Here is a 144,179-nt window from a genome sequence, read left to right as displayed (position 1 = left end):
CATAATCGTTCCAGCCTCGGTAGAAATCCACCGAGCCGTCCTTCCTCCTCTGGAACACCTGCATGTAAGACACAAAGGTAAGAAACTCAACAGAGAATGAGTCAAAAAGCTTGAGAAGGATTTCTAATTAAAAATTTAAAAGGACTAAAATGGACTTTAAACTGAAACCTATCTTAAATATTATGATTACATATAAAATATTACTCAGAGATGTAACCGTACCGTCCAACCGCCACCATCCGTCTCCATGTCACAGTACACCATCACTGATTTTCCAGATCTCCCCTGAGGAAAGATCTCCACCACATCTGAAGTGAGGATGCCATTCAGCAGCTCCTGGGAGCAGTCGGTGGGGAAGGGGAACCTTAGTGCTCCTGAGGAGGAGTTTAAGGAGGGAGGATGATGGGACAAACTCTTTATCTGTTAATATCTGTGACGGTAATGTCAAACAAAAGAAGTACCTGTGGTGAATTTGGCAAACGTGTTGGCTATCAGTCGGTTTTCTCTTACTGTCCGTAGGTCCACACTGTACAAGGAGCCAGGATGAAGTCGGCTCAGCTTATACTGAGTTATGCTGGGTCCAACGATGATTTCCTGTCAGTGATCATAAAAATTTCAACAAAAGGAGAAAATTAGTGATGCACAAAGTCACAAAAGAAAATAAACAAATTTAAAAGCCATTACAAGTTTTAGCAATGCCACTTCAGATGGTGTTTTTCTTTTTGGGACTCTGGAAGTTTGTCCTAAAGTTGAAGTCTGAACAGCCAGCTGTTTGTCCTTCGGTGATATTATTAAGCTGCAAAGCTCTCACACCAGTGGTGTTCTGTTAAGTTCTAAATACACAAGTGTGTAATGAATGGCGGACCCAGGGAAGTACAGCAGTTCGGCCAGACTGACAACCGGATGGTCCAAAAGTTGCTTTTGGTCCAAAACGTGTTACTGGTGAACGTTTTTAGACGAATGCAAGAGAACAACGGACAGTTTTCGTCTTCCGTCCATCAGATGGGTCTGATGTAGGGTTGTCACGATACTAAAATTTCAAACTCGATTCGATCCTGGAGAAAAAACTCGATACTTGATTTCGATACTATTTAAAAACAACAATTTATTGAACACGTTTATTCAAAAAATAACATTCCTCAATTTATATTGCAAAAATTAAATGTTAAGAATTAAGTGTGTAAAGTGCTTAAACCTTTCAAGTATCAGCATTTTTTAAAACGTGCATACAAAAACTGGCGAAAGTTAACACTTTAAATCATGAATTGTCTCACTATATATACACTATCTGCAGAGTGATGTTTTGCTGCTTAAACTCTGTTTAAGGTGCATTTTTGTCATAAGATGTAATGCCATATGTTTTGTTCTGTACTTTTGAACAACTCTGTTGGTCAATAAAGGGAGAAAACGAATTTCTCCACAGTAGGACAAAGGTACATCTACCGGTAATCTTAATAAAAACAGACTGGCGCACGGCAGTGACGTCATTAAAAGCGCCGGTTAGATTAGCCGCGGCTAGTCTGTTCACGCCTAGAAATCCCAGACCAGACCCGCTCCAAACGAACAGGGGAATCACGTTAATGATTCCTAACAAAACCTTTCGACATGAAGATGTTTTGGTGCAGATAATGTCTGATTTCGAGGCTGCACCATGGGTGCCCGTCTGCACCCGTTATATGGATATACGCTGACGGCGATTCGCCGATGGATCTAAATACCCCGGGGAATCCAAATAGCACCAAAGTTGTCAGCGTGAGTAAACAAACGTACTGCATGCTAGAAATGAAGTCCGGGTTGCAATAAACGGGAGTTTTCCTTTAAGCACATAAGCGTGAATATACAACCACGTGTCGGACTTGGTATGCTAATTAAGTTGGGCTGTGAAGCGCCTCCCAAATTCGCTGTTTATGTTTTTGTTTATTTATTTGGCAGACAAAACTTGGATCGGAGACAACTCGCGTGGGAAATTGCAATGTAGCCATGCGGCGTCTTCTTCTTCTGTTTGTCTGGGAGGCGGAGGCTGCTTTACGGCATCTGGCTGTCGTGCGTGTCGGTGTACTTGAAGAAGGCTGTGTATAATAGTCCATAATATCGATACCACAGGGATGGAATATCTAATTTAGATACCACTTTTAGCATTGATTTATATCTAGGTATCGATTTTTTTGACAACACTAGTCAGATGCATGTGTCTCACATTTAATGTGTCAGAGTTGGCAGTCCTGATTTAGGTTCCCAGTCCATCACAGGTACACACAACTAGTCACACAGTCTCTCACTCTAGTTAACCTTTTGAACTGTGGGAGGAAGCCGACGCTCCTAGAGAAAACTCACGCTTGTAAGGGGAGAACATGCTAAGTTAGTGCAGAAAGACTGCAGCTGGGATTTGAGCCTGTGACATTCTTCCTGCAAGGCAAAGGCTTTCCTTCAAATAAAGCTAAGTTTTTATCACCTTTGGCTCTTCTCCTTCAGCTTTGTAGACCAGTATGTATCTATCTACTGGCTTCAATGATGGTGTCCAAGATATCAGAGCCGTGCGAGGGGTGACGTTCTTGGCCTGAAGGTCTTGTGCTCCATCTGTATCCTGCATGGAGCCTGTGGAGAAAGAAAGTTTCATTTTTATGATTTAGACTTCTGTTGTCCTCATTATTTTGTTTCTTTAGAGGCATTCTTCAGATGACTGTTGTTTTGTTAGTGTGTGTATGCAGTGTGTGCTGACCACTGGTGGTGGTGAAGCTGGTTCTGGTGGGTGAACTCTCTAAGCTGCCCAGCTGACTGGTGATGGTGACGGTGTAAGTGGTGGACCCTTGCAGACCACTCAGCTGCTGCTCAGCTGCATTTCCAGAAACGGTAACCCTGATCTCTGAACCTGCAGAGAAAAGGAACGCAAACATCTCAAAACTGGCTTTTTGTGATGGAACGCCATGTTTTGGTAGGCTGTTTTACTAGCTGGAAGAGGAAGTCACCTCCATCAGTGCTTACCTGTACCTGCACCATAGACAATGGTGTACTTATCAACAGCAACCAGAGCTGGACGCCACAGTAACAAAGCTTTGGTGTCAGTGACATTCACTGCTTTCAGGTCTGTGGGAGGGTCAGGGACTAAGAAGGATAGAAAAGGTAAATTAACAATAGAAAACAGCAATATAACAGCTTTTGAATGTGCAATGCCCCTAAAAAAAATGAAAGAAAAGCTTTCAAACAAAGACACACATTGTCACAATAATGGCTGTACTACTTTAAATGGTACAAAAAATCCCCCAAAAGTGATGAGTTTATCTAAATTAAGATTCTCCAGATTTACTTGGTGGATACAGAAACAGATGGGGCTAATTGTTGATGCCCCCTACAGATTAGGTCTGCTAACAGCCTTTCTGCCTATAAGTCTCTTTTAAAAACCTACCTTTTTACCCGTGCTTTTAACTGATTTCATCGTTAATTTATTTTACCTTGGGTCTACTGGATGTTTCTCAGTGTTTTATCATTTTATTTTTGCTGCTTGTCTGTGTACAGCACTTTGTGCAATCTCTGACCGTTGGAAATGTGCTATATAAATAAACTTGACATTGACATTGAAAAACATATCAGACTATATTCTAATATTTTTGGTCATTTTGTCACTTTTGTATATTTTTATTGTAGTTCTTTTGTGTTTAAAACATGTTAGTTTCAAAGAAAAGCCTTCAAACTCACGAGTCACGACAAAGTCTTTGATAGGATCGCTCTCATCCAATCCGAGGGTGGAGATAACGCTGACCTCATATGAGGATCCAGGAGAAAGCTGAGACAAGTCGAGGGTGGAGTCCTCAGAGTCCACTGACACTGAAACTGGTTCACCTGCATGAAGGTTAAAGGAAATCAGTCCCTTTTGGATTGTGTAAACTCTAAAAACCCAAAGTGTTGTGGTCAAGCTGCTTTTAGGCTGGAGTGAAAATACAGTGATCCCTCGCTACTTCGCGGTTCGTTTATCGCGGATTCACGACTTCGCGGATTTTTTCTTTGGAGCCTTATTCAAGGGAAATTTGCCGAATCGCTGTATTTTTCACCGATTCGCTGCATTTTGTTACGCAAAATATCAAGAAATTCCTGTTTTTTTCATCAATTTCATCATAAAATGCACTTTTTGTAATAAAACTATAAAAAAACCAAGTAAAAATTTTTTTTCTTGAGTTTTACCCACAAAAAGAGAATGTGATCATACGATAATTCAATATAGTACTGTACTGTAAATATGGTGTCCCTACTTCGCGGATTTTCACCTATCGCTGCCAGGTCTGGAATGCATCTACCGCGATAAACGAGGGATCACTGTAGATATGATTACAATTTGAGTTATAAACCTAACAATGATCTTTTTTTTGCATATTTATATCATCTAATAAAAAAGGACAATAAAAGATTGACGTATTTTTCTTTCTTACCTTCATCTGCATGGATGTATGTGACTTTGAAACCGCTAACAGGACTTTTTGGTTTGGTCCAAGACACTGTCAGAGAATTTTCTGTCACCTTACTGAATACGATGTTAGATGGGGGCTCTGGGCCTAAAAGGTTCAACAAAGGCAATCAAAGAAGTAAAACTCGAAGCAAGCTGAACAATGAGACGAAAGTATGTTTAAAAAAGAAATCTCAACAAAAGACACAAAACACCACAAACAGAACAAGTATTCTATACGGAAAAGACAAACAGACAGATTTTATACAAGGGAACATAACGGTGACTCAAAAAGTGAAAATGATGTTTTCATTATTATTTGTTCATTCAGATGTTTATTTTAGTGTGCAATGAGTTTATGTATATATGCATGGTGCAAACATATATACAGTATACAAATAATATACTCAAACATTAACGATTATGCAGGTGATGGATCCTGGGCAGCAGCAGCAAAGGAGAAAACAAAACAATTAGCAGCTCAAGTCAAACCTGCAATTAAAGAAAGAAGAAATGAATGATGATGATGCAAAGAAAAAGATCACTTTGAGAGATTTTTAAAATCAACACAAATAATCAGACATTAGATGACAGAATGAAAAATCTGGAAAGTAAAGCTGTAAGTGAAAAATAGTGTTTATATTTGGGGTATCAGTCATTTAGAGAGTAACTTAAACTCTAGAAACTAGACTAGAGTAAGATTGTTGTAACTTGATATAGTAGAGTCTTTTGTTGTCCAAGATATGCAGAATTTTTTATGTTTAAGAATAATTTTATTGTCAAATAATACCCATGCCATAGTTTCATCCTGGAGAGTGCTGGTGCATTCTAATATTTGAGTCCAATAGTCCACCCATAGATTGCTTTCCTACAAGTCCACCTGAAAAGGTCATTTGAGCACATTTTACGTAAACTTCCAAACTGTATTTTGACTGGATTAACTAATGAAACATTTGCAACACTTAAAAAAAAAATCTGCTTTTGCAAATGAAATCTTCAGTTGAAAAATCAGAGTGACCAAATTTGGTCTTACCCTGGTTTAAGTGAAAGATGAAGGGGTGTCAGTGAAGCTGACTGTTAGCCTGAATGAAAGAAAGCAGCAGTGAATGTGTGATATTATGTTGTTACTGTTGTTTCTTTTATGTCAACTCAGTACACTGTATGATTAGACCAGAAACATAGATTAGAGCAATTAAAATAAGGACTGTTTATGGTGATTCAGGCATTATACTAGTATGACCCAATATGAGGAGTTCTTCAAGGCTGAGTGCTCAGTCTGCTGTTGTTTATAAAAGCTTATGTTAGGACAAATTAAATGAAACAAAAATAAATAAATAAACGAATGACATGAAAACTATGAACTCACTTAGGGGTATTAAAGAAATATTTCTAATGTGTAAGTTGTTTTTTAAAGTCATGCTGATGCTAACCAGGAGTCATGGTTTAAAAAGCATTACTTCAGTCCTCAAAGGTTCAGACTTTTCCCCCCAGTCAGGTTTAGGGTCAGGGTTAATTGACTAATAAACTAATTTGTTCAAATATAGTTACTTTTGAGTCCTACACATTCTGTTCTACCAATCAGTCATTTTCAAACCAGTTAAACCTAACAGTGCCCATGCAAATCTGAGATTTAACATCAAATATGTGGCTTTAAAGTAAAGAGAAATGTGGTTATTATGACATAATTCATGAATACGTGTACTCCACATATTCATGGAAACATCAAAGAAATAGTACACACACACAATGACACAAAACAAGTCTCTCAAAGGAAGTGTTTGACATCAGTGGGTTCAAAACGAACAATAAAAACATGTAAAAATGACAGTGAATTTATGTTCAGGTGAGAAAAACATAAGATGACAAATCTGAAACGGCCCATCTCAAAGCTTACAGCTTTCAAGAGTGCAACACTTGAGCGTGAAGCATTTCATGGAAAAGTGAGGAAGTATATGCCCAGTCATACTCAAGACAAGTGATGATTAGTTCACTGTTTTAACTCATTGTGAAGTATAGACGAAGACGGCGATTGACTTTTTCACACTGAACAGACTGAAACTTGGGTGCGGTACACAAAAGTGAGAAAAGAAATGAGTCAGTGAAACAAGACTTGACAACGTTGACAGGGAGGTTTCACGGTAGAGCAAAAATGTATGTTGTTTTAGTGCCACCATGGCTTGTACCTGTACTGATGACAAGCTTCTGCAGTCTGGACAGAAGGCCAGGACCTTTTCCAAGCAAGGTCAAGGTGTAATCCGTCTGCGGAGGCAGATGCTCAGAGTGGGAAGAGCCGGCACTGCTTGTTGATTGGGACACTGTGCTACCTTGGGTTTTTGGGGCTTGAGTAACAAACTCGTCAGGCACCCAGGTTTCATGGTCTCTGTTATTTGATGCTAACACTTTGATTTGTTGATCTTTATCTTGTTTTTGTGTATTTATGATCTTTTGTAACTCTTCACGTTTCACAGATTCAGTTCCACTACGAACTAACTTTTTGTTCTTTCCTTGCGGTGAGTCCCATACCAGTGTCAATCCAGCCGATGTGCGGTTTGTGACTCCGACAAAGTCCAGAGATTCTCTTGTGACTTCAGGAGGAGAAACTTTTGGCACCGTTCCTTTTGACAATTCAGTGTCAGTTGCAAATGAACTTTGCACTGGAAGATTTTTTTCTGAAAGCCCACCATTTGTTTGGGTGTCATGAAGTTTTTCTGTAACGGTTATTGATGAAGGTTTTCTCTTGGGTGCTATGACTGGCCTACCTTGATTTGCAGCTGCATTCCTGCTGGGCTGGTATTTGTCCATGTGGCTGTCAGGATCGGTGCCTGTTTCTGCTTCAGTCAGAGGTCTGCCTCCTTTATCCAACTCTTTTCTCTGTGTGTTGATGGCAGTTCTTTGGCCATTTGTGATGGTTCTTTGGGTTAAGAGGTAATTTCCCTGTTCTCCAGACTGAATAGATGGGAAACCTTGAAAAGACCTGTGGACATTCTGGTTTTCAGATTGTATATGAGGGTTTTGAAAGCGACTGTCTTTATCCATTTCATTTGTTTGACTTCTGGGATTTAAGTTGCCCAGATTTTGCTTTCTAGTTTGGAAGAACTTGCGTGTAGGAGCTCCATGTGGATACTGACGTCTCAAGATTGTAAGAGTTTTGTTTTGAAAAGACTGACCATGTAGACGTGGTTGACGGAAGGTCGGGCGACGAGAAAAAGCCACGTCCCTCCCCCCAGTGGTCTGATGGAAATGATTGGACAGCTTTGTCCCTACCCTGTCTTCGTTTCCTTCATCTACTGGACCAGTGTCAGATGAATGGGTATATTTAGAAAAAGAAGAAGACAAGGTTGGCATTTGAGTGGGAAATGATTTTGGTTTATGTGCATCTATTTTAGGACTAATTGATTGGGATGGCTGAGTCAAGTGCCGTATATTAGGATGGGTTTTATTCTGGGAAGTTGAATAACGCTGACGTTGGTGACTACCCCTTAGAGGATGTCGGATAGGGAAATTTGCTCTTCCCCTCTGTAAAGTTTTGGGGCGTTGTTCAATCAAAGAGGGTACAGGTGATGTTTTTGCATCTTTGTTGCTGATTGCATCTTTTACAGGTAAAGTTACATCTGCCTCTTTCTTTGAGGTGTGATTCAAATAATTGGGGGATTTGTGAGAAATTCTCAGAGTTTGACGAGTTTTATTTTCAAAGTTTGAGGATGGACGACGTATGAAACCCAGTTTTTCAGTGATAGGGTCAAGTTCGTTGCTCCCAAGTAAATCCAATTCCTCTGAAATGGATGATGATGATGATGACGATGATGATGATGATGATGATGATGATGATGATGGCGATAAAGAGGAGACTGATGAAGGTGGTGCTGAAGTAGTTGATTTTAAATCTGAGAGAGGTGATGAGGATGAAATCAAATACGTTAGTAAGGATGGTGGTTTAACTGCAACAGATGAGCGAGATGATAATTGTGAGGTTGATCGGAAGGTTGACGAGGATGAGATTGAGGCCAGTGGCTTTAGTCCTCTTAAAATCTGAGTGCTCACCTTTTCTGCATCAACTGAAAGGTTTAAAGGTCTGGACAGGTGAACTGAGATCGTGGTGATATTCATGTTTTCAAAAGTATCGGTTATGAGTTTGTGTAAGGGATCTGGTGCATTGTTGAGAGCTGTCTCTCCACTAGAGGGTGCCTCACTTGGATTGGAGTTTAATGTGTTTACTTGCAACCCCGTTTCCTCTTCCTTGCACTCGTGCACACATTTTACATCTTGGCTTTGCATATTCCCAGTTGTCATCAGAGACACTGAATCCATGTCACTTTCTTTCTTTGCAAAGCCAACATCTGGTTGACTCTTTGAGCCGATAGTTGGTTCCTCTGAGCCACTTTGTCGGTATGTTTCAGTGTTACTGCCCGTCATTACAGCTGGGTTTTTGTCATCTCTTCTCTCAAAGCGTGAGATCTCCTCATTGGGGTCTGTCATAGACTCCCTGCTGGTATGGACATCTGGAGTAGATTTTTCAATTTGAATCTCCTCTCTCTTGTTTGGCATCATTGGGATTCTTTGTCTAAGACCAGGCACATGAATTCGTTCTCCAGGCATAACCTTAGTCGCATTGAAACGAAAAGAGCCTGTGAATTTTGTAGGCCTTCCCACATATCTGGGTCTTGTACCATTTTGTGTCACCATTTTGCTAACCAGTGGTTTAGTTCTGGCTACTATAGTTGCTGAAGACTTCCCGACTTTTACAGAGTCAGCATTGCTCCCACCCTGCTGGTCAAATGCTCCAACCTTGGGCGCTGGATCCAATTCTTGGTCCATACCGCCAACATCTTGTTTTGGGGCTTGCATGACCTTGATGGTCAGCTCCTCTGCAGTAACCCTTGAGAAAGTGTAACCTAAAGATGTGAGAGGAGTGAGCATTTGGGTTAAATGTTAGGTATTCTCTCTCTGTAGTAATTAATCCTGATCTCTAACAAAGGAAGAAAAGCAAGTTTAATAAGTATCAATATTTGTTCAAATAGAAAGATTAAGATTTTATATTTAGGGTATTTTTCAGTAACAAGAAGAAACAACAAATAATGATGATGGTGACTGTGTGGAACCTGCAAGAGAAAACTGATGGAGGATTAATGTTTCGCTTGTTCAAACTTGGCATCTGTGTTTCTTGTGGGGGGAGAGAATATGGCTCAGCTCCGCAGCAGATGTAGAAGTTAGGGCATTACTTCATTAACTTTTACACACTTTACTGTAATGTGTTTTATACGATGTGGTGCTGAGTATATGAGGTGTGTGGACACGTATAGGTTCACTTAGCAGCAGCACAGCTGCCCTCTTTTGGCCTAATATACAAACTTTTGATTCTAGGAGTTAATCTGACAATGTTGCCATGGATTTAAACCAAATGTCCCTCTGTTGAGATTGTTCAATGAATAACTAGAAATGGTGTGACCACATGACTCTCTGGGTCTCTGATTGATACATTTCCTATACTTACCAGGTACTACCTGGGTGGTAGCTGGCTGGCTATGGACCAGGCCCTTCTCCGCCACCAGCAAGACGTCGTACAAACGTCCCGCTTCCAGCTGCTGAATATGAGTTGAGGTTTGGCCAGGTGGTATGATCATTCCTTGACTCTGCCCTGCTCCATCATTGGGTGTGACGGTCAAATGGTACCTGTCAACCTGCCCCTGTGACGGTTCCCATTGAACAACTGCTGATGTGGAAGTTGTCTTGACAACTTGGAGGTTGGTTGGACCAGAGATTACTGAAGTTTAGAAAGATGAAAATAAAATTTTAGGGAAATGTGGAAAGACTCCTCCACACATTTTAACTTCACTCAGCCCCCTTGGCATTACTTCCCCCAAATTCATGGTCTCACTCAGTCTTCCTCATCTCCTTTGGACCACGTCCCCGGAGTTATTAGATTACATCTTTCATAGTGAGGCAGTAGGAAATCTTTAATCAAATTTTGCAACATGAGCTGATCTCATGTGCCAACAGGTTAGTCAGAAGTCCCTTTTCCAGCCAATACAATGTAAACTCCAGTTCTATACATGGGAACATTTTAGATTTGTTATTATTACTGCCAACTTTAATTTATGTCTGATTTCATCTTCAGCTACACTCAATCGTGCTTCTTCAAAGCATCAATACAAATCAAGATTAATGTTGGGTATTTTGTATTATTTAATATTTAAAGATACATTGTGTAGTTTTTACCAATAATTTCTGGAAATATCCATCAAAATGTTGAAAATGAATGAAATTATGCCCAGTTGTTGAAAAATATTGGCGGCTTCATGACATATAACCATAAAAATTAGGTCTAAAATACATGGGAGCGGGTCTAAGTCTCTAGGCGACGCCCTATTAGATGCCATGTTTCCTTCTACGGGAGCCCATGAGGACAAAATGCATGTACTGATTTGTAACAAACGGTTACAAAACTTTCGTCATCCTTAGATGTTGTTGTTTTACACATTTACCTCTTCACTTGTTGCCAGTGATGAAAGGGAGTCTGATGTGCTTGTTATTTTGCTGATGTTTGGACTCCCCAGGGCTTTTTGTCCCTAATGGGCATCCCTTGGTAAGGTCTTACTCCAACACAAAAATACTGCTTGCTTGCAATGATTAAGGTAGCTACTGCCCCCTATTGCCAGAATAAATACACACTGTCACTGTAAAACAAAGCCTTCAATTAAACTAAGACCATGTTTGGTATTAAACTTCTTCTAATAGTTAAGATTTTTGCTTAAACTGGACTAAAATATGACAGCAAAGTTACAAGTAAGTGTTATCTTCAATAAAATGAAAAAAATTCAAGAATCTCACAGGTCATGAATTCAGTCGTGCTCTCAGCGCCCCTCCTGCCACTGATCTCTCCCACAATTGTGGCGCTGTACTCCTGACCAGCTGCCAGGCCCGTCTGGGTGAATGTGGTCAGGCTTCCTTCTACCTGTGAGGTTATCTGCTGGTCATTCTCTTTCTGTGGAGTTCAAACCAAAAAGAAAATAACAGTTGTTAAAGTCTACAGGGATTTATGCCCAGATGTCAGTGGGGAAGCTCAAATCAATCCCTTGCATAAAACCAGTTATGCACTATTACAACACCCTTTTAGCTTTCAGTTCTGGTAAATAATGAATTTAGTTGCAGTAGCTTTCCAGCAACATATATATATATATATATATATATATATATATATATATATATATATATATATGTGTATGTGTGTGTGTGTGTGTGTGTGTGTGTGTGTGTGTGTGTGTGTGTGTGTGTGTGTGTATTGTTTTTAAATTTCCTTTTGAAAACCTGTAGTAACTGAATTTCTTCTGATAAGAAAGGGTGAGATTTCCTGATGGAGATGATAATAATGGTGATGTCCATTTCCTTTAGTTAAATGAGAGTCTTCAAATGCTGCTCATTAAATTGATGCTTTCACACACACACACACACGTAGCCCTGAATTCTGATTATTCTAATCATGAGTACAATATGTGTAAAATCAAAAGCTGCATCTTATTAAATGCTCTGCTGACAGCATGTGAATGGTTACCATGCTGTGCCTCAAATGGACAACAGCTGGTTGTTATGGTGGTCACTATTTTGGTTGCCTGGATCAGTGTACGTGTGCCAGAACACTTTCATTAATTTCCATCTGAATGAGGGTGACATCATTTTAGTTGAATCTTTGGATTATACAGACCCCGACCTTATGGTGTGCTGACGATATGGGGGTTGAGCGTTGACCGGGTCTTGGAGCTACACTGGAAAATAAATCTTTAAAGCTACACTGTCTCTATGATTAATTCTAATAATATGGAACGTTAACACACTTCAACTTTAAGTGAATGTGTATCAATAATTTCAGTGAACTTGACAGAAAACCCTTTTTTCATACAAAATCATATAACAATCCTCATGTAATAATTAGCAAATATTTTAATTGTTCCTAATTTATTGTTCCTATGCATCAACTAAAAAGAGATGACCTCAAACTAATATTTCTACCCCATATGAATAGTACTGCTCAAAAAAAGACATTACACTTTAGTGGTATTAGCCAAGGTAGTCTAGGATGCTTGTGAAGGCTTAATGTCTGTTTTGCTGCTACAGAAGAAATGACTGAAAGGCAAATGATAACAGGCAACAATAAACGGAACAATATAAAATATGGCATAAAATAAAATGTGGTGAAAACAGAGCAGAGAAACTTTCAGAATTTATAGCTGCCAGAGCCAGCGTACTCAGACGAACAAATATAAAATGCTTTCAGAGAAAATTACTGAGTGGAGATGATGGTTACGCCCACAGAGAAGATGAAGTACATACAGATGTACAAGCAAGCGGATATTTATGCAGCGAAATAGCATTGCACTGTTGAATGATAAATAAGCAGGGAGGAGAAATTCTAAAGTTCCAGCATGACATCAGCACCATTTTAGAAAATTGTTTTACGCCTGTACATTTTCTGTATTTTAGGGTAATGACAAAAGAAATAAAACACCATTACATTCTAACTACACAAACATTTTGATTACACTCTACTAACAAAGCATTTGTTAGTAAACTGACCAACCAATCAACCGACATACCGACTGACTGACCAACTGACATATCAACTGACTGACCAACCGACCAACCAACCAACCAAATGACAGAAAGACAGACGGACCAACCAACCAACCAACCAACCAACCAACCAACTAACCGACATATCGACTGACTGACCAATCAACCAACCAACCAACATAAAAACTGACTGACCAACCAACCGACCAACTGACATATCGACTGATTGACCGACCAACCAATCAACTGACAGAAAGACAGAAGGACTGACCAACCAACCAACCAACCAACCAACTAATCAACCAACCAACCAACCAACATATCGACTGACTGACTGACCAACCAACCGACCAACTGACATATCGACTGATTGACTGGCCACACAACCAACCAACATATTAATTGATCGACCGACCGACCAACCGACATATCGACTGATTGACCGGCTAAACAACCAACCAACATATTAATTGACCGACCGACCAACCGACATATCGACTGATTGACCGGCCACACAACCAACCAACATATTAATTGATCGACCGACCGACCAACCGACATATCGACTGATTGACCGGCTAAACAACCAACCAACTTATTAATTGACCGACCGACCAACCGACATACCGACTGACTGACCAACCAACTGACATATCAACTGACTGACCAACCGACCAACCAACCAACCAAATGACAGAAAGACAGACGGACCGACCAACCAACCAACCAACCAACTAACCGACATATCGACTGACTGACCAATCAACCAACCAACCAACATAAAAACTGACTGACCAACCAACCGACCAACTGACATATTGACTGATTGACCGACCAACCAACCAACTGACAGAAAGACAGACGGACTGACCAACCAACCAACCAATCAGCCAACCAACCAACATATCGACTGACTGACTGACCAACCAACCGACCAACTGACATATCGACTGATTGACCGGCCACACAACCAACCAACATATTAACTGACCGACCGACCGACCGACCAACCGACATATCGACTGATTGACCGGCTAAACAACCAACCAACTTATTAAATGACCAACCGACCAACCGACATATTGACTGACCGACCAAGCATTCAAACGACATATCGACTGACTGACCGACCAACCAGCCAACCAACTGACCGATCGACCAACCAATCAACATATTACCTGACCAACCAATCGACCGACCAACCAACCAACCAATGACAGCCATTCAAACTAACCAGTCTTTTGAATGGCTCAGAGGTGAACAGTACCCAAATGAATGGCTCCCTTTAAAGAGGTATAAGTCCCATCACTACAAAAGGCTAAAACCAGTAACTTGCTTTCTAAATATTTTAGAAAGTCCATGAGTGGATTTTAAAAATAAGTTTCTTGAAGCATAAATGCAAGTTGTTTACTGCTCCTCTAACCAATCTGATGAATTTGATGACGTAAGAAATGAATTTGTTTTTTAAAATAAAGCTTGATGGAGGCTACTTTTGCAAATACATCATTAACTATTTTTTTAATTATACCGTCATGTCTCTTTTTAGAAAAATTCCCCAACCATCTTTTCAGAAAACTGTATTTTGAGTGTGTTAATCTCCTCCAAGGAAATACTCTGAATAACAAACCGGTGAGACATCTTCCTGTTGCTGTTTGCACACTCCTCTGTTTAAAAACCCAGACTGATGCTGTAACCTGGAGACATTAAGCAGTAAACAAGGTCCATTGTGTTCACGTAGATAATCTAAATGAGGCAGTGCAGCATTTGAATGCTCCTGATGATCGGCTGCTGACATCACATTGTTTACCAATAAACAATGCATAGAGATTATTTTCTTTCTCTCTTTCAATCTGTCTGTCCGTTTGTTTTATTGTGACACAGCTGTGCCTCCATGGTGATGTCATCCTTTTGGCAGCAGCCATGTTTTTGACCGTGTTTACACATCTCCATGACAGCAAGCATCGCACATCTGCATCCTTTTTCTCTGAACAAGTTCACTTCACTCAATGCTCTTGTGTTTGACCACACTCGGGTTAAATCTCTGAAGTCTGCACTGCTTGTTTGTCCTTTTGCCTCACATCTTAATTATTTTGTAAAAGTAGAAATTGTAAAGAAAAAACATGGAGTTCTGTCATTTATTTAAAAACATTACTAAGCAATGCATTTGCTGGGGATTAGTTAAAATCATTCAAAAGCAATGACTGCAGAATTTTGAAGATGAAGCCATGGGAATAAACTTTGATTTCCAAAATTGCACATTTAAGTTTTTTCAGAGTGTCGTGGGATCATTTGAGTAGCATAAAATTTTTTTTTGCTCTTTTATGAATTTCTCTATTGTCTTAATTTACCTTCACTTGATGGCAGAAAAAGTGTATTAATCCCAAATCTATTACAAAATGCCAAAGATCAACATTAAGAGCAAAGTGTGTACACAAGTGTAAACTGTAGGCAAAAGTTAGATTCAGAATGACTAGATCATTACATAGAGCTTAAAGTTTAATACGGGTCTTTCTTATGCAAAGATGCTGATTTTAATTTTTTTTTTGCCAAAATACCAAATGTTTCAGATTTTTCTACTATACTTCTAGTCACATCCATCCATCCTTCCATTGGAATAGCAGTAGCTGGTAGAGCGAGTTGTCCAGTGATCAGATGGTTGCAGGTTCGATCCTGCCTCTGACCAGAGAATGCTGCTGTTGTGTCCTTGGGCAAGACAAATAACCCACATTACCAGCTGATGGTGGTCAGAAGGACAGGTGGCGCCAGTGTTCGGCAGGCCTCGCTTCTGTCAGTGCACCCCAGGGCAGCTGTGGCTACATTGTATCTCATCCCTACCAGTGTGTGAATGAGTGAATGGCTTATTGTGTTGTGAAGTGCCTTGGGGGGTTGTAGAACCCTAAGAATGCGCTATACAAATACAGGCCATTTAACATTTACCATCCATCCATCCATCCACCCACCTATCTATCTATCTATCTATCTATCTATCTATCTATCTATCTATCTATCTATCTATCTATCTATCTATCTATCTATCTATCTATCTATCTATCTATCTATCTATCTATCTATCTATCTATCTATCCATCCATCCATCCATCCATCCATCCATCCATCCATCCATCCATCCATCCATCCATCCATCCATCCATCCATCCATCCATCCATCCATCCTTCCTTCTATCCATCTATACATTTACCCATCATCCATCCACCCATCTATACATTTACCCATCCATCCATCCATGCAACCATCCATCCATCCATGCAACCATCCATCCATCCATCTATCTATCCATCCATCTATACATTTACCCATCCATCTATGCATTTACCCATCCATCCATCCATGCAACCATCCATCCATCCATCCATCCACCCACCCACACATCCAACCATCCATCCATCCATCCATCCATCCATCCAACCATCCATCCACCCACCCACCCATCCATCCATCCATCCATCCATCCATCCATCCTTTTTATGTTCTTTCTGTGTTTCTTTTCAATCTCCATTAGTTTGGTTGGATAAACAGTGGAAGTGATGTCGTCAACACAGGTGAGGCTCTGAAGATGGCCACTGTGTGATGCAGAAACTGTCAGCAATACAATATGAACACTGCTAAGCTGTGTACTAGGCAAGGAAAATACCAATGAAAATCTATCCACCCATCACTGTATTTCTAGGTATTTTCTCATGTTCATCTCTTCCAAGCCACTATTACAGCCATTACAGTCTTAACTCCACAGTGATGTCATAATTGGGGCGATCAATGTTCTCTTAAAAACAATTACAGTACTGTTGTGTATGTTGGGAAAACATGTAAAGGAAAAACTCCGAACATGTGCAGTGAGGCGGTAAACTGTCCAGAGTGTGAGCCGTGATCTAAAGCAGTGAGCTCTCTTTTCATCTCACTGACAGATTTGAATCTGAATGATTTAGAAAGTGAGGCTATGCAGCATTTCCTTTGTTCCGCTGCCCTCTCTGTCCAAGTCTCCCTCCTAAACACGACTCATAAATACCTACGCAATTAGTAACTTTCCAGTTGTTTAGTGTCCTCTGCTGCAAATTGATCACATATGTGGGTGAACAGATGGTCCTCCTGATGAACATCTGAATCGCAACGGTTGTGATGGTGAAACTTGTGATAAAAGCTCAATGATTAATCTGAGCTTGAAAAAGACGTCAAAGTGGACTTTTGTATTTACATAAAACAATTCAGACCACTGTGATGTTTGTGTTGTTGGTGTCCAGTGAGATTCTACCAACAAAACCATAGCTGTTTCATTTTGAGTTTGGAACCGCAAGTGTGTCATTTTAGAATGAACTTTATAATTGACTTTATAGATCCCACAGTGGGGAAATTCACTTGTTACAGCAGCACCAACATTTCAAATAAATAACAAAGATACAAATAATAACAAAGGTACATGTATATACACATAGGCACTAAGCTATTGTTGTAAACTTCAACCAGTATAAACCACGAATAAAAAAATCCAACACTGCAGCATACTTAATAGGGATGGGTACCGAATTCGGTACTTTTTAAGGTACCGACCGAATTCCATAGTACCGACCGAGCACCGATTCACGTCATTTCAAATGGTGCCTCGTTTCGGTACCCGTCATTCACAACGAGAACTTGCCTAGACAGCTGCGCATGCGCAAGACCGTTATGTCATCACTCGCTGTGAGCCAGTTGTAAACAGAGCAGCATGGTAGAAAGAACGCACGCTAAAGCTTGGGTCCACTTCACTAAATGTGATGGGTAACTGGGTGATGATGAAACCAGCGACAACGATCTAAGTGAGACATCCTCATCTTAATCTGCTCCGGTAGGTAAATAAAATGTTTAAGATAACGATGTGTTAGCTTCCTTTTCGCAAATGGTGCGTTCGCTTTCTCCTCGGAACTCCGAATTTCAGACTAGAAGAACACGAACGCGCACTAAAGTTTGGCTTCACTTTACTAAATACGACGGGTGATTGGGTGAAGATGAAACCAGCGACAACAATTAAAGTGTGAGGCATCATCGTTTTAATCTGCTCCAGCAGCTAAATAAACTGTTTAAGATAACGTTAGCTTGATATGTTAGCTTCCATTGCCACCGTTATCAGCTAATGGTGCATTCGCTTTCTCCTCGGAAATTCTAACTTCCCAGTAGGAAATATCAAATGAAAAAAGACGGCAAAAGGAATGAAGATACACAGTAAATTTAGTTCACAGTAAAGATGTTTGCTTCAGTTTAATTATCAGCTTATAAAACTACAAGGACGATGTTAAAATACAAACAGTTGAATGTTATTTATCATGATATTTATCAAATATTGTTATATATTGAGAAAAATATACATTTAATTATAAAAGAGAATTAAAATAATAAACACTCAATAGTATCAAAAATTGGTACCATTAAGTACCGGTGTCGATTCCAAGGTACCGGGAATTAGTACCGGATCGATTCAAATGTCAAAGGTACCCATCCCTAAAGGGACACAAACATACTATGTAAATTCAGTATTGCACAAGTATTGAACACATTGAGTATTGCATTGTTGTTTTTGTGTTCTAGGATAATGCCAGTACAACTTAAACCAAGGAGTTATACACTCAAACTAGAGGGGACCTGTCCTTTCAAGCTGTATCTCCCAGACTTTGGAACGCCCTGCCCCTGTTTCTTCGTGTGGCCGACTCTGTTGATTCTTTTAAAAAGCAGCTGAAGACACTTTTATTTAGACAAGCTTTTATGTAAGTTGACCTTGTGCTCCTGTCCTGTTTTGCCTTTTTATGTATACTGTGAAGCACTTTGTGATTTTATCTGTGAAAAGTGCTATATAAATAAAGTTTTACTTACTTACTTACTTATTATTGCAGAGGGGGTGAATGGCCTACGGAAGCATTCTGTTTTACATCTGGGATGTCTCAATCTGTGTCTGAAGGAGCTGTCCATGGTCTCCACAGTGGAATGCAGTGGTTTGGAGGTTTGTTTGTTTTTAAGATGGAGGTCATGTTCTTCAGCATCCCTCTTTCACACATCTCCTCAACTGTATCCAGTGGGCAACCCAGAACCGAGCTAGCTTTGTGAACTGGCTTGTTCAGTCTCTTTCTGTCTCGGTCAGAGCTGCCTGCACCCCAACAGATCACACCAGAGTGAATAACAGAGCCAACAACAGCGTGATAAAAGGATTTTAGCAGAGGGCAATTAAGTCTGAAGGACCTCACCCTCCTCAGGAGGTGGAGGCAGCTTTGGCCCTACTTATTCAAAGCATCTGTGTTGTTAGACCAGTTCAGTTTACGGTTGAGGTAAACACCCATGTACTGTAAGGGATCTACCACCTCAATGTCTGCACCCTGGATGTTTACTGGTGAGTGAGGAGTGCTTCTCGGGGCATCAATCACCAATTCCTTCGTCTTACTGGTGTTCAACCAAAGGTGGTTACACTCACACCAGTCAACAATGTTCATGATGACTGACCTGTACTCCAGGTCATTTCCCTCAGACACACAGCCAACAACGGCTGAGTCATCAGAGGACTTCTGGAGGTTACAGCTGCTGGTGTTGTAGGAGAAGTCAGAGGTATAGAAAATGAATAGAAGAGGTGAGAGCACTGTACCCTGTGGAGCTCCAGTACTGCACATAACCACCTCAGATGTACAGTTGTACAGCCTCATGTACTGTGGCCTGTTGGTGAGGTAGTTGGTGGTCCATGCAGTCAGATGTTTGTCCACTCCTGCACCCCTCATCTTTTGCTACAGTAGACCGGGCTGGATGATGTTGAAGGCACTTGAGAAGTCGAAGAACATGATTCTCACAGTGCTTTTTTGCATCTCAAGGTGATTCAGAGCCCAGTGCTGCAGGAAGATTAGCTCGTCCTCCAGGGGCGCAGATAGGATTTTCAAACTGGGGGGGAAAAGTTCAAATGTACCCTCCCCCAAGCACAAACACACACACACAAGCATGCACATACACATGCACAAACGACTGCAAGAGCCTTAAATAGAGCTCAGTCAATTTGTGTAATTTCATCCAATGGTTTATGAAAAAACTAACAATTTTATATACGTGTTTGAAGCCATTATGCAATGGAACGCTGGCAACAAAGCTCTGCCTGATCAACAATATCCAAATCAGTCATTTGTTGTTCTCTCAATCGATTACTAACCAAAACCTCATGCTTTATGCAAAACATTAAATCATTTTCAGCATACCAATCTTTACAGAAAACATAAAAACCCCTTAAAAACTGCATATAAAATATATATTTAATAAACAATATTCACTTGTCACTTAGAGCAGTGGTTCCCAAACTTTTCAGCCTGACCAACAGAAGTTCCTTCTTATTGTTACGTTATTTATAGATTTTCATTACATTTGGAAAGTTTTAAGTTATATATACATAAATAAAACTCTTTTAAAATTTTATATTTAACTTATTTTTTATGATCATGTGGCACACTTTGATTTCCACATGTAACGCATCGGCATCTGCCTCTTTTTTATGGCTTTTTTTTTACATTGTTGCTACGTCTGTCACGTTAGCGGTGTTTTACCATCATTTCTACATCCATCTCGTCCCAAAGAAGGGTAAACCAACATCAAACCCAACGTTTGGAGCTTAGAGTCAGTCATTACCAGACAAAGCGATCAGTCAACAAAGACCAGACCTGCTGGCAATTATACGTTTTATCTAATATTTGCGCTCTTCATGCTGCGCCCATCTCCTCCTCTCCCCGACTGGGAGCCTCTCGGCGGGAGGCGGTTTTCAAACTCTAAAAACTCCCAAACTTTGCTCAGCCTGAAGGTTCCACATCTCCACTATCTTCTGGTGTAAAGTAGTAACTTCATGAGGGATCGTATTTGTAGATGAGACTTGTTAAAGTCAGCAATGAGGCTTTGGCGCTTATAACGAGTAAGTCCCAACACTGACAACAACGTACTGAATCTAGAACCAACATGCATAAACAGACAGATAGGTCCCACCTACTTACACTGTTGGTCTTTTTTAAAAATTCAGTAATTGTTGCTTGCCCTTTTTGCTTTATCCTGCATCCTAGCAGCAACCACTTTGGCGCCTCTGGAGTCGGTGTTTGTTTACGTCATGCTGCATTCAATGTAATTGGAAAAAGGAGCTTCAAGCGCTTAACCTCCGATTTTGTTTTCTTTCTGGCCTTAGTTGGGGGGACGGATCGGGGTCGATCTGAATCTGGGGGAGACAGATCCCCCCTGTCTGCCACCCTAATTGCGCGCCTGTCGTCCTCCACCCCATGTTTGTTTTTCATTCAAATTGGAGTGGGTCTATTTCCGGGCTCACCACTGAATGTAGATGAGTGAGGATGAGTCTCTCCACAGTCTTCATCAGATGGGAGGTCAAGGCGACTGGTCTGTAGTGGCCTGGATCCCAGGGATGTGATGTTTTGGGAACTGAAACCACACAGGAGGTCTTCAACAGAATGGAGACCTGCTCCAACCGAAGGCTCAGGTTGAACATGTGCGTGACCACTTCATAAAGTTGGTCAGCACAGTCTTTGAGCAGTCTGGGGCTGATCCCCTTAGAATCTGCAGCTTTCCTTCTTTTAAGCCACCTCAGTTCTCTCCCCACTTGGTCAAATGTAAGTGAGTAATACATTATATTGTGATCATTCTTCATTTCCAGCAGTCTTTTTTCATATTGGCAACCAAGCGGTGTTACATGATTTCAAAGTATTTTGGAAGTAGCAAGATTAGTGACACCGATCAAGACATTTTTCTATAGATTGGAATCAGAATGATATGACGACATTCAGCTGATCGCCTGTTTAAGGTGATAGAAGTTAGTTTGAGGAGTAGCTCAGAGGGAAATGAAGGATAATACGAGTCTTACTCTTTGTCAAAATATGCAAATGTATCTCTTCTGATTGGCTGACAGAGATTGATTTTGAGACAACACAGATGAAGACATTCCCAATTTTGTCCCTACCCATGATTGTTTTTGATCAAAAGTCCAATTTGTAGCGCTTCAGTCTTTAATGTGAAACATTGGCATTTTGTGCTAATAATCAGTCTAAGATGATTAACTGGGTAAAGGCTGCATGTTCAACTTTAAGATGGAACAGAATGAAAAGCCATCTGATTCATGTGAACTACTCAAGAGGCATACACCTGTGCTACTGCCCCATCTACAGGTGACAATACCTCATAACAACAAAAAGTTGTGAAAAAAGGAGAAAACTTAGACTCAGCTGGATCTTTAGACAAGGTTGCATTCAAGTTCTCACAAAGCAGCTGCAGCAGTGGATGATTCAGTGATGTTTGTGTTGCCAACACTATCACCAACAGCACGCCTGCTCTCTGATTCCTGAGAGGGACTGAAAGTACCTTGAAATCCGGTTTTAAGTGGAATCACTAAGGAAATGCATCACGTCTTTTATGAAAGAAAAATGAGGTGCTAGTGTCTGTTACAGATAATCTGACCGCAGAGCTTTTCCTGCAGGGATGAATCTAGTTATTTTACTGGCTTGAAGAAGGAGCCCCAAAAAAAAGTGTGATGGGGTGACAATGGACAAAAACAAGAACAGGGTCGTGTCTTGCTGTAGTAGCTTGGCTCATTGAAAATGCCTGTTATCAATGATTAATAGTAATAATAATGATAATGATGATTGTCAATATTTTTACAACGTAATACCACGTTCATTTAATTCCTTTTGACATTTTATTCTTAGACAGAATTACAGAAGCAGGGGCGTGTCCAGGGAGTGGCCTGGGGTAGCACATGCCACCCTTGGAATCTAATTGGCCACCCCAGGTGCAACCACACTAATTTACCTTTAAATAGGCTTTTCATTGTCCACAAAAGGCTTGGGGGTAAAACAAAAAAAGCATAACCATTGGTGCCACCCATGCACAAAGTTGTGCCTCACCTGGGCCACCCCATTTTAAAAGATCTGGACACGCCACTGTACAGAAGCTCAACATGATCGTCAGAAAAATTTGAGTTTTTGCAAAAATGTGCAAATATCGTTTTAGAGATTCTTTTCCCAGCCCCCGGATTGTGTGAGCAGAGTGGAGGATTCACTAAAGACAGAGTTCACAACCAAGACACGACTGAAAAAAAGATTTCAAGGATAATGGCTGGGAATTCAAACGTTGGATGAACATACCTGGCTGGAGAAGGTGATGTAGTAGGTCTCATACTGAACAGGAGGTGGAGTCCAAACCAAAGTGACAGATGACTCTGTGATGTCTCGAGTACTCAGCTGGGAAACACCTGTCATTGCTAAAAAAAAAAAAGAAATAAATAATCATGTGCATTTTTGTTTTCAGCAGTTCTGTTTGGTTAGTGGCTGAATTATATGTAAAACTTTATTTCTAACAAAAAACATAAATAACCCAAAAGAAACAAAAAAGGAAAAGAAGAGAGAAAAAAGTCTATTATTAAAACAACTGAAATGACCACAGAAGGATTAACCACGGCACGGCAGCGAAATGGGCCGTTCCGACCCCCGCAGACAACAAACGGCAGCGAAATGCTCCGCGCGCAATTACAACCCCCCCCCCCCTCCCACTCTAAAGCCTGAGTCATGCTTCTGCGTCAGCTCCATGAGGGACAGACACGCACGGATTGACGGAAGCGTTTCGCTCTCATACTTCCCCGTTTGCTGAAGGGGTGTTACAAAGCAATTCTCCACCAGGACAACAGAGGGCGTAGCATAGGTAGCAGTACAGTGACGTCTTACTATTTCCTTGGAAATCACTTCCACAGTCTGAAAAATGGCAAGCAGCTCGACAAAGAGAAGTTTGATCGAGTTGGGACTGTGTGATCTAGACGAAGAAATGCTTATCTTGCTGAAATACCAGCGAAAGCATTAAAGGAGACAGCGGCATCGGTGGGATGTCCGTCCGCTAAACAGGTCTAGGCAGACAACAAGCGAATGGCGTCATGATGGAAGAGATCTCAGGATTCTGGACCGACCAATCACAAGCATGCATTCTCCGTCTCGTTCGACAGTTGTTAAGAAAAGTGGGCTCGACTCCATACGTACTTGCATGCATGCCAGGGAGCCTACACAAGGACGGATAATGGCGTTGCGTGTCTCCGCATTGACGCAGAAGCTTGACTCAGGCTTAGAGGTCCGCTCTGCGCCCCCCGTTCCCCTGCTCACCCCTGCTGTAAATATTTCTAGGTAAAACACTGGAAGCTAACATAAATGCTAGCAGTTAGCTTTTTCGGTTCACCAACAGTCGATAAATAGCACACGATGAAGGCGACAAGGAACAGGAAGTTTTACATCATGGTGGAGGCTGGAAGTAAAAGTCAGAGAGTCTTTGAAGGTGAAGCAAAGAGCTGAAATCAGAGTGAAATCTAAACTAGTTTGAGGGAGCTAGAATAGGCTATGAAATCATGGACTGATGGTGACCTGGCTTTGTTGCTACTGGACTTGAAAATAATAAAAATGTTTGTCCAACAGAGTAGATCTTTTTTTACCTTGTGGCATTTCATTTGGCTCGTGTTTGCATTAGCTCATTGCTACCACTAGCTACAGCAGGCTGTGGCAGGGTTGTTTATGACAGTTGTAAGTCCGTATGAGGGAGATGCAGTAAACTTATTGAGCATTACTTTAATGTTTTACAAGGCAAAACTGAATAAAAGCACCAACAGAAAAGAAAATAGAACCCCTTCTCTTATGTAACAAAGTAGAACACACAGACCCGCATTCATCAATTTGTCCTTTTCTCCGTTTCTTTCCTCTTTGAGATACAGATCTAAAGCTGAGTGATGTATGTATCATAATTTGTTCCTAATCCCAGCCAGAAGTGAAATCATCTGTTTCCTGGCACAGAGGATTTAATCTGATCTGCTGGTTGAAAAACAATACAGCACAGATATCAGGGGTGGTTTTGTCATTAAGAATTGTGTCCAGCTTTTATGATTTGCAAGTCACAAGGGTCTGGTTTCAGATTATGGAGCTGACATTCAGAATTTGTGATGGATCAACCTGAAACAGATATAATTTTTTTACTGGGAACTGTCTGGAATTGAACCAGAGCTAAGAGGGGATACCATGAGAGGGATTGCATATGGCCTTTTTACCAACTGTTATTTTGTCTAAAGTGAACATGTGTACATTTCTGTTTTACTTTCTTACTTTGATTATGGATTTATGATCTAGTTTTATTTATTTTTTCATTATAGTACAGATATTGACCGTCAGTAATATTTTGACAGGATCACATACAGTAGTGGAGGTTGAAGCTAAACAAACTCCCTCTAGTGGCTGGATGTGATAAAGGTTTATAGTCCCGCCCCATTAGTGTAAACAATAGGACGTGTCCCTGATTAAAATATAGAATAAAGACATAAAAGCTAATTTTTCCTCCGGGTGTTAACTCTTGTTGATTCATGAAGTTCAAACCTCGTTGTTGAGGTTTCAAATTAGATTTTTTTAATAGTTTAGCCTGAATAAGATGCACAAATAAGCCTCTAACATTGCAATTTCTGGACAAAGAAATATTTATTGGGGAAAAAATAAATAAATAAGATGTTGCTGCAGGATAAGGAAGGAATTCTGTGTTTTGTCTGTGAATAGGATGTGTTCTTGTTCAATAAAGGGAATGAATGAGCAATAAGATCTTAAGGGGTGTTAGAAAAGTTGCATAATAAATAATTTAGCTCATGAAGGTATCAGTCTCTGCTATAAATTAAACATCTGGGGTCTTGTTTGGTGATGATAGTAGATATAATGAGATGATGAGGTGGTGTTCTGGTCTGTGATTGTGAAGAAGCTCTTCATTTAAATTTCCCTCCATGTTGCAGTTGTGAGATTTGGATTGTGACTTATAAAATGATCCTGAACTAAAGTGGGTGAAATCTGCTTCCTCCATAGTGTGGCTGGACTCAGCCTCAGAGATAAAAATAAAAAGAGCTTGATCACCTTTGGAGCGCTGCTGCTCCTCCTCATTGAAAAGATTCAACCAAAGTGGTTTTGTTTTCCCAACACGTCTTACTGGGAGAAGGTTTGTAGCAGAACATGTTAACATGAATCTCTACAAAACTGAATTATTCCACTTTATACTGTAAATTATTTAGGGTTCTTCCAAAATCTGCTTTTATTTTATGCTTTAAGGATGTTTGTGTGCAAGTGTCAACACCCTTAATTTCCTCATGTTCCTTTGTTAGGAAAAAAGTTAGCACACCTCTGTTGTCGCTTGGCTTCCTGGGGCTGGAGGCTAGGAGGGGGATCTGGCCGTCTGGTTGGGGTCTGGGGTGGTGGGTTGCTGGGCTCAGCGTTGGGCGGGGGTGCCTGCTCATCAGCACCCCCAGCAGAAAGGGTCAAGCTCTGGTAACCGGTGATGGTTGTACCCAATGTGCAGCAGTACCGGGACCAGAGTGAATAGGGTGTGTATGGGGAGCATGAGTGGGTGTCCGGCGTGTATTTTTGTAAGTCTTGGGTTGTATGTGTATGTCTGAGCATGAGGGAGTGAGTGTGTGACTGTGTTTGTGTATGACTGTATATGTCAGGTGGGGCCTTTGACTCCTCCCCTCTCCTGGGACTTCTTTTGGTGATAAAGATCATTGTCTCCCCTCCCCCTGCCACACCTGGTGTGGGGGCTTGTGCCTTGGTCTGCCTGAGTGTTCGTGGCTCCCGGGTCAGCGGGTTTAAGCGGGTTTTTGGCGTCTGCCTGATCAATCCAGGTGGCGGCCTGGTGGGGTCTGGGTCCCTGGGCTGTGCTGGGTCCCCGGCAGGAGTGGTCGCCCCTGGGTCCCGGACTCGGCCGGCTTGGGGTGGGAGGCTGCGGGTGGGCCTGTGGACTTCCCGCTGATATCTTCCGGGACTCTGCCGGCTGCTGGTTCTGGCCCCCCGGGGCGATCCTCTGTGCCTCTCGAGGGGGGCGGGGGGCTTTTCTGGTTGCAGTCTCCTTGGGGTTCCTGTGTTCTGCGGCAGCGCCTGGATCTCTGGCACTTGGAGCTCCCCCCGTCTCCTACGCATCTTTGGGGGGCGGATCTGTGGCCCCTCACACTCTCTATTGGACGCTCCTATAGAGAAACCTTACATAAACAAGCGCGTGTACACACACAGGTGCTCACGTAAAGTATGGGCTTGGGCACGTTCAACACATGTCTTAAGGCTGCCGTTGCCACTAAATGCACTGTGATTTATTATCGTGTGATTGTTCAGTTTAACAATGTTGATTTTATATTTCATCATCAGGTTGACGCAGTGATAGCTTGCTCCTGATGTATTGTTGTGTGTCCCATTTTCTCTATTCTTTCTCTTTCTGCAGGTCTAGAAGCAGACTCTTGTTCATTATTGTTTATTTTTGTGGACCTCCCCCTTCCCCCCTGTCTCCCCTCCTTTTGTCTTTTCCTTTCTCTTTCACCTCTGTCTCCGTGTCTGGTCGGAATTACAAAGCATTCAAAAACAATAACAATAAAGTTTTAAGTATCAGGCGTGGCGTTAAAAGCAGAAGCTTTGATGCTCCACCTGAGAGTAAATCTGTAAGGCTTGTCACCAGCATTCAGACATCAATTCTGTTTGCTTCACAGCCAGACAGGACACAGAAAAAAAAGGGACCAAATTTGATCAACGCCCACCTTCAAACCTGCGTTCTGCTCTCCATCTTGCATCGTCAACATTCCCACACCTCAGCAGAAAACATGCTTGGTGAATAAAATAACAGTTTAGGGCTGCTTTATTATTATTTTTTGCTCCACCTAAATCCTCACCAGCTGGTCCAGACCGTTGTTTAGTCATATTTACAACATTCACACATTATCAAAGTTTAAGATCTGAACCTGGTGGAGCCGGTGGTTGAACAGCGTAATGATGGCGAACTGTGATAACAATTCACAGACTTGTTTCACTGAAACTGGTCCCTCATAAAATTAAAGCTGAAAAAATCACCACTCACTGGGAGCATGATGTCATGTTCCCTTATGTAATTAACGAAAAGTCACACAAGTGCTACAAGGAACTCTGCTGTGGCCAGAACGCTGATCCTGTGAGGGATTTTTAAGTCAAGCCTCGGTGTAATCGTTCTTTAAGATTTACAGCCTCAAAACGAAACCAGACATGCAATTAGTCACAGAGTAAGGCTCTACACCCATTCAGATTTTTTTCTTTGCACCAAATGCAAATCTTAATCTGGTGGTTTTCTAACCAGCAAACATTTCTTAACTTCTTGAACTTTTGCTGATGAACCTTTGAGCAAACACCAACTGTATAAAAGCAGGTGCATGGATATGATCCCCGTTTTCCACGATAGGACTCCAGATTGTGGGACATCCCTCCATCAGGTCCAGTAAGTGGTTGGCCACATGTGGGGGAACACTTAACCACCTGAAACACGAGCTGTGTCTTGAGTCAGCTTCAGGCAGCGCAGAACGCCATTACGCAGGAGGGGTTTTATGGGCAGTGGGTCTTGGTTCTGCTCCACTGTTAATGAAACAGTTCCGTCACCAAGATGACTGCAGATTGAACCGACTCCAAACAGACGATCTAATGCGCCTACACACCCAACAACTCTGACAACAACAGCCAAGAAAACACAACAAAATAAGAAGCTTGGTTGCTTCATTTGGCAAATGATGATGTAGTAAATGTGATTTTCTAGGATTTATTCCGATAGGATTTAAGCAGCTTAAAACAACTGTCGATGAGAACGTGCTCACATGCTCGTTTCAATAAATAAATGTGCTAAAATATAGCATGCCCACAATCTTAAGACTTGTCACCAACGGGAGAATATTCCACAGGATTTTGGGGCATTTTGAAGGGCACTGTACACATTTGGATGCGCAGTGGGCCTCATTAATACGCCTGTGCCTTCCCTGTTCTATCAGGTAAAAATGTCAGTCCTGAAAAAGTTCTTAAAGTTGCAATCTGGAGTTTTCTTCTTTTAAAGTGACGGTGTGTAATTTTCCTGGCAATAGGGGCAGTAGTAGAGCTGTAATGAAGCGTCGATGATGTTGATGGCTCGTTCTAAAAATTCGTCGACGTCAGATCCGGAAGTCGACGCACCACGCCCACTTGTTGCATCCCCAAGAGTTTGTAAATAGAGGAGGAATCAGCCTGTTTTTCTTCTAGTTCGCCCTCTTCTCCGTCTTCACTAACATCTCCACCAAATACCGAAGACCCGGAACAATTTCCTTCCGCCACTACATTCCTTTCCTGTTTTGCCCGCCTTTGTCTCCCGGCAACGGACAACAACTTCTTGTCACGGTCTGCGTCTGCGTCTCCCCTCATGTATCTCCTTGTGTTCTCCATCCCTCTCTAGGTTCTCCTTTTGTGTCTCCTAGCGCCCTCATGTGTCCTTTGTCTGCGTCTCATTCATGTGTCTCTTTGTGTTCTTCATGTAGCTCCAGCCCTTTTTGTCCCCGGCTCCCTCCTGGTTTTCTTCATGTCTCTTAGTCTCCCCACCTTAGTTTCTATAGGTCTTTTATTTCAGTTGTGTGTGTGTGTGTGTGTGTGTGTGTGTGTGTGTGTGTGTGTGTGTGTGTGTGTGTGTGTGTGTGTGTGTCCTTCCCCAGTCAGGTCTGGTGTCCTCCCCTGCTCCTTTTTGCTCCTCCTCTCAGTTATTGTTTTCACCTGTGCCAGTTATCCTCACACCGGCTCCTCGTCTCCATTCACTCCAGCCCCAGTGTATAAAACCCTGTCCTTGTCTCAATGTTGTTGTCGGTCCATTGTGGTATTTTGTCAGTCTTCTCGTTTTTTATCTCTAGTGTTATTTGGTGCTTCTCGTGTCTCTAGTGTTTTGGATCTCTAGTTCAGTATTTGGACATTTTTGGATTTTTGGCTCCCAGCCTTTTGGATTTATTTAATTTTTTTGTTCATCCTAAATAAAGGATTTTTCTTAATCTTCACTCCTGCCTCATGTCATCCTGGGTATCTGCATTTTGGGTCCTAACCATCTCCTTGCTCGCATTGTGACACTTCTGGGGTCAAATGCGCTGCTTTGTCTCTACCGCAGATGTAGAAAATCACTGGGAGAGTTTCTCCCTTCATAAAGGAGCTTCTTTCAGACATTAGAAGAGTTGTTTTTGTGGTAGCAATCTCTCCTCCATACTGGTCTGTTTTCTGGGTGTTTTTGCTTTATTTAAACTTGGTAACTTGAACTTAACGTTGGTAAAGCTACTGTTAGCATTTTCGTTAACAGCTCCGGGTCGGGGGAGAGGTCCTACCTCAAGTGGAGGAGTTTAAGTATCTCAGGGTCTTGTGAGGGTAGGAGGGATCGGGAGATCGACAGGCGGATTGGTTCGGCGTCTGCAGTGATGCGGACGCTGAGCCGATCTGTCGTGGGGAAGAGGGAGCTGAGCCAGAAAGCCAGGCTCTCGATTTACCGGTCGATCTACGTCCCAATCCTCACCTATGGTCATGAGCTTTGGGTAATGACCGAAAGAACGAGATCACGGATACAAGCGGCCAAAATGAGTTTCCTCCGTAGGGTGGCCGGGATCAGTCTTAGAGATAGGGTGAGGAGCTCAGACATTCGGGAGGGGCTCGGAGTAGAACCGCTGCTCCTCCGGATCAAAAGGAGTCAGTTGAGGTGGTTTGGGCATCTGGTCAGGATGCCTCCTGAACACCTCCCTGGAGAGGTGTTTCGGGCATGTCCTGCCGGCAGGAGGCCCTCGGGTCAACCCAGGACACGTTGGAGAGGTTACATCTCCAATCTGGTCAAGGAACGCCTTTGGATCCTGTCGGAGGAGCTGGTCGAGGTGGCCGGGGAGAGGACGGTCTGGAGCTCCCTAGTTGGGATGCTGCCCCTGCGACCCGGACCCGGATAAGTGGAGGAAGACGAAGACGAAGGCTAACAGCTTCTTGCGTTTGGATAAGCTGTTACGTTTTGGTTTTGAGTTCATCTTTTTGTGGTCTATATCTCCCTTTTATTACATTTAGAGTGTTGTGGGTTTTCGGTTTAGTTTAAAATATCACCTTGAGTTTGGTTTAACCACCCAGTTTAGAGTCTGGACCTTTGGAGATCCTTATTTTGGTCTAGAACCCATCTTTGTCCAATGGGACATCCCTACTTATTTGTACTTTTGTTTTAATTCCCCACAGGCAGAATTAGTTTTGTTATTCCCAACCTGTGGATGGAAAGATTTATGTTTTTTTGTTGTTGTAAATAAACCTGATCATCATTTTAACTTTTAAATCCCGTTATTGTCCCTTCCATTTTGCACACGAGCCAAACTCCCAGAAAGGGCCGTAACACCACTCGCCTCACGAACATAAGTGACCAAATCAAAGCAGCATGGAGACACTCCGTCTCCAACCACCTCTCAGGCAGCAGCCTGCTTTCCCAAGTTCTACACGTCACCAGAACATAACCAACAATAAAACACACACAATAAAAGCAGTGTTACACAAAATGGAAGGCCTGTAGTGTTTATTCTTTTGCAGTACCAATTTATCAATTTTTTGAGGAATTTATTAGAGATTTTCTCGTTTTAATTAATTGTGCAATAGAAAAATAATCACTAGATCAATCGTCTAAACAGTCATTAGAATAGTCATCTATTCAATAAAATAATCGTCAGAATAATCGTTTTAAAAATAATCGTTTACCCCCAGCCCTAGGCAGTAGATATATAAAGCATTGTAATCACGCTGTATTTTTGTGTTGGAGTAAGACCTTACCAAAGGGTGCCCATTAGGGTCAAAAAGCCCTGGGGAGTGCAAACTTTAGCAAAATAACGAGCACATCAGACTCCCTTTCATCCCTGGCAACAAGTGAAGAGGTAAATGTGTAAAACAACAACATTTAAGAATGACGAAAGTTTTCGAACTGTTTGTTACAAATCAGTAAATGCAATTTGTCCTCATGGGCTCCCGTAGAAAGAAACATGAAATCTAATATGGCGTCGCCCAGAGACTTAGACCCGCTCCCATGTATTTTAGATCAGATTTTTATGGTTATATGTTACGAAGCTGCCAACATTTTTCAACAACTGGGTGTTATTTAATTTATTTTGAACAACATTTTGATGGATATTTTCAGAAATTAATGGTAAAAACTACCCATTGTCTCTTTAAGGATATATGTTAACCTACCAAACATGCTATATGAAAACATGTAGTCTGGCCACGCCCCATAGACAGAACTTAGTCATAAGGCAGAATGTACGATTGTCTTCAAACAGCGCTAGGACCAATCAGAGCAATGAACAATGTGTTCATCTCTACGGAAATCTGTCAACAGGGCAGTCTACCATACGCCATCAAAAAAGAAGAGGCAAAAACATCCTTTTACAAAAAAAAAGGACATAAGTACGTCTAACTGCTCTTGTCTCAAAGAACTGTAAATCATCCAAAAATGATGCCAAAGCCATTTCAAACCAGTGCTGTTCCAAGGCCAGTGCCATCTTTGTAGTTTTTACCTGCCGCAGCTCTGGTTCTAAGTCCACCTTACGTCTCTCATAGAGCACTGGGATTGGACAGACCAAAAATAGTTTGAGCCAATGGTAGGCCCGATTAGGCTAATGGGGCATGGCTAGACCAACCTGCAGAGCAAAGTATTTTGCTACTCAAATGGTTTGTCTAGATTTGTAAGCTAAAATTGTGTAGGATTTGCTTTAGAACTGTATGTAACAGTGACGGTCTTACCCTGTTCTCTAATACGATGTAAGCAATGCATCAGGTTTTTTTTTTTTTTGCTAAACCTGTAAATCCCCATGAAACTTTATTAGCGTTCAACATTCGCTTATGGACAGAGGTCAATCACAGAGTGTGCACTTGCGTGTTTGTGGAGATCTTAGACATATCGGCATTTTCAAATTGTTTTTAAAACACAGTGAATCATCGAGCAGCTACTATTGCAATCACAGCCAAAAATAATACTTTTCTACAACTGTCTGCTTCTACTCACAGACAGACAAGAGTAAAGAAGATCCCAAAGACGGAACTTGCCAAAAAGCACCTCAAAGACCGATAAGGAATTAACCTTGGACCTGCTTTTCAATGGTGAAAATATTATTTTAAAATTAAGATGAAAATGAAGTTTGGCTGTGTTAAGAAAATAAAACAATTAGGTGTGGATTTAAACATTAAGCACTAAATCCACTAGATAAAGCTTTGTATCTGTAAACCCCCTTTTGACACATGTCCACTACATTATGGTGCATTTGACTCACCGATGTTACAGTCGGTTCCAGTCATGCCATCTTGACACTGGCCGCAGTCCGGTCCACTGAACCCACGTCGGCATATACACTTCCCTCTGATGCAACGTCCTTTGTTGTTGCAGTTGTTGGGACAGCCTTTGAAAGCACAGTCCGGCCCTGCAAAGCCCACATCGCAAATGCACTTCCCATTCACGCACCTCCCCCTGCTGTTGCAATTGTTAAGACAAGCCTTTTCCGCACAGTCTGCCCCAGTAAATCCATCATCACAAACACACTGTCCGTTGATACAGCGCCCCCTGTTGTTGCAATTTCCAGGACAGTTGATTTCAGAGCAGTCTGGACCACTGAAGCCATCATTGCAAGCACATTCCCCATTGATGCAGCGCCCCTTGTTGTTGCAGTTGCCAGGACAAGTAATCTCAGAGCAGTCAGCTCCAGTAAAACCACTGTCACACACACATTTACCATTCACACACCTCCCATGGTTTCTGCAGTTGTTGGGACAAGTCTTTTCTGAGCAGTCTGCACCTGTGAAACCATCATTGCAAGCGCATTGTCCATTGATGCAGCGCCCCTTGTTGTTGCAGTTTCCAGGACAGGCAATCTGGGAGCAATCAGCACCAGCAAAACCACTGTCACACACACATTTGCCGTTCACACAGCTCCCATGGTTTCTGCAGTTGTTGGGACAAGTTTTCATGGAGCAGTCAGCACCAGTGAACCCATCATTGCAAATGCATTGTCCATTTACACAACGTCCCTTTTTGTTGCAGTTCCCAGGACAGTCTACTTCAGAGCAGTCAACACCAATAAAGCCACTGTTGCAGACACATTTGCCTTCATTGCATCGGCCCCTGTTGTTGCAGTCGTTAGGACACACTTTTCCGGAGCAGTCTGCACCGGTGAAACCATCATTACAAACACACTGTCCATCAACACAATGGCCCTTGTTGTTACAGTTTCCAGGACAGCTGATCTCAGAGCAGTTCGGACCCTTGAAGCCACTGTAGCAAACACATTTACCATCAACGCACCTGCCATTGGTGTTGCAGTTATCAGGACAGGCCTGTTTAGTGCAGTCTGGACCTGTGAATCCAGAATTACACACACACCGTCCATTAAGGCAGCGCCCTTTGCTATTGCAGTTTCCAGGACAGGACTCTTCTGAGCAGCTTGGACCAGCAAAACCACTGTTGCACACACATCTGCCATTCACACATTTACCCTGGTTGCTACAGTTGTCTGAACAGGTTGTCCTAGAGCAGTCAGGCCCAGAAAAACCGGGACCACACACACACTCTCCATTCACACATCTCCCGTTGTCATTGCAGTTCCCAGGACAACTGGACAGGCTACAGTCAGGCCCACCGTAACCAGGGAAGCAAACACACTTGCCGTCCACACAGCGACCTTGATCATTGCACTCATTGGGACATTCCTCTGTCTCTGGTTTTATTGTGCAACCTGCACCTGAAAGAGAGGGTGACATTTAGAGAAAGGTTTCTGTTAGTTTAGTTAAATCCAGAGGAAAACTCAACAAAAATCCCAAACCTTTCAAAATAAAAGCCTATTGTCCATTTGTAATTTTATTCCAATAAGAAGGAAATGGTGAAGTTTTACCCATTCATTAGCATATCAGCTATTTCGACTGCTAATTAGCTCTAGCAACATGTTTAATTGTTTGGATTTCAGAAATCAACCAGTTGCATTTGTACATCCAATAAAGACTTTCTGTAAGTTTTATTAGAATCAATGCATTAAGTGGTGACATATGGTAAATGGCCTCTAGTTAATATTGCACCTTCTAGAGTCCTGGAACCCCCCAAGATGCTTTACAACACAATCAGTCATTCACCCGTTCACACACACATTCACACCCTGGTGGGGATGAGCTACGATGTAGCCACAGTTGCCCAGGCAGTTGACAAAGGCGAGGCTGCCGAGCACTGGCGCCACCGGTCCCTCCGACCACCACCAGCAGGCAAGGGGGGGTTTATGAGTCTTGCCCAACAACACAATAAAAGTGGCGAACTGAGCGGGGCTTGAACCTGCAACCGTCCGATTACGGGGAGAGCACTTTACCCCTGTGGCACCGTCACCACATATCAACTACTTAATGCCAGAGTTGTAAGCTAGGATGCAGGTCAATAATAATGTTGATCAATAATTATAAAAAAAAAGTCTGAGATATCTTTATTTTTGTGTTTTGTAAGGTCAGCTGGCTCTGGTTGTCATTTTGGGTTGGGTTGACTCCAAAAGGTAATCCATTGTAGGCAAAGATGTGATGGCTATTTTGTTGGAATCTAAAGTATCTACAGACAAACACAGAAACAAGGGGTTCGAACGAGGGCAACTGGACTTATTTGGTTTCTTGAAGATGTTACGCTTCTCATCTAAGGAGCGTTGTCGATTCTGACTGGAATATGGGAGAGTCAAGCGTATAAACTGTAGCTGTCTACCTATGAATGCTACCCATGAATACCCCTCCTCCCTACCCCACGGAGAGTCGTCGACGTCGTTAGGGCAAATTGTGTGGGAATGGTCGTTTTGATAAGATGCAGGAAGATGTGACCTGGACTGAAATGCTTTGGAATTCTGTTTACAGTAGATCTGCATTATAAGTGCTGGAAAGGTGAAACCTGAGGCCCCCTCATGAGGGGGGTCTTTACAGTAAGTGTACAAAAATAATGTATAAAACTACAGCCTAGAGGCTCTTTTGTGCAATGTTAAGAATGCAGAACTGTCAAGTACACAGGTGGCAGGAACGGCCAATCCCACATTAGTAAGTATCAGAAGAGCCAATAGATGAGCTTGTAGACGGGTCTGATGGAAAACAGCGGTTGTTTTCCACTTTGTTTTAGTGCTCAACCTGTGTCTATTTAATATAGCTTATTATTGTTTTTGGACGGTAAAAAATGCAGGTGACAAAAATTGACTTTGGTAAAAATGGTGGGACATGTCCCCCCGGTCCCGCCACAAAACTACGTCCATGTTCAGAACACATTTCTTTATATCTGTTTCCTATTCTAACTATTTTAACAGGGTCCATGAAAGTGAGTAATGCAGCGTGTGGGTTTGGGTTTGAAATATATGAAATAAATAAACTTACTCTAACATAAGTATCTGCTACAAAAGGACATTATCAAGAAAATCAAAGTTCTTTCTGTTGTGTGTGTGTGTGCGCGTGCACGCGTGTGTGTGTGTGTGTGTGTGTTTCACACAGCTGTGTGCTGTTTTAAATGTGAGGTAATTTGTTAATAAGCTGATTTGTATCAGCACGATGAGTGATGCTGCTTTTGAAGTTTTCTTTGTCATGCAGGCTCAAGAAACACAAACTCGATACCAACAAAAAATCAGAAAAGGGGATTATTTTAATGCTAATAATGAAATGAAATCTTAAAGCATGAACACATATGCATTCTTGGGTTAGGGTTACTCAAGTGTCAGAATGATTTTTAATCAACTTGTCCTGTTTCTTTCTCTTTTCTTGTTGTTAGGTTACCAATGTTTTTTTCTGTGTAAGCATTTCTTTGATCAATATCCACGGATCTCTGAAGTTTATTTTTACGATTACGTTATTTCCTCAGACAAACGACTTAGCCTTTGCATGACCCGATTACTTAATTTTGTTCCGATATGTTTTTTTTCACCATATGGATGTGTTGAGATGTTGAGATGGAAAAGCTTTGGTTTCTTTTACAGTTGAACTTTTGGTTGCCATTAGTACTGGGCTGAAATCATGTCTGCAGGACATCATCAGGATGGTAAAGGTGAAATTAAGTCATAACTCAGCATTAAAACATGGCAGCCTTAAAGTTTGACTGATTTTCTCAAACTTACCATCAAAGTTTTTGCACATTTAAGTTTTTATACATCTTTATATCGTGGAAAAATGTGACATCACCAATGTGCATGAGTTTAGAAGTTCTAGTTGGAGGTGCATTGCTCTTCTTGAGTTTCCATTCGAGTTTAAATGCATGATTTCATTTTTTTATTCATTTTGCTTCACCTTTGCTTTCCGAAGTGCAGCAGCCTCTCTCCACTCCTCCACACTTTGCCCGTAGGTTAGACACCTCCCCCTCCAGCCTCTCCAGTCGTTCTCTCAGGGCAGCAAAGTCCTCCTCGCAGCTGCACGACCCAGACCCGGATCCTGATGGAACCAATTTGATCTTATGGGTCAGGACCAGAGGAGAACCTGGAGTCAGGTCGATTGCTTTGCCTAGAAAAAAAAAAAAGGAAGCAACTCAAACCCAACTGTTACGTTTATTTCCTGTAAAATTCGGACTTTATATTGTTACATACCTCCTTGGTCCACATCAGAAGACTCTCCCTGGGAGTTGCATCCCTCTGAGATCAAAACCTGCATCAATAACAGACTAGATTTACTTCAAACCCCAATAACAACAACAACAACAATAATAATAATAATAACACATTTAATTTCAGGTGCTTTTCAAACACCCAAGGCCACCGTACAACTAAAGTTCATAGTAAAAACAACAATAAGACGCAATAAAACCAAGAAATTAAAACAACCAGAGTACAACAGCCACAAGTAATGAAGGTCCAGTAAAACTACACTAAAAAGACCCAATGAAACTATTAAATGAACCACTATAATGAAACAACTACAATAAAAGCACTGGAAAACACAGGAGTCCTCACACAGAGCAGGAAATTGAGCCAATATTTTATGATACACGTCATGAAAGACTTCAGCAGTGAGTGAAAAGAAAAACCTTCTAAATATTATTAAAAGTGGTGTGTGTGCTAAAGGAGGTCTGATAAGGGCCACATTGCATTTGACTCCTAATTTGACGTGCACCCATATTCAGGTCTTTATGGTAACCCATAAATATAATTTCAGTTTTCCTACCTGACTCACACACAATGTTTTTAACATGAAGACAACCAATTACAACTCACGATCAGGACATTGTCTTACACTTACAGGAAGGGGGACGGACTTAAGTTCTTAAGTGTAAATAGGCACTAAGGAGACACTTTGTGTCCAGATGTGTACATAAACCAATTGTTACCTGTTCAGCTTTAAGCCCCCCAATAATAAAATAGTTTTTTTAACAAACAAAAAAATTAATCTAAACATAGCAGATCCATTGCTCTGCCTTCATTCATCCATCTGAACCAAATCACCTTAATGGTGTCCTGCTCAGCACCTCGTGGTGTCATTTGACCTCTGACCTGCAACTCCCTGGAAGTTGATGGAGTCAGGAGGAAGAGGAGGATGAGGAATATGAGGGGACGCATTCCTGGGATCAGAAATGGAAAAGTGCAGTGATTGGTGGGGGAGAATAAGGGAAGGGAAAACTGTGGTCTGACTGATCCGGAGTTTGTTGTTTCTTAAACTTTCTTCTAAAGATGAAGCATGGGTTGGTCCGTGGGACAGAAAGTCTTCCCTCCAATTCCGTCACTCTGTTTCAGTCGGATGGGCCATGATGTTTTCCTCTTTCCGTTTTGGACTCCAGGGGTTTTTCCTCCTGAAAGAGACGCAGAGTTACTCACTAAGGCTCACCTTTCAGTTAATGTTCGCTCAGCAGACTCCAATTTGGACTCAATTAGCACAAATGGGAACCATTAGCTGTTTATGGGCTTGTAAGTGAAGCATGTCGGCCAATAAACCCCATGGAAAAAGTAAGCTGGTCTGAAAGAATCGCCCGTTATTCACTGAGTGTAGTATTCTAACACCAGGCAAACTCAAAGGTGTCTGCTGTTTTGGGTCGTTTTATTGACAATATTTCAAAATTCTTTAAAAAACGGACAAAACAAATATTTTATAGATACATTTATGGTGAATCATTTCAAAATAATTTAGATGAGTCTGAACAACTTCAATACTTTTAGTTGGATCGTTTCATCATGTCTTAGAAAGATTCTAGACTTCAGAATCACATCGATTTCTTCTAATTTACGTTTTAGCTTAGTCGAATAAACGGTGACCGCAGGTTATTTTGTGACTATCAAACCAAAACAAACATACAAACAGCTCATGGTTATCCTTGGCCAATTTTAAAATGCTCCAAAAACTTCTACATGTAGTAGCTTAATCTCTCTTTGTAGCAGCTATTTTATAGATAACACAGGTTTTAGGACCTTTTTGGACACATTAGAAATCTTACAATGAAAGGGAATTCTGATAAATTTGACTAAAACTATTACATTTGGTGGATTTTAAGGATAAAATTCTTATTCTTATTTAATAATCCCAGTAAACTGAGTTAAAGGTGCATGCAGCAAGAATGACACTCTGTGGTGAAATGTAGGTACTGCAGTCCTTCTTTAAAAACAACCAAGCCCACTCTGAGCAACTGCTGCCAGTTTCAGATCAACTCCAAAGGATTCTAGATGACACGCAAAGACGAGTCACACACACAGTATGTTAAGTAGATAAAAACATTTTACTGAAATTTTGAGTTGATGGTATACAAAAAAGTAGCTTAAGACAACTTTCTAATTCATGATAGCTCAACATTAGCTTCTAAACTACTTTACCCGACATTAGAGTAAAGCAAAAAGGATGCGCGGTTTCTTGGGTACATGAAATAACTTCTAGGTTGCTTTGTGTACTGGGTTCCATTTTTGTACAAAACACTGCTGCTTTTTGCCAGCCGGTGCCAAATTAAAAATAGAGACAAAGTGTTTTCAAAGTCAAATATGATTGGTTCTGGAACCAGGAAGTATGGAGAGATTGTAAACAATGACGTCCCTCTTTGAAAGGAGAAAAACTGACAACCTCTCAGCTGGCTGAAAAGTCTAACCTTCCTTCTAACATGATCGAGACGTTAGACAGTTTGTGGTTATTTCACTGTAAAATTCTTACTTATTGGACCTTTAAAGAAAGCTGGATTCCACAAAACATTTTCAGTTGATTTTCTTAAATGTTGTCAGCATTATTCTCTGATATTTATTAGAAACTGTTTAACTAAACTTTGCACGACTGCCTTTCGTCTTTTCTTCATATTTGGTTCCATCTTCTTCCAAAGTTTAATCGATTCCAAGGTTTTGATTGCAGTTTTGATAAAAATCTCTTAAAACCGTTTCCTTTCCCACATGTCTGAAAAAGCAGCAGAATCACCCCAAAAGGTGAATAAAATCACATAAAACTCTCGCTGAACCACTGCCTTGGACATGCCTCACAACACAAAAACAGTAGCTGATCAAATCTAGAAATATGAGCCAGTTCTTTAATGATCTAACCCGTCTGGGTTTTACAACCATTGCCTGGTAATACGTGACAGATAGGCTGTTCAAAGCCACATTCTGCAGGTCTGAATTTAAAAAGCAGCTGCTTAAAGTTCGCAAGAGCATGATGTCATCCTGCTACTGCTAGAGCATTAAAGTCATTTCAGGGTCGGACATGCACACATTCACTAATATCTCCTGGCTGAGGCAGTTTTCTATTGTTCTTTTGGATTTTGAGGTCATTTCCAGCTGTTTGTTATGCAAATCAGGTGATTGATTCAAGGCATTTCTAATAATAACATACATGTTCCTGTTTAACAACAATTTATTCAGTGTTTCCTTCTCATTTACACGTTTTACACAAATACCACATGTCAAATTTTCAACCTCAAGCTTAAAATTATGATGTTTCAGACATGTTCTCCTCCTATATGATTGATGGGCTATGAGGGACCAAAAGAAACCCCCCCACACCATTACGACACCAACAGTCTGGATACAGCCTGTGCCCCCCACCACATAGAATTTCTGGTTTTTGGTATTTTCTACAGCTGTCGCCTCTCTTCCATCAAAGTGTTGGAGGTGTTCCTGCTTTTCCACTCCAGTCTAACCTTTGACCTCCATAAAAACCTTTCAACCCCCGACCAGACCTCACAACTAATGAGACTACACTGATCTGATATGTTCCTAAGTTTTCATTTTGATGTCTCTGAGTTCTGATACAACTTTACATTAAAGAATAAGTTCACTAATTTTCCAATATGTTAGCACTGGTCTCTAGTATAAGTTAAAGCCTTGGATTTCTGTGGGGGGAAAGCTCTGGTGCGCCTGTTACAGCAAGCAGAAGTTAGTCGGTGGACGGGGAAGCACAAAACAGCAGGATTTGGAGTATTACTCGTTATCATTTCCTGATATTTGAACATCTCTCCTCTGATTGGATAACAGCAACATAACTTTTCCACTGCCTCCATTTGTTCTGTAACACGGATGTTTTATCGCCACAAATACCACAAACCTGGAGGAGTTCTGTCATGTTGTGGAGTTGCTAATGCTAACGGTTAGCTTCTACTTGTCGAGATGTGCTCTGCTCTCTCCTGGACGCTAAATCAACAACTGCCCTCCCCAGTCACAAGCCAAGACGGCTGACTCCATGAATACTAATTTACTATGTGACATAGGATTGTCAGGGTTTTTTTAACTGAGTTTTTCCCTCGTTACACTCTATTGGCTGCTAATGCAGGAAATAGGAGTCGAAGACGTTTAGCCTCCGATTGACCGATCTTATTTAAAATATAATGAAAAAAAATGTTTTAAAATGTTTCTCAGTGAACCTACTCTTTAATAAAAGCCTTCAATGCTGAATACTAGAAATTAACTACCCTAACTGTCTACAAAAGCTGAAGATATTTTGAATAATTCCTCCGGTGAACCTGCTACCGTTCTTATGTTTTGGTTTAAACATCTGCGGTTCAACCTCAACCTTCTCCACTGCTCTGATTGGAAACCATTAGCTTGTAAATACCTGAGAGTCACGGCTCTTCCAGCTGTGGTAGAGCTGAATCCCAGGAGGGCAACACGGCCTTTCAGAAAGACCCATGAAAACTCTTCACTCGTTTCTGCTTTTTACTGTCTGGGTCTTCAGGTGGAAGCGTTTTCCTCCCGTTGGCTCAGCTGTCAGCAGCAAAAGTAAACTCCCCAACCGTCTCCTGAAGCACAAACCTGGCACTAAACTCTGAAACTATGACCAACAATTTGACAGGAATGACCAGAAGGCACTGATGTGAAAGGTCTGGGTAAAATTTCATTTAAAACATTTCTTTCTTTCTTTTTTCTCAGTTGTGTCTACCATTTAAAAAATAATTGTGAATAAACTTCCAATTATTACTTACTGAAAGTTACATCCACCCATCCCACCTTTCTAACATTTTAACTAATGTTCAGCTACTAATAAATGATAAATGATCCGCACTTGTATAGCGCCTCTCAGAGTAAGGACTCCAAAGCACTTTACACTACAGTGTATCATTCATCCATTCACACACTGATGGTGATGAGCTACGATGTAGCCACGGCTGCCCTGGGGCGCACTGACAGAGGCGAGGCTGCCGAGCACAGGCGCCACCGGTCCCTCCGACCACCACCAGCAGGCACGGTGGGTTAAGTGCCTTGCCCAAGGACACAACAGCAGAATTCTCTGTCCGGAGCCGGGATCGAACCTGCAACCTTCCGATTGCTGGACAACCAGCTCAACCTGTTGAGCTACTGCTGCCCACACACCAGATCTGTAGCCTAGTGAACTGGACCAAATTCTTGCATTGCAAAGTTGGGTCTAGTGTCGCTCCGCTGGAACCTCCGCAGCCCCGAGCAGCGCTCTGGCCCAAATAACTAAATAACATATTTATTTAGTCTGGTTGCCAGATTCGAGCTAAACATCTGTAAAACTGATGTCCTAATGAGTCCAATGCCCTGCTGGAAAAACCAGCATCAACCAGCTGGTTACCAGCATACTTTGTGTTTTGGTGCTGGTTTAGCTGGGGGACCAGCGTACTGGATGAGGATGGGATGCTGGTCCAGTATACTACCACCAAACACAACTTATGCTGGAAACACCTCACAATAAGGGCCACAAAAGTATGCGTTGCTACTAGTGAATGACTTAGGTTGTAATAAGTAATAAACTGGGTAGTTAACCAGTACTTACTGGCAAAAACACTGACCAGTCTTATTAAGGAACCAATGGTTAGATGTCTAAGGAACCGAGGAGGAAGAAATCCTTGTTTACTGCTTATTAACTACTACTTGTTTTATTATCTGATCTTGACAAATAACCGCTTTACCCAAAAAAAATACAAATATAATAATAATAAAAAGAAATTATAACAGTTTCTTTAAACTGCAAACATGAAGTTCAGGCATGCTGTTGGCAGGACCCCAAACTAATAAGTTTTTATTTCTAAATAAAGTCACAGGAAAACCAAATGTGAAACAAAAAGATTAATAAAAGGAACAAAGCATAACTGGTCCCACCCTAGCTGAATTATGATTATTTATGCTCTTTCTGAAGCCTTCACCAGCAGCTGCTGTGAAATCCATCAGTGACCAGTCCAACACCTCCACAGACCCGGCTCATAAACACTGTTTACAACTACAAATCACTGAGAACACATGCTCACGTTTAACCTGCCCTGCTACGAAAACCACGTTACACTCGTCCAACTGCTCCAGTTTAATGTGTCCCTGCTGCAAATGTGGTCAACCAAGAAAATGTGAAAGAAAGCACTCAAGACTTCTGCATCAAATTATTTTTTTATATATAAAAAAAATCCATCATCTAAACCTCTTTTTTTATCTGTAATTTTAATTCACAATCGGTCCAAAAAATATTTCAGAAAGTTTTTGATTAATTTGTACATTTCAATAATTAATTTGTGAAAAAACTACTGAAATATTTTATGAATTTTGCTTTTAGAAAATCTCGTAAAATTCCAAAAAGATGCACTCTGACAGTTTTTCATCATAGGTTGTAAAAAAGCATCTTACCTTCTTTGAGATGGTCCAGAAGTCCTTCTGCTTGTTTCTTTCCAGAGTTGTAACTGACTGACCAACAGGAGGAGGGGGATGGACAGAAAGAGAGTGAAACGAAAAGAAAGGAGGAGGAGGAAACGAAGGAAAGAAGTCAAATTTTGTCATACTTGAAGAATTTGTCCTCCCTCTCTCTCCTCTCCTCTCTTTTCCTCCTCCTCGCTTCCTCCTCTCTGATGTCATTCCTTGTGTCTCCCAGGTCCTGCTGGGCGGAAGATTCCTGATGGAAAACATATGAAGATCTAAATAGTTTTAATGGAATGTCCAGGTCTTCAGAAGGAGTCTCTGTCCTCTGCTGCTGGACGCTCGGGGACATCGGAGACGGAGACGGTCCGCTCTGTTGTCAGGTCTGACTGTGATGCTGCGTCAGGAAACCTGCTGCTCAGTTGTGGTGGATCAGCTCCAGGGTCTGACCTCACAGACACTTGGCTGACTTCACCGCTGGTTTGGTTGGAAGATGCGAGACAAAACAACAGGACGCAGAAACGTTCATATCCACTCGTTTTTATTTGGGATTTCAGTTTGGAAATTCACCTGGATCAAAATTTGCTCACAAAACAAGTTTAAATGCAAAACGTTAAATGCAATTTTGGAAAATTTGATTGAAAATCTATAGCAATTAATTTGTTGTTGTTATGAGAGGACACAATGAATTTGATGCTGGATTTACAGATGAAGAACTGTCAAAAGTAAGATCACATGGTTATGTTATTTTTTGTATTTCCTTAGTTTTTTTGGGTCAAAATGTTATGTTATTTGAAAAATTTGTGTTTTTCGTATATGTCATCAGTAGAATTTAATTAAAAAAAACTTTCCCAGTGCTAATCATAGTGTCACAATAGATTATTGGCATTTTATAACAATTCCTCAAAATAAAATTCTAAAGAAATATCACAGTTATCAATGCAAATACTATCCTATAAACATTTTCAGCCACCATCCATTTCTTCATTACAGGGTTATGCAGACAGAGCAGTTGTGTAAATATGCCAAAGATTTTGTAAATAGCTATAGAGCTCCGGGAGTTGACGTCACTTCTCCCAGCATGCAACAGTTCAAATCGAAACGGCGCCAGATTGGCAGGCAGAAGCCGGCAGCTGGACTATTTGTTATTGTCAGAAAACTCAATCAAACAGGAAATATGGTAGATTCCTGTTGTGCCCCAGGATGCAGAACGGACACGGACGACATAAGGAATGAGCCATCTACAGGATTCCCCAAGATCCGGAGTGCTGCAAACGTTGGATCATTGTAATAAAACGCGCTAGTGACCGGGCTAAAATGAAACTGTGGGACCCCGAGAGTAAAGGTTTTCGATTATGCAGCGACCGCTTCATATCAGGTACTTAAACCAACGTTTCCTCAACTGTGTGTGGTGTTTATTTTAAATGCTTTTATTACGATTCTTAGTGGGCTTCCTAAACTTATTTTGGCGTGGCTTTTTCTGTCTTATTTCTCATAGCAACAAGTAAACATCACGTAAAATGTTGCCTCGTGAGTTCTGCGTGCTGCCGTTTACGTGTTTTATGATCACAGCAATTAACCGGCTAAGCTGTATTTAATTTTTAAGCAATGGTTGATCAATTATCAGATCACACATAAAAAGCACTTTGGATTGCTATTATCTGTCTCACCGAGACAGCTCTCAGACAGATCCTGATACGCTCCTGCCTGACATATTTATTTTATTCACGGAAAAACATCAGACTAGTGATTTCTCTTGGCGTTCAGTTTATACATTCAAACAGCACAGCACTCTATTTAAACTACTTACATGTAAGTCTATGTTATTTGTCCATCCATCCATTTTCATCCGCTTATCCGGAGTTGGGTTGCGGGGGCAGTAGCCTAAGTCGAGAGGCCCAGACTTCCCTCTCCCCAGCCACTTGGGCCAGCTCCTCCGGGTAAATCCGAAGGGGTTCCCCGGCCAGGTCCGGTAAGAAGTCCGCTCTGACAGCTTCTGGCGTTTTTAAAAAGTATCCCAGGGGCACGGTAAGGGTCAGAGATGTTTAGTCTATTTAATTTCTGACTGTATAAAACGATTTCTTCGGTTTTAAAGTGTGAAGTAAACTCCTACGAAGTAAAATCCAAGCCGATCCTGTTCATGTTCATGTTTACGATTCGTGTTTGTTTACCTTTTTTTCCTGCCAACATGGCGTCTACTAACTGAGAGTCACGTGGGGTCCGGAGCTCTATAGCAGCATAAATGTTTAAAAATATGTTTTGCATTAGCCACAATGTTATTTTTAAGAATATATTATGTTCCAATAACAGAAATTTACTGTGACTATCTGATCAGAAGGGTTAGTGAATTATTTAAATTGTATCACAAATACTTGTAGGTTGTTTCAATAAACAGTCCTGTAAATAATGAAAGAAGAACAGTGAGAGAAGTGAACATCTTTAACTGTAACTGACCTGAAAAGCCCTCTAGTGCACCCTCGTGACTCCTGGTTGGGGCTTCTGTGGTGTCCTGAGGGCTCAGGAACAACCCAATAACATGTGCACGATGAAAACCAAAGCTAATTGTGACATGTTTCTGTTTTTGGTCCAAGCTTGTCTTCGGTCCAGAACATAATGAGAATTTGGAGTTTGTAAAAGATGGAAAATAATGAGGGAAGGTGATTCCTTTGCCTTGATTGTCCTGTCAGTAGTGTCGGCGGACCGTGTTTGCAACCAGGAAACCATCATTTCCACTCGCCGCTAGATTTTCCTCTTGTGTGTTTGGGAGGTTTTGACCTTTGAATGACAAAATGTGAGATCAGAAACATTTCCAGACAGATATGAAATGTTCATAGTTTATAATTATTCACCTCAGTGAGCTTAGCACTCAGTTTGATGAGTTTTTTTTTTATCCATATCGAGACGTTTTTAAAGTTTTTCTGTGAACTTTGGCTGCTTTTCTACTCTTTTTTTCCTTTTGTCCATTCCTTCTCTCAAACATGTGCTTAAAAATAAAAAAATTGGACCATCTGATGACAGAATGAGACGTGTCAATTAAAAATAAAATGTGTTTTTAATGATCATGGTGGAAATCAAGGTTTTCACTGAGGAGCTAGAGTGAGCTCTGGAGGGGCCCATCCTGTTTAGGGTGGGTTTGTTTGTTGTTTGCAGTAGTGTTGTGGTGATGGGGTTCATTTTGGCCATCAACCTGGTGGCCATCTTGAGTACACTCCGTGGTGCTGGGGGGCGTGCTACAGAATTGGGCCACCTCTCTGCTCCACTGGTTTCATGTTTAATTTGCCCGCTCCAAATAATCTCCATGAAGACTAGGGAGGAGCTTAGCTAGGTCCCGCTAAAGTAGCTGAAGGGAATTCTCAAAAGAAGAAAAGGACTTGAAGAATTTTGTGTTATGAGGAACGAGGAGTGAAAGGAAAAACTGTTTATGATGGAACTTCTTTTAATTTTTTCTTGCTTTTAAGGGAGGGGGTGTTACAGTTGTTGCCTCTTTGGGCCAGGAGCAGGAGTTCAGAACTGGAATCAGCTCCATCTCCTGCTCTCCAGTGAGATTAGGCCCAATCCCAATACTCGCACTGAGCCCTGTAATCTTCAGCAAATTGCACTTGGAGGAAGTGCGCAGTAATGCTTCGAGTGCGTGGTACACAAGTGTGCAAATACTTGCAGAATTGAGACAGGGAGCATCGTGTCATCGATAGCGACGCATGCCGCGATGCTGGTCGCCGTGATACTTTTGAAAAGAACTCCTTTAACAACTTTCAAACAAACAATTATTTGAAATATTATCACATTCGTTGCTGCTTTGTCTAAAAGTTTTAGAGCATCAACTAATCATCCTAAAATTAACGACTAGCAAAAGGGGCGTGATCAACTTCCGCACCTGATAATCGCGACACCCGCACGCACTCGCATCCCTGGTCAGGATCGTGCAATTGAAGGGTGCAAGTGTGAAAGTGTGAGTATTGGGATTGGGTCTCTGGAACACCAAGCATGGGTTCCACCCCTCCTGCTCCTCCCTTCAGCCAACACAACTGCACCCAATCTGGCAATCACCACCTGAGGATTTAAAATGGCAGAGTTGGCAGCAGCAAGGTGGGATTGAATTTAGTTTTTTTATTTAGTTTTTTTACGCTCTTACTCCAACTCACACTCCAGCACAGTATGTGGCGGAAATGCACCTAGAAGTTAGATGCCACCTGCCAATAAACACGACGAAGAAGAAGAAGCAAGGTGGGATTGGGTCTGTGACATCTCCTCTAATTGTTCCACTTTGAGTTTGTTGGCTCTTAAGGGTTTTTACTGAGGAGCTAGTGGTTATTTATTTATTTATTTATTTAGTAGCCTTGGGGCTTTGCTGTCTTTTTAAAACTGAAGGGCAGTCAGAACCCCACTGGCTTCCTCCTGCCACAGCAGCTGTATGATCAGAGGACATTTGTTTGTGAAATTGTGGTGAATTTAAAGTGTTTTGTTTTAAATTTGAAAAGCAGGAGCCACAGACAGCGTGAACAAACATGTGTTTTTACCATTGTAGGAGCTCCAGTACTTTAAAATCATTTTATAATAAAAACATGGTTTGACCCTTTTAACATCTCGCACGTGCCTTTTTGTGTTACGCCACTGTCCATTAACACCAACACCCAGTCGTAGCATCCAGTCAAGCTGCAGCTAGTAACAATTAAATGTTTAGAAACATTTACTTTTTTAAATGTTAAGATCCGTTCTAAATAAAAAGCAGAGAGTTTGTTTCACATGAGGTTAGGTCTGATTCAGCCTCTCTGCTCTGTGATGCAAACAGAAACCTGCAGTGTGGCTTCACCCTCAGGGTCAGGTTTAGCTCATCATCAGGTGGCTGATCAACTTCCTCAGAGCTACACGAGCTTTGGTTTGTTGTGTTTAACTGACTACTTCACCACAAAGCCACATCTAAGAGCAGCAAGCTTTGGCAGATGCATACTTTCAGGCTTACAACAGCTTTCTCTTAGTGTGAGTCGTTTTTTTTCCCCTCTAAGCAGCTGTGGTGCGATATGACTTCAGGCCGTGAATCTGTAAGTGACGAAGAGATGCAGCTCACTCCTGGTTCTCCTGGTTTTCTGCACCACTTCAATACATTACATCACCATGGATCAGGTTTTCATTGCATGTACAACCAGCCCAGCAGGACCCGTCTGCCTCCTCAGCAGCAACACACACACACACACAGGTAAAACCAGTGTACATACGTAACTCATCAATTTTCTGTCTTAATGACGGTTTCACAGCAGCGGCACAAGGCCCCTTCTGTTTTTACATTTACAAAGTAAAGATTTAACGCAAAGTGGGAAATAACCAGGCACTCTGGAATTGTGCAAAATTGACCTGCAAACGGGCTCGGATGTAGGCATGGGCAAGGAGGGGCAATGCCCCCCTAAAATTAGTGACTGCCCCCCCAAATGTGATGACATGTAGAAATCTCAAATTTGAAAAGATCTGATGAAAAAGGGTCAGAGTGCTCTCTCTCTCTCTCTCCCCCCTCACTCAAAGTAGCTGCTTATTGGTAGATGCATAGGGAGGGTGTAGCCAGCCACTGCACTTCGTTCTCTGTGTCTCACTCGCTTCACACGCCTCAGACTAGTGATGGGAATTCTGGCTCTTTTTAGAGAGCCGGTTCTTTTGGCTCCCAAGTGGCTCCTCAGTTTTTCTGTTGCGTAGAGTACATTTATAACCAAAATAATGCACAACTATATGTAAAATGATTTACTAATGTAACAAAATGCAATATATCAAATATTTATCTTTTCTATGGATTTAATAACTGAACACTTTAAGAAATCTCCACTTTCCGATTGCTGGCGCTCACTTTCTCACCGTCTTTGTCGCACTCTCCTCTCTCTCGCTCACCTTTTTCGTCCTCATTTCCTCTCGTTTCCCTCCACCCGCATGTGCTCTGCTGTGTGTCTGAGGCCTAGTCCGCACGTAGCCGGGGTTTTTTAAAAACGAATATCAGCCCCTCCAAAAACTTGCATCCACACCACCTCGTTTTAAAAACAAACTCTGTCCACACGTACCCGGATAAATACGTTGTTAAGGACATGCCAGACCTGTAGGCGGCAGTACTTCCCCGTTCTTAACCTCGTCCTTCGTCTGTGGTCTTCCACAAGGAGCAGTAATTCCGCTTGCAAAAACAAACAAGCAAAAAGCGCTTGGACAACTGATAAAGCGAGCGCAGCTCTGAGGGCATCCATGATGTCGGCTAGTGTAAACACAGGTCGCACACGTGATGTCAGCATTTTTTTGTCGCGGAAAGTGACGTTGCAGACCTTAAAACTCCGGTTTTGTCTGTCCACACGCAGACACCCAAAACGGAGAAAACGCAGATCTTCACTTTGGCCGGAGTTTTTAAAAAACTCTATTTTCGTGTGGATGACAGGCCAACACGTAGAAAAATATCTACGTTTTGGCAGATCCCCGCTACGTTTGGACAGGGCCTGAGTCTGATCCTCCCTCTTCCCCGCCCCTACTGCTCTGTTTGTGGACAGTCTGGACACGCAGTTACACATGTTGACCAATCGCCTGTAGCTTTCACCAAAGCAAGAGGGGAGGGGGGAGGGGACGGCTCCCAATGACGAGCCGGTTCCCATCGTTCACTTCAAAGAGCCGGCTCTCAGAGCCGCTTCGTTCGCGACCGACTCATCACTACCTCAGACAGTCATCAGCAGCAGAACACAGAGATGAACCGTTGTTATCTGAGCTCAGCCACTGGTTGAAGTTTTCTTCTGTCGGTCACTGAAACTATTTGGTAATCTTTCTCAAGGTTTAAGTTTGCCTCGTGCTCTTCTTTAAATTGTTTTTGAAGTGAACCGAGTCGACATGCGCAGGTTTCTGGTTTCTAAACCGAGCAACAGCGCTAAGGCACTAGCGGCAGAAGCCGGCTCGTCGGCTGCTGCTTCTCAACTCGCCACAACCAGTTGCACAAGCACCGCAGCCCCTCCTGCTGTCCCCGTCGCTACCAACCCAGCCGTCCCTGTGGGTGACACCGGCCTGAACAGTAGCGCACCGTCCCAACCCACCACTCTTGTTTTCCCCAAGCGCCATTTTGGGAAGAACATGCGCTCATTTTGCCCTGCCTGGTATCGTGGGAGACCATGGCTAGAATATTCAGTAAAGCTGGATGCGTGCTTTTGTTTCCCATGTCGCAAATTTGGGAAGAACAATGATAGGGATTTGGTTTTCACAAAACAAGGATTTAATAAAAACAGCACTGGAAAAAGACAGGGGACTCACAAAGCATGCATCAAGTCAATGCCACATAAAACATGAAAAAGCTGGTCTGAAATGTCCCAAAGAGAGGCCACAGGGTAAACGATAGGTAATTTAATAAGTCTCACACAAATCGAGAAAAACTGAGAAAAACAGATAATACGTAAAAACTATTGGAGAAGTCGTTCAGTTCCCAGCAGTAAATGAACTGCCACTTCGTGGCAGTGTGGAAATCTCCAGTGGTGATGATTTCTCTGCAGGACTGTTCTTAAAAATGGTCGACTACACACTGGCCAAAGACTCCAAATTTAATTAAATAAACAAACACATCCCAGAAAATGCAAAATACACTCTCACAACATACAAAATGAAATGATTGCAACACTGGCAAAAATGGTATTAAAAAAGATCAAAGATAATTATGACAAAGCTGATTATGCTGGGTTTTGCATTAAAAGTGATGGAACTAGGGACAGATGTGGAGACTCAGTCAGTCATGGTTAGATTTGTCTGTAATGGCATTCCAGAGGAACACCTGATGCTTGACCTCAGTCAGAGCTGAATTCATTACCACCTGCACCACTCTTTGAAATAGGAAAATTCCTCCTAAAAGTTCTGGGTTCCTTGAGCATCTCTCTGACTCAGGCTATAGTGCAGCTGAAATGATCAGTCAGTGCTATGATGGAGCTTCTGTCATGAGTGGGGTCAGGGGTGGGTTCAGGCCTTACTGCAGAAGAAGGTAGGGAAGGATGTTCCCTACATCCACTGCTACAACCACCAGCTGCACTTGGCATTGGTCCATGCAATGAAGGCAGAACCATGTGCAAAAACCTTTTTTGATCTTTCAGGATCTCTATTCTCATTTTTCCACCGTCATTATGTTTCACAGAACTATGACGTTCCCTCCCTGAAACGACTGTTGGAGATCAGGTGGACAAGCCACCATGATGGGACCAAGTGCCTTGTGGAGAATCAGGATGCTATTATGAGTATCCTGTCAGAGGTTACAGAGGACAGCTGCTGCTGTTGATATCTGTACAGAGGCATCAGGGCTGTTGATGATGTTTACAGTTTTTTTCTCAGTTGCTTTGGTGCATTTCTCACAACAGAATTAAACTTTGCACAACAGTTAGTTCAACCTCCATAACATGTAGTCGTTTTGGCACAACCTAGTGGCGGTTTCATGTTCATTTCGTCCAAAGGCAAATGCCTTTGGACAGGAAGCAGTTGAGTAAGTACAAATGTATAAAGAATGGTCACTTTTGACTTGCTATTCATCACTATCTCCTTGCTTTTATCATGAATGTCACAATTATTTATACTTGTACCGGCTGAATGGTCATTGCCCTTACAACTAATAGTCTTAATTTCATTGCTCGTGTCATTGCACTCAACATTGTTGAACATCCTGTCAAACACTTTGTACACCCATTTTGAAAACCCTATTTTTAAGGAGTTTCCATGGAAATCTCCATAAATTACTTTTCTCAGGTGAAACTTATCTCACACTAATGAAAATTGGTGTGTGTCCTGGTGACAATCGGACAATGTATGTAGTGGTTTGGGATAATGTTAGCTTCCATCACTCTGCTGTAGTCAGGCAGTGGTTTGCAGCACACGACAGGATGCTTATGGAGTTTCTTCCTCCTTACACTCCATTCCTGAATCCAACTGAGGAGTTTTTCTCTTCCTGGAGGTGGAAGGTATATGACAGGCATCCACATACCCAAATGGCCCTGCTAGCAGCCATGGATGCAGCTTGTGATGACATCACAGCAGAGTCCTGCAGAGGGTGGATTCGACACTCCAGGAGATACATTCCCAGATGCATCGATAGAGCTGACGTTCCCTGTGACGTTAATGAAAATATGTGGGCAGACAGACGGGAGCGTCTAGATATCAATGCAGCAATATCTGTTCAGTTTTTTGTTTTTGTTTTGTTTCATAACTACTGCAGTAAGGTTTACAGTCTACGTGAGTTTATGTTTGCTGTAAAATGTTTGTTTTACTGTATTTCCCCAGTTGCACAACGCTGTGAACAGTTTCAATTAAATATTATCAAGAGTGCATATGAAGTGTCTTGATTTTCCTTTACAATTGATGGTTTTCAACATGCCATGCATGCTGTCCAGACTTGACATGTCACTGGGAAGCACCTACAAAGAAATCCGTCACAATGAGAACATGTTCAAACCATTTGATTTTGTGTCCAAAGGTGCTGTAATGACTTGTAATTGTGACAGCCCGGACACTTTGATTGATATAAGTACTTGCTTCTGATGAATATATCATCTTTTTTGATTAAGGGACTTGCTTTTGAAGCATTGACTACTTATTTTGAGCAACTGACTTTTCTTTTTGATGAAGTGACTCACTTTTGCAAGTTATCCACCATGTTTTGCAGTTTGCACTAATTGTTTTGAGAAGATTCTTAATAGTGGTGCAGAGATCAATTCTGTTGTGAGAAATGCACCAAAGCAACTGAGAAAAACTGTAAGGAGGCACAATTTCTTTGAAATAGGAAAATTCCTCCTAAAAGTTCTGGGTTCCTTGAAGTCTGCAAATTCTATGCTGCAGGCTCATTCTGTTGACCTGTGCTGTGCCCCCCCCCCCCACCCCACCCCCACCCCCACCCCCGATATTCTACCTGCACCCCTTTGTAGGGCTGGCTAAATCCGGCCCTGCCTGCAAATCTTTATAACTGCCCCACAATTTTTTAAATGAAAATATCAATGTTCCCATTCATTTGTTATTTCCATTGTCTCTAAAAAAATGTATGCCTTATGAGTCATCCTCTGTTAAAAAAAAAAAGCTCTGGTGCTCCTGTTTCAGGAAGCAGAAGTTAGCTGGCAGAGAAGGGAACAGAAACCCACAGAATTTTGACTCTTACTCATGATATTCGGACATATTGCCTCTGCTTTGTTTACATAATAAAAAAAAGATCTTCTGCTGCCTCCATTCATTCTGCAATGTTAATGTTTTATATCCACAAATAATACAAGCATGAAATAGTTCTGCCATCTTGTGGAGTTGCCAATGCTAATGGTTAGCTTCTACATGTGTTCTGCTCTGGACGCTAAATCAACAACTGCCTTTCTCAGTCGCAAGCAAAGCTGACTCCATCTCCATGAATGCTAATTTGCAATCTGATGTAGGATTGTCAGGCTCTGCTCTCTGTTGGATGCTAAACCAACCACAGTCTTCCTTTGTCACGAGTGAGTCCATGAATGCTAACGTGAAGAGCATGAACGTCACTAGGATTGAGAGATAGGGGGGGCTTAGCCCCAGGAGCTTGACCTTGAACATTTTTTTCACACCCTGCAAAAACTTTGTCAATTAATTCATTATCTGAAGAACATTTAACGAAACCTATTATTTTATCACTTTCTTTTCCTTTCCTACCTTTGTGCATTTTCTCTCTTCTTTTTATAAAAAAAAATAACACTTAATCAGTTCATTAGTGGGGTCTATGTTGAAGAAAGATTTTATATAAGTCCATTAAAAATTAGTTTTGTTATATTTCCAAATAAAGCTATTCATTTCAGTCTACTGCACTTAACGGGGGAAATGTTGCAGTCATTTGTGTAATTACAACTTGCTCTATTATAAATGTTACTGAAATATGACAAAGAACAAATGAATAATTGTCAAACTTTTATTCTGCCAAATGAGTGTGCAGTTGACAGTTTTAATATATGAATAACACTGATATGATATGGAATAAAGGAGTATGTAATTAATAATTACAAGACAAAATAACAGTATATATAAAAATTAGGGGTGGGACTTGATTAAAATTTTTAATCTAATTAATTAGAGGCTTTGTAATTAATTAATCTAAATTAATCGCATTTTAATCGTTCAGGAAAATGTGCTCTCAAAGCAAAACTTAATTAAAATTATGAGACAGAGAATTAAACATTAGACATAGTCATTACTGTAAAACTAAAGCTTTTAATAAAAAAAATGCATTTTAATTAATCAAATGTCACTGTGCGATGTGAAACAAAACCCAAATCAACTAAAATTTATAATTACAAATAGAAAACATCTGCAAAGGGTTCCTCAACCTTTAAATAGTCTCTCTGTCTAGTTGAATGACTGAAATAAATTAGACTTTGCACCAGATTCTAATTTTTCCAGTTTCACTTGTTTGTATAATTGGGAGTTTTTATTAGCATTTCTACTCATAATGTAGTAAAAACACATAAATAATAATCCTTCAAAATGACAGTAGAACAGGCACAAATATGATCTAGGGCTTAAATGTACTAACTTTTAACACCAGAGCAGGAGTGGCATATTCTGAGAATGATCAGGAACACTAACTGGTTCCAGTTGGATGACTGGAGGTTGATGGGATGATAAAAGATCATGGCGAGGAAATAATGATCTGACGAACAGGTGAGCGGACCTTCCTTACATGGGAAGTCCTGATGTCACATTAAGAAGGGGATGCTGCAGGCCCGCAGATTCACGCCTGCTGCAGCGAATCTGGTGTGATCTCCAGCCTGATCACAACTTCCTCGTTCCTCGCTGCCCCTGATGCACTTGAGTATCCGCCCCTTAGCTGATGACAGCTTCAACACACCTCGCTGCTTAATGATAGTAATTCATGTGATGTTTAGACACGTTGTTTGTAATTGTTTACAGAGTAGTGAGAACACGGAGCGTTCTCCCAGCGGCAGCCAGGTTCCTCTCGTTTGTCTTACTTTCATAAACTACTGTTAGGGCTCAGAATTATTCTGTCTGGTGCTTTCAGCGTTGCACAAATGTTACGTAAATGTTAAAAATTTAGCTTACCGCAACTTTTGTAAAGTTCCCGGTGCCACCGGGCAGCTGCAGCAGAGACGATCTCTGAAAAATGTCCGCGACACGGACTCCGTTGTTGTCTGGAAGTTTTTTTTTTCAAGTTAAGAAAAGAGGCGGCCGTGTTTCCTAAATCCTGCCTCAGTCCAAGCAAGGCAACTTCTTTCCATTTTTATTCCGTTAGTAGCCATTAGCACTGTGCATTGTTGTGTGCGTCAGTGATATTCTGTCTACGAGGAAGTCGTGCAATGACAAAGGTTCCGTCGTGCTCGAAATGCAAGCTGCGATTAAATGCGTGAAATTTTTTAACGTGTTGTTTTTGTCTAATTAATCATAATAACACGTTAAAGTCCCAGCCCTAAAAAAAACTCAAAATGATAGGGGGGCTTGTGATTATTTTAGGGGGGCTGAAGCCCCCCTAAAACGGACTTAACAACGTCAGCGGTGAAGAGCCTTTTTCTGACCCAAGCATTTCCCCATCCCCGAAATAGGGGTAGTAGACTATTTTCAGCCTGCGTGTGAAACCCAGAGTGACCAGATAAAAAAAAAACAAAGTAAAAATGGTATCTCAGTGAACTTGCTCTTTAAAAAAGTGAGAATCTAATATGTCATGTTACATAATATATGCAACTTAAACAGTAGACATAGCAAAAACCCACAACACAGGTTTAATCTGTGAGTGAAGGAAACGATAAAACCTCCTAACTCAACGGATTCTTCTGGATTTAATACAGCTTAACATAAAAATATTCAAAATCAGTTTTCCACAAATGCTGTTATCATTTTTACCCAAATGCACGAACAAAGTCCTCACATTTCTAACCTACCCTTCAGGTTTGTCAAAATAAAAGTCAGCGCTTCTGTTGACCTCAGGGTTTCCTTGTTGTGGTGAAGGAATGTAACGGCTCATCATCATCTAACCATTAAATCTCTGCTTGACAGCCAGTCTGACACTTTTTGTGCCACTTTAATGGGATGTGCACTCTAACCATCATTTCAAAACAAACACCACACATGTGCATGGAGCTATTTTAAACATGTCACACACAAACCGAAGACCGGGAAGCTCAGATTGTTTAGTCTTCTGGTTGTTTTTGAGGTAATTTATCACAATCGGGTCCCCTAAACACACGTTAAAGTTCCCTCACGCCTTTCAAATCCTGACGACTAAAGGGCTGAACTCACAGTGATGAATGGTGCATTTATTGTCAGAAACTTGCAGAGGAAACACAGACCATAAACACTGAGCATTGCATGTCACAGCACATAAATGCAGCAGAAGTGAACGCACTGTGGTGCGTGGCGACAATACAAGCAAACACGTTGGGTAAAAGACATGCTGGTTTTTACTCTCACCTCTGACTCACAGTTTCCATTTAAACAACTGGGATTCAGCAGCGAGCGGACGGTCACGGTGAGTGATGCGTTTGCCTTAAAAACAAGGAAAACACACAGAGAACACATGGAGGCACATAAACCAACGTCAAGCAGTGAGAGATGAGTCTTAACCAACCAGCTGCCTGCCAGACGCGGAGCTGAACTGTCCTGTTCTGCAACAGGCCTCAGAAACGTGCATGATCTTGGTGTTTCAAGGTGAACAATGTAACACTAAAAAGTTCATGTTGTGTTATGGATTTAACCCTCCCCTTGTCTTTATGGGTGACCCTGTAAGGAAAGGTGACCGTTGAGCAGGATTGATGGTTTATCCCTTGAGGTCCATGCGGCAGGGGTGAGGTGGTGCTCACTCCTCACCCCTGCCGCATGGACCCGAGGGATAAACCATCAATCCTGCTCAACGGTCAACTTTCCTCACAGGGTCACACCCATTAGGACAGTGGGAGGGTTAAATCATCCCTATCCTTTTAAGGAAACTTTTGATTTAATGATCTTGGTTCTGAGGTTTCCACCTTATTTTCTATGCGATTGTGCCTTGTTTTTGTATAAAACCCTTAATACAGTGATCCCTCGTTTATCGCGGTAGATGTGTTCCAGACCTGGCCGCGATAGGTGAAAATCCGCGAAGTAGGGACACCATATTTACAGTACAGTACTATATTGAATTATCGTATGATCACATTCTCTTTTTGTGGGTAAAACTCAAGAAAACATTTTTTACTTGTTTTTTTTTTATGGTTTTATTACAAAAAGTGTATTTTATGATGAAATTGCTGAAAAAAAACAGGAATTTCTTGATATTTCGCATAGAAAAATACTGTGAATCGGCGAATTTCCCTTGAATAAGGCTCCAAAGAAAAAATCCGCGAAGTCGTGAATCCGCGATAAACGAACCGCGAAGTAGCGAGGGATCACTGTAGTCTATTGCTTAGTTGTCTAAATCTTTTACGTGGTATTTACCCAGAAAACAAACAAGCATTTACTTCTAGAAGCTGTCCTCTCAGAAACTAACCTGAAACTCGTAATTTTATTTTGTAATTTGAAAAAAGCAATGCAGTTTGGTATTACAGAGGATTTATAAATTGTTGGATGATTTTGAAAGCATGAGAAACCACTCAAGTTGATAAATCATGGATATGCCAGTTGTAGTCAAACAATGTGCGATGTCTACACACTGCACACAAACTGCTTTCATTCCCTGCTCAGACCAAAAATCTTGTTGAATAAAACGTGACTTTTAAGTAAACAATCAAGGCAGATCGTGCTTCATGCTTCCATCACCTTGCTCTCTGATTGACTACGTCACATTCAGCAGGCCTCACGCATGTTTGTCCTCCATAATCAGACGGAGACGATCCAACATGTTCCAAAGTCGGGATTTAAGATCGAAGCGGTCCCAATGTCCTTCTGAGAAGATCAAAGCATTCGTAACACCACACAAGGTAGGATTATCTCATAAGATTATCTTTAGAGCCTTTATAGTAGTTTTGCACAACCTTAAGGTGGTTGGAAGGGACAGGGCTGGTCAAAAATGTGCACGATTATCCTTAGCTGCTCCTTTTTGCTACAAAGCTACTTTAAAGACCAAGTTCACTGAGAACCCATTATTTACTTGTCATTTTTAAAAATACAGTCAGCCACTCTGAGTTCAACACACAGGATAAACATGTAAATAGTCTTCTACCTCTATTTACTGCTTTAGCTGTCGATAGAAAAAAGACGAAGAAATGCTCGGATTAGAAAATCGCATACGTAAAAATGTACAGTTAGCAGTAGCAACTTCACAACACAGCAGAACTCCTCCAGGCTTGTGTTACATGTGGAGATAAAACATCAACGTAGAGTTGTGCTGCTCTCAGCCAATCAGAGGCAAGATGTTAAAATATGGAAAGCGCCAGAGCTTTTTTTCCCCACAGAGATCGACTCACAAGTTATTCGTTCGTACTGAAGACCACTGCAAAGGTATTGAAATTAGTGAAGGGGGGTCTGATTTTGCAAGACATTCCAACATTTCTTCCCACTTTTATGTTCTTGTTTTCTTTCAGATCTTTAGTTCTTCTCCTCAGTCATTATTTAAACATCTGGAGCTTCACACTTTTTGTCTCATAAAGAAGAAAAACATGGAGCAGACAAAGGTGGAAACCTGAAGTGGAAAGTGAAATTTTCATGACTAAAAGCAGTGTTGGGCAAGTTACTTCAAAACTGTAATGCATGATTTATTACTTGTTACCCTCATTTTAAAGTAATTCATTACATTACAATATTACTGATTTAAAAATGTAAGGCATTACTTTAAGTTACTTTCACCAAAACAACTTCAATAGGAATCTGGTAATCTGACACTCAGTGAGCTCATGACATATATGTGGACAGTGATGTGGTGTCTGAGCTAGGATTGCTGTTAAAAACAGTCAGATATAATAACAGTACTTTAAAATGATTGTTTATTAAATAAAAACAACAACAATCTGTACTCTCAGTGCGCTGCCATCTTAGATTAACTGAGCAGGGAGTGAGGTGGTGGGGGCTCCAAGCCTATATTTGCCTTGGTCCTCAAATGCCTTGATACGGCCCTGGATGTGGGACTGACTTCTGGGGTAATCTGATTCTATCACATGTATAAATATTAAATGCTTATATATTATTGCTTTTCACTGGTAAAAATGTGTATTGGGGATAAATCTACCTACTTTTTTCTTTTCAAGCACTTTGTTTTGTTTTCTTGATTTTCTTTGAATAATTTCCGGCCCTTTCTCTCTCTAACCTTCCTGCAATCTGCATGTTTTCTCCGTCTTCCAGAAAAACTGTTTCCTAGACTTCCTACTTTCTAACTAATCAGCCAAAGGGACCTACCGAACGCAAAAATTAATCTGTGCTGCGCTCCAGCAGCAATGAGTTGAAATCACCGGGGCACAGATTATGAACTCAGCTGAAAAGTACACGAAGCACCAGAGAATATGGGCTGATATAAACGATCGCAAACGAATTACTTTGTTTTGGTGGAGCGATTTTGTGAATATAACAGCGGCCGCATGCAGGACGCAGCTGGAGTATTTGAGCCATCACCGCTGCGTCCTCTCTGCTCATAGAATGCCCGCAAAGCTGAGTCTATAAATGACGTCATTTATGTGGATATTGGATCTTTTTTCAGGCTTCCTTTAATTTGAACTTTTAAGAAACCCACGTTTTGATTCTGGGTTTAAAAATGCATTGTAATTACTGCGTTACTGACAATTGTACCGAGTAAATATTACCATTTTCTTTCCCTGTAATGCCTTACACTACCACATTACAGCAAAAAGCAATGCATTACAGTAATTAATTACTTTTGTACCGCATTACTCCCAACACTGACTAAAAGCCACATTCATTCATGCATGAGTAGACATTGTAACAGAGTGAAAGGGTTAGCCACAGGTTCAGCTGCTTTCTGACGCAACATTTTTCTTTGGTAACAGAAATCAAGATTGATACAAGAACCACGTCTCACTTCACTCCTACCTCATCTGTCTGGCTGTTGAGAAAATACTTCACTTGCATTGCTGAAGGTCATAGGTTTCTCAGCGAATTGACGTCCAGCTTCTGATCTGGATGAACTCCAGCGACGGAGGCAGTCTTTGCTTTGGCTGAATGACACAGACGATACACAAATCCTTGTAAAGTCCTTCAAATGTCACAGAAACACAGTGTGTTGTCAGCGTGATCCAACTTTACTGCATCCAAAAACAAAATATGGTATTCATTTGTTTTATATGCATATCTCTGAAAGATAACAGACTACATGACAGGCCAGCTGGATGTAGGTCATGAGGTTGAATAAGCACTGGTGCAACACTTCTCTTTAGAGGTATCAGGAACATTTTAAACTATGACCAAAATGCTGCAAAATGACTCAAAACATCTCCACATGCAGTACAAACAAACCTGCAAATATCACAAACAAATTAGAAAAACTAAAGAATCACAAAAAGATCAGAAATCAATAATGCACGGCAAGAACAGATAAAAAATACAAAACTGCACTGGTGATTGCAGAAAATGTTGCAAGAAAATGTAAAAAAAATTATGTTTTTATAGGAAAAAGAAAAACTCAAATTCCTCACTTAAATAATTTAGAATAGCTGACCTCAACTGAATGCTAAACAACTACAAGGTTCAGTAAAATGATTTATTTAAATTGGTTTTAAATGTAACACTGTAATTTGTTGGGTCACTTTGTGTTGTCTAATCATGTTGGCACAGCTGTTTCCCACTTAAAAGATTGCTGAATTGTTCCAGCAGGGCTGGAGAGGATTTTCCTCTACGAAACATTTTTGTGTTCTTTCATTCAAGCGTTTTTCTGACAGTTGTAAACTTTTGAGGTGTGAGAGATGTTGCACAAATGTCAGAGAAGTTGGAACATTCAGCGACGAAAAGCAGAAAAGTAAAGTCTCTTCGTGGCTGGGCTGTATTAGACCTGATGCTGTATGAAAGATACAGAAAATGTTGCAAGTTTATATAAATAAATAAAACTTGACACACTGTTGTGCACAAAGGATTGTTAGAAACCCAGGCTGACATTTTCATGGCTATCTTAAGAAAAACAGCTAAACTAAGTTAGTTGAGCTAGCTAGCTTAAGTGCATCAATGACTTTTAAGCCTAGTTCACATGGAAAGATAATTAGCAAATTTTTGAAGTGATTGTTCCCTTCTTACAATCTTAAGAATTAGGTCCATTACCGTAATGGCTCTAAAGATAATCTCATCAGATGTTCCTGCCGTGTGTGTAGTGTGCTCTGGTAAGCTTGGGAAGACATTGGGGTCGCTCCAATATTGCTTTGGCAATAACCTGTTGAATTGTCCCTGCTCAATTTTGGAAGATTTCTGGTGTATTCTGATGATAAACAAGTACGCAGCCTGCTGAACACGAAACGTAATCAATCAGAAAGCGAAGTGATGAAAGCACACTGCACGGAGAGAGGGGAATCCACGATTTCCCATTTCACCTGCATGGGAATGTTCATGAGTAACATCAGATTGTGTGGAGATGTTTACCTTTATCACCTTCCATAGGGTTTCTTCTGATTTGAAAATTGTCTGATCATTCAAAATTTTGCCGTGTGAACCACGCCTTGATCTGTAAAATCCTTGGTGGTAATCTTGCTTAGACTGAATGCATCTGCATAGGCTAAGGTGCCACATCTCAACAGGAGGATCTCAGTATGCTGTACAGTGCAGCGAGGAATGCCCAGACCTCTACATCGGAGAAACTAAACAGCCACTTCACAAGCGCATGGCACAACATAGAAGAGCCACCTCCACGGGACAGGACTCAGCAGTTCATTTGCATCTAAAGGACAAAGGTCACTCTTTCGAGGATGCCAACGTTCACATTTTGGACAGAGAGGACAGATGGGTTGAAAGAGGAGTAAAGGAAGCCATTTATGTCCACTGTGAGCAACCATCTTTGAACAGAGGCGGTGGTTTACAACACCAACTGTCTGCCATCTATAATCCAGTTTTGAGATCCCTTCCCAGATGCCTCAACGCCCACGCATATCCTGGGCCATCTGACCTCAGGAATTCACATGATAGGGTGGGGCCAGGCTTCACAATGAGCTCACCCGAAACTCTGGCTGAATAGGACCCACACCCACCCTCACACCTTGGCTCATGTGTTTATGTAGAAGATCATCGGGGGTCTTTTGTTCCCTCTTCGGGAGGAAACTCCCACTGGGTTTGAATCTGGGACTCTCCACCATTTGACCTTAGAACTGAAGAAGCCTCTCTGATGAGAGGTGAAACGTCTTCAAGCAACTCAAAGAAGTCCAGACGCTTTTCTTTCAAAGCTCATTAGACTACAATGACCTGGATGACTGAGAACCTTCACAGACATAGGAGGATCTCAGATTGAAACCCCAGTATGTGGAGACCTTTCAGAGTCTGCATGCTGAGGTCCTCCTGATTTCCTCCATAGATGTCAGGAGATTGTGTGTGCGTGTGTGTGTGTGTGTGTGTGTGTGTATGTGTGTGTGTGTGTGTGTGTTACCCTTGTGATCCACTAGTGATCTGTCCAGTGTGCATCACACCCTTAATCACATACAGCTGAAAATTCCTTAAATTTCTTTTGGCTCCATTCTTGTGTGCACATCCACCTCCCTCCAGCATCTAAATGCAGACCCTCGTGACTGCTTAGTGCGAGGCAACGCTCCCTTTGTGGGAATTCAACAAAGTGATACAGTAATCTAACAGAACGATGGTGCCACAGCTGTTACGGCAAACAAAAAGTCAGAATCAGTTCCAGTTCTGAACAAAACTGTCAGGAATGTTTATGGGGTCAGCTGAAAGAAGCTAGTTGTGTTTTTAGATTGTTATTGTGCCTTAATGCCTGGGGAATCATTTTTAAATGCTGCAACGTGTCATCTTCCAGGTGAGAAGAGTTATAATAGCAGTGGCGGATCTAGGATTTTTGCGACTCTGGGGCCATCAAGGGGCCACAATATTTATAGAAAGGCCAAGTATTACCATTAGTCCACACTGAAGGCATCAGTGTTAGGGAATGGCAGGAGAACGTCACTGATCCACCGCGGCTCACTGTGCCACGCCGCCCCACTAAAGCTAGTATTGGGTTCTATTTTTGTCACGAGCCGCATCAACACTTCACTTTCTGCAGTTAACATGGGGTTAAACAGGAAATCACGTGCGGTTTCAGTGTAAAATGTCCCGTAGTTTCCTAAACAAAGACTATTGCAACAATGCAATTTCTAATCTGTGGAGATTGCATCAAAACGTGCAGCCTAGTGGCTTATTTACTCTCAGCATCTTTTGAGAAGTGCAGCGGTGTGTTTTTCATGGATTTAATCCCAGCAGGGGTGAGGCACAACATAACATACGGCTTCAAACAGTAATGTCAAACGTTGTTTCCTTATTCATCTTCTTCTTGGTTTAATGGTGGATGGCTGAAACAAACTGTGAAATCTCTAGGAGTTTTGTGATCTCGCGAGTCCAGCGAGGAGGGTGGTGGAGAAGCCGCTCCCTGGTTTTGATTGACGCGCTGCAAAGCACCAGAGTAAAAGTCCCGTTCCGCGACGCTGATGCCTCCAGTGTGGATTTGGGGTTGGTCCATTTTCCATTCGCAAGATTTCACACTGAAAATTCTTACATTTTGCTCATTAGCACCTTTAGTGGTTTGACTTGGAACTGCATTCACCTATAACCTGATCATCGCACAAAGCACAGATTAGAAACAGGACAGGAGGCCTTCAGGGGGCCAATCAGATTTCAGCAGGGGCCAGTGCCCCTGTGGTCCCACCCCTGGAACCATCCATGTATAACCTGGAGAGATCATTAGTCATAGAAGAACATGGGAGACATTCATTTGTAGATATTAAGAAGCAAATATTTCATAAACTCTGGTGTCAAATGCAAACTGCATCAATAAAATTAGAATCATCGGCTCAGGGGTCCAGTTTCAGGACTGCTCAAAGTATGATTTTCACGTTTGTGGCCAACCTTTGTGTAAAGCTTCAGCGTCCTAATAAAGACCGTTAGACACTTACTGCAATATTTTAATTAATTTAATAAATTCTACAATAAATACCTGTAGGGAAGCTACGAATGTGATTCTTTATGATTTTACTCCTTTTCTGCCTCCAATAGAAAACATCCAGTTTTCTCCAAGCGTTTTAGAGCTCAGCTCCCCCTGGAGACCTTCTGTCTATGACTTCACACTGAAACAAAAGCTCCTCTTGACCCATAATCTGACACTTCCACTTAACTCTGATGCTTCCAGCTCTGATAAGACTGCTTTCAGAAGCGCTCTGCTGAAATCATGAGGCACAGTTTGATAAATCGATCAAAGTCATCTGAAAAAGCATCTTATGAACTCTGCCTGAACTCAAAATTTCACTTTTTTGCATTCCAGTGTTGGAATAATGCAACAAATATTTCAGTTTTTTGTGATTATATGGTAACTGGGACTATAAAGCATGCTTTAATGTGTTTTTTTTAAAGAAGTAGCACCTTTCTGCTTGTGGAAAACGCTAAAGGAACAGACGGGGTTTTCCACATCTCATCGGGAGCCGTTCTTAATGGAGGGGATATTTCTCGAGCAGACAGATTTTTATACAGACATCAGTCTTGCTCAACAACTTAATAGAAAAAAATTATATATGACAAATTTGCAGAAACGCCTACAGAGAATCTACTCACTTACTGGATGTTTAAGATTAAACATGTGCTTCCTAAGTAGCTCCTGTCTGAGGTCCGTCATCCGAGGAGCGGGCTCGTTAAAAAGCACAACGGTGCTTCTGTTTGCACGAGCCAATGGGAGCAGCTCTGGATCAACAGCTTCTGAAGTCACATCTGTAATGTGAGTTTATTTTATCACCCAGGGATCTGGTAACCAAATATTTCAACAGAACTTCTCCTGGAAAGACACCAGAGAGAGAAGTGATGTCACGCTGCTCCAGCAGGGCTTTAAAAGCATTTTTATCACAATGTCCACCACCAGCATCACCGCTGGAGACGGGCTTGATTCTTCTGTATGGTGCTGTCCTGAAGCCTGCAGGGAAATGTTCTGGTTTTTATTGCCCAGTTAGAGATCAAACCTCAGGGCTCAGTTCAATAAAACCCCAGACAATTTATTTAAACATGTGAGCCTGATTCTGTCTGATAAACCTAAATCACTGATGGCTGAACTGATGTTTGACTTCCAGGCTGCTAAAATAGACACTGAGTTCAACTATATTTCTAATGCAGCTGCTTTTCACCCATTTTCTCCAGATTTTTACTGCATCACTGAGCTGTAGATGACGACTTACTGTGACAGATGTGATTGTTGTGAACTAATCTTGAATAGACTACACAGGTTTGCTGAAGAATGTGTGAAATTAATCAACATTTTAGACTTTAAGACACCTGTAGACTAAGTGCTTGCATTTAGTGTAGCACTTCTGGTGCATGCTTACGCCGGGGACACACCAGACGCAGAAGCACCGCGAAGCGCCGAGAAGCGAATCGCTCACGAAATTCGGCTGCTGCTCGCCGCTCCTCAGTTCAGATCAGACGCGCCCCAGTCGAGGCGCGTCTCGGCTCAGCTGTAGTTTTTCTTTTAACCACTTGGTGTCCTCCATTTCCTCTCTGCCTTTTCTCAGCTCTTTTCCTCTACGTTTGAGTGTGTGTGTGTGTGTGTGTGTGTGTGTGTGTGTGTGTTTGTGTGTGTGTGTGTGTGTGTGTGATTGTGTGTGTGTGTGTGTGTGTGTGTGTGTGTGTGTGTGTGTGTGTTTTTCTGCAATGTCTGATTACGAACACATTTGATTATTGCGGAATATTTTTTGAAATGCTTTATTTTGATAAATTTACCGGCCTGCCTCTTATGTCTAGGTTTGACTTCCTGCCAGAATTGACGCAATTCACCCGCGGCTCGCGAAAAAATAGAGCAGACGCCGAAACGATCGCTGCACGGCGCGGGCTGGAGCGCCGGCGCGCGGCGATTCGCGGCGCTTCGGCGGCCCATGTGGTCTATAGAATAGCTTAACAAGGGTGCCGAATGAAAGCGGTCCCATTTTCGCGGCGCTTCCGCGGCCGGTGTGTCCCCGGCGTTAATAGGAATTTCCATTTATCACAAAACTGATGGTGATGTAACGGTTCATAAATAAGGATTTGCATGAAGCCCCATAATATTTGGATGACTGGAGTTAGTATATTCCTTGGTTCACCCTCCTACTGGTTAAAAGTGGAATTACAAATGTCATAAACATTCCTGCAGTAGCCTGCCTTAGCTAACACTAACAACGAGTCAATGCTAACACGAGTCGACTGATGCTAAATAAACCATAAAGTAAAAAGATCCACATCAATTAAATCACCAATAATCACTCACAAGTCCAGTAGCAACAAAGCCAGGTCACCATCAGGACCTTCAGTCCTCCTTTAGTTCCTTCAAACGAGCGTAGGAAACAACGACGTTAACTCTGGTTTTAGCTCTTTGCTTTGCCTCTACAGACATGACTCTTTTACTGTTACTTCCAGGCTCCATGATGATGTGGAGGAAAAAAAGCAAAAATCAGCAAACAGAAAACGTTAATTGCTAACATTTATATTAGCTACTGGCACAGTAAACAGCTATTGCCAGAGAGCAGGGAAAGACCTCCTACTATAGTGTTTAAACTGTTAAGTGCAGTTTCTGGTCAGCAGAGGGCAGCAGAGTGCTGTCCACGGTTGAAGTTGGTGAAGTTTCGGGCACAAAAATCACTGAAAGCAATAGTTTAAAATGTTAAAAACAACTCTTAAGTGTTACTTTAGGACAACAGCTACTCAATAACACAAGTAGGGGAAATGTGGAACATATTGTAATATACAGGCAGCTGACAATAAGTGGAATTTGCATTTTTATGTAGATATTAGTTGTTCTGAGGTGTTATCTAATCAGAATTATTTAAAATATAAGTTTTCTTTGCTGCCAATGTTGTGTCCTCTTCTCTGAAGCCTAATTTCTACTTGAATTTATGAACTTTTAAATGTTGTGTTTGAACAACAAACAACACATCTTCAGCTAAATATGAAATAGGCTGAACCGTAAACAACTCTATGAACAAACTGTTAAATCTAACGTGATGTGGACCATCCTAAACAAGTAAATTATTTTATTTTAATTAAAACTATTTTAATTTTTACAATACAAGGTGCACCATTTAAAAAGAAGTACGAAAGACGTTTATCCCATTAGAATCACAATCAATCTGTTGTGTGTTTTTGGGAAATCTATCCATTCAGCAGATTTGAAGCTAAACATCAACTCTCCAGATGCATTCCAGGTTTAAATCCGTTTCCTGTCTACAGACGTGTCAGCTGGCTCTCTGGTCTGTCGGCTCCAGCTCAAAACACTGATTTATAATGTGATAAAGTCTCTTGATTCTTCCATTGAGATGATAGATGATGATGAGAACACAGACTTGTTTTTCTACATGCTTTACTGACCAAAACTAGCCAGGAGCCAAAGGTGATGGAATCAGATCTTTTACCACCAGGTGTGGGAAATAATCTAATAATCCAGCTGGTTTGTACAACACTGTGACTTGTGTTGATTTCTTTATTGTTGTGCTAACCGTCTGACAAGTCATCGCCTTCAACAGCGATCTCGTTGGATTCTCTCTTTTTCATTTGCTTGGAATACAGTTAAATCCTCTGCTACTTCACAGGACATTTAAATGTTTAAAACACACACAAACCTAATGCAATGAGCTAAAAAATCATTTATACTATAAAGCTGTGACCCTTTTGTATGAATGGGTTGCTGTGTTGCATTAGTGCTGCATGTCCCACTCACAGCTGGTGGAACTATCAGTGTGAACCTGAACATCTGGCTTTAGGGGTTTATTTGGGACACGACTGCAACACACAACCCTTAGAGACCCCCCTGATTCCTCCGCCGGAAACAGCTGATTAATGATTGTCAGGTGAGAAAGTTGCCTCAGTCGCTCCCCCAGAAGCAGAGCAGAGATTCAGTCAACGTGCTGCTGTGATTTCTACAGTAGAAGTGAATGGGACTAGTGTGTGTGTGTGTGTGTGTGTGCACATGCATGCTTGAATGCGTGCGTGCATGCATGTGCAAACATTCTCGTCCTACATTCAATGTGCGGAGTGACCATCAATGAATTCCATTCATTTTAGTGACTGGATTGTGCCTAACCTTATAGGGAGCCTAAGGCCTAGTCCACACGTAGCCGGGGTATTTTAAAAACGAATATCCGCCCCTCCAAAAACTTGCATCCACACCACCTCGTTTTAAAAAAAAACTCTGTCCACACGTACCCGGATAAATAGGTTGTTAAGGACATGCCAGACCTGTAGGCGGCAGTACTTCCCCCATTCTTAACCTCGTCCTTCGTCTGTGGTCTTCCGCAAGGAGCAGTAATTCCGCTTGCAAAAACAAACAAGCAAAAAGCGCTTGGACAATTGATAAAGCGAGCGCAGCTCTGAGGGCTTCCATGCTGTCGGCTAGTGTAAACACAGGTCGCACACGTGATGTCAGCATTTTTTTGTTGTGGAAAGTGACGTTGCGGACCTTAAAACTCCGGTTTTGTCTGTCCACACGCAGACACCCAAAACGGAGAAAACGCAGATCTTCACTTTGGCCGGAGTTTTTAAAAAGATTCGTTTTCGTGTGAAAAAACTCCGTTTTCGTGTGGATGACAGGCCAAAACGTAGAAACATATCTACGTTTTGGCAGATCCCCGGCTACGTGTGGACAGGGCCTAAGTCACGCCCATCTACTTCCAGACCACGAGTCACCGGAAGGCAGAAAAAATAAATGCAAGTCAAAGGAGCTAAAAAGAATATTTTCTAATTCCGCTTGTTTTGTGCCAAGGATTTCACATATTATGTCCCTGAATTTTAAAGACGCATTTTGATGCCAAAAACGCACTTATTTTCAAATGGGGGAAACGCTATTTTAGGTTTTGTGTGAAAATAAGTTCAGGACTACAAATACACATCACGAAAGTGATGTCATCAAACCAGACACGGAGAAAAACAGAGGGAAATGGCTGAAAGTTCAGCACATTTAAAATCCTTTCTTCAGGAGGAAAGAACCACCATAAATCTGGCCATTTGGTAAGTGGCAGCTACACTAGGGGAAAAGAGGTTCTGTGGTGATGTCACATATGTGACGTGCTGATGTCTAATTTGTAGTCATGCTACTTACGAACTTTTACAAGCTGATAAATCTCAAAGTACATGACAAGCACGGTCGAAACACCCATCGTTAGTTGTCATTTAAATTGCAGTAAATGCGATCCAGGGTCTAAGGCAAAGCGGATTAGAAAATAGCGTTTTTAGCCTCATTGACTTTCATTCTTTTATTTTCGTTCTTCTGGGGACCCATGAGCTGACCGGAAAGGGAGGGGACTTAGATGCCCTATACCTCTAAAAGTAATGACTAGAGCTCTGTAACATTGTACCAATGTAAAGACAAGGCAAATGTCCTCACTTCACTACTAATGTCCTCAGTTACAGGTGAAAAGTGTGTGACTTATGTATAAAGGAGGTTTCTGCTTACCTCTGGTGCCTGGCAACATGGATGGAGACACATCCATTGTGAAACCACGACTGAATGAAGATTTGGAGGCACTCAGCGGAGGAGCAAAACCAATCTGAGAGCTGCAGCAACATGTTTACAACTAGAAAATTCCTGAAGACATTTTTAAAAAGCCCCTGCTGGTACTAGATTGTGTCCATGTGTTATGGGGAGCCTAAGTCTCCTCCCTTTCCGGTCGGCTCATGGGTCCCCGGAAGAACAAAAAATGAATGCAAGTTATTTTCTAATCCGCTTTGCCTTAGACCCTGGATCACACATATGTTGTACTGCAATTTAAATGAAAACTACTAATGGGTGTTTCGACCATGCCAGTCACGTGCTTTGAGATATATCAGCTTGTAAAAGTTTGTAATTAACATAAGTAATTAGTATGATACTTAGGCTCCCAACAGTAAATGCACTATCTTGGAACGGATACATGACAGGATACCACAGAACAGTGTTATGCCCTCTGTTGTCCTAGCGGGGAACTGCTTTGCAACACTCCCCAGGAGATGAAGAAGTATGAAGGCAAATCATCTCCACCTGTGCGCGCATGTCTCTCCCTTGTGGAGCTGATGGAGAAATATAAATTGGACTTAACTCAGTAGGAAATGGGGAGCCAAATTAGAATTAGAAAATAGCATTTTAGCCCCATTGACTTGCATTCATTTTTTCGTTCTTCCGGGCACCCATGATGCGGAAGTGACTTAAGCTCCCTATAGTATCGGTAGTTGTAGTCAAACAACCGGCATTAGTAAAATTGGAAGTTTCTGGTGAAACGGAATGGAAAGAAAAGAAAAAAAGCAACATTGAAGAGACGATGTGTCGTTTTCACTGTTGATCTCTGGAAATATCCATCGAAATGCTATTGAAAATGAATAAAATGATGCCCAGTTGTTGAAAATTGTTGGCGGCTTCTTAACATTTAACAAAAAATCCGATCTAAAGAACAGAGAGGTGGGTCTATGTCTCTGGGCAACACCATATTAGATGCCATGTTTGCTTATACGGAAACCCGTGAGGACAAAATGCATTTACTGATTTGTAAGAAACAGTTACAAATCGTTCGCCCTTCATAAGTGTTGCCAGTGATGAAAGGGAGTCTGATGTCGTCGTCGTCTTCCTTCGCATATCCGGGTCCGGGTCGCAGGGGCAGCATCCCAACTACGGAGCTCCAGACCGTCCTCTCCCCAGCCACCTCCACCAGTTCCTCCGGCAGGACCCCAAGGCATTCCCGGACCAGATTGGAGATGTAACTTCTCCAAAGTGTCCTGGGTCGACCTGGGGGCCTTCTGCCGGCAGGACATGCCCGAAACACCTCCCCAGGGAGGCATCGAGGAGGCATCCTGACCAGATGCCCAAACCACCTCAACAGACTCATTTCGATCCGGAGGAGCAGCGGTTCTACTCCGAGTCCCTCCCGAATGTCCGAGCTCGTCACCCTATCTCTAAGGCTGAGCCCGGCCACCCTACGGAGGAAACTCATTTTGGCCACTTGTATTCGCAGTCTCGTTCTTTCGGTCATTACCCAAAGCTCATGACCATAGGTGAGGATTGGGACGTAGATTGACCGATAAATCGAGAGCCTGGCTTTCTGGCTCAGCTCCCTCTTCACCACGAGAGATCGGCTCAGCGTCCGCATCACTGCAGACGCCGAACCAATCCGCCTGTCGATCTCTCGATCCCTCCTACCCTCACTTGTGAACAAGACCCCGAGATACTTAAACTCCTCCACTTGAGGACCTCAACCTGGAGTTGGCAAGCCAACCTTTGGTGACCATGGTCTCAGATTTGGAGGTGCTGATCCTCATCCCAGCCGCTTCACACTCAGCCGTGAACCTACTCAGCAAGAGCTGAAGGTCAGAGCTGGATGAAGCTAGGAGGACCACATCATCCGCAAAAAGCAGAGACGAGATTCTCCTGCCACCAAACTCGACACACTCCTCACCACGGCTGCACCCAGAAATTCAGTCCATAAAGGTTATGAACAGAACCGGCGACAAAGGGCAGCCTTGGCGGAGCCCAACCCTCACCGGGAGCAGGTCCGACTTACTACCGGCTATGCGGAACAAACTCACGCTCCTCTGGTAAAGGGACTGAATGGCCCTTAACAAAAGGTCACCCACCCCATACTCTTGGAGTGTCCCCCACAGGGTGCCCCTGGGGACACGGTCATAAGCCTTCTCCAAATTCACAAAGCACATGTGGATTGGTTGGGCGAACTCCCATGCCCCCTCCATCACCCTTGCAAGGGTATAGAGCTGGTCCACAGTTCCATGGCCAGGACAAAAACCACATTGCTCCTGCTCAATCTGAGATTCAACTATCGATCGGACCCTCTTCTCCAGTACCTTGGAGTAGACCTTTCCAGGGAGGCTGAGGAGTGTGATCCCCCTATAGTTGGAACACACCCTCCGGTCACCCTTTTTAAAGATGGGGACCACCACCTCGGTCTACCACTCCACAGGAACTGCCCCGATGACCACGCAATGTTGCAGAGACGTGTCAACCATGACAGCCCTTCCACATCCATAGCCTTGAGATACCCAGGACGAATTTCATCCACCCCCGGGGCTCCACCGCTGTGTAGTTGTTTGACTACCTCAGCAACTTCTACCCCAGAGATTGAACAGTCCACCCCCAGGTCTCCCGGATCTGGCTTCTCCTCAGAATGCGCGTAGATGGGATTGAGGAGTTCCTCAAAGAATTCTTTCCACCGCCCGACTATAGCCCCAGTTGACATCAGCAGCTCCCCATCCCCACTGTAAACAGTGTGAGCGAGTTTCTGCCTCCCTCTCCTGAGGCGCCGGACAGTTTCCCAGAACCTCTTTGGAGCCGATTGATAGTCTTTCTCCATGGCCTCACCCAACTCATCCCACGCCCGACAATTTGCCTCGACAACTGCCGCTGCTGCACCCCGCTTGGCTATTAGGTACCCCTTTGCTGCCTCCGGAGACCCACAGACCAGCCACGCCCTGTAGGCCTCCTTCTTCAGCCTGACAGCTCCCCTAACCTCTCGTGTCCACCAGCGGGTACGGGGCTTGCCACCACGACTGGCACCGGCCACCTTAGAACCACAGCTAGCAACAGCCGCCTCAACAATCGCAGAGTGGAACAAGGCCCACTTGGAGTCGATGTCCCCCACTGCTCTTGAGACGCGATCAAAGCTCTGCCGGAGGTGGGAGTTGAAGACCGTCTTGACAGGTTGTTCTGCCAGGCGTTCCCAGCAGACCCTCACTATGCGTTTGGGTCTGCCAGGTCTACGCAGCATCTTCCCCTGCCATCTGATCCAACTCACCACCAGGTGGTGATCAGTTGACAGCTCCGCTCCTCTCTTCACTCGGGTGTCCAATACATACGGCCGAAGGTCAGATGATACAACTACAAAGTCTATCATCGACCTGCGACCTAGGATGCCCATCGGTGTACCGATGGGCATCCTTATGTTTGAACATGGCGTTCTTTATGGCCAAACTGCGGCTTGCACAGAAGTCCAATAACGAAACACCACTCGAGATTAGATCAGGTGGGCCGTTCCTCCCAATCACACCCCTCCAGGTCATGCCATAATTGCCCACGTGAGCATTGAAGTCCCCCAGCAGGACAATGGAGTCCCCTGATGGAGCACTATCTAGCACTTGTCCCAGGGACTCCAAAAAGGGTGGGTAATCTGAACTGATATTTGGCGCATAAGCACAAACAACAGTCAGGACCCGTTCCCCGACCCGAAGGCGCAGGGAAGCTACCCTCTCGTCCCCCGGGGTAAACCCCAACACACAGGCAGAGCGTATTGGGGCTAACAAAAAGCCAACCCCAGCCCTCCGCCTCTCACCCGGAGCAACGCCAGCAAAGGAGAGTGTCCAACCCCTCTCCAGGACTTGGGTTCCAGAGCCAATGCTACGCGTCGAGGTGAGTCCGACTATATCTAGCCGGTACCGCTCAACCTCTGCCACAAGCTCCTGCTTCTTCCCTGCCAGCGAGGTGACGTTCCATGTCCCAATAACCAGTTTCCTTGTCCGGGGATCGGACCGCCAAGGCTCCCGCCTCGGTCTGCCACCTGATCCACACTGCACTGGACCCTTCATGTTCCTCCTGCGGGTGGTGGGTCCACAGTTGGATGAGCCCATGTATCCGGTTCGGGCTGGGCCTGGCTGGGCCCCATGGGCGAAAGCCCGGCCACCAGGCACTCTCTCATGGACCCCAAACCCAGGCCTGGCTCCAGGGTGGGACCCCGGTAACCCTCCGGGCCGGGTACTCCGACTCTTTGTTTTAACTTCCATGAAAGATCTTCTGAGCCGTTTTTTGTCTCACCCTTCACCTAAGACTCATTTGTCATGGGAGAGCCTACCAGGGGCACAAAGTGCCCCAGACAACATAGCTCCTAGGATCATTAGTGCACTCAAACTCCTCCACCACGATAAGGTGACGGTTCAAGGAGGAGGGAGTCTGATTGGCTTGTCATTATGATTATGAGGTTGTGCTTCCAGGTATTTTTGACCCTGATGGCCATCCGTTCGTAATTCTTAATTAAACACAAAAATACTAGCCTGGCAAGCCAGACAAGTATTAGTCTGGATCTGGAAGTCCCACAGGAGCTTGGCTTTTTTGTTCTCTACCTTCTTAGGGGGTGTAACCCACTTTGAGTTTGGGGCTTCCAGTCCACACTCTGCACAGACGTTTCTGTATACTGTGCCAGCTACTTGGTTGTAGGATTTCCCTGCCAGCATCTTACACCCTGCAGCTGATGGATTGTCTCAGGCGCCTTTTTGCATAGCCTACACCTAAAATTTAAAAAATGTTTTATTGTAACAAATATGTCCACTGATTGTTCTGGATGATTATAAAAAGCAGTTCTCCCTTGTCCCAAATATCTAACCCAGTTTTCTGTTCCATCCAGGGAAGAGTCTTTTCCCAGCACGATGTTTGAATTAGGAGCACATCTGATTGTTATTCATGGGAGTAAATTTGTTCACTATGATGCAATTATATTTGAAAACACATCAGTCAGATACAAGTGTGTTTGATGTCTTCATTACTCAGTAATCCAGTGAAGGTGTTATGATGCGATTCGGCATGTATGGATTTAATTTAAATGATCTTAGTGCAATAGAATAGAATAGAATAGAATAGAATAGAATAGACGTAGACAAGCAGCATATGCACTTACGAGAACAGGACGTAAATAAAATAGGTATATTACCATAAATAAACTCAACCTAAGCAAAAGACTCTGGTAATGGTACTCTCAGTAATGAGACAGGGTTCGATTACCTGCAGGGCCCTGCTGGTTATACTTACAAACACTAAAGCATTTATTAGAAACCTAAAACCTGTTTAGTTTAGCCGACATCATGATTCTAACTCACCTTGATGATTAGAAATGAAGAAAATAAAATTATAACCTAGAAAATTCCTACAGAAACCTTGATGAAGCCACTTAGATCACACGCTCTTGCAGAAACATCCATCAGAGGGTGGAGACTGTTGTAGCCAATCACAGAGCTGGATTTTATCACCTTGTGGGATGCAGACCATAGGGAGCCTAAGTCACGCCCATCTACTTCTGGACCATGAGTCCTTGGAAAAACGAAAAAATTAATGCAAGTCAACGGGGCTAAAAACACTAATTTCAATTCAATTCAAGTTTATTTACACAGCACCAAATCACGACAAGAGTCATCTCAAGGCACTTCACATAATAAACATTCCAATACAGTTCAGTTCATTAAGCCAGTCAGAAAAAAGTTTCCTATGTAAGGAACTCTGCAAATTGCATCGAGTCACTGACTAGTGTCAGAGTCTTTAGAGTATTTTCTAATCCCGTTTGTTTTGTGCCTTGGATTTCACAGATGATGTCCGTGAATTTTAAAGACACATGTTGATACCAAGAACACACTTAATTCTGAATGGAGGTAAACGCTATTTTAGGTTTTGTGGGAAGATAAGTCCAGGACTACAAATGCGCTTCACGAAAGTGACGTCATCGAACCAGACACGGAGAAAACTGAGGGACAAGGGCTGTAAGTTCAGCAAACTTCCCACAGGAGGAAAGAACCACCATGAATCTGGTCATTTGGGAAGCAGCTATAGGGGAGAGGAGATTATGTGGTGACATCACATCTGCGATGTGCAATTTCTGGTGTGTAGTCATTTTAATTCCAAACTTTTACAAGCTGATGAATCTCAAAGTATGTGACTGGCGTAGTCGAAACACCCTGTGTGATGTGGAAACTGAAAATCTGCACCCTGGCTGCTGGATGATTACCCCCTTGCTACCAAACCCAACGAGGAAGACCTCTAAACCTCCCAATCGGACTGAACCTCCCAGTGGTGCACCTTTAGTTGTTTAATTTCCCCTCCCTCCATGGAGCGCCTTTAGTTCATCGCCCCTTAATTAAGCTCATTTCCTTTCTTCTGAGTCTTTGGTCTGAGGTCACTCGTGAGTCCTTCCTTCCTCATCATGACAAAAATATTGTAAAAACTACATTTTTGCCAGTTTTTTTGAAAATACCGAGATCTGTAAGTCACTTTACAGGTTTAAGCGTCTAACACAATTGATTAAATTATGCCAATTTTGATTACAGAAATATTTTCAGTTAAAAAGTTTTATTTACAATTGCATCATGACACTGAGAAGTTATCATGTGCTGCTGGGATAATAAGGGAGTCAGGACAAATATCAAATGACTACTCTGATAAATGTCTAATGGATAGCTCAACTGGTAAGACACCTGACTTACATGCAGCGAACCCGGGTTAAAATCCAGGCTGGGACAAATACCAACAACCAGTGTAAGTCATCAGACTCCCTTTCATCACTGGCAACACTCATGAAGGGCGAACGATTTGAAACCGTTTCTTTCAAATCAGTAAATGCATTTTGTCCTCACGGGTTTCCATAGAAGCAACCATGGCATCTAATATGGCGTTGCCCAAGAGACTTAGACCCGCCTCTCTGTTCTTTAGATCAGATTTCTTGGTTATATGTTAAGAAGCCGCCAACAATTTTCAACAACTGGGCATCATTTTATTCATTTTCAACAACATTTCGATGGATATTTCCAGAGTTCAACAATGAAAACGACGCATCGTCTCTTCAATGTTGCTTTTTTTTCTTTTCTTTCCATTCCGCTTCACCAGAAACTTCCAATTTTACTAATGCCGGTTGTTTGACTACAACTACCATTTCCTACTGAGTTAAGCCCAATTTACACCTCTCCATCAGCTTCACAATGGAGAGACACGCACGCATGTAGACGTTTTGCCTTCCTACTTCTCCACATCATGGGAAAAGTTACTAAGCAGTTCCCCGCCAGGACAACAGAGGGCGTAGCGCTGTTCTGTGGTATCCTGTTATGTATCCGTTCCAAGATGGTGTATTTACTGTTGTGTTTATATAGTGTTTCTTTGTATTTAAGAGACTTTCTAACACAGACAAATTTGTCACTCACCCTCCTCCACCTCTTCATGCGCTTGCCACCTCTAAACCTAGGTTTCTCGCTATTTCCATCCACGAATGAAACACTTGCTCCATATCTTTTCACTCCTCCGTTCACGAGGGAGTAAAGCGTTCATACTTTTAGAGTTTTTCCACAAGGTATTCTTCAATCTGTTCCGTGAATGCCGCTAGATATCCTCGGCTCTCTTTATGTTTTTGAGGGTGCAATGGCGGCGCTGTAGACGAAAACGGCGTCCTGACCAATCACTAGCTTGCGTTATCCGTCTCGTTGGACGGATGTTTAGAAAACGAGCCAGTCGGAGAGCCTTCAAAAGGACAGATAATGGCGTTACGTGTAGATGGAGAAGTATAAATTAGGCTTTACAACCAGTCAGGGGGAGTTAACAACTTGTCCCGCTCACGAGTCTACCAGGCCACACCCCAATAGGCGTGGTTCTGTTAGCAGAACTTCAGGGTAATTTTACCGGAATATCCTGGCATGTTTCTCCGCTTCACCTGGCATTTTTCAGGAATCAACAAACCTCAACAGGGGTATAGGTACTCCGAAAGGCCCAATAGAGTAGCTGAGCGGAACTTTTGGCTCACGCTGATTGATTGTAGCACAGCAGGAAATGACGTCAGCAGACATCCAAACAACAGGCTTTTGTAAAAGTAGAAGAGTTGCTTGTGAAGAAAAGTTGACGCACATGCAAATAATCACCATTCACCCCACTTTAAAATCGCTGTTCATCACTGCAAAACGAAGCTGAATTCCCCCCTCAGAGACGTAATTCACAAGGCTTTGTTGTCTCACAGAGCACCGTAAAAAGTGACGCGTCTGCTGGTCATTGAACACCTTAAATTACATCACACAGCTGCTCTCCCGGACATCCGAATGGTTCAAACCATGCCGTACTACGACCGACTAAAACTTTCAATGTTATTAATGTCCGTGTATGCTTTGTGACGCTGATCAGTGACATCACTCACTCCTGAAGCATTTGCTGGCGTCTTAGCAAAGTCCTGAAAGGGCTGAACAGCTGAGAGGACTGAGCTATCACCCAGTTGATTCACACACACCTAATTCAGGGGCTCTGATGGTTCTTGAAATGGCCCGGACAATGGTCATTTCGTGTCGTCCTGCGGAAATAGAGACACGCGCGTAACCTGAAGGTATGTTAGAATTACCCGGAAGGTCTGATATTGGAAACGGGCCTTGTATCAGTAAACCTGAGTGAGTCACAACAATGTTTGTGTTTTCTAATGTTTGTTGTGGTGGCCATGTTGGATTGGACTGACTCCAAAAGTGAATCAGTTGCAAATTCACATCCTATAAACATCCATATGTTCTGAGCGCATCATTTAAATCCACCCAGTGGTTTGTGTGATGTTTTGTTAGAACTACAATGGGCAAAAACATTTTCATCACTATTATAAAATGTCATAAATAGTTTTAAATGACTTTCATATAAAATCAACACAGCCATGGTATCTGATGGAAAATTATACAACGTCTCAGTTTTATAAAATATAACCAGAGAAATGCTTAATAAACATTGGCCTGATGGATTTGAACGACATGTGAGGAAAAAGAAGAGGATAGCATGTTGTGTCTCTCCATCTTTTTTTGTCAGCTGTGGATTTAAAGCTGTAGAGTCCCACAGGAAACCATCACTAAAGTCTGAGCCATAAATCCAGACAACAAAGTGCACATCATGTCATTTCCAACAGCTCAGCTGTGCTAATTTACACATAAACTTCTCTCAGAAGAGGAATCAAAAAGCTTCATTTCCCATCAAATCAGTGAGCGAGTCAAAACTTGGAGTCCTTTAACGTTCTTAAGTCAGACTATTTAACACCAGCTGCACTGCTGTACTACTTCTAGAGCCTGCACTGAATTTAAATATCCTGTTTTGTGTAAAGCTGTGTAATCCTGAAAGCTTTACATCATTAAATCTCAGTGGATCACACCGTCACATCGGTTTAGGTTCATTTACCTGAAGAGGGAATAAAGTCATGTGCTGGACGTCAACACCTTCCTCTGTGATTAATGCTTCTGGGAGCAGTTTCTCCTTTTGGCTTCACATCTGTCTGGGATTAGTTCAAAGAAGAGGGGGGGGTTTGAAATCAGCCTGCAGGGTCACACTGCCCTTTAGTGGTTGGGTTGCATATTACTCTGTCCTTACAGCTTGGTGGAGGTTCTGGGAGCTGGACCTGGATGTTGGATAATTGAACGTTGGTTTCTTTTTTTTAATGTTGAGTGAAGAAGTCCTAACGAGGGGAAGTTAAGCTCTTTTAAGATTACATTTCGTTCTTAGATCAAATTACACGATGGAAAGTTTAAAAATGTACAAAAGACAGTTTTATCCTGATGGTTTAATTAACGCTGATAATGTCCAAGTGCCATAGTGTTTTATTTTGACAAAATTTACCGAAAATGTTATTACTCTGTAACAAAAGTCTAAGTAGTTCCCTCTTCACCTTCACCTTCTCCTCCTCATCAATCTCCACAGTTTTACGGTTTACAAAACAACAAAAAACATTTTTTCTTTACAGCTTCATTGACAACCACAATCTGTTGGGATTAAAATAGAGTTTTTAGGTTCTAGTTCAACACCAACATATCCTCAATTTAAATTTAGAAACGGTAAAAAAAATCATTCGGATAAAATTGACTTAAAGCTCAATTTATGCTTGCTAGGAATATCAATGTTATTGTTTACAGTTTGTTCAAAACAATGAATGAGTTGTAACTTCATAACTTCATTACGACAGGGGCTTCAACACTTCACACTCAAGTCTGCCTAGTTGTTTTTGCAGCAACGCTGGAATACACGTGATATTCTCTAAAGTATTTTTGTTCTAATGGCTTATTATTGGCTAGAATTACTGACAATCTCAGCAACAATAGTGATCATTGGTTAACTTTTTCAGTCAATCAAAAAACTAGTGTGTGATTGGTCTAATACATCTTTAAAGGCTCGGCCCTGCGAGACCTGTTAACAATAGGCTACCTATCTGACCAATGGAGTTCTTCCTGTCATTCCATTGGTTTATTTTCTGTCAATCAAATGTATCTTCATTACTATTGTATGTTCTTTCAAAAGTAGGCGGTGCTTATCGGGAATATGCGTTTCCTTGTCTATCAAATGCAAAGCAAAAGGAAGCGTCGATAGATCGGTGGATGGACATATAGATATCAGTTTTGAACAAAAACAATTTCAGTTAGATTTTATTCCTAAAGATGTCGATATCCAGTGTTATAGTTTTAGCTTAATGCTAGAGCTTGAGGCGTTATCTGGTCCGTATTATTTCGGCTGTTATCCGACTGCAGACTCCAAACACACCGCCCTGTGGCGATGGCTACGGATTTACTATCAGATCTGGACACTCGATTCTTCGCTGATAACCTCTTGACGAGCGAAGACTGGGGTAAGTTACCCTTTTAATAACCTACAAGTTAAATAAAAAGCTACATTTAGCGACACAAGCTAACCTAGTGTGGTTGTGCGTCGATGCGATGCTAGCAGGGGCGCTACAGCGGCTTTAGCTAACGTTTTTTTTTAAATCTTAACCTGTTTTTGAGACAAGTAACTCCATATTTTATAGTTTCTTTTAAATATATAAGACACATGTGCCTCCATGTGGTTAAACGTGAGCGTGCTTCCTCTAATCAAACCCGGACATGCCTGTTAATCATCCTCACTAGAGGCTGGAAACGTGATTGCACGTTTTATATAACCATCTGTGGTTGTGGTCTGTGAAAGTACCCACTTTATAAGCTTTTAGCGACATGTTTCACACTTATACTCCTGTAGGATGTGGAGTGTGTCCTAATGGAGTTTTAGTATTTCATCATAGACTCGTTTAGTGTTTTTAAAGCAAGGGTATTATTTGCCAAAGTAGCTATAACATAATGTTTATAAAATAATGTCCTGGTAAATCTTAATCAGAAACAGTATAAAGTAAGTAAATAAATGATTTGTAAAAGTTTGAATAATAAAAGTAAAAAAAATCTACCAGTAATTGCAGTTCTACAGTGAATATTTGCATATTTCGCAGCATTTTTCTGCTGAATTTACAGATGATTGAAAACCAAAATAAACTTTAACCTTCCTATGTCAACTACGTATTTTCATTTCTGCAAGCAAAGCTATCTAATCATACTAAGAGGTAATTTAAGAATGAATCTGTTGATTACAGCTCTGTCATTTATATTTGTCTGAAATATAATTGCAAAAATGAAACGGAGGTTAAACGTGGAGTCCACATCTGATCTGAAAAGGTGGTGGACGATTAAAGCATCACACAACAACGGGAGTTCAATAACTGTAAGAAAAAAGGGATTCATTAGGAAACAGATGGGATTCGAACCTCCTGCAGGCTGTGATGGAACAGTTGCGCCAACTGTGATTTGCAGGAATAAATAGTTTATAGCTTTGGACGGGACTGCAGGAGTCCACTTTACTCAGCAGGACTTGGCTTTTATGTGGATGACTTCTTCGTATTTGCAGCTTGGTGTTTTTGTCGGATTCACAGCCTCCTCAAGCAGTTAAATGTGTGTTTTTATTTAAAAAGCAAATCTGTATCCACCTCCTGCAAACGCTCACTCAGTACGATCATATGTGGTTCTCTGACCCATCCTACCTTCTGTTACGTAATCTTTCAGGTAAATTTGACATTCAAACATGCTTGCCTACTGCGACCAGAGACGATCACCAAATGTCAGTGCTTGCTTTTAAAGTTTATTTTCTATTCAAAGGTTTGCAGAATCATTTGATTTTAGATGATCGACTTATTGCAGCGCTATAACCTAACCTTCAGAGGACAAAAACATCAGAATAGCAGGTTTAATTCTGCGCATTTTTAAGATTTACTGATAATTTGTTGGCTTTACAAAAGATTCACAGGGTTGTTAAAGCTGCATGCTTCAGTGAACTGCACTCTTCAACAGGATGCACACTCTATAAAAATCTCTGGTGTTTTATGTTTATTTCAGTTTCAAAGTCCAGAGTGCATCAGAGCATGCAGGGCATGATGGGAAAAACAGAAAGGGCATGTAGACTTTTGCCTCATATTAGATGTTATTTTCTGACCCTAAATCTGCTTGCTGACAAACTTTTTGAGCCTCAATAAAGTTTCCTTAGCATGAATCTAGCTCAGATGTGTTTGATCAGATCTGAAAGTTCTTATGTTTCTTTTGACTTTCTATGCCATTTAGTGTGTGTCTACATGAGAGATGACTGAAAACACCCACACAGCCGGTTACACGTTAACAGGGCGAGCTATAGTAACACCCAACAGTTGTTCTGGCCTTTAAATTCACTAAATACTTCCTTAAAATGTAGGGATGCACCGATACCTCTTTTTTCCAAACCGATACGATACCGATACTTGGATCTGAGTACTCGCCGATGCCGATTACCGATACCGATACTTCCACCACACACAAAAAATGCAATGATTTGGAATACAGATTTTATTTTCTTCTCTGCTTTCAACAGGAAAAGACTGTGAGGTAGATAAAAAGTAAAATATATGAATGGAAATCATCACAAAACTAAAATATTAGGTGAACAGAAATGACAAGTTACAGTGAAGCCATTTTCAAGTAACTGCATTGGTATCTGTTCCTGGTATCGGTTAACTTTTACCGATACTGGTATTGGTATTGGTATCGGCACCGATACCAGTATCGGTGCATCCCTATTAAAATGTCTCTGATCTGTATTTGATGACGTTGGGATGTTTTCCTTTTAAAGCACGTTTTTATTACACCGATTGTGCAGGAAATTTATTATTTTGTTTTTTAAATTAATAATCAAACTAAATGAATAGATATTTTTTTAAATTTATGTAAAAATTCTGAGCATTTGTTAGATTTGTTCTCAGATTTCTGCATCTAATACGAGTCGTTTGTTCTTCTGTTCATCAGTCTGTCGCTATGCTTTTTGCTGAGGTGTCTGTATCTGGTCTTTTCTGCAGATGCCTGCTTGTACCAGTGTGAGAGCATGGAGGAAGGAGAGGACGGAGACTTCGGCGGTGGGCTGAAATACGATGCAACGGTACAAACACAAATAAAGTCCCTCTGCTCACAGGTGGTAGAGCTGACACCTGCTGTTTAGCACACACCTGCAGGAAGATGCACTCAATAGTTCTGGCTTGCAGATGAGCTATGTTGCACTGCTGCTGCGATAGATTGTTGCAGAATCATTCAGCCACTTTCTAGATACATTAAGACAAGGTCAGGTCACCATGAAGCAACCAGCAGGTTATTTTGATTCAAGGCTGAATAAGCTGTTCCACGCTGAGGAAACCACATTCATGACTCATCTGAGCCGAGTCCTTATCTGCCTCTGTGGGGAAACGAGTAAGCAGAAATGTCAAATACTCTGTCAAACTGACCCGATAATTGCAGGATTTTCTTGTTTTGCACACATCACGTGTGGCTTTTGGTGCTTCCTGGTTGGAGTTTCCTGGTTAACAGGAAGTGCTTGTTGACCGACCTGCAGGACACGATGTGGGTAAAATAACTGACAAGCCTAGCGTAGGGAGGAGAGATTATTGTTAGAAGAACCAGTTCAGTGCTCCTAGTTGTTTAACTCTGGGTTGTTGTTCCAGTACAGCTACCAGGATAATTTGACAGCTTTTAATTAGGATTTCACAGATTAGCAAATACATTAGAGATGCACCGATCAGGTTTTTTGCTGCCGATCACCGATACCGATATCAAAGAATGCTGATCACCGATACTGATCACCGACACCGATCACGTGGATTGGCCAGAATTTTCTACAACATTATAATGAGTGCTACAAACTACATAATCTGGGAATAAAGGAAATGTAACCTAATCTAAAATGGTCTGTATTAGGGTTGTCACGGTGTGAAGATTTAACCTCACGGTTATTGTGACCAAAATTACCACGGTTTTCGGTATTATCGCGGTATTTTTTTTAAGCGTGCTACATTTTCACACAATTAAATAAACCCTGTATGTCAGGAAATATTGTCCTCAGGTTGGGTCTAAATTTAGCCTAAAATGTGTTATTTTGTAATTATGTTGTTTACTTTTTTACATTTTTACCCTTTAGTCTTTAAAATACCAATATTTGCCCATAACTTCTTATTTTTTGTCTGTTTGATGTCATCATTTAAAAATATTAGACCAGATGATACTCAGTACTCAAGTAGCCTTCTAATCAGATACTTTTTTACCCTTACTTGAGTAATAAACCCTATATCAGGAAAATGTTGTCCTCGGTTTGTGTCCTTCCAGTGAGCTTTGCAGATGTGGGAAAATGTCATCAGGCAGTAATCGTTGTTAAATTCATAATTATTCTCGGAGAGAGACCAACTCTTATCTGCCCCTGGGAGCCCCGTAATGCATAGCGTCATTTCAACATGGGGGTGTCCGCAACACAGTTTATATGCAGGTAGCGGCGCTGCGGCTGCTTTATGTAGCGACTCGTTGCATTCTCCCTCAACCCAAATCCTCGGATCACGCATTTTAGCTAAAATGCTAACGTTAGCTTGCCTTGCGTTGACTGTAGAGTTGTGGGTGATGGTCACGCAGATGTGTCATGAGATTTGAAGCGTTGCTGCCTTTCACAGACACTTTTTCTGCACGTGCTGCAAACAGGATAGCCGTCTTCTATCAACTGTCCCTCGGCATTCTTCAAATATCCAAAAGATGCCCGTACTTCCCACTTTGTCTTCTTTGAGGGATAATAAATGTCCTCCTGAGCGCTGCCGTCTCCTCCTTTGGCCATTATTTCAGCTTTAGCTTCAAGAAAGTTTTGGTTGTAAACAAGAAAGTGCGCATGTGCCACCGGCAACTTCAGCAGATGATACGGTGGCTGGTAAGGGTCACCGCGCCTACACCGCAGCCACTGTAAACCCACCGAGATAATATAGTTTTTTTTTTAAACAAGACGGTTATTATTATTAACTTTTTTTTTTACCGGGGTTTACCGCTACACCGGTTACCGTGACAACCCTACCTGATCGGTCTGCTTTGATCTACAACCCTACCTGATCGGTCTGCTTTGATCTATTTTGAAAACTCCGATCAAAACCGATAAGGGCGCTATCGGCCGATTGGGATCAAATGCCGATCCATCGGTGCATCCCTAAAATACATCATTTCTTTTTATGTTTCATGACAATGATGCATTCATGGACCTCAAAAAAGAGGAAATAATAATCTGTAACCTGGTCCTGGAGGAAAACCCTCCAGCATGTTTTAGTTGTTTCTCTGCTCCAACACACCTGGTTTAATCAGCAGGTGATTAGCAGGCTGAACAGGTGATTGAACCATTTGAATAAAGTGTGTTGGAGCAGAGAAACTGCTAAAACATGCTGGATGGTGTTCCTCCAGGACCAGGGCTGAGCACCTATAATTTAGACTGATTCTGAACACACGACCAGTTTTTGTACATCTTCATTTTTATCATCATTTTAATTTGAAACGTTATGCTGGGTGGAGTTCTTGATGCCGTCAGCTTTTCCGTCTGGTCGGACATTAGTTGTTGTTTCTCTAAACTGAAGCTGTTCAGGTATCCTGTTTGTAGATTTTACGCAGAAGATGATCATGATGTAAGCTCAGCGAATGAATGTTTAGTTGCTGAGTCTGAAAACTTGACCTCACACGAGAGGAGGAGACGCCTTTGTGCTGCGAGGTGACTCTGCTAATTAAACAGCTCTGCTGCACAAACATTTGGTTTCAGGAGCGTTTTAACGAGCATCCAGCAGCAGCTCACCTGATGTTACCTGTAGATGTTACCTGTAGATGTTACCTGTCGATAGGGTTGGGTACCGAATTCGGTACTTTTTAAGGTACCGACCGAATTCCATAGTACCGACCGAGCACCGATTCACGTCATTTCAAACGGTGCCTCGTTTCGGTACCCGTCCATCATAACGAGAACTTGCCAAGACAGCTGCACATGCGCAAGAGCGTTATGTCGTCGGTCCCTGCGAGTGAGTTGTAAACAGAGCAGCATGGTAGAAAGAACGCACGCTAACGCTTGGGTCCACTTCACTAAATGTGATGGGTAACTGGGTGATGATGAAACCAGCGACAGACAATGATCTAAGTGAGACATCCTCATCTTAATCTGCTCCGGTAGGGAAATATAATTAGCTTGATATGTTAGCTTCCGTTTCGCTAATGGTGCGTTCGCTTTCTCCTCGGAACTCCGAATTCCCGACTAGAAGAACATGAACGCGCTCTAAAGTTTGGCTTCACTTTACTAAATGCGACGGGTGAAGACGAAACCAGTGACAACGATCTAAGTGTGAGGCATCATCGTTTTAATCTGCTCCAGCAGCTAAATAAACTGTTTAAGATAACGTTAGCTTGATATGTTAGCTTCCATTGCTACCATTGTTATCAGCTAATGGTGCGTTCGCTTTCTCCTCGGAAATTCTAACTTCCCAGTAGGAAAAATCAATTGAAAAAAGACGGCAAAAGGAATGAAGATACACAGTAAATTTAGTTCACAGTAAAGATGTTTGCTTCAGTTTAATTATCAGCTTATAAAACTACAAGGACGATGTTAAAATACAAACAGTTGTATGTTGTTTATCGTGATATTTATCAAATATTGTTATATATTGAGAAAAACATATATTTAATTATAAAAGAGAATTAAAATAATAAACACTCAAAAGTATCGAAAATTGGTACCGTTAAGTACCTGTAGATGTTCTAGAAAAACACCATTAGTGTTATTTAGATCTGAAACTGATTTATTTATTTTTCCCACGAAGGCGTCATTCTCTTCTCTCTTTGTGTGTCTTCATAGTTGGACAATGACCTCGTGCTCACCCTCGATCCTGACAACCGCACGTCGCCATGGCGACACCTTGACGACAACCTTCTCACAGGTACAGGCCAGCCGCGACTCTTCATCTCGGAGCTTTATTTCACAGCGGTCGGCGGGTTTGGTTTCTGCAACACGAGACTCTCGATGCTGCCGGAGGAACCCACGGAAACACGAAGCCGCTGGCTCATCAGAGCAAAATAAAAACATGATGAAGATGGGTTACAAACACAGGTTTTGAATAGTTTTCAGGGTTTGTTTGAATACATCTGCTTTTGTGATCATGGAAATTGCAATTTGAACAAAAATAAAGTTTATTCCTGTTATTATTATTGTAGTTGCTACACTGGGATTAGGCTTTTTATAATTCTAATATAGTGTTAGAAACTAATCATTATTGTTTTATTTTATTATTCATCATGACACGTCTCTCCTCTTGTTTTCTCTGTTTTGTGTTTAGGAAACGCTTCAGTGATGAAAAGTGAGATGACGATAACGGAGCCGTTACCGGTGGAGATGTGTGAGTAGATCATCCAGCTAAAGCGTCTTTGTTACTTCTCATCTGTTTGATGTTTGTTTGTTTGTTTGTTTGTGTCCAGTGTTCCAGGTGAAAGCAGAACCCCCCTCTCCTGCTTCATCGTTAGACTCCGACTGTTCCGGCTTATCGGACCTACAGGTGTGTTGCTGGGCTTGTTCCTCTGTGAGGAGAAGCGAGGCCCGATCCAGACGAAGTAACGTGTGGTTTTCACTTCTCAGGTTACAGTCAAAGGCGAAAACCCTCCGACTCCTCCCTACATGTACGGAGACGTACTGTCTCCTCCCCTGGAGACAACGGAGGTAACCGTGGCAACGACGGCCGTACCCCCAGTGCAGAACCTGATACCTACAGTCATACAGTCCCAGCTGCAAACATCTGTCCCAGCTGTCATCCAGACACAAGCTACAGGTACGCTAACGCCTACCCCTGCGGTTTATCGTTAGCACGTTGCTGCCTGAGCCCACCTGAAAGGAGAGCTCTCAGTTTACCAGTCAGCCTCGTCCCACCCCTCACCTGAGCAGCTGTCCTGTACCGAGACCCCGGGGCCCCCCAGAGACAAAGGAGGCGGAGCTGCCTGAGTGTGGGAACTTCTGGTGGGGTGTGACCTGAAACAGGAGGTTTCTTTTAGCCACGTCCACCAGTTTTTGATGATGTTTTTACCAACCTGGTTACATAATCTCATGAAACAAAACAGGAAGTCGGTCCGAAGCCGATTCTTTCTCTACAGCTTCATTAGTTTATTATTTAATATCAGACATGATAAATGAATAGAATATTGTTTATTGGGGCTTGGTGACGAGCTGAGTGCAGGACTGATTCTGGGAAGATGCAAAATGATTCCAGGAGGAAACTGGTTTGTTTATTTTTGCACACTTGTGACCTGCTTAGCATACGTGTTGTAGGTTCTGCTGAATGTTCAGGAGTGAACATGTTTTAGTGCTCTCGTCTCGAAATGGGTCTGTTCATGTTTTCTGTTTCAGTTTTGACCAGTTCTACAACGAAGAAGGCCAGCAGCATCCTGAGCACCAAACCTCCCATCCAGCCCCGGCCCGTTTGCGTCGCCACCCTCCCCATCACCCAGAACCCCACACCAGCCAAGACCCTCATCCTGCAGAGCCTCCCTCCCATGGACCAGACCCGGCCCGGTAGGAGAATAATATTTATTGATTTATTAAATGTTCCTCCTCCTCCTCTGATCTGTTGTTTCCTCCTGCAGTCGTCCTCTCTCCATCCGTCTGCCTCAGCTCAGCCCCCGCCATCGTTAAAATGGAGCCCGTCTCTCCCAGCGTCCCCCAGCACTGCTCCACCCCCACCAGCAAACCCATCGTCCCGGCAACCACGCCGTTGCCCGGCAACAACTCCAACGACATTGATGTAAGCAGGCTGGGCGCAAGGACTTGTGGAGTTTAGGAATAGCTCGGATTGAAATTACCCACAATTCCTCGCTCTTCGCTCTTCAAACATCTTATTTTTTTATCTGATGTGATGACATCATCCACCTGCAACCTCAGCCTTCATCCTTTTCGACTGGTTGCCACCTTCAGACATGTTTGTTGTTCCTCCTGCTGTTGCAGATGAAGGTGCTGAAGCGGCAGCAGAGGATGATCAAAAACCGAGAGTCCGCCTGCCAGTCCAGGAAGAAGAAGAAGGAGTACCTGCAGAACCTGGAGGCTCTGCTGAGGGAGGCCCAGCAGGAGAACGAGAGACTCCGGAGGGAGAACCAGGCGCTCCGGGAGAGGCTGACTGGGAAGGAGGTGAGAGATGGCGAGCGCTGCTTGTTCATGTAGCTAAAAACAAACCGATGAAGTGAGAAGATTCATTACTGAATTAGCACATCCTTGACGTTGGATGTGCTACTACTAGTTTACCCGTTTAATTATAGATCCACAAGGATAAATACAATAAAGTTTATCTCTCACCAAATAGAATACTTACTAAGAAATCACAATATAACTATAGACACATTACTTTGTCTTTGTGTGTGTGTGTGTGTGTGTGCGTGTGTGTGTGTGTGTGTGTGCGTGTGTGTGTGTGTGTGTGTGTGTGTGCGTGTGTGTGTGTGTGTGTGTGTGTCTGTCTTCTCGATCCCCAGTGAGTCGTGGAGGATGGCTGCTTATACTGAGCCAGGATCCTCTGGAGGTTTCTTCCTGTTAAAAGGGAGTTTTCCTCTCCACTGTCGCTGTATGCTTGCTTAGTATGAGGATTGCTGTATAGTCACTGACACTAGTCAGTGACCTGATGCAATTCGCTGGGTTCCTTACAGGAAACATTATTTCTGATTGGCTTAAAGAACTGACCTGGATTGGAATGTTTATTATGTGAAATGCCTTGAGACGACTCTTGTCGTGATTTGGCGCTATATAAATAAACTTGAATTGAATTGAACTGAGGGAAAACTGGAGAGACGAGTTCTGAAGGTTGAAGATCAGGAAACACAAAAGAAATCAGTTAAACGTGTAAAACTCCATGTTAGGAATCTGAAGGCAAACTCTCTATTACACGGGCCTCAGTAAAACACACATGTTCACCTAATTAAACACGTTTAGTGCAAATATGACCAAAACTCTCCTGAAATTCGGTGTTCTTGTGTTTGTTTCAGAGCGGCGACTCGGCGAGCAACAAGAGAGCCGTGTGTGTCATGGCCGTCCTGCTGTTCATGACCTTCAGCTTCGGACCCGTCAGGTAAACATCTCACAGCTTCTCAGGGGCTTAGTTTTGTTCTTCATTGTAACTGTTTTTGAAATTCTTGGATTTCAGGGAAATTATTTATTTTTAAAAGCAAGGTGCTCTAACCTCTGAAATGTGAATAGTTTCATTTAACTTCTTCATAATAAATGAATCAACATGATGTGCTTGTTTGTCAAAAGTCATTTTAAACGTCTAGAACTAAGTTGATACGATTATATTTATGATTATTAGGGCTGAGGGATGCAATTAAAAGGATTTTGAGCTGATTTTGAAATATTTTATTTAATAAAGCAATTTTGAAAAAGCAAACTCGAAACTTTACGTTACTGATGCACAAATTCAATAAACATGGAGGATGAGCCGTGACTGAAGGAGCGGCGGCCCCCTAGTGGTGAACTAGTGAACAGAACTGGATTTTATCTGTGCAGCATCACGGACAGGAAGCTGTCGGTGGGTCTGCAGGAAGACGTGGTGCCGTTCTCTGGTCGGCGTCTGCTGGAGGTCAAACAGCAGCAGGTGTTGGATGAGCCTCTCAGCAAAGCGGAGGACAAGACGGAGGAGGATGGAGGAGACGAGCGATGGAAGAGAGAAGATGTGGAGAGATACTCTCCAGAGTCTCTCCAGTTCAGGTGAGACGGATTGCTTTACGGCATTCCTCACAAGAAATGAACACGTCTGGCACTTTGATCTTGGAACAGCTCAACAGAGCCGGCTCTTCGGCTCGAGTCGTCACTCACTTCCTGTCAGGTGGAACAAAGAGTTTCTCTGCAGGAGACTCGTTGGCTGCGTTCTGGGAATTTCAGCCTCAGCCGAGGAGAGCGTACTGAATACTTTTACTGCTATTGTTTGTTGTTGTTCTGCAGGAACCTGAGTGATCTGTTCAGCGACGTGAAGGACCTGGCTCTGCAGGGCATCGATCGTTATTTCACCTCTTCAGACTGCAGACAGTTCAACCGCTCCGAGTCGCTCAGGTCGGTTTAAAAGCAGCTCAAACGTCTCAGGCTCGACGCCTCCTCTCTGGCTCGTACCAGTCTAGAATAGAATAGACTTTATTTGTAATTGCCTGTGGCAATTACATTTCGGATGGTGCACTATCAACAGTGCACAAGACAATAAATATATTAGAAAATAGAGGACTAAAAACCATTTAAAAACATTGAGCAGAACACCAAGAAAGTGCAGTGCGAACCAGTGATTCAGGTCTGCTAAAACAACAGTTTACAAGGATTTGGACACAGATTAATCCACATTCCTGACAGGGGTGTGGGGGGTTGAATGTTCTGATGGCCCAAGGGAAAAAGTTGTTGTAAAGTCTGGTGGTATGTGATTTAGCTGGCCTGTAGCGGCGCTCTGAGGGCAACAGGTCAAACAGGCAGTGGGCAGGGTGGGTGGGGTCACGGAGGATAGCAGCGGTTCTCTTCAGGCAGCGGGTTCTGGAGATGGCCTCGAGGGATGGCAGGGTGCAGCCAGTAATCCTCTGGGCGATGTTTCTCCTCTGCACAGCCTTCCTGTCCTCAGCTGTGGAGCCTGGACACCACACAGAGAGTAGGTGAAGGTGCTCTCCACGGAGCAGTGGTAGAAAGCCAGCAGCAGCAGCAGCTTCTGATCCAGGCCACACCTTCTCAAGACCCGGAGAAAGTGCAGCCGCTGCTGAGCCTTTTTAACCAGAGCTGTGGTGTTGGCAGACCAGGACAGGTCAGCAGAGATGGTGGTGCTAAGGAACCTGATGGACGGGACCCGGTCCACGCGCTCTCCACTTATGAGGAGAGGGGCGTGTGTGAGACTGTGCCTCCTGAAATCCAGGATGAGTTTTTTGTACATTTAGAGTGAGGTTGTTGTCTGAGCACCACCTTGACAGATTAGTGACCTCTGCCCGGTACGCTGCCTCGTCTCCGTCTGTGATGAGGCCGACCGCGGTGGTGTCGTCAGCAAACTTGAAGATGGCCGTGGATGGGTGGGGTGCGGTACATTCTGACGTGTACAGTAGGGGGCTCAGCACACAGCCCTGAGGAGAGCAGGATGGAGGAGGAAAGGTGGGGGCAAAGTTTGACATTCTGTGGACGATTTGTGAGAACGTCTTTTATCCAGCGGCAGGTGGAGGGAGGGATCTGAAGGCTCCGCAGTTTTGAGATAAGAATGTCCGGGATGCTGGTATTGAAGGCGGAGCTGAAATCAACAAAGAGCATCCTGACGTAGCTTCCCCTGGCCACTAGGTGGCTCAGTGTAGTGTGTAGCGTCAGGGCGATGGCGTATGGCGCGGTATGGGGGCCAAAATTCAGACTACTGCCCAGCAGCAGGAGGCTATATATATTCCGAAGCAAACTACTGATCTGATTAATGATAAGCTGGCGCCGGTAACTGAGAGGCTGGCGCTGCTTACTGAGGAATAGCACCATTTCCGGTGCTATTACTAGATACGCTAGGGACTAGCAGCCCTCGGCTGGTCATTGACTGGTTCAAACACTCCCTCTGATGTCTATTAGCATAGATAGGCTAGCGTTAGCCTGGACAGGCTGGTGTTAGCATTGGAGAGGCTAGCCATTAGCGTGCCTAGGCGGGCCACTAGCTGGATTTCCTACCTCCTCGACGGACCATTAGCATGGATAGGCTGGTGTTAGCATTGGAGAGGCTAGCCATTAGCGTGCCTAGGGTGGCCACTAGCTGGATTTACTACCCCCTTGAAGGACTTTAAGCATGGATAGGCTGGCATTAGCATGGAGAGGCTAGCCATTAGCATGTCTCGGAGAGTCACTAGTCAGCTAGTAGCCAGCCAAGGCATGCTAATGGCTAGCCTCTCTGATGCTAACGCCAGCCTATTCATGCTAATGGTCTGTCAAGGGGGTAGGAAATCCAGCTACTGGCCAGCCTAGGCACGCTAATGGCTAGCCTCTCCAATGCTAACACCAGTCAATCCAGGCTAACGCTAGCCTATCCATGCTAATAGACAGCAGAGGGAGTGTGTGAACCAGTCAATGACCAGCCGAGGGCTGCTGGTCCCTATTGTTTCTAGTAGTAACGCCGGTAAAGGTGCTATTCCTCAGTAAGCAGCGCCAGCCTCTCAGTTACCGGCACCAGCTTATCATTAATCAGATCAGTAGTTTGCTTCAGAATTTATACAGCCTCCTGCTGCTGGGCAGTAGTCTTAATTTTGGCCCCCATACCGCGCCATAGATGGCGTCCTCTGTTGATCTGTTTCCCCGGAAGGGGTCCAAGGAGGTGGGGACGCAGGTTTGGATGTGGTTGGAGATAAGTCGCTCAAGACACTTTGTGATTACAGGTGTGAGGGCCACCGGTCGATAATCAGTTAAGCTTTATGGAAGATTTTTTTGGGGGTGGGAATAATTTTAATAAATAAACAATAAAGTGGGTGGGCAGTGGTTTCGAAATGAGCAAAGAAGTTGTTTAGCTCCTCTGCCTGTGTTCTACTGCTGCCAGTGTTGGACGGAGTGTGTCCTCTGTAGCTGGTCAGAGTCTGGATCCACTTCCACGTCTGCTGGGGGTTGTGGGGGAAGAGGTCTTCTGTTTTCCTCCTGTAGGCTCTCTTGCCTGGCGAATGCTCCTCCTCAGACTAGTCCTGGCTGTGCGGTACAGGTTGCTGTCGCCTGACTTGAAGGCAACATCGCGGGCTCTGATTAGAGCCTGGACCTCTGATGTCATCCATGGCTTCCTGTTTGGGAAGATCCGAATCTGTTTGGTCACTGTGAACCAGAACAAGAATTGTTCCATTTAATCTTGGATCTGCTGGCTCCTCATCTGACCTCGGTGTGTTTTCAGGCTCGCTGATGAGCTGAGAGGTTGGGTTCATCGACATCAGATCGACCGGAAGAAGTCTGGAGGAAAAGCAAAGGTCGCCAAGAAGGCAAAGGTCACGCAGGTGAGAGAATCTTCATCTCTAATAATGGATCAATGTGACACTTAAAAAAAAAAGTGAGATTTTTTTATACAGAATTACTGTAAGCTTCATTTAGCCATTGATGAATTCCTAGTTTAGTGATTATTAGCAATGTAATGTTAGGTTCAATCTTTTCTGTCTTTATTTGAATATTCTGAAGCAGAAAGCTCAACTGAGGAAGGCAAACATCTCCAGATATCTGCCCATCCAGTCTCATCGCTCCATCGAGAGGTAAACCACTTTTCACCAAGCTGAGGAAAATCTCCTCGTGTCCTTAAACGTTAGAGCTGGAGCTGAAGCGGCGCGTTTTAGAAGGAGTCAATTACAGGAGGCGACAGCAGAGGGGTGTCAAAGGTTTAAAATGTAACATCAGATTTGGTTCGTTCTTGTTGTGTTTGACTTCTAATTCCATTTTTGGTTCTTTTTTAAAACACAGAAAAGGTTTCTCTTTACCTTGCTGACTGTTTCATTTGTGGCTGCAAACGTCCTCAGAGCTGACGCTGATGGTGGCGTCACTTCCTACTCCGTTTATCCGCAGGCAGCAGAGGACGTTGTCGCCCTCTGCTGCCTGCTCTCCCCTCCGCGAGTTTTTCATGGAAGACCTGGAACAAAAAGCCATAGCCACCGCCCCCCCAAACTACAAAATAAAACTATGGAAATGCTACGTAGACGACATACTGGAAATCATACCAAAAGGAAAAACAGAAACACTAACACAACACTTGAATAACATCGACGACACAGGCAGCATAAAGTTCACTTATGAGTCAGAAACAGAAGGCAGCATAGCTTTTATGGACATGAAAATAACCAGGCAGGCCGACGGGACCCTAAACATAAACTCATACAGGAAACCAACACACACAGACCAATATCTATTATGGACATCAGAACACCCCACCATACACAAAATGTCAGTAATCAGAACATTATATCACCGAGCAAACATGATAACAGAGGAAAGAGACCGTAAACAAGAGGACAAACACATACAATACGCTTTAAAGACCTGCGGATACCCGACATGGGCAATAAACAAAGGAAAACAACAAACAACAACAGAAAGAAAAGAACAACCAAAGCAAAGAACCAGAAACCCAGAAAGACAAGAACCAAGACCAGTGATAACCCTACCATACATCAGAGGCATAACAGAAAAAATAAGAGCAACAATGAAAAACACAACATAAACACACCAACAAAACCATACACAACAGTTAGAAATAGACTAGTGCACCCAAAAGACAAAATACCAGCTGGACAAAAAATGTGGAGTCATTTAAGAAATCCCATGCGAACTCTGCAATAAAACATACATAGGAGAAACCGGACGCCAACCTAACACACGGACAATAGAACATAGAAAGGAGTGTGAGAAAGAAACAAGTCAAAGACACACAAGAGCAGCAAAAGAAGCAGAAAGTACAATAAAAAGGTCAGTCGTAACAGACCACTGCACAAGAGAAAACCATGTAATGGACTGGGACAGCACACGGATCATAACCACCGAACAACAGAAACACAAAAGATGGATAAAAGAAGCTATAGAGATGAGGAGACGTGGATGTGGGACCATGAACAGACACGATGGAGTTTACACGTTGGATCACGCATGGGACTGCATCGTCGGAGAGGGGAGAGCGGGCAGCAGAGGGCGACAACGTCCTCTGCTGCCCGCAGATAAACGGAGTAGGAAGTGACGCCACCATCAGCGTCAGCTCTGAGGAAGTTTTGCAGTCGGCAGACGAAACGTCAGTGAGCTAAAGAAAAACCTTATCTGTGTTTTAAAAAAGAACCAAAACTGGAATTAGTAATATCAGATATTAAAATAGCTGAAATGTGCAGATAATTGGCTCAAATCTAATCTGCTCTAATATTAGGATAATAACCAATTCCTTTTAGGGGTGAAGATGTATTTACTGAAGTCAGTCATGTCATTTCCTTATTTACTTCATCAAAACTGATCGTTTAACCCAGCACACAGATTGATTTAGAGGATTTTCTACATCTTCTACAGTCAGCTGAAGGTCTTTCCTGGTCCTGAGGTCACCTACAGCGACTTCCTGGATGCCATCGACCGCCGAGAGGACACCTTCTACGTCGTCTCCTTCAGGCGGGTACGAAAACACGACGATTTTAGATCAGATTCAGCCACAAAGTGATGCTAATGTTTTAAACTCGGGCGGAATTATGAACGTGTTTGTTTTCCTAGGACCACCTGCTGCTTCCTGCTATCAGCCACAACAAAACCAGCCGGCCCAAGATGTCTCTGGTGATGCCTGCCATGGCCGTTAACGGTGAGTCCACGAGGAAAGTCCATTATTTTGAAAAGAAGAGAAATGGCGACTAGTAGTTTAACGTTGTTCCTCTTCCTCCTCAGAGAGTCTGTACAACTCGTCTCAGGGCTATGAGATAATGATGCAGGTCGACTGCGAGGTCATGGACACCCGAATCGTCGCCATCAAGTCGTCCGCCGTCCCTCCATCTCTACGTGACCCGACTCCACCTCCCCCCTCCTCCCAGCACAACGGCCACCATCACCACATCAACAACACCTCCCTCCGAGGACGCCACCAGCAACACCACTCCTCCTCACCGGCCTCCTCGTCATCACCATCCCCTCGACGGCAGCCATTACCCGCCCCGGAGTACCTGATCAGTCAGGCTCAAGATGTCTGAAGAGGCGGTGATGGTTGAAGGTTGCACTAAAAATCAAAAAGTAACAAGAAGTTATTTTATTTTATTCAGACGTAGAAGCAGTTACAGATGATGAGATTCAGAGAAAAAGCTGCTTTTATTCATCATTTATTATTTAATACTTGTAAATAGCAGTGTAGATATTTGGTTTGTCATATTTTTCATATTTATATTTCTTTTCACAACAAAAAGTAAAAAAATTAAAAACAAATTGTAATTTTTTTTCTGTTTAATGTCAAAAAATTTTAAAATATTTTATGTTTTTGTTGCGTGGACCAGCCAGCTTCTCACACCTGTTCTGCTGAAGTCAGATGTATATTCTGTATGATTGTACATAATTAATATCTATGAAACTTTACGGTATGAGAACTTGTTTGTTTGATTTTAGAAAAAAACGCGATTATCACCTGAAAAATGAAGTTTCCTCAATCCAAAACTGTTTTTTTTTTTCAGCATTTGGTGTAAAAAAATTTTAAGAGCTAAAATAAAATTGTTTTGATAATCAGACATAAATCCACCTCACAAATGATTCTGCATCATAACAAATAATGAATTTAGTCATTTCCTTGTTTCGGATGTAAATATTTCTGTATATCGGCTCTACGTGGCAGACGTGACTCCAGAGCTGACAGGGATGCCGGAGTATGCCTGTTTTCGGACTTGAGGGAAGCTCGTAGTGCAGCTTTGAATTTGCGCTTGACGAAATGAAACGTTGATGAAAATGTTGCATTTCCTCAAATGTAAAATAGATTTTTTTTTTAAAGTTTGCTTCATTGCTAAAGTCTGGTCAGAGTGAAAAAGAAGAAATTTTGTTTTATATACAGTTGAATTTTGTTACTTTTTTGTACAAAAATGCCAAGATGAGAAACAAAACCGATGTAAATGTTTTATGTTCATCATTTTTATTATTGAGTGTAAATGAACAGTAAAATTTGTCTGGAGTCAAACTTGTTGGTGAGTCTATAATTAAATATACCGTAAATCCTCTAATATTAGCCTGTATTCAATTAACGGCCGGGTATCATATGTTGGCCGGTGTCGGAGTCGGCGGAGGTTAATAATGGCTGGTTTTTTATTGTGGCCGGGTGGAATGTGGTAACAAGCAAGTACGGGGGGTGGTTGTGTCATCGTCTCACTTTTGATTTGCCAGTGATAGACCGCGAGGGTAACTAACCGTGCGGAGACGAAGAGGAGGCGAAAATTTGATATCAAGTTCAAAGAGAACGTGCTGATTATGCTGCAGAACACTCTGGGGAGCAGTAGGGGTTGTATGAACTAGTCACTAGTCGACTTCACCGCTCTATAGTGACTTTTTATGTCTGTCATCGACTAGTCGCTGTCACGTGATAATGACCGGCAAGATGCAGTCCACGGAAAAGACAGCAGCCTGGTGTCAGCAGGTGACAAGCTCCTGCGCTCAGGGGGGCAATGCGCCGTGCCAGAGCGTCGGTACTGACACCCGCCGTAAAACGGACATTTAACCAAATTGTGATGTTTACCCTCTTGCAATTTATTCTTCCCCTCACCCCCATCCTAACCTTAACCAGCTTGCGCATGCAAAGCTCTGATTGTTGACGTGCTCCAGACATCTGCGTCCTGAGCACGGCCACAGTAACATTATCAAATCAGGTGTCGCCACCTCAAAAACTAATTTAACACGCGATCGTTCATGTCAGCTCATTTCCTTTTATGTTTTCTGTCTTTTATTTGCACCTGATGTGTTTCGTTGCATGCTGTGGAGCGGGCCGCATCACCTTGTCCTCCGGTGACGCACCGATCACTGATGCGGCCACCAAGTAGCGGCACTCCGCTGTTTTTGCGGTCGGTAGATCTTTTAGAACTGCAGTTCAAAGGTAACTCATGAGGTGAATATATATGAACCCAGGTAGCAGTTTCTCTTTAGGATTGAGAGGAGATGCAGGAAGATAATAAACAGGCAGGACAGAAAAATAGTCAAATAAAAACAAGTTAGTTTTTGTACCTGGTGGTTGCAACAAACAGACACCATTGAAGGTCATCAGAAGTGAGGAACAGAAAATGAAATAATTATTTTAATGTTCAGAGCAGCAGGAACTCCGAGAGGCTGCAGGCGCATCAGTGAGTTTGCGGCCGCTGCGCAGGGGGAGGGGGAGAGGGCTGAAGCAGAAACTACCGTTGTTAAAAGAAATGTGTTTAACTTTGAAAATGTGGGTGCAATTTTAATTGTCAAAAACTCCAGCGAACCATTAGTTCATTTTGCTCAAATAGAAATAGAGGCCTGCCTCTAATTCTGGTCCTCCTTCCAATAAAAGCCTGGAGCTTGATGGGCTTGAGTCAAATACAGGCCCGGTCCTGTATTAGAGGATTTACGGTAACTATTAATTGTACTTGATTGATAAATAGGTCAGATTAGTTGAAAAGTTTGACTCAAAAATTAAATAATGACACATTTGAGTTTGGGAAAACATTTTTTTTTTTCATATTAAGTCTAATTCCAGATTAGTTGATCATTTTGAACATTCGGGTTTACAGTGCACTGTAGATTTTCCAAGAAAACAGTTTTTATTTTTAGGAAAGAAAATTAAGAAATGCTCAGTTGATGTTCAGATTTCTCTAGAAGAAAGCCAGTCGAGCTCTGGAAGTTGTTACAGAGGACCTACGACTTGAACAATCAGTGATCATGTCATTATTGCTAGTTCACTAAGTTAGTCTCATTGATTAATATGAAGCTTTAGGATGATTATTCTCTTTCCAAGTTAAACAGTACAGAGACCAAGGGGCAAACCATGCCTGCCTAAAGTGAAGTCAACATGGGTGACAAAAGTCGCAGTTCTGCGCTCATCCACTGGGGGATGGTTCCAGAATGGAGCAAGTCCCCATTGACTCTCATGTTTCCAACCTGATTCAGAAAAAATACATTTTAGGTTTCAATTGATCAAGTTTACAGTTATGAAAACTCTGAGGGGGTGAATTGTAATGATGTAGATGTAATTAATGCTCAAAAGCGTGCTCCCTGGTTTCTCCAGAGAAAGCCTCTGTCTTTGTTCTAGCTGAAGGTGAACGCAGCCTTGCAAGGTCGATGTCAGCAGATTGACGCCAATTATAGATGTTTTGCAGAAGTATGACTGAACGGAGTTGAAACAAAACAATCAGAGCAGATGAACCATGAGTGATGTTGCCAGAGGTGTGACCAAGTCACTGCTTTGCAAGTCACAGGTAAGTTACAAGTCTTTCCAGTCAAGTCTCGAGTCAAGTCCAAGTCGAGTCCAAAGTCAGTGATGTGAAAGTCCAAGTTAAGTCCACGTCCTTAACTTTGAATTTTCAACTCATAATCAGGTCATCTGTCCAACATCAATTTAATGACAATGATAAATAAACTGCAGAAATAAAGCTTCTTAAAGCTTCATTTATTTGCTCAAACAAGCAGGAAGTGCAACTGAAACTGATTATAAACCAAGTGCTGCTGCATTTAGCAGTAAATCAAACCCAGGACGAAGAACGATTTATGATTTTTGTCCATGTCGGGCCACTTATGTGCTAAAATATCAAACATGCTCAAGTCAATTGATGCAAGTCGATTCAAGTCGCAAGTCATTGGTGTTCAAGTCTGAGTCAAGTCGTGAGTCTTTATAGATTTGATCAAGTCAAGTCAGAAGTCATTAAAATAATGACTCAAGTCTGATTCGAGTCCAAGTCACGTGACTCGAGTCCACACCTCTGGATGCTGCTATGCAAGCAGCATGGTAATGCTCGAGTGACTGCATCATTTTAGTGGAGTAATATATCCTAGCAATATAGACCTTCAGATTCCCAAAGCAAAAGGGTGGTCTAGCAATGCTCCACTGGAATCTCCTCCACAGCCCCACCCATCTGGTGCCTGGCCAATCACAGCTCTATCAGTTTGGTTTGCATCTTCTATGACATCAGGTAAACTGCCCATTCACTGACATCCATAGCGGTCCAATCACAGCGCTCTATTGGTTTTCTACAGGTCTGTAGAAGATTGTTGCTACAAAGGCTTTAAAAATGAAATTTGATCTTCTCCCATTTTACTCTTTACATTTCCGCTGCTAGGTTTAGTGGAACCAGTTGACATCTTTGAAAAGTAAAGTCAAAATTTCATTTGTGGCTTTGTTTGGTTTTCAATCACCTCAGACCATTTCTCCTGTGAACATTACAACTCTCTAAATAATATCTAAACTCCAACTTAATTAAACCTATTAAAGGATATTTAAAACAGTGACTAATTATGAATATTATTTCTATTTAAGGCATTTATGACCTTTGCACATGAATAAGTTATACTTCCTGTTTTTCAAAAGGAACAGGAAGCTTTCAGTGTTTTACACAAAATCAGTGATTAATGAGAATAAATAGTAAAACTGGAAGCAGAAGTGAATCTTAAATGAAAACAACGTCACAGGAGTTTTAAAAACAGCTCCTAAGATGCCTACATTTATTTTAGTAACTAGCAGAAGCACGTACAGAATTAAAAAAAGCCGTCCTGCTGTTGATCTGTGTCAACATTCTGCTGTAATCCTGATTCGATGGTGATTATTTATTTAGTTTTTTGTTAGGTACTGGCTAGTGTAGTTTGTTTTTACAGATATTGAAGGTTTCTTCCCACACACCAAACTCATGCATGCTAGGCTGATTGGTGTCACCACCAAATGGAAACAAACAATCACTTATGCACACACACACACTTTGCAGATGCTAGTTAACCTTAGCATGCTTGTTTTTGGTCTGTGAGATCAAACCGGAATGTCTGGAGTAAACGAACTCATGCATGAGGAGAACATGCAGCAGCTGGGATTTTAACCTGCAACCGTCTCTCTGCACAGCAACAGTGCTACCCTAACAAACATCCCATAAACCACAGGGAGGATTTTCATCAGATTTTTCGAAATTATTAATAAAAGTAGATGTAAAACTTCCTAAGTTTTGGAGTTGCTTAAAAATAACAAAAATGGTGAAAATCCTGTAAAGTTAACTGGTATCGCGCATAAATTTAGTAGCATGTTAACCAAAAATCATCCTCAAGGAGTGCCTACAGACTCTTATTTAGAATATTTCTTCATAATAAATGTAATTTCATATTTTCTCAACATAGATGATCTCTAACATAAAAGAATGAGCAGACTGAATTGATTGACCTTTAATTTGTAGATTGAAGCAACTGGAAATTAACATTTATTTCTATGTAAGAAAGCCTCAGAAACCTGTTGGCAGTCCAGTAATAAAAGTCCAGTTTCTGGATGAAGCTGAACTGTAGCAGTCTCGTTTTTAGGAAGTAACAGTCTGACTCAAAACCACGAACAGAAGCTAATGTCAAAAAAAGGACAAAAAAACCTGAGCATGCTCATCCGAATTAGTTTCTGTTCTCGGATCAGATAGCGCTGTTGTCAGACACGGTTCAGGGTGTCAAGATGAGGTTGACCATCCTGTTGGTCTTTGTTCTGGGCTCTTGTGTCACTGCAGGTAAGATTGTTTTGTGTTTAAACGTGTGAAACGGGCGTTTCTGTTACAATAGAGCTTTATTACACAAGTATATGGAGTAACAACCTCAGAAACTACAACGTTTTCTGCAATTTAATTGTTTAAATCATTTGTTCTGGGACAGTTGGTGTTATGACATGATGTAGTTTTAAAATAAGTGATCGGGTTCTTGTTATTCAAACATATTTTCACAAGTTGTTTTAGAATGATTTTTAGTTTAGTTGTCTTCCTGCTGAAGTTCGATGTTTGTTGGGTAAGATTTGTTAGCTAAAATGTGTTCTACCAGGTTAAATCAAAGGGTTAAATGGGATTAAATTAGGGATGCACCGATGGATCGGCGTTTGATCCCAATCGGCCGATAGCGCCCCTATCGATTTTGATCGGAGTTTTCAAAATAGATCAAAGCAGACCGATACAGACCATTTTAGATTAGGTTACATTTCCTTTATTCCCAGATTATGTAGTTTGTAGCACTCATTATAATGTTGTAGAAAATTTCTGGCCAATCCACGTGATCGGTATCGGTGATCGGTATCGGTGATCAGCATTCTTTGATATCGGTATCGGTGATCGTATGGGCGATCAGCATTCTTTGATATCGGTATCGGTGATCGGTATCGGTGATCAGCATTCTTTGATATCGGTATCGGTGATCGGTATCGGTGATCAGCATTCTTTGATATCGGTATCGGTGATCGGTATGGCTGATCAGCATTCTTTGATATCGGTATCGGTGATCGTATCGGTGATCAGCATTCTTTGATATTGGTATCGGTGATCGGCAGCAAAAATCCTGATCGGTGCATCCCTAGATTAAATGGAAACTATGGTTTTGTGTTCAAAGCCACACCTGTGATTTGTGTCAAAGATGGAAGTGACTCTATGACGATTGTAGGCTATTGTTTGTTTGTATTTCATTATTGTTGACCGCTTATGACGTTTAAAGTCAGAGTGAAGAAATTAAGTTTTAAAAGTTGTTTTTATTTCACAGATTTACCCCATGAAGCCGTTAAAGAGAAAAAGTCGACCACTTTATCTTGTGGTCGCCCTGGGGGGGACATCGTGACATGGAGCATGGAGAGAAATGGGATTAAAGAATACATACTTACAAATGATGGCTCCACAACCATAAAACACATTAAAGACCCCAATAAACTTTATGATTCACAACATGATAAGTCACTATACATAATGAAAGTTGAAGTCTCAGACTCTGGAAGATACTTCTGTAACAATGAATCAGCTGTGGAGCTGACAGTGATCCCATCAGGTAACAAACTTTATAAAATAACATTTTATTTAATTAAAAAAAACATTTTATTCATCGCTAACTTGGATAACCTTTGCACCAGTCAGTTGTACATAATTATTTTTGAATTAGACATTTATTTTTAATCTGTGTCTCTTCACAGGAACAAGGACTCAGACCGTTAAAGAAGGAAAGGACACAACTATAAAATGCTTGAATGCTTCTGAGGGATATAAACCGTCATGGAGCAGAGAAATCGCTGGAAGACCAGAACACATCAGGTCTGCTGTTCCTCCTGGGGGAGAAAAGTTGAAAATCACACAAGTTCAGCTCTCTGACTTTGGACTGTACTTCTGTAATGGAAAACCAGCCGTTTATCTGAAAGTGACCCAAAACAACAAACATCAAGGTGAGATATTTTTAGTTCCTGCACAAGTTTTTTTCTATGTTCTTTTCTTCATTGTGTTTTATTGTTGTTTTAATGTATTTTCCTGTCAAGTGACCTTGGGCTTCCTGAAAGGTGCTTTAAAATAAAATGTATTATTATCGTTATTATTATCATTATTATTGTTATTATTATTATTATTATTAAGTGAGGATTCATTTGATATTTTCCCCTCAAAGTGACAAATAAAGACACTAATTGTTCACATTTATGATTAAGTAGTCCTGTAGTAGAAAGGCCATCTTACCTATGATCACATTTAGATGATCTTGCAAAGAAATTGATCTGAAACAATATTTCATATATATTTCAGCTCCATAGATGGTCATGTAGAGACAACACCAGCTCTTTAATCCTAATGCAGAGACAGTTTGTAGTTACATATAGTAAGTAAGTAAGTAAAAGTTTATTTATAGAGCGCCTTTCACAGATATAAATCACAAAGCGCTGTACAACATGATAAAGATCAGGGCAAATACCTGTAACCAATAAAAACATCAGAAAAACAATAGCAGTGATAAAATAGAAAATAAAATCATGAGTATAAACAAAGTGAAGGTGTGAACAAGAACAAAGCCTTCTTTTTGAAACATTTAGGGAGGGAACGCCTGGATGAAAAGGTGAGTTTTTAGATGATTTTTAAAGACCTCTACAGTGTTAGAAAGATGGAGATTTGAAGGTAGACTGTTCCAAAGTCTGGGGGCAATAGTCTGAAAGGCCCTGTCCCCTTTGGTTTTCAGTCTGGTTCGAGGAACAGCCAGGAGGTTTTCAGATGTGGATCTAAGGTTCCGTGAAGTGGTGTGTGGGGATAAAAGCTCAGATAGGTAGCTTGGAGCCTGGTTGTTAAGAGCTCTATAGGTCAGGACTAAAACTTTAAACTGTATTCTATATTCTACCGGGAGCCAGTGGAGGGACTGTAAAACTGGGGTGATGTGAGCTTGTCTGCTGGATTTGGTTAGGAGTCTGGCTGCTGCATTTTGGATGGCTTGAAGGCGTGAGAGGGAGGTTCTGCTGAGACCAGTAAAAAGAGCGTTACAGTAGTCTAAGCGTGATGATACAAAGGCATGGATGATTTTTTCCAGATCTGCAGTAGAAACCAGTTTACGGACTTTTGAAATGTTTCTCAGTTGAAAGAAACAAGAGCGGGAGATGGTTTTGACGTGTGAGTCTAAACTTAAAACTGGATCAAAAATAACTCCCAGGTTTCTAATGTTGGCCTTGGCTGATGGGCAAAAAGACGCAATTTCTTGCTCGATTTTTGGCTGAAGTTCCGGGGGTGCAGCGATCAGGGTCTCTGTCTTGTTAGCATTGAGGACAAGAAAGTTGCTGGACAGCCAGTTACTGATCTGGGTCAGGCAGAGTACAAGTGTGGCCAGCCTGGCCAACTGGTGTGGCATGAAGGACATATAGAGCTGTATATCGTCAGCGTAGATGTGGTAGGAGATGTCTGGGAAAGACTGAATGATGCCAGCTAGGGGAAGAATATAGAATGTGAATAGTAGAGGCCCTAGAACTGAACCTTGTGGGACCCCGCATGTTAGAGAGGCAGTGTCTGAAGAGAAGGTTTCTGACTTCACTGTGAATGTTCTGTTAGTGAGATAAGAAGAGAGCCAGTCTAGAGCAGAACCTGAAATCTCAGCCAGGGCCTTTAACCTGTTTAGTAGAAAATGTAGTAGAATATGTCTCCTGTGCTTTTGCATCAGTTTATGTTGTCGAGACTTTCTGTGGGTATTCTATTTCCTGCCTCATGCATCATGTGACTTTTACCGTAGTCATTATCACACCAACAAACAAGGTCACAGCATAGTCATCCACGCAAACACAGAGGAGGATAGAGACAAGATCAGTGAGCACAAAGTGGAAATGAACACTGATGCTAATCAACATAATCTACACAAGTAAAATAATAACGAGCTAATCCCAAGAGGATTTAAAAGGATTTTAGACCACTAAAAAACAAATATAAGAATGTTGGTTCTTCTTTCAGCAATGAATCAGCAGTTCTCATTTCTCCATCTTTTCCTTCAACATCTCTCTTCTTCCTTTGCTTTTGACCAAAAAATGATCTCAGCAGAACGTTTTGTTAAATACAGCTGCAGGACCTGCAAGTTTGGAAGTACAGCTTTATTATACTAAACAGAAAACTGATGAAGAAATAGGGAACTTGTCATGAATGCTGCATCTGACAGGGAAGCAGCAAGTTGGGTCGAGTAAAAATTACAGAAAATGTAGAATTTTGATTGCTTCAAGTGCTTTCTCATTTGTCGTTCGCATTTCAGGGAAAATCTGTCAGATTGACTGAGTTATGGACATTTTCCCTCTTTTGAAAGTCAATCAAGCTTTAATTGAAACATTTAGCCAAAAGTCTCCCAACGTTTATGATGGTGTTTTAGGCAATATTGTTGTAAATCTTTGCTATTATCTACCAAGATCGGTGGCCATCTTGAATTGGGTTGATTTTAAATGTTAGCCGCTTGTATTTGTTATGACGAATACTTTACCTTTGTCTTGGCAGATAATTATCCAGTTTATTTTTTGAAAGCTTTGAAAGCATCTTGAAGGGTTATTTGATTTTTCCCCCCACTTTTTTTGTCTTTCCCACTCAGGAGGAAAGAGGACAACAACAAGTACAACACCAGCCACAACAGAAAGATCCACAACATATTTAACAAGTGCAAGTACTGCTGGAACAACATCAACGGGTGATATAAACATGTGGTGCCTGGTGACTTTATAGGGAAGAGTCAAACCTAATGATGCTGCCAGTTGTAGATGGTTGCTGAGCTCTCGTTTTACAATCAGTGTTGTTCTGACGTCTGTTCCCTCTTTGAGGCTCACACCCATGGGCTCGTCACTAAAAGCAGGAAACACAAACCTCTGACAAACCTGCAGCACACACCAATGCAACATAACATTAGCTGACCACAGACAGAACACAGAGTGATGATCTCCTCCCTTTTCACAGTTTTAGAACGTTAGCACTAAATATTTCATCACATTTCCTTGATGGAAACATGAAAATGAGTTGATAGAAACTTTGATATAAAGAACAGCCAATCACATTAGCCGTTGCTCCACGCTGGACCAATCAGTGGCTAGAATAGAGTCACTATACACACACACACACACACACACACACACACACATATATATATATATATATATATATATATATATATATATATATATGTGTCACTATACACACACACACACACACACACACACATATATATATATATATATATATATATATATATAAGGATGCACTAACGGCTACTGTTTATGCATTTGAAAATACTTCTGAAGAAACAAAATTACCTTCTGATAGCTTCAAATCTCACTTTAAAGTACCAGAGAGCTGTAATAATTAACAAAACAGTGATTTGCTTTATACCGTGATATTGTTTTATGTGAAAAATATAGTGATGGGATTTTGTTCCATGCTGACCAGCCCTAACATAAACCGAACATTTTACTTTAACACATTTTTTCTTTCCTATACAGCAAAAACAACAATGAAAACAGAAAAAACAGCAACAACAAAACCAACACCACTTATGACACAACCGTCTTCTACTGTGACTGCTACCACTACGGCTGCGTCTTCTACTTCTAAAGGTGACATCAGATATATAATTATTGTATTTCAATGTAAGTTGTTCCAAAACTTTTATGTTTTGACTGGTTTGTATTTTCTAAACATGTTATGATGTCATCAAATTTTTTTCCCCCTGTGGAAAAAGCTCTGTATTTCAGTCTGGCGGCAGGAATCTGTGGTTTCATCTTCCTGATTATCATCATCGTCTTTGTCACCTGGAGATGCAGATTAAAGAAACATGGTAATTCAAGTCAAAATCAAATGTCTGGTCACACTCGTCACATTGACCAATATCAGCTAGATGTTTAATTTTAAGTGTAAAACAAACAGATGTGGACACAATTGTGTTATTAAACCTGGGACTGTATTTCATAAACATTTTCATAAACATAAACATTTCCTATTGCGCCTACATCCTTGGAAGCTGAATGCAGTTTTATTAAATTTGAGGTTCTGTTCTTTTTGAGTTCCATACACATTACCCACATTACATGTGGGCTGAACATGAAAATAGTCTTCTTCCTTTTTTTCCTGCAATAGCCGCCAAAAAAAAAACGGATGATGTGTCAGAAAAAGCCACACAGATCTACGTCACACTGAAAATTAGCATTCATGGACTCACCCATCTTGGCCCTGCAGATTTAGTGTTTATGAGAGAAAAGAGTATCTCGGCAAGTAGAAACTAACTGTTAGCATTAGCAACTCCGCAGCATGGCAGAACTCCTCCAGGCTTGTCTTATTTGTGGAGATAAATCATCAGTGTTGCACAGCAAACAGTCAGTGTTAGATTTGCATTGCTGCTAGCCAATCAGAGGTGAGATGTCAGAATTTCATGGATATTAAGGAGTTTTCTACCTTCCACTGCTTCAGCTAACTACTACCTCCTAAAAAGGAGCGTTTTTGTGGCACAGGAGTTGGGCACTAATCAATCAATCAATCAATACTTGATTAATCCCGGAAGGAAATTAGAGTTTCAGTACACACAATTCAGAGATCAGACATACATGGGCAAGACACATGACAAGAATTGGTGACTGTGGTCATTCGCAACCCGAGTCGCGCTACCTTAAAAGAGATAAGAGGGTTACATGAGGATTGGTTCAGGTGGAGGGAAAAAAAGGCACTTCAGAGTTACCCTCCACTGGGAGGGCAGCTTTGCTCTGCAAAAAAACACCTCAGAATAATTTCTTCTGCAACAGGGATCACTCAGATGTTGGCTCATCCTTCCAGCAACGCCAAATTGTAGCACGAGAAGTGAAGAGTAATTCACGGTGCTAACTTACGGCTAAACTCAACACTACTAATTGTGAATTACAAACTGTGAGAGTAAAATAACCTTTGTTTCGTTTTAACCATCAAATAAAAAGCAACAATGCCACCTTGTTTCCCAAGGACAAATAAAACAAATAGGTACACTCATAAATTAACACGTACCGTGTCTGAATGAATGGCCACACAGAACGGATAAGAGCCGTGTTTCCAACAGGATGAGCCAACACCCGAGCGACCCCTGAAGCAGGAGTAATTAGTGCCTGACTCCTAAGCCACAAAGAAGTTGTGACGCTCCTGTTTAGGAAGTGGTAGTTAGCTGAAGGAGTGGAAGGCAGAAAACGGCAAGATTTGGAGTATTACTCCTTAATATCCATGAAATTCTGACCTCTGAGATTAGCCCAGGGTTCGAATTGCAGCAGAGCCAAGGGAGGATGGAATCCCCAGGAAGCCCTCAAAATACACACACAGGAGGAGCTTGATAACGATCCAGTCTAAACCTATATTACATTATTTATATGGAATCTCTGCATACTGGAACTTTTGAGTGGCGAGAATGGAGAACGCTAATTGTTGATATAGGCATCTTCGTCATGCGCATGGCCACAGTAATATTCTCAAAGTGGCTCCACGCAAAAGGTGTAATTGACACACGATTGTTCGTGTCTGCTGATTATCTCTGGTACTTTCCGTCTTTTATTTGTGCCTGACGCGCTCTTGTGCCGTGGTGACGTCATCTCGCTGGCATGACCGCGCAGTCGGAAGATCCCTTTGAGCTGCTTAGTTCAAAAAACAGCTCATGAGGTGAAAAAGTAGGTAAGCCGTTTTCTAGAGGATTGAAAGGAGATGCAGCAAGATAAGAGCCAGACAGGACAAGGAAACAAAAAGATATAGGTAGAGAGATTTTTCACCACTACATTTTGTAATATTTATATATTTGATACAACTTTGATCACCTTAAAAACTCAGTCCCATACCCAGAGCTGTTTCAAGGCATTTGGGGGCCAAGACAAAATAGACTTGGAGCCCTTTATTAATATCTAATAAACACAGATTTTCTGGGTGGCCAGGTCAAAACATTCATCCCCCCATCTCACAGGGCTCCCCCAGAAGCCTCTGTGTAATTTGTCCCCTGGATTAGCCATACTTATAATAAAAGTGCAAAGGTATCACACACAAGCACGGGTCGGCGATACCGGCAGTCCTCTTAGCAGTGGAAGCACAATGGAGAGAGAGAGAGAGAGAGAGATAGAGAGAGAGAGAGAGAGAGAGAGAGAGAGAGAGAGAGAGAGAGAGAGAGAGAGAGAGAGAGAGAGAGAGAGAGAGAGAGAGAGAGAGAGAGAGAGAGAGAGAGAGAGAGAGAGAGAGAGAGAGAGAGAGAGAGAGAGAGGGTGACACCGCTGTATTTTATACGGAACTTTCCAGTAGTAATAGACCAACCAAATAACTGGTTGAAAGCCAACCAATCCTGCTACACATTCCACACACATAAATTGCTAAATTCAAACATGTCACAGTATCATATTTAGCTCATGATTTTAAACCAGGAAAAAAAAAATATATATATATATATATATATATATATATATATATATATATATATATATATATATATATGTGGCAAGGTGGAAAAACGAGGGTCCAGGCGGGATTCGATCCCCAGACTCCCAGGTGAGAGTCATATGCTCTAACCAGTCAGCCAAAGGGACATCCCCATGGCCAAGTAGCCAGGGCGCACGATCAATCGGGACACTGTGACAGGACACTCACACTGCCACATCTATATACATATATATATATATATATATATATATATATATATATATATATATATATATATATATATATATATATATATATATACATATATAGTTTTTTTACTATATTTTTACATATCTATATGTAGATATATTTTAACTATAGTAACTTTGTTGTCATTTGTATTTATTTTGCACTTATCACAGACATAGAATCACAAAGTGCTTCATATTGATCAAAAATAAAATAAAACAGTCATTAAATCATAAACAGATTAACATCATTAAATCAAAATGCTCTCAGAACAGAATTTGATTAACATCAGGAAAATAAAGTCGTAAAATTATAAATTTTCATAAACAGATTAAAGATTAAAAATTTGAGTTAAAAATAAGAAAATAAAAGGTTTAGTTAAAAGCAGCTTTAAATAAAAGGGTCTTAAGCTGTTTTTTAAGTGTCCAGACTGTCAAAGCTGCGTAAGGATAAAGGAAGATCATTCCAAAGTCAGAGTGCAACAGTCTGGAAGGAGCGATCACCTCGGCTTTTGTATCTGGTCTTTGGAACTTCTAGAAGGTTCTGGCGTGTGGACCTGAAGGCTCGGGTTGGAGCATAAGGCTTTAACAGTTCAGTAACATAGGTAGGAGTTTGACCATGTAGAACATTGAAAGTTATAATCAGGATTCTAAAACGAACTCTAAAGTTAACGGGTAACCAGTGCAGAGACATCAGAATAGGAGTGATGTGAGCTCTTCTGTTTGCTCCAGTTAGGAGCCTCGCTGCAGAGTTCTGGACCAACTGAAGGTGGTAAAGGGCTTTTTTTGTTAAAACATGTGAAGAGTGTGTTACAGTAATCTAGTTAGGAGGAGATAAAGGTGTGGATAACCATTTCAAGTTCATGTTTTGACACCAACCTTCGCAGTTTGGAGATATTTCTTAAATTATAAAAACAGTTTCGGACCAACGTTTTTGAGTGACCTTCAAGAGACCTTGATTGGTCAAAAATAACACTCAAATTTCTTAAGTTTGTCTTGACGGCAGAGGATAAATGACCAAGTTTTAGACTAATCAGGGGAACCATGCTCTCAGGGGCAATGATCAGACATTCGGTCTTTTCAGAGTTTAACTGAAGGAAGTTATCTTCTAGCCAGCTGGTGATAGCTGATAGACACTCTAGTAATTCAGACAGTTTGTAGAACTCAGAATCCTTAAAGGAGCAGTACAGCTGAATATCATCTGCATATAGGTGATAAGAGACATTATGAAAAGAATCAAGTATCTGTCCAAGAGGATGTATATACAACAGAAACAGGAGTGGACCCAAAACAGAGCCTTGGGGTACCCCACAGAACAGATCAGTAGAATCTGACATGATTTGGTTTCTACGTACACTGTAACTTCTGTTAGAAAGGTACGATCTAAACCAGTCTAGAACAGTTCCAGAGATCCCCACCGAGTCACCAAGTCTGTTAATTAAGGTGCTGTGATCAACAGTGTCAAAATCTGCAGAAAGATCTACCAATACTAACACTGTGAATTCCCCGTTGTCTGCAGCCATCATGATGTCACTGGAAACTTTAAGCAAAGCTGTTTCTGTTGAATGCTTTTCACGAAAACCAGACTGGAATTTATCAAAACTGTTGTGTAATTCCAGAAAAGTAATCACTTGATCTGCCACAACCTTTTCCAATATTTTAGAGATAAAGGGTAATTTAGAAATGGGTCTGTTTTTAGGCTGAGATGAGTCCAAACTTGTTTTTTTTAAGGATGGGATAAACAACTGCATGCTTGAAAACAAATGGTACAGAGCCAGATTGTAGGGATAAATTAATAAAATCTACAGTGCATGGGCCAATTTGGTCAAACATCCTGATTAACAAGGTAGTAGGAATGAAATCAGCATGTGTTTCTGAATAAGCCAAATGTCCTGGAAATCTGCGGGAGTAAAGACGGACCATGATGGGGGGGGGGGGGGGGGGGGGGGGGTGGAAGTAGATGGGGGTGAGAAACCTGCCCTGATGTTTCTGATTTGATCCTCAAAGAATGCTAGAAAGTTCTTCCAGTCAGACCTTGAGTAAACTGGCATAAGAGGGGCGTGAGGTGGAACAATCTGGTTTCTGGTGTCAAACTGGACTTTAGAGTTGTTTCTGTTTACAGCAATCAGCTGAGCAATGTGGCCCTGGAAGTTTTCACCGTCTCATTCAGAGTTGTTATCAGTTCTTTAAATTGCAGCCTGTGACTTTCTATTCTAGTTGACTTCCAACGTCTCTCGGCTCTGCGGCATGTCCTTCTGAGACTGTAAATATTTTGATTAATCCAGGGACTTTTTCTCTTGCTAGAAAAAGTTATCTACTTAACAGGAGCTACTTTATCCAAGATACTGCAGCATTGTTTATCCAAGGACTGGATAAACAAGCTTGGATCATCAACCTGAACTGAGCTGCTGTCAAATAATCTAGTTGGGGGAACAGATAACAAAAGTTTTGCTTCTTTCAGTTCCCTTTTTGAAAACCTGTTTTGTGTTTTGTTTTTATTTGTGAGTAAATGAAAATTAACTTTTAAATAAAAAATATATATGTTTTAATATATTTTTCATATCTATATGTAGATATATTTTAACTATAATAACTTTGTTGTCATTTGTACTTATTTTGGTTAAGGGGAACAGATAACATAAGTTTTGCTTCTTTCAGTTCCCTTTTCATTTTTTATTTTGCAAACCTGTTTTGTGTTTTTTTAAATTTGTGAATAAATGAAAATAAACTTTAAAAAAAAATACATAATTTATTTATTAACTTTTTTTTTATTATTTTCATTTGTGACTTTTATTGTTGTTTTGCAGAAGCTGACAAACAGTTCCATGCCTATGATGAGGTGTCAGATGGGATAGAACTTCAATACACATATGGTGAGGAATGGAAACTGGCATCATACCACAAATGCAAATCTGTTGTAGTTTTTTTTATTATGTTTTTGTTTAAATAACTTTGTATTTTATTAGATGTGTCAAATCAAGATGATCATACATATTCAACTATAGCTGATCTACCCGTAAACAAATGTGAAACAGGTAAATTACATGGCTTTTGTCTTTTGGGTTCAGATTTTAGTGTGAATTATTGTTTTAGCCTTGGCTCAGTTGGAAATTCTTTTTATTATGATAATGTAGGTTTAGGTGCATTTGACGGGAAGATCTGTTATAAAATACTTGGTAAAAGTTTGTCTCACATGCACGTATTCAGCTTCTGTAACTTCTCCCTACAGACAGCCCATATTCCTTGGCTGGTCCTGCTACCTGCTATTTAAACAATAAAGGTAACTAAGTATTTCACCTTGTATTCAATCTGACACTGAAAATGTTTCATATGAACTTAAATCTTTTATGACATCCAAAAAAGGTCATTCATGTGTATTTTAGCTCACAGTGAATTTAAATATGTGAAATAATCACAATTAAAAATATTTTATATTTTTTAAATAATATATATATATTATATATTATTATAATATATAATTTATATTCCATAACGGTTACCTGCATATACATTTTTTTATTTACAGATTCAATGGGAGACAAAACATATTTCTTGTTGGAAAAACCCAAAGCACCAGAAGAACTATAATAACCAACTTTTGCACTTTTGTTTAACAGAATCTTCCATATACATACATACATACATATATATAATATATATATATATATATACATATATATATATATGTATATATATGTATATATATATATATATATATATATATATATATATATATATATATATATATGTATGTATGTATATATATATAAATATAAATATATGTGTATATATAAATATATATACACATTTATATGTATATATATATATATGTGAGCTCAATGTAATATTTATTTTTTTTAAATAAAAATGTAATTTCTGCTTAAATGGTTTGAAATTGTTTTTGTGCAAAAAAAAAGCTTGAAACATAGCATCTCCTTTTACATGCAGTTAAAAGTTTTGTCGGTTAATCAGCTTTATTTAAATACCGTAATCATAATGTACCAGCTAATGTCATACGGTATACCTCTCTACCAATAGCAATGGCAGATTTAAATTAAAATTCAATTCAATTAAATTCAAAAATACTTCATTAATCCCAGAGGGAAATTGATTGCTGCAGTAGCTCATAATAATAATAATAATAATAATAATAATAATAATCAAGTCATCAAAGAGTTGTTGTATATTACAATGGCTGTTGGCAGGAAGGATCTCCAGTAGCGGTCAGTGTTGCAGCCAAACTGAAGAAGCCTCTGACTGAAGACACTCTTCCGTTGTCGGACAGTCTTGAGAAGAGAATGCTCAGGGTTGTCCATCATTTTCTTGATTCTCTGGAGAATCCTTCTTTGCATTATCTCCTCCAGAGGTTCCACAGTCGTCCCCAGAACAGAACCAGCCTTTTTTATTTGGCTGTTGAGCCTTTTCAGGTCCCTGCTTCTGATGCTGCTACCCCAACAGACGATGGCTGAAGAGATTACACTCTCAACAAAAGACTTGTAGAAGATCTGCAGCATCTTGCTACAGACATTGAAGGACCTAAGCATCCTCAAGAAGTGCAGTCTGCTGTGTCCCTTCTTGTAAATGGTGTAACGAAATAGAGTGATGTAACTATCTAGAGTTGTATTTTAATACACTGTAAGTAGATCACTTTTTATAATCAGAAGAATAGGTTGTTTTTATCATCAGGGAGTTCATTTAAACACTGTATTGACTTTGAGACAAGAAAAGAGAGAGAGTTGGGATCGTTTGAGAATCTTTAATTTCTTAATTATAAATTCTTAACAATCTACCAGGACTAACTCTGTGATGGATGAAAATGGATTTGGATGTTGTGTTGGTGCGTGTGTGTGTGTGTGTGGTTGGTTCAGACTCCTTAGGCTGACGTCATTGAATCTGGTCGTCTTTGTTATGACTAGATATCACGAGGCTTATAAAGTGATGACATGAGCTGCTATTTTGCCGTGTACGTACCCAGTGGGGGGGGGGGGGGGGGGGGGCTCCCAGGTAGATCAGGAAATGCCAGGTCCAAGAACCTCGGATGTGTACTGGAGCTGTCGAAGCAGCGGTCGCAGCACGTCAAAGCCCGTCTGAAGGGTCGACCCCGGTACCAGTCGGCAGCGTCAGCAGGTGCTCTTATTTTGAAAGGATGTCGTCTGGTTGTTAAACGACGAAAATCTCCAACTTCACAGTTCTTAGTTTAAAGAAGAAAACACATCTGGCCAGTCTGTGCTTTTCTTTAGGATGACGGTGACTAGAACTGAAGTCAAAATGGAACTGAGCTTAAAATGGCGTTGCCTTGTTTTATATCTCTGAATTGTTGATAAGTTTTAGTAAAGCGGATTGGACACTTTAAGTCAACAAGCCAGATTCTCCTGCGGCAGCCGAAAGCTCTGATTGGTTGGAACAATGTGTCATGCATTTCTATGGAGATGAGGGTCAGTCTGTCTGTGCAATAGTCCTGTTTTCATTAAACACATAAATCATGACATCTTTATTCCACAGACCATTCACTTGATTATTATTGATCAACATATGTTTTGCTTAATTTTTTTAATCACAAATAAAGTACTTTGATTAAGTAAAAGCGTTCTTCTCCTTCGGACTCTTCTCCTGGAATGTAAACAGTCTGAGGAACACCCGACCTTGGCTTTTATACACGGGTGTTACTGTGTACAGGGGCAGCTGTGTGGAGCTGAAAATTCCGAACTTCATAACCTTACAATGGCTTCGCTGTTCTTTCTCCAGTCCAGTCTCTTGTCCAGGTGAACTCCAAGGTATTTGTATTCCTCAACCACCTCCAATTCTTCTCCCACGATGGAAACAGTGTTTGACTCCACCCTGTTTCTTCTGGAGTCTGAAATCATCTCCTTTGTTTTGTTCACATTCAAGGTCAGATGATTATTTCCACACCATGCCACAAAGCGCTCCACCAGCTCTCTGTACTCAGCTTCCTGTCCATCTCTGATACACCCGACAACTGCAGAGTCATCTGAGTATTTCTGTAGATGACAGGTCTCTGGTTTGTACTGGAAGTCTGAGGTGTACAGGGTGAAAAGGAATGGTGAGAGTACAGTCTCCTGTGGTGCTCCAATGTTACTGATCGCCTGGTTTGATGTGCAGTTCTTCAGCCTCACAAACTGTGGTCTGTTTATCAGGTAGTCTTTAATCCAGGCGATAGTTGAGGCCCCCACCTGTGTCTTCCGGAGTTTCGGGCAAAGTACATCAGGCTGGATTGTGTTAAATGCACTGGAGAAATCAAAGAACATGACCCTCACAGTGCTGCCTGCTTTGTCCAGATGACAGAGGATTGGTTGAAGCAGCTGGATGATGGCATCTTCAACTCCAACTCCATGGCGATAAGCAAACTGCAGCGGGTTCTGATATGTTCTAGTTTGCTTATTCAGGTGGACCAACAGGAGTCTCTCCAGGACCTTCATGATGTGGGATGTCAGGGCAACCGGTCTGTAGTCGTCATTGACTGATGGGCGAGTTTTCTTTGGAACCGGAACAAGGCAGGATGTCTTCTACAGGACTGGAACCTTCTCCTGGGCCAGGCTGAAGTTGAAGAGGTGCTGCAGAGTCCCACAGAGCTGCTCTGCACAGGCCTTCAGTACACTGGAGCTGACACCATCTGGACCTGCAGCCTTGTTCCTGTTCAGTCTCTCCAGCTGCCTCTTCACCTGACTTCTAGAGACAGATAGGTGGGAGGGGGAGGTAAATGGGGCAGCAGCATCTCCTGACTTGGTTGAAGACAGATTTATAGAACCAGAAGAGTCCATGACTGCGTTAGAGGACAAAAGAGCTGGCATGTGACAGGAAAATGTTGGATCAGAGGAGGATGGGATGTCTGATTGGCTGGGGACAGGCGAGGAGGATGCTGGGTTTGTTCCTGAACTGAACCTATTGAAGAACTTGTTCAGTTCATTGGCTGTGTCCAGGCTGCCATCTGTGCAATCCTTCCTCTGCTTGAACCCTGTGATCTTCTTCATCCCTGACCAGACATCTCTGACATTGTTCCTCTGTAGTTTGTTCTCCAGCTTCTTCCTGTATGCCTCCTTGCTGTCTCTGATCTTCTTCTTCTGCTTCTGTATACTCCTCAATAATTCCCTGTCTCCCTTCTTGAAGGCTCTTTTTTTCTCATTTAGCAGATTCTTCAGTTCACTGGTGATCCAGGGTTTGTTATTAGCGAAGCATCTCACTGTTCTGGTGGGTATAATATTATCCACACAGAAGTTTATATAGTCAGTGACACATCCAGTCATGGCACTGATGTCCTCTTCATATCCTTGGCAGAGAGTCATCCAATCTGTGGTCTCAAAACAACCCTGCAGGGCTTCTTCAGCGTCCTGTGACCAATTTCTAACAGTTCTTCTTGTCACAGGTTTCCTCTGAACAAGTGGTTTGTATTCTGAGCAGAGAAAAACGATTGTAATCTGCTTGTCCCAAAGGAGGTCTTGTTTTGGACATGTATGCATTCTTTACATTTGCATAACACAAATCCAATGTCTTGTTTTCTCTGGTGGAGCAGCTGACAAACTGTTGAAATGTGGGAAGTGAAGCAGAGAGCGAGGCATGATTAAAATCACCAGATATAGCCACAAATGCATTGGGGTGCTGGGTTTGTAGCTTAGCGACAACGGAACTGATGGCATCACATGCATTTTCAGCAATGGCTGAAGGTGGAATATAAACGGTTGCCAAGACAACACTGGTGAACTCTCTTGGCAAATAATATGGGCGACAACTTACTGCCAAGAGTTCAACATCTGGGCTGCAGAGACCACATTTTACTGAAACATAACCTGGATGGCACCATCTGTTGTTGACAACCACTGCCACTCCACCTCCTTTTCTTTTCCTGCTCCTCTTCAGATCTCTCTCTGCTCGTACAGTCAGGAATCCTGGCAGAGAGACGCTGGAATCGGGGATATGGTCCTGCAGCCACGTCTCAGTGAAACACATAACACTGCACTGCAGATACTCTGGCTGAGTCCTTGAAAGGGCTTCGAGTTCATCCTTCTTGTTGGCCAGTGATCTCACATTGCCCATTATGATCGATGGAAGAGATGGTTTGAATTTCCTCTTTGTCTCCGTTTTGCTCCCGCTCTGCACCCTTGCTTCTTGTGTTTTAGCTCATTTGGGATTTGTGGCTTCAGTTGAGGTATTATTTATGCCTTCCCAATGTTAATCAGCTGCTCCCGATTGTAAACCAGCTTGTTACCATGGTTACACATCATAACAAATGCTCAAAAAGTGAATAATGTGAAAAAATAGCAGTAAAAATCCTCCAAGCTTCACAGCACACACATGCAGTGCAGTTTTTACCTGAAGAGGGTGCAGCACTGACAGTTTTAGGCAGAATATTAAAATTTTAACTAGGATGCAGTACAGTGCACGTACACGTGTCTACATCATGATTAGACACTCATTTATATAGTTTATCAGCAAAAAGAAAGTTGATTTGGGGGTGACTTGCTCTTTAAGCAACTCTATTAATGATAAGTTTCAGACAAACCAAAGCTTTTGAAAAATAAACCCTTAATTAGTTATTTTGTGAATTCTCAAACACATGAACCCATAAAACTTCACAAGCTCTCACAAACACACATTCATGTAATATTACTGAAGCATCATTACAGCATTTCTGAACTCATTTACTGGATTTATTGCTGCTTGCTTTTGTAATTGTTGTGTCGTTGTAGGGCTTGCTGCATTTCTGAAACAGCTCATTATAGAGCACCATGTATTATTCAAAAAAAAAAACATGACAGAAATCTGATTCCTGAACACCACTTTATGAATCACTATCCAAGAATGATTGTTATGTTTGGACCCATTTCTCAACTATGGTGTATGAGATTTGAGGCAAAACACAATCCGTTAAAAAGACATGCCCATGTGGTTGGCAACTTAAAAAATATTTCTAAAACACCGAGTTATAAACATCAGGTTCAGCAGATGTATAGTTTCAAGTTAAGTGACCCTTTTTCTCAGCAAATATATGTCACTAACACATAACTTGATACAATCAGCTCTTTGGAGAAAGCAGAAGTTATACTGGACAATCTCAAAACTATACACCATGACTTGACTTTGAACAGCAGTGTTTATGTTCCTCACACTGTTGGTGTGCTTGGTCAGACTTACAAAACCAGCGCTGTACTGACACTTACAGTAAACAATAAAGGAGACCCTTTGTTTGGTAAGATCATCTGTATCATACCACAGACCGATCACACAGGATCAATTATGATATTTGTGAAAATCATAACAGTAAAGTACTTTGATGAACATTTTTATTCGTATACTGTAAAAGAAACAAACGACTATGAAATGATCAGCATGACTGATTTAGCACATTTCAAGCCTTTAGACATAATGTTAGCTTTTAAAACAGATGAGATGGGGCAGCAGTAGCTCAGGTGGTAGAGCGGGTTGCCTCATGATCGGAGGGTCATGGGCTCGATTCCAGCTCCCGCCAGGGGTATCCTGCTGTTGTGTCCTTGGGCAAGACACTTCACCCAACTTGCCTGTGTTGGTGGTGGTCTGAGGGGCTGATGGCGCCAAATGGCAGCCTCGCCTCTGTCAGACCTCCCCAGGGCGGCTGTGGCTACAAGTAGCTTACCATCACTAGCAGTGTGTGAATGTGAGAGTGTGTGAAAGCGTCTTTGGGTGTCTAGAAAAGGGCTATATAAGTTCAATGCATTATTATTATTATTATTATTATTAATAAATATATTTAAAGAGCAAGTCACCCCTTACAAGAAGCGTACTTCACTCCCACTTCATGTTTGAAAAATGCAACAAATGCTGTTGCCTAGCAGACGGAGAGGGTGGAGCCACTACAAATACACACACTCACGACATTGTGACATCATAATCTACCAGTTTACATCATAGCATACCTCTTAGCCAATGGCGATGTCAGATTTAAATTCAAATGCAGTGAAGAGTTTTTACCTGACAACGGTACAACACTGACAGTTTCCGGTAGAAATTTTAAATTTTAACTAAAATGCACTAAAGTGCAAAACTACTGGCTACACGTGTCTGCAGCACGATTAGACACGCATTTATATAGTTTATCAGAAAAAAATAGTTTATTTGGGGGTGACTTGCTCTTTAAGCCCAAGATACAAAATGTTTTAGTTTCTCAAAACGGGATGAACAGATATATTATTTAACATGTTTTAAAAAGACAATACATATTTTAAGACTTAACTAAATGTATAGCAAACAGAGAAGTGATACTTCTGCAAATGAAATGTTTACGTTTCTTGACACTTCAAACAGAAAGTTATGATTGGTGGGATTAAAAAATGTCCGTTGTTCTCAGCATGTAATAACAAAGTTCGTTAACCTGACTTTTATGTAGGATGCTTTCATTTTTTTGTCATTGTCATTCTTATGATTTTTATTGATTTTACAATTGCGTGATGTAATGTTGTTTTTATCCCAACTTGCTGACTATTATGGTTTTATGGTTTTAGTTATACTGTCTTGCTATGTATCTTGTGTGTTTGTACAGCACTTTGGGTTTTGGAAGCAATAATAAGTGTGCTTTAGAAATAAACATGATCTTGACCTTGACCAAACTAAGAAAATGTATGTTATTACTGCAAAAATTCTTTGTTGTTTGGTTAATTAGTTTTATATTGTTTAGTAATCTGTTGATTGCATGGTTGAAATTTTAAACTGAGTTTAGTTTTAAAAAATGCACAAAGGTTTGACGTATATTTTTACACTTCCAAAAGACTTTGTCAACACAATGGGAATGTGAGTAATTTCTGATTTCATTGTGTTTCAGTGCATATGCTAAGATTATTATATTTCAAAAAGTATTTTCATCATTCATCTTGTGTTTTATGTGAAAAGAAAAAATAAACTTTTTTTAAAGTGGTCCTAATTTTTGTTTGTTTGACTAATTTACATTAAAAGCTACACTTAATGTGTAATGTATACAGTGATCCCTCGTTTATCGCGGTAGATGCGTTCCAGACCTGGCCGCGATAGGTGAAAATCCGCGAAGTAGGGACACCATATTTACAGTATTTATTTAACAGGTACGTATTGAATATTCAGACTTTTAAAACCCTCCCTTTACATAGTACTGTATTTTTACTTGTTTTTTTATAGTTTTATTACAAAAAGTGCATCTTATGATGAAATTGATGAAAAAAAACAGGAATTTCTTGATATTTTGCATAGATAAATACCGTGAATCGGTGAAAAATACAGCGAATCGGCGAATTTCCCTTGAATAAGGCTCCAAAAAAAAAAATCCGCAAAGTCGTGAATCCGCGCTAAACGAACCGTGAAGTAGCGAGGGATCACTGTAATGGCTTACACATGTAATGTGCTGAAATTAATACACGTGTCGTCCCTGATCACAATCAGCACGTGATAAAAAATAACACAACATGTCATTTTTAACACATGCTTTTTTGCTGTGTATAAACTGCCCAACTTTGTGTATTTTACAAGCAAAAGGTGTATCTTTTGCACATTCTATGTTTTTCTTCTGAATGCAATATAAGTTGTTTTTTTAATACCGTCCTCTGCTGCCCGCGGATAAACGGAGAAGGAAGTGACTCCGCCATTTGGTGACCAGAGTTTAGTAACCATAAACAGAAGCTGTTGTGAGGAACAAAAATAAAATGTGAACACCTTCTGGCTCAGATCAGATATAAAGTGTGGTCAGTTTCTGATAAACAGTTCAGTCTGTGAAGATGAGGGTGAACATCCTGCTTTTCTTTGTTTTGGGGTCTCATGTCATTGCAGGTAAGAATAGTTCAAATGAATCCAATGAGATTGTATACCTTATTGTAATTAGACTTTTGCAATTGAAGTTGAATGGGAGTCCAGAAAGTTTAGTGATTTTTTAAATGAAGTAAACACTGTTTTGTTTTTGTTTTTCTGTCTCACAGACTCTCATCATGTATCTTAGCTGGAAAATGAACAAATTTGCCTTTCTGTTGTGTTTTTAAACCAGGTTGACTTGCAAGAACTTTTCAGTTTTGATATAACTGAAACACTCTGAGGTTTATCTTTTTTCTAAAAATGATCCAAATTAAGCTACTTTAGACAGAAATAATTGGTCTCAAACACAGTGTATTTACTACAATTCACTGCCTCAAAACACAGAAATGACCTATCGTCACTTATCGTCGCCAACCAGGAGGAAGTGGAGCATTGGACTCCTACAGTGGAACAACACCGAGCCACTGGTTCAGATATGTGGACGGCACATGGGTCAAAAATATCATAAAGGAAGTAGAAGACTTTACCAAGCATATTAATGCCATGGACAAGAACATCAAGTTCACCAGGGAGGATTCCCACAACAACCAACTGCCTTCTTGGACTGTGTTGTGCAAATTGAACAAGATGGAAGTCTCAGCATTGAAGTCTACGGGAAACCAACTCACACAGACCAGTATTACCCGCTGAAGAACAAAATGTCAGTCATTAGGACTTTACACCATTGGGCCGAGAATATTCCCACAAAGACTGAAGGAAAACAAAAGGAAGAGAAACATATAAAGACACTTGTCTAAAACTGCAAATACCCTAACTGGGCCTTTGTGAAATTAACAAATGTCTAGAAAAGCATCCAAAGCAGCAACCAGCAGAGAAAAGGGCACAAAGGCACCGTCATCCCATATGTAGCAGGAGTCTCAGAGAAACTTAGAAGAAGAGGAAGAAGAAGAAGAAAATATCATTTCTATAGCGCCTCTCAAGATAAAAATCACGAGGCGCTTCACAAAAATAAAAATTGTAAAAATATAAAAAAGAATTTAGAAAATTTTTAAAAATATATTAAAATGAGCAAAAATAGGCAATTGTGATTTTAAAAAAATGTTAAGAAAGAGAGAGAGTGAACAGGAAAGAGGGAAATCAGTGGATCCTGAGGAAGGTGGAATAGGTGGGGAGAGCAGAATAAAGAGAGAGTGGTGAAGAAGGTCATACAAAAGCCAGCTTGAACAAGTGAGTCTTCAGCTGCCTTTTAAAGGAGACCACTGAGTCCACTGATCTCAGGCTCAGGGGGAGAGAGTTCCAGAGTCTGGGGGCCACAGCAGCAAATGATCTGTCACCTTTGGTCTTTAGCCTGGTGCTGCACAACCAGTAGGCTTTGATCACTGGACCTCAGGGACCTGCTGGGGGTGTAGGGACTAAGAAGATCACCAATGTAAGATGGTGCTTGTCCATGTAAGGCCCTATAGACCAGAACCAGGATCTTGAAATGAACCCTGAAGTTGACTGGCAGCCAGTGAAGCTGGAGGAGAAGCGGGGTGATGTGGGTGTGTTTGGAGGACTTGGTCAGAAGCCGAGCACAGGCATTCTGAACCACCTGTAGACGGTTCAGGGAGGTTCTGCTCAGACACGTGAAAAGAGAGTTACAGTAGTCTAAGCGTGAGGAGATGAAGGTGTGGAGAACTGTCTCAAGTTCAGAGCGGGACAGAATGGGACTCAGCTTAGTAACGTTCCTGAGATGGAAGAAGGAAGAGCGAACAAGAGAACACTTCTCCAAACACAACATAAACCCAACAACACCCTCAGACAGAAACTGGTCCATCCAAAAGACAAAACACCCAAACAGAAGCTCAGTGGCGTCGTTTATGCAGTACAATGTGGTGAGGACTGTCCAGATATTTACTTTGGGGAAACTCAACAATTACTAAAGTGCATGGCACTCTAGGACCTTTAGAAAATTAGGTTTGAAATCCACAAAAAGCCTACTTACACAGATCAACACCTATTATGGTCATCAGAACGCCCAATCATACACAAACGTTCAGTAGTCTGCCCACTACAAAAATGAAATGCTCTAATGAGAGAGGAACAAGACTGTAAACTAGAAGTAAAACACATCAAAAAGGCTCTTTTAAACTGCAGCTATCCACAGTGGGCCACAACCAAGGGAAAAACACGGGTCCACTCTTATAAAACAAGCTTGAGATTAATTCTAAGAGTGACTACTACTAAACTAATTAAAAGCAGGCTGAATGTACAGAGATAAAATGGATACAACCGTGCTTCCCACAGGATGAGCCAACACCCGAACGGCCCTTGAAGCAGCAGCAATCATTACTGCTCGCCTCCCATGACACCACCACAGGAATTAGCTACACTTACAATAAACGTGCAGTGGTATTCATTAATTTATTTGTTTATTTATTTATTTATTGAGCACCTCATTAGCTCACACCATAGTGTGGAGCTATTCTTCCTGAGGTCTCTTTCAATTTCATTACAAATATTTTACAACCCCCCCCCCCCCCCCCCCCACACACACACACACACACACAGACACACACACACCCAACAACAACAAACTCAGGAGCTCATTATAATCATACCAGCTCAATTGCAATGATGATATACCAGTAAGTTACCACACACTTCAGCGTTCATGAAAAAATCTAAATAGGTGAAAACGGAGAGTTTACACAGAGCAATAAATAAATATATCCAAGAATCAAAAATCATATCACATCACATCCATAACAAACAAAAATTATAGAAGCTGTCATATCAGTCACAATTACAATTCACTGTGCAAAATTTACTGTTGTGTAAACAAAAAAAGCTTTAACTTCTTTTGAAAACATCTTCTGTTACTCTCTGATAACAAAAATCTTGGTATGGCATTCCATGCAACCGTGGCTCTGTAATAAACCGCTCTTTGCCTTTGATTAGTTCTGCAGCGCGGTAGTGCGCACCTTATGTCACTTGTCTGTCAAGTCATGTAATCATGATTGTCTGAAAAAAATGATAATTTGTCATAAATTATTTTAGGTATTTTTGTAGTTATTATATTTCTTATAAATGTGATCAGTGAATACTTTAATCTACATTTCACTGTTAACCAGGCCAACCTATCGTGCATCATACTTACATTTGTTCTATAATTACAACCCAGAATAATTTGTGCAGCTTTATTTTGTGCCACTTGTAACTTATTTAAATTCATTTCACTTGTATTAGACCAAATAACTGATGCATAATCTAAATGAGACAGTACTGTTTGAACTAAAGTTTTTATCTGCAAACGAGGAATAAATTTACAACAATATTTGATTGTGCCCATACTTCTTCCAAGTTTCAGCAGGACATGATTTATGTGACTAGTCCATGACAATCTAGAATCCACAATTACCCCAACAATCTTGCTTCTTCTACCTGCTCTATCTCTTTGTTACCTAGCTTCAAATGCACACAAACACACACTACCTGATACCAGGGTCCATCAGTGCGGCCGGCCCGTTTTGGCCCTAACCACACAACACATTGCCCACTTTAAGTGGTGTTTTCTGTCTATTGCCTGCACACTAAAACTATTACATCTTGTAAACACAAAATCACACACACACATCCTGAATCACAAAAGATTTTTTTTTTACTTTTTTTGCTGCATGTGTTCACATTTTTCATAACATTCCATTTTCATGATTGATTTTCAATAAATCTGAAAACCTTTTTTATTTAGAATGAAAATTTTCCAAACGCAAACACACTGAAGCCTAAAATAAAAATAAAAATTTGATAATTAACATTTCAGGTTTTGATCAGCAACAGTGAGCTGAAAAAAAGCTGTTGACTGTTTTGTGTGTCTTCAAATGTATTTTTAAATTTTTTTGTAAAACTTAGAAAAACAAGGTTTATAACTTTTATTTCCGTCTTGCATTAGCACCCACTGCTGATTCAATATGTTTATTGTCTTAGATGTCACTATTCTAACAGAAAGCTTTAAAAAGATTGCTTTTAGAAAGTTGGCTGCGCAACTTCTGCAAAAATATATTCATATCCAACTCTGTAACCACGTGCACGTCAACATAAAGGACTTCCTGTTAGCTGCAGTTTTTTTTCATATTTATATTTACCCAGAACACATGCAGACACTCGTGGACTTTTTGAAGAGTTAAGTTACCACCAAAAGAAAAAACAAACAAACTGGTGTTAAAATAAATTGTGAGCATGCTCAGATGTTCCAGACCAGATAACTGTGGTCAGTTTCTGATGAACAGTTCAGCTTGTAAAGATGAGGGTGAACATCCTGTTCTTTGTTCTGGCGCCTCACATCGCTGCAGGTAAGAGTGGTTCAGACGAATCCTGTGAGACACTAAAGTTCTCCTGATCAAATTAGTTTTTGTAAGTTTTAGTAATTGCGGGAATGGAGTGGAGACCGTTAGATGCTTTGCGTTTGCTTTTAAAATGTACCACAGTGCATCTATGTTACACTTTAGATAGACACGTAATTAACAGCTGATCAATGTAAAAACCACATGTTCAGTTGTATTTACGGCACCGATCTGCAACTTGAGATGTACCGCTAAGAAGTTGTGTTTATTTCACAGATTTACCCCATGAAGCCGTTAAAGAGACAAAGTCGATCACTTTATCTTGTGGTCGCCCTGGGGGGGACATCGTGACATGGAGCATGGAGAGAAATGGGATTAAAGAATACATACTTACAAATGATGGCTCCACAACCATAAAACACATTAAAGACCCCAATAAAATGTATGATGCACAACATGATAAGTCACTATACATAATGAATGTTGACGTCTCAGACTCTGGAAGATACTTCTGTAACGATGAATCAGCTGTGGAGCTGACAGTGATCCCATCCGGTAACAAACTTTATAAAATTCATTTTATTTGAAAATATCTTTCATTTTCCACTTTATTCATCACTAATTTAGAGAACCTCTGTCTGCATCAGTCAGTTGTAAATATTTAATCTGTGTCTCTTCACAGGAACAAGGACTCAGACCGTTGAAGAAGGAAAGGACACAACTATAAAATGCTTGAATGCTTCTGAGGGATATAAACCGTCATGGAGCAGAGAAATCGCTGGAAAACCAGAACGCATCAGGTCTGCTGTTCCTCCTGGGGGAGAAAAGTTGAAAATCACACAAGTTCAGCTCTCTGACTTTGGACTGTACTTCTGTAATGGAAAACCAGCCGTTTATCTGAAAGTGACCAAAAACAACAAACATCGAGGTGGTATTTTGGAGAAGGGAATCGCACGTGCGACACTCGCAGGTGCCTTACATGTCTGAAACAAAAAGAATCTTATTAATTATCTAATAAAAGGACATAATCAATGTTGTAAAGCAAGTTCATGTTCTGCTAAAGCACTGGAAGTTTAACATGTTTCTGAAAATGTTCACACCAGGCAACAGGATGACCACCTCGATGATAACAGAGATGACGACAAAAACAGTCACACAGATATCTGGGACCGCCTCCACGTCTGAAACAACAACAAACACAAGAACAGGTATGAAAACTAAAGATGCAAAGACAAAGAAACAGTTACATCATTTCTAACATTAACACACCAGAAGCATCAATCAAACCGCTTCCATCAGTGTTCTCGTTTCTGTTTTAATCCTGCAGACGTACTTGACACAACCACACGCCAAGACAAGTACCTGTCTATTAGCGTGAAAGTGAAAGTAGGAATCCTCATCCTCCTGACCATCATCATCATCATCTACTTCGCCTGGAGAGGAAGATCAGACAGACGAGGTGAAAGCCTTTATTCACGACTCCCTTTTGATTTAAACCAGGTTTGTAGTTTGTGAAGCTAATTGCAGTTCCTTGTAGATAAACGGTGTGACGTCAGTGATGACGTGAACTAAGGTGAGAAATCTAAATAACAAATTTCTTTCTTCAATTTTTGTAACAAAAACAAGGCCAGAAAAATAACTGCAGTACCTAAAGTAGCCACTTGGTGACACTAGAATCACTGAACGCTCCTCAATGAAGTTTTAGATAAATGTATTGTTTTTTGTTTTGTTTTGACAGGAGAACAAAGTTCAGAATGAAGATCAGTTTAATGCCTAAACATTTATGCCTGGATATGTATTTAAATGTTTTCTTGTCATTTTCCTGTAGCGCTGTCTGCTTTTTTGTCATTTATTTCCTTTGAAATGTTTAAAATGCTTTTAGTTTGCATAATTTTCAATAAAGAGAAACAGAGAAAGAAAAAATGCATAAATTATGTATCTGATGTATAAACTTTAAGCTCAAATGTGTTTTTTGTCTTCAAATAAACAATCCTTGCATGAGACTTTATTATAAGACTCTGAGATTATAATTTGGTGAGTTATCCTTCTTTAATCATCCATATTAGATTAGATTAGATTAGATTAGATATCCTTTATTGTCATTAAATGATTGCACATTCAACGAAATTTCCTAGAGCTCCACATTAGGCATCCGCTAAAAATACTAAGAAAAATAGCTAAAACAAGTACAATATACACCATGCAATAAAAACAAAAACATTACAAAATACAATAAATAATATCAATAAGGTTGATTTTTCTGTCCATTCAGGGTTCTAACAGCCCAGGGAAAGAAACTCTTCCTCAGTCTGTCGGTCCTGCAGCTGAGGGATCTGAATCTTTTCCCAGATGGCAGCATGGCAAAAAGGTAGTGGTTTGGGTGGTAAATGTCCCTGGAGATGGTACTTGCTCTAGTGAGACACCTCTGCAGGGCGATAGTGTCCAAGGAGGGAAGGGTGCATCCAATCACCTTTTCCGCCGCTCTAATGACCCTCTGGTATCTGTTTTTATCAGCTACTGTGCACCCCGCGTACCACACAGTCATCACGCTCTCAATAACTGCTCGATAAAAAGACACCAAGAGGTTGGTCTGCAGCCTATTCCACTTCAGGACTCTCAGGAAGTGCAGCCGCTGTTGTGCTTTTTTGACCAAGGCAGTGGTATTGATTGTCCATCACAGATCCTCAGAGATGTAAATCCCGAGAAACTTAAAGGAGGGAACTCTCTCCACCTCAGCTCCTTTAATGCAGAGAGGGCGGGGGGCATCCTTACTCCTTCGGAAGTCAATAACCATCTCCTTGGTCTTCTTGATGTTAAGAGAGAGGTTATGATCATCACACCATTCTGATAAATGGCAAACCTCATCTCTGTATGCTGCGTCATCGTTGTTATGGATAAGACCTACAAGAGTGGTGTCATCTGCAAACTTAATGATCTTATTAGAGCGATGAATAGGAATGCAGTCATGGGTGTAGATGGTGAACAGCAGGGGGCTTAGCACACAGCCCTGAGGGGTACCGTGCTGAGCATCAGAGTGGATGACCGCTTATCACCAAACCTGACAGCCTGTGGGCGATTGGTGAGGAAATCTTTGATCCAGCCACAGGTGGTAGGGGGGAGGTTCAGGTTAATCAACTTGGCTACAAGGATATTCGGGATTATGGTATTAAAAGCAGAGCTAAAACCAATAAAAAGCATTCTAACGGAGGTGCCGGGGTTCTCCAGATGTTGCAAAGAGGAGTGGAGAGCATTAGATATGGCATCCTCAGTAGACCTGTTTGCTTTATATGCAAACTGGCAGGGATCCATGCTGGCTGGGAGGAAGTCCTTGATATGTTTTTGCACCAGCTTCTCAAAGCACTTGGTCACCACCGGTGTGAGTGCTATGGGTCTGTAATCATTGAGACTGTTGATTGTAGTAGACTTGGGAAGTCTATTAGAATAAACAGTTATTAGAATAAATAAAAGTTATCGCTGAGATTTGTTGTCATACTTTCCAGAACAGAAACCCTCAGTTTGTTTTAGTGTCTAGAGAAAGAGGAAGGAGACGCATCAGGAAGTGGAAAACCAGGCTGTGACGGACCTTAGGTTCCTGTTTTAGGGAAACCAGCAGCAGCTCTTCAGTCCTGCTTTTATTTATCATTCTAAAGATGCTCAGTTTTATGATCATTTGTTTTATTTGGCTAATACACTCTGATGTGATCTACAGCATAGAAAACACCACAGGTACGTTTTAAACATGTTGTTTTAAATACTTCATATCTGCAGTATTGTTATGGAGCTTTTGCACAGTTATAATGATTTCCTTGTCCCATTGCTTATTTATTGTATATAAACTTAATTTGTTAAAACAATTCAGTTATTGTTGATCAAGTAAACATGCAGATTAGTTTGTCCAATCAACAGTTGTTAGGAATAAACTCATTTGGTTTTGCAAAAATTTATTATTTTACATTTTTCAGCCAATTCCTGGACAACAAAGGCGTTTAATGGTACATAAACCCTAAAGTTGAGTTGTGACAATATTTCTCAGTGTGGTTGTTATTTTAGTCTGACTGGTTTAACGTGTTCATGTTTCCATGAGATAAAACAGGAAATGCAGATAAAACAGGAAACAGCATGAAGACAATAATAAAGCTAACATTGGTGTCATCTAAATATAGAAAAATGTTGTGAAATAACTCCAGGAATTAATTTGTTGCCTTCAAAATGTTTAATTCCAAATTATTTAAATAATAAACAGGAATTGTGAGTCTCTGTTTATTACTGAAGTCAGTAAGAGCTATTACATGTTTACTATACATGATGCATGGTAACATCTGGATTTAAACTCTATTACAACAATAAAATGCATTCCTACAATTCTGATTTAGGATAAAGTAAAACTTTTAGCAGAGGAAGTTAAATAATAAGACAGGTATTATTTTGTTCATTTTAAACAGTTTCAGGTCCACGAAGCTTCGGATACGTGGACAGTTCAGTGACCCAGTTCTCGGTTCCAGAGGATCACCACGTCTGTCTGCCATGTCAGGGTCCAGATGTGATCTGGACACACCAGAACACGAAGGTCCTGGTGACCCGACGAGGCAGCAGCCAGACAAACCAGGACCGGCAACGTTACCTCCTGTTAATGGATGGAGGCCTCTGTCTACTGAAGCTGGACGACTCAGATGGAGGAGAGTATCAATGTAACCAGCAGCTGGTGGCCGAGCTGCAGGTCCTCACAGGTCTGATGAGAGACTTTTGTTTCCTTTAAAGCAACATGTTTCCCACCTTTCCCTCCTATTGGTTAAAAGTGGGAACTCTGCAGCCTGCTGTAGCTAGCACTAACAATGAACTAATGCTAATGTGAGCCACAGACAAGACACACAAGTCCAGTAACAACAAAGCTAGGTCACCATCAGTCTTTGTATTCATAGTCTCTTTTAGCTCCCTAAAACGAGGGTAGGCTGTTTTAGGTCCTTGCTTCTGTTTCAAAGACATTCTCCTAATTTTACTTCCAGGCTCAGCCAAAATGCCAACAAAACGCAAACATCTTCTTCTTGCTTATTTTTTATTGACGATCACTGAACTGAAAAAGCTAACTTCTAATTTTTGTATTTAGTGGTAAAGCAGGTAGAAACCTCCCACTGGTGTTCTTACCAGAACCACAATCGGTTAAGTGCAGTTTCTGGTCATCAGAGACCTACAGACTGCTATCCCAGGTGAAGTACTCAATGTTGGGTAATTAAATGTTGGGTAATTTGTACTTCTCCATATCCCTTGAACCTGAAATAAACACACACCACAAAAGGGAGACATTTTACACTGAATTCCAAATGAGGGGGAGACCACCAATGACACTAACCCTCTCCAGAGCTAGATGCCATGCGACTCCCCCTTTCTTCAGAGTTTCCAGTGGTTTTATTCAGCAAAGGATGGAGAAAGCGGGGCCTTCTCGGGTTACAGAGGTACAGAGACCCATCACCCCCCACACAAAGGAAGATTCACAGACCAAGCAAAATGAACATTTAATAAAAATACCTAACACTCAAGTTTGTGGCTCAAGAACCACTAAAACCAGGTTGAAAGGGTGTGGAACACTGAAAAAAAATTCTAATGAATATTTCTGACTATAGCCTAATCTGTCACTCATTTCATGCAGGGTGAACATGAAAATGGTCTCCTACATCCATCGCCTGCTTCAGCTTCAGATAAAAAATAGACAGTGAAACGCTTGTATTTTAAAAGCCTGAACGCTCAATGTCAAGCAGTCGCTTGGACTCACCCTGGCTCGCGACAGGAAAGGATTTTGTTAGCAGAAGCCGTCTGTTAGCATTAGCAACTCCGCCACACGGCAGAATCTCCTCCAGGCTCGTATTATTTGTGAAGATAAAACATCCATGTCACTGAGCAGAGTTAGTGTTGCGTCGCTGCTATCCAATCTGAGGCAAGATGACCAAATATCAAGAAAAATCTTCTGTCTGCTGCCATTCTCTGCTTCAGCAGACTTATCTGTGCTGATCCAGGTGCTTCTGGTTTTCAACACATCTAAAGTGTTAAAAACTCGCTAGTGCTGCATTAAATGAAACTTGAAGGATAAGTTGCTTCACAGTGTGACAAATATAAATTATTCCTAACATTTCCTCCCAATTTTAGGCAACGACTTTCAGGTGTCTGCAGGTTGGACTCTCCTGCTCCCCTGCAGAGGCTCCTCCAAAACCAAACAGAGGTGGTTTCGACAGAGGGGGAGAGAAAAGAAAGAGGTCATCTTCACCCGCTTCAGGAATGGTACGGAGAAGCCAGAGCGGGACGGAGACCGGCTGAGCTACATGAACAATGCTCTGCAGATCAGAGACCTGCAGCCAGAGGACGCTGGAGAGTATCAGTGTAACGGTGTGCTGCAGGCCAGGGTCTCTGTCCTGGAGGGTACGGCTAACTGGGATTAACCTACTTTCAGTATAATCACACTCAAATACTTACATTTGTTTCTGATTTTTGATTGAAGTCACCAGTTTCATTTTTTTGGTTGATCTGACTTTAAATGTATCACATAATTAATAATTATAATTTCAAGCAGTTTTTTTGCCTTCATATCCCACAGGTTTTTTATATAACTAGTTACATTTTAATTAATTAAATGTTAGAAATTATTATAAGTGTGCAATCATGAATTTAATAAAAAATAAAAGTTTTTCCAGGGTATATTAAAGTACTCGTACTTTAGTCCTTAACGTTGTCAGCGATTAATGTAAAATAATTGTTTTTATAATCAGAAAATTCATATCCATTCGTCTCCGCGTCGTCCCGAACAACAGCATCATCTGGAACGAGGACCGGTAGGATCTTCTCTTCTCCGAAATATTTTAGACCTCATTTTATAATTTAATACAAAACAAAAGTTCCTTTTCTATTCCAGATGCAGCTGAAGTCAAAAATAAGACAAAGAAGAAACATGAGAATGGTCAGCTGCTTCAGACAACAACCGTTGCTTTTAAATCGTCTTTCTTTTCCTTCCAGATCTTTTAAACTTTTTCTCTGACCTCTCCAGTTCTGATGCTGGTCGCAGTCTCCGGGTTCGTGTTAATGACCATCTCACTGCTCACCGTCTGTGCTTTACTCATCAGCACCAAGCGCAGAAGAAGAAACAGGAAGTACAAATATGCAGGTGATGATAAAAGTGTTTTTTTAAACAGGGTGAAACACATCAGCTGATAATATTCATATACGATATTGTTTCACCAGAAAAGGGACACGTGGACACAGAGCTGCAGCTGTGGATAACATCAAGCTCACAAACCGGTAACATCTTCAGGAAATAAGCAGTCACAGCAGCTCTAAAGGGAAATAATTCAGCATTTCTGCCTGTCTACAGAGTATGAGAAGTTTGAGAGGCCGTCCCAGCTGGAGGAGACGATCCACTACGCCTCTCTGGGCCGACAGAACTGGAAGCAGAGGCCCAACTCTCCTCCGCCGGATCAGAACCACAATCAAGTTATTTATTCCTCTATCGTCACCAGACCTGCAGCGAGAAACACCTTCTGCTGAGTCCAGCTGTCTGCAAACATTTAAAAGATAAAAATAAAAGGACATTGACTAAATAAAGAGGTGTAAACAAGTCAAAAGTCTTTCCAGTCAAGTCCAGAGTCAATAATGTGGAAGTCCAAGTCCTTAACTTTGAATTTTCAAGTCATCTGTCCAACTTTAATATGACAATTTAATTGCCACTTTTGGGGTAAAATATCGAATATGCTCAAGTCATCAAGTCAACAGATGCAAGTCAATTCAAGTCGCAAGCCAATGGCGTTCAAGTCTGAGCCAAGTCATAAGTCTTTATAGATTTTATTAAGTCAAGTCAGAAGTTATTAAAATAATGACTTGAGTCTGACTCGAGTCCAAGTCATCTGACTCGAGTCCACACCTCTGAAATAAAGCAATTGTCTTTTGGTTTTGAAGAATTTAAGAGTTTTAGAAACGTTAGAATTTAACAGATTTAACCTATTAAATAGTAAAAAAAGAGATTGGAGACATTTGAATGAATGTACTGTATTATTATCATGGTCATTGAGAGAAATAAATGTGACATTAAAATAGAATACGAGTTAAAAACAGTTGACGCTACCTATCTATTCACCTCATATTTACATATACATTTTTGCTGATATTTACAATCTGGTGAGAAAAAAATGAAGCAGAACACAATTTCTAGACCAGTTAAAGGACTTTAAATGTAAACAACTAAACAGCTTGTAGATTAACCTTAAAGCAGCAAGGATTAGAATAAACTGTAAAATGCCAGATAATCTAAAAAAAGATAAAAACGTTTTTTACTTTACAGCAGACATTTTCAACCAAGTGTCATGTTCCTGGGAATGTGTTTAACCCACGACACGAAGAATCATCACAAGAAAGGGTGGAAAGTTCAAAACAATGATTTATTACAGGAATCTAACAAAAAGTGTCCCTAGAATAAACCCAGATTAGCTGGAGCCAGAGAGAGTCCAAAATCCTGCAGGAGGAGGTCGAGGAGGGCAGATAAAGTGAAGGGGTGAGTCCAGGAGAGGGAGCCAGGCGGGGTGGCAGAGGATAAGAGGAGAGGCGAACCGTGAAGTCCAGGTAGGTTATGGTTCTTTCCAGGTGAGTAATGCAGTACTGGTTCCGCTTCTCGGATGGAGGATCAGATCCAACAAACCCAGAGCGTCAGGGAAGATTGTCCAAAAATCCTGGAGAGAAATACAAACTTGAGTCCAAAAAAATCCAACACAAGAGTCCAAGAATGATCCAAGAAATTTCCAAGAACTGTATCAGCCAATTATCATTGTAGAAACCAAGCATCCTAGAACGAGAGGCCAGATACTACCGTGAGTAGCTAATCATCCAGCGCTGTGTAGTAGTTCCCTCTCCTCTTAAATAGAGCTCTGCTGCGGATGACCTGAGGAGCTGCAGCTGCTGCGGATGACCTGAGGAGCTGCAGCTGCCGCTGATTACTGATACCCCGCAGCTGGTGAGCTCCCTCTCCTGAAATGAAGAACTCAAAGATGTTCTAGAGATGGAGGAGTACTCACCCCACCACACAACACCAAGTCGTTGAGCTCATGCGGGATGTAGAAGCAGGCAGGAAGAGGACTATTTGTTTTCATGCGATCCAGTCACGTGTTTCCGTGTGGTCATTGTTGAGTATGTGACGGGCTCCGCCACCAATCCACGTCCTCCTCTGCCAAGGGGGCGGGGCATGTCTTGATGTCTCAGAGTGGAATAATGCAAATCCTCTTCCTGCAGAGGAAAGCTGATTAGTAATGTTACGATTTTACTTTGAATTTAAAAAAGTTGAAAACAGTTAATTAAATAAGTTTTAACTAAACAAGTTTCACTAATGACAGTTAGATGAACTTCCCCACAGGAATTATTCATTCCTCCACCAGTGTTGTGTAAGATGCTGACCTCTGTGACCCTGAAAGTGGAACATTGTCTGAGAGGCTTACAGCGGCACCCAACCAGCATACCTGAAGGCAAAGTGAGATAAAAGTGTGAGATAAAAGTGGGTTTGAGGTTAATATTTAACATTTAGAATGCAAAGAAGCATATCTGTACATGTTTGAATGTTTTATCAGGGCTTTTAAACCTGGTCCTTAAGACCGAGAGACATAATCCCTCCATTAATATTACTATTATTAATAAATATCTCTTACGTGAGTTTGGGGAGCAAACATACTTTAGTTGTCCTCCCATTCTTCTCAACTGTTGCTTGAATCCTTAGTTAAACTGAGAATAATTTGTTTAAATGGTGTGAGTGTTTATGAAAATCTGGCTGGTTTAGAGTTGTTAATTAGTCCAAAAAAGTTACACAGACAAAGTATTTCTAATAAAATGATGATCAGTGTTTAAGATGAACTAGTTTTGGATGCAGACAGAAGCTGTAAGCAGCAGCTAGTCCAGCACAACCACACCCAGTGTCACACTGCCCCAGTTTACAGGAAGTGCTGAAAGTGAAAGTGAAACTGAGACGAGCTGGTATTTAGGACAGTGCAGCACAAAAAAACAACCTCTTACTTTTCTTCATATTTTAAAGACTGGATGTGAGCTCAGCTCATTGAAACAAGGTCTAGAACCGACAGCTGTTCCGTCTTTCCCTGAAGGGTGAGAAAACCGCCTTCCTTCCTGCGTTTACTCTCAGCACAATGCCAGACACTAAGCTGTTGTTGGAGGCCCTGTCAGCTCTTTCTGGCTGCAATGTGGAGTCAACAACTGGATCTTCGCAGATAACCCCTCATGATTTTATTACTGCTGTAGCCCTGAGGAAGTATTACAAACAGCAGGGATTTCAGGAGCTGGAATATCCAAGTATTGGGACTTTATCTGTGCATGACGATGAGGACTTGTACAGCAGTCCTCCGCCTCTGACCGAAGGACCTGGGGAGAGCCTCAAACCCAAGGTGCAAATTAATCTCCAGGACTTCTTCCATCCTCAGTTTGATTATGATTTCACCAACATTAAGGTAAGCAGAGGAAGCCTTTTATGTTTGGTTAGGTAACTCGTCACATGACCAGAGGTCCTACATCACATAGCAGTGTTGGCTGGTTTGTCTCAGTCTGAGATTTGTAGGTCTGATTTGGGTTCAAGATCACTGAGATTTCTAACTAATCTTTAATAAAGTACAGATGTAACTCTTCTGATAATGAGGGCTGAGACTGATTTCCAACCCTACTGAGCTCTAACCTGCTGCTTGTGGAAAAATGGTTGTTGTTTAAACTAGCACTAAATACTGAGGCCATGTACACATGCAGCCACATTAGTGTGAAAATGAATACCCCCTCCCCCAACAGGTCAAGTTTACAGTCATGACAACTCTGAGAGATGTGAGATGTTTTTGTAACTAATCCATTCAGATGTACAGTGATCCCTCGTTTATCGCGGTAGATGCGTTCCAGACCTGGCCGCGATAGGTGAAAATCCGCGAAGTAGGGACACCATATTTACAGTACAGTACTATATTGAATTATTGTATGATCACATTCTCTTTTTGTGGGTGAAACTCAAGAAAAAAAAATTTTTCTTGTTTTTTTTTTTATAGTTTTATTACAAAAAGTGCATTTTATGATCAAACTGATGGAAAAAAACAGGAATTTCTTGATATTTCGCATAGAAAAATACCGCGAATCAGCGAATTTCCCTTGAATAAGGCTCCAAAGAAAAATACGCGAAGTCGTGAATCCGCGATAAACGAACCGCGAAGTAGCGAGGGATCACTGTAATCCAAAAGGGCTCAAATGAAGGCAACTGGACTTCTTTGGTGTCTTGAATGGTAAATGGCTTGTATTTGTATAGAGCCTTCTTAGGGTTCTACAAGCCCCCCAAGTCACTTCACAACACAATCAGTCATTCACCCATTCACACAAACATTTACACACCAGTGGGGATGAGCTACGACAGAGCACTGACAGAAGTGAGGCTGCCAAGCACCGGTGCCACCAGTCCCTATGACAATCACCAGCAAGCAAGGCCGGTTAAGTGTCTTGCCCAAGGACACAACAGCAGGACTCTCTGGTCAGAGCCAGGATTGAACCTGCAACCTTCCGATTACTGGACAACCCGCTCACCCTCCTGAGCTACTGCTGTCCCTTGAAGGTGTTTTGCTTGTCATCTGAGGAGCTTTGTCAATTCTGGGAGAGTCAGGCTGATAAGCTGTAGCCGTCTGTTGTAAATGGCCTTCTAGGGTTCTACCCTAAGGATCCCTCAAGGCACTTTACAAAACAGTCATTCACCCATTCACACGCTGGTGGCAATGAGCTACTGTACATCGTGGCCACAGCTACCATGGGACGTACTGACAGAAGTGAGGTTGCCGTACACTGGTGCCACAGGTCCCTCTGACCACCACCAGCAGGCAAAGTGGTTTAAGTGTTTTGCCCAAGGACACAACAGCGGAATTTTGTGCTGGGAGCTGGGATTGATCCCACAACTGTGCGATTACTGGACTATCCGCTCTAAGTCCTGAGCTACTGCTACTGTACTGAGGGTTTTCCATTTTTTCTAAAGTTACTGGTATATATTCAGCAAAAAATAAATAAATAAAAATCCAGTGTATTGTGAAGTACATTCATTTGCATGCCAATGCTGTAGGTGGCAGTAGTTCCCCAAATATCCGGTGTATTTGCTGAAACCCATTCCTTAGATGTGGAATAACTAGGTGGTGGGCAACAATCGCCTTTAACATGGTCCTTCACACTTGGTCTTCTACACAGGACAGTAACTGAGCTTGTTAAAAAAGTGAGAGTGAACACAGGTCGCACATGTGATGTCAGAGCATTGTTGTTTGGGGGGGGGGGGGGGGGGGCATGTTGGGATCGGATATTACAAGTTAGGGGCCATTCCCATCTGTACCGGGTCAGCCCGGGCCGGGTAGCCCCAGTCGGCCCCAGCCTGGCCCGGTTGATTCCACACATCCTTGTCTTAAGCCCATGTGGGCTGATTCTACCCACCAATCAGAGGCTTGCTCTAATGGAAGGTGTGAGTTTGCTGTCAGCAGTGGGCGTGTTGGCCCTGGTCGGCCTGAAGCAGACCCCCTCGAGAAGAGGGCTGAGAATGAGCCTTGGTTGGCCCGGAAAAATACCAGGCCACCCAGATATGTAAACAACCTACGCTACCCGGCCCGGGCCGAACCGGTACAGATGGGAATGGCCCATTAGACTACATTGATTAATAAGCCAATTTGCATTAACTTTAACAATCTTTTCTGACCCCTAGGATGGTGATAAGACGTTTCTGCGTGGTAATGAGAATTACATTCGCCCTTGTGGATGGAACCGAGCTGCGCTGTATGTCTTGGATAAGTACAGTGGTGGAAACCAGTGGCTCGGGACGGGTAATGACGCCTGGCCCGTCTCCTACCACGCAAAAAACATAGACGGCTCACTTGGTGTCATTGTGGCTCATAAAGGGAAACCAGATGACACGCCAGGTTTCCTGGAAGCCGGCGCTGCCTCCGTCATCCAAGAGCACACAGCAGGAAATGGAGTGTACTCCACACCGGATATCAAGATGGCAGAGAAGTACTGCAAGACCTTCAAGTCCAAGGTGGATGGGAAGACTTACAAAGTGGTTCTTCAGAATCGCATCAACCCCCAGAAAAGGGCGGTGTGCCAGAGGGAAGACCTCTGGGTGGTGTACATCCCAGATGGGAAGAACGACCTCCAGAGAAGGGCCATTGTGCAGGAGTCCATCCGTCCGTACGGGCTGCTGATGAAGCCGGCATGAGTCCAGCCATCAGCAGCAGCTGGGAAAGAATCACGACATTCTTTTCACTTAAGATTATAAATGCGTTGTTTGTGGTCTTTAAAGCTTACTCTGTAACGTAAATGATGGAGTTAGCAATATCCAAGGGTTCACATTTAAGCTCTTTCTGCAGTTTTCTGTCTGACATTAATGTCTAAATTTAGATTCTCACCCCAAACGCTAAACCTCAAGTTCTTTATGCAGAACCAAATATCTCCAGCTGTCTTTTCCAGAACTGAAAATCTGCTAAATAAGCTGAAGGAAGAACTGATGAACACATCTACTGCTGATTGAACACAGGAAAGATGAACTCTGTGAGCTACGCTTGTATCTGATTATGTCTGAATGTACTTTCCTCAAGCAGATTTATCCATTTTGTATCAATTTCTAAACGATGACTGTTATAGAAATTTAATGTTTGATTATTTTTTGATCATTAATCATATTAACTGAATGCATTATCTATTGCACTATGCCTGCAAGCTGCCGTGCGAATCGATGGACTGGCTCTCTGTCCAGGGTGTACCCCGCCTGATTGCCCGCTGACCGCTGGAGATGGGCGCCAGCTCCCTTCCCTCCCCCCCTGTGACCCTACGTGGACAAAGCGGGTTCAGAAACTGGATGGATGGACTATGCCTGCAAGCATTCTCACTCATTCCCACACACACACATTCCTGTCTTATCTCATGATATACAGTAAATAGACAGGAAGAGCAAAATCTCATTGCAGTTGTAAGCCTCAAGCTTTTGACTGAGCATCTGCCCCGACTTGCAAACAGTAAAACGTGTGGTTAATTGTCTCTTTTCTCTTCGACTGCAGGTATTAGGTGATTCATATAATCCCTAACAATGACATATAATTTTTCAGTCAATGTGTGCACATATCTGATTTAAATGTAGCGTTAGTTTTTGTTTCAAATGTAAATGTTTGTAGTAATAATAAATGTTAAGTTGCAGAAACTTCCTGTTGCTCTAAACTGAAACACCTGCTGTGAGGTATGATGGCGTTTGTCTGACGTTATTTATGTTTTTCTAAACTGTCAACACTTGTTTGACGCACAGAATCTGTCATCTAACTGGACCTTGTTTGCAAAATCAATGGTTTGCACATAAAATAATTAGAATCTTGTAATCTAAAGGTGAATGCGATTAAAGTGGATTTCAAAAGTCATGGAGGAGAAGCATCCTTGTATTTTTATTGTAATGCACTACAGCACATTTCAGTTACTCCCCAACATTTAGGTATTTAATACAACTTAGATGTTTTTGATGCTCGAGTCTTTTGCATCTTTCATTCCAAACAAAACTTGTAAAACTCGTAAAAGTGGCAATTCATATGCATTTAAACTAAATTCTTCAAATATCCCTTCTACTGACTTTGTTGATACTTCAAATATTCTTTGATATAAATATTTTTTAATCCAAGAAAGATCTCACTTAAATAAAGATAGCAATAAAATTGAACATAAATACACAGATAAAAATACTCTTTCAGATTGTAGAAATTACAATCTAGATGGACTGGTGAAGAAATATAGCATCTTATATAGATAAACTTATAATATTCATCAGGTACATTTAATGTCATAAGAGTTGTTACAGTGGAAATAAATAAATAAAATTTAGAATTATTAAATGTATTAAAAGCTGTGTCAGAACCACGTTTATAGCAACGTTTACATAAAGAAGGGAATTTGTTCTGGCGATGAAAGAAAACTGCAATCTTGTTTCAGTCTATAAAAAAGTTATATATATTTTTAATTATAATATTTTTATTTTAAAAATTCCCATTGAAAAAATGCATAATTCAACCAATAAGTTTTAATAAAGATTGCAATTCCTGTACATCAACAACAGGTGGCGGTAAAAGCATGGATGTAGATGCAGGAATGCTACATATCCATCGACATATAAATATTGGGCAATGGGTTTCCATAGACTCCAATAACACGCTTTTGAAGAAAAATGGGAGGTAGCCACACCGCCATTTTGGCCGTGTCACAGGTTCCGTCAAGCCCAGACAATTCCACAAAAGGGAAGAGAGGAGGAGCTGAGGGTGGGGCTGTAAGGTTGGGATCAACTGACGACACCCAGTCGAACTAGCTACAAGCTAACCTGAAGCTAACCCAAAGCTAACACGGAGGTGGGAGCTAAGCTAACGGAGGTAGCAATCTAGCTACAACCGGAGTTAACTGTGCACAACACCAGAGCTTCTGAGTCAGAGATACGCCGGGCTGACCGCTGGGTAAAACCGGGTGGAACACAGAGGTCTCCGAGACCTCCACAAGCCGGCAGCCGCACAGCAGACAAGCGCCACTGCGATCTGAGATGCACTGAGCTGCCGCTGGGGAGAACCGGGTGGAAAACATCGGTTTCCATCCAGGGCTCCAAAAGGCGGCAGCCCGCGCAGCAGACAGAAGCCGCGATCAGACAGAGATGCGCCGAGCTGCAGGGAGGGGAGAACGGGTGGAACACAGAGGTCTCCCGAGAGCTCCACAAGCCGATAGTCGGAACCCAGCTCCACCAACATGTTATATTTCAACCCATTTTCTAAAGTGCAGCATTATGTTAAATGCACTGGGTTTTACCCTATTACATTTAAAATTCATGGTTAAACAGTACATGTTAAAATCTAAGCTCAGCTCGGCAGTGACCTAAAATACATAAATATAATTTTACTTACCGAAAAAAATGAAGTGGAGACTCCTTGGACGCTCTATTAGTGCAATTAATGCCACAGCAAGTCACTTTGTCCAACAATTGCACAAATAATATCCAAAAAAGAATACACAAATGCTACAACTAATGGTCTAAGTTGAGAGACTGAAAATGACTGAACAGTTTCCAAGCCAGACCGAGGCTCTACTGCAGCCTTTCCCCGGAGCTAGCTCTGTGGTCACGTGGATCTGATGCTCATTAATTATACAGAATTTTAGGCTTTTAATACACTTAAACAGAAGAGTGAGAAAACATTCACCCACATCAGAGTTGCCATGAGTGTAAACTAGATCATTTAAACCAAAAACATGTTTTGGAACCAGGCTGTAAACATGTTTATTTCTGCTGTGAAATTGGTATTTTTAACATGGGAGTCAATGAGGATTTGCTCGCTTCTGACACCAGCCCCCAGTGGATGAGGGTGGAACTACAATTTATTTCATTTCTGCGTTTGCTTCAATTTTTCCACATGCATTGTGGGGGCTTGTACATATCCTGTGACATCATCATCATCCCTTTAGTAATATTTACAAGAAGATTTTTATCCGATTCTGGCTAAAAATGATTGATTATAAGTGTGATTTAAAAAATACATGTGAGCTTTAACAGTGTGACTGTTGACCAGCTTTGCTGCACCTGAAGTATAGAATACAACAGACCACACACCTGTGCACAGGTAGAATCCAATCAGCGCACAAAAGCCCAATGCAAGAGCAGCTGGAAGGATACAGATTCCCAAACTCCAGCATGGCTGCCAGACCTTTTCACCAGCTGAGTCAGCACCTGCAAATGTATAACAAACACAACCATCACCAGTGGCTTATGTGTGGTGTATTTGATAAATGAAGGTCTGTCCTTAGCTGTGGGTGGGAAGAA

General features: G+C 41.5%; 6 protein-coding genes and 1 long non-coding RNA gene across 12 annotated transcripts in view; 5 read left to right on the top strand and 2 right to left on the bottom strand.

The window, feature by feature from the left end:
* Positions 1 to 38,592, bottom strand: part of LOC107394432 (tenascin) — a 44,018-nt gene extending 5,426 nt beyond the window's left edge. Inside the window, exons 1-16 of one of the 3 annotated variants that reach the window (XM_015973361.3) lie at positions 38,257 to 38,592; positions 37,405 to 37,462; positions 37,112 to 37,321; positions 33,112 to 34,572; positions 23,144 to 23,259; positions 11,264 to 11,417; positions 9,927 to 10,196; positions 6,619 to 9,327; positions 4,422 to 4,544; positions 3,694 to 3,837; positions 2,983 to 3,102; positions 2,720 to 2,869; positions 2,453 to 2,595; positions 462 to 594; positions 223 to 374; positions 1 to 58 (exon numbers count right to left, since the gene is read on the bottom strand). The exon at positions 1 to 58 is cut by the window's left edge and continues 39 nt beyond it. In XM_015973361.3, the coding sequence (XP_015828847.3) occupies positions 1 to 58; positions 223 to 374; positions 462 to 594; positions 2,453 to 2,595; positions 2,720 to 2,869; positions 2,983 to 3,102; positions 3,694 to 3,837; positions 4,422 to 4,544; positions 6,619 to 9,327; positions 9,927 to 10,196; positions 11,264 to 11,417; positions 23,144 to 23,259; positions 33,112 to 34,572; positions 37,112 to 37,321; positions 37,405 to 37,462; positions 38,257 to 38,370 (6,115 nt within the window). In that variant the 5' untranslated portion in view covers positions 38,371 to 38,592. The remainder of the gene's footprint in view (positions 59 to 222; positions 375 to 461; positions 595 to 2,452; positions 2,596 to 2,719; positions 2,870 to 2,982; positions 3,103 to 3,693; positions 3,838 to 4,421; positions 4,545 to 6,618; positions 9,328 to 9,926; positions 10,197 to 11,263; positions 11,418 to 23,143; positions 23,260 to 33,111; positions 34,573 to 37,111; positions 37,322 to 37,404; positions 37,463 to 38,256) is intronic. The other 2 variants (XM_015973362.3, XM_015973363.3) reach the window with 2 other exon arrangements.
* Positions 38,593 to 46,513: 7,921 nt separating this feature from the next.
* LOC139064295 (uncharacterized) lies at positions 46,514 to 60,825 on the bottom strand. The gene is made up of 3 exons (XR_011517369.1): positions 60,784 to 60,825; positions 57,244 to 57,318; positions 46,514 to 46,623 (listed from the first exon to the last, which is right to left on the bottom strand). It is a non-coding gene; the product is annotated as an uncharacterized lncRNA (long non-coding RNA).
* Positions 60,826 to 80,953: 20,128 nt separating this feature from the next.
* On the top strand, positions 80,954 to 97,544 carry atf6b (activating transcription factor 6 beta). Of its 2 annotated transcripts, none has more exons than XM_015973366.3 (17): positions 80,954 to 81,212; positions 83,766 to 83,845; positions 87,590 to 87,671; positions 88,068 to 88,127; positions 88,207 to 88,283; positions 88,364 to 88,553; positions 89,126 to 89,290; positions 89,362 to 89,519; positions 89,720 to 89,899; positions 90,745 to 90,827; positions 91,262 to 91,462; positions 91,697 to 91,804; positions 94,608 to 94,707; positions 94,889 to 94,956; positions 96,743 to 96,842; positions 96,938 to 97,022; positions 97,106 to 97,544. In XM_015973366.3, the coding sequence occupies exons 1-17, from the start codon at positions 81,140 to 81,142 to the stop codon at positions 97,402 to 97,404; spliced, it is 2,109 nt and encodes a 702-aa protein (XP_015828852.3). In that variant the 5' UTR covers positions 80,954 to 81,139; the 3' UTR covers positions 97,405 to 97,544. The 2 variants fall into 2 exon arrangements, with proteins under 2 accessions (XP_015828852.3, XP_015828851.3); XM_015973365.3 differs by having other exon boundaries at positions 94,886 to 94,956.
* Positions 97,545 to 102,757: 5,213 nt separating this feature from the next.
* On the top strand, positions 102,758 to 114,904 carry LOC129164554 (mucin-22). Its single transcript, XM_054745014.2, has 10 exons — positions 102,758 to 102,882; positions 103,892 to 104,170; positions 104,313 to 104,558; positions 107,201 to 107,296; positions 108,099 to 108,212; positions 108,338 to 108,433; positions 114,059 to 114,124; positions 114,218 to 114,286; positions 114,481 to 114,531; positions 114,778 to 114,904. The coding sequence occupies exons 1-10, from the start codon at positions 102,831 to 102,833 to the stop codon at positions 114,837 to 114,839; spliced, it is 1,131 nt and encodes a 376-aa protein (XP_054600989.2). The 5' UTR covers positions 102,758 to 102,830; the 3' UTR covers positions 114,840 to 114,904.
* Positions 114,905 to 122,882: 7,978 nt separating this feature from the next.
* On the top strand, positions 122,883 to 130,639 carry LOC107394434 (uncharacterized). 3 transcript variants are annotated; one of them, XM_015973367.3, is made up of 7 exons: positions 122,884 to 123,032; positions 127,610 to 127,888; positions 128,016 to 128,303; positions 128,437 to 128,541; positions 128,661 to 128,792; positions 128,871 to 128,906; positions 129,072 to 130,639. In XM_015973367.3, the coding sequence occupies exons 1-6, from the start codon at positions 122,981 to 122,983 to the stop codon at positions 128,903 to 128,905; spliced, it is 891 nt and encodes a 296-aa protein (XP_015828853.3). In that variant the 5' UTR covers positions 122,884 to 122,980; the 3' UTR covers position 128,906; positions 129,072 to 130,639. The 3 variants fall into 3 exon arrangements, 1 of the variants encoding a protein (XP_015828853.3); XR_008564099.2 differs by having other exon boundaries at positions 122,883 to 123,032; positions 128,661 to 128,906; XR_008564100.2 differs by lacking the exon at positions 122,884 to 123,032 and adding an exon at positions 125,606 to 127,342 and having other exon boundaries at positions 128,661 to 128,906.
* Positions 130,640 to 130,896: 257 nt separating this feature from the next.
* Positions 130,897 to 134,996, top strand: LOC107394435 (uncharacterized). The gene is made up of 8 exons (XM_015973368.3): positions 130,897 to 131,059; positions 131,776 to 132,060; positions 133,472 to 133,741; positions 134,089 to 134,151; positions 134,232 to 134,276; positions 134,364 to 134,480; positions 134,558 to 134,614; positions 134,688 to 134,996. Exons 1-8 carry the CDS (start codon positions 130,984 to 130,986, stop codon positions 134,858 to 134,860), a joined length of 1,086 nt encoding a protein of 361 aa, XP_015828854.1. The 5' UTR covers positions 130,897 to 130,983; the 3' UTR covers positions 134,861 to 134,996.
* Positions 134,997 to 137,323: 2,327 nt separating this feature from the next.
* On the top strand, positions 137,324 to 140,765 carry LOC107394437 (uncharacterized). Its single transcript, XM_015973370.3, has 2 exons — positions 137,324 to 137,808; positions 140,058 to 140,765. The coding sequence occupies exons 1-2, from the start codon at positions 137,491 to 137,493 to the stop codon at positions 140,565 to 140,567; spliced, it is 828 nt and encodes a 275-aa protein (XP_015828856.1). The 5' UTR covers positions 137,324 to 137,490; the 3' UTR covers positions 140,568 to 140,765.
* The last annotated feature ends 3,414 nt before the right edge of the window (positions 140,766 to 144,179 follow it).

The sequence above is a fragment of the Nothobranchius furzeri genome, chromosome 19 (assembly GCF_043380555.1).
Source record: "Nothobranchius furzeri strain GRZ-AD chromosome 19, NfurGRZ-RIMD1, whole genome shotgun sequence".
NCBI lineage: Eukaryota > Metazoa > Chordata > Actinopteri > Cyprinodontiformes > Nothobranchiidae > Nothobranchius > Nothobranchius furzeri.
Note: the sequence above shows the minus strand (reverse complement) of the source record. Positions and strands in the feature narration are given on the sequence as shown.

Coding starts and splice junctions, on each gene's coding strand:
- atf6b (XM_015973365.3), top strand. CDS start 81,140: ATGGCTACGGATTTACTATCAGATCTGGACACTCGATTCTTCGCTGAT. Junction 94,708..94,885: donor AGAAGGCAAAGGTCACGCAG/GTGAGAGAATCT, acceptor AATATTCTGAAG/CAGAAAGCTCAACTGAGGAA. Junction 94,957..96,742: donor TCTCATCGCTCCATCGAGAG/GTAAACCACTTT, acceptor CATCTTCTACAG/TCAGCTGAAGGTCTTTCCTG.
- LOC129164554 (XM_054745014.2), top strand. CDS start 102,831: ATGAGGTTGACCATCCTGTTGGTCTTTGTTCTGGGCTCTTGTGTCACT. Junction 108,434..114,058: donor ATGCAGATTAAAGAAACATG/GTAATTCAAGTC, acceptor GTTGTTTTGCAG/AAGCTGACAAACAGTTCCAT. Junction 114,125..114,217: donor AGAACTTCAATACACATATG/GTGAGGAATGGA, acceptor GTATTTTATTAG/ATGTGTCAAATCAAGATGAT.
- LOC107394434 (XM_015973367.3), top strand. CDS start 122,981: ATGAGGGTGAACATCCTGCTTTTCTTTGTTTTGGGGTCTCATGTCATT. Junction 128,304..128,436: donor CGCACGTGCGACACTCGCAG/GTGCCTTACATG, acceptor TGTTCACACCAG/GCAACAGGATGACCACCTCG. Junction 128,793..128,870: donor AGGAAGATCAGACAGACGAG/GTGAAAGCCTTT, acceptor AGTTCCTTGTAG/ATAAACGGTGTGACGTCAGT.
- LOC107394435 (XM_015973368.3), top strand. CDS start 130,984: ATGCTCAGTTTTATGATCATTTGTTTTATTTGGCTAATACACTCTGAT. Junction 133,742..134,088: donor CAGGGTCTCTGTCCTGGAGG/GTACGGCTAACT, acceptor TTTTATAATCAG/AAAATTCATATCCATTCGTC. Junction 134,152..134,231: donor ATCATCTGGAACGAGGACCG/GTAGGATCTTCT, acceptor TTTCTATTCCAG/ATGCAGCTGAAGTCAAAAAT.
- LOC107394437 (XM_015973370.3), top strand. CDS start 137,491: ATGCCAGACACTAAGCTGTTGTTGGAGGCCCTGTCAGCTCTTTCTGGC. Junction 137,809..140,057: donor ATGATTTCACCAACATTAAG/GTAAGCAGAGGA, acceptor TCTGACCCCTAG/GATGGTGATAAGACGTTTCT.